This window comes from Salvelinus fontinalis, chromosome 14 (genome assembly GCF_029448725.1).
Source record: "Salvelinus fontinalis isolate EN_2023a chromosome 14, ASM2944872v1, whole genome shotgun sequence".
Lineage (NCBI taxonomy): Eukaryota > Metazoa > Chordata > Actinopteri > Salmoniformes > Salmonidae > Salvelinus > Salvelinus fontinalis.
This window is the reverse complement of record NC_074678.1, coordinates 3,600,406-3,744,584: the sequence shown is the minus strand read 5'-3', so window position 1 is coordinate 3,744,584 and position 144,179 is coordinate 3,600,406. Positions and strand designations below refer to the sequence as shown.

The 144,179-nt window shown below is 44.5% G+C and overlaps 6 protein-coding genes and 1 non-coding gene across 9 annotated transcripts in view; 4 read left to right on the top strand and 3 right to left on the bottom strand.

Annotated features, from left to right (window-relative positions):
- Positions 1–1,275, top strand: part of lonp1 (lon peptidase 1, mitochondrial) — a 13,918-nt gene extending 12,643 nt beyond the window's left edge. Inside the window, exon 18 of the mRNA XM_055943801.1 lies at positions 611–1,275. Coding sequence (XP_055799776.1) covers positions 611–754 — 144 coding nt within the window. The 3' untranslated portion in view covers positions 755–1,275. The remainder of the gene's footprint in view (positions 1–610) is intronic.
- Positions 1,276–3,208: 1,933 nt separating this feature from the next.
- LOC129869411 (60S ribosomal protein L36) lies at positions 3,209–6,404 on the bottom strand. The gene is made up of 4 exons (XM_055943802.1): positions 6,319–6,404; positions 4,553–4,647; positions 3,792–3,926; positions 3,209–3,337 (listed from the first exon to the last, which is right to left on the bottom strand). Exons 2-4 carry the CDS (start codon positions 4,643–4,645, stop codon positions 3,248–3,250), a joined length of 318 nt encoding a protein of 105 aa, XP_055799777.1. The 5' UTR covers positions 4,646–4,647; positions 6,319–6,404; the 3' UTR covers positions 3,209–3,247.
- LOC129811174 (small nucleolar RNA SNORA63) lies at positions 4,052–4,180 on the bottom strand. Its single transcript, XR_008752851.1, has one exon. It is a non-coding gene; the product is annotated as a small nucleolar RNA SNORA63 (small nucleolar RNA).
- Positions 6,405–18,021: 11,617 nt separating the features above from the next.
- On the top strand, positions 18,022–37,521 carry lmnb2 (lamin B2). The gene is made up of 12 exons (XM_055943798.1): positions 18,022–18,448; positions 21,921–22,057; positions 23,906–24,062; positions 25,124–25,249; positions 26,435–26,605; positions 28,022–28,147; positions 28,360–28,580; positions 29,711–29,939; positions 31,397–31,504; positions 31,676–31,795; positions 32,793–32,879; positions 34,270–37,521. Exons 1-12 carry the CDS (start codon positions 18,245–18,247, stop codon positions 34,306–34,308), a joined length of 1,725 nt encoding a protein of 574 aa, XP_055799773.1. The 5' UTR covers positions 18,022–18,244; the 3' UTR covers positions 34,309–37,521.
- Positions 37,522–50,485: 12,964 nt separating this feature from the next.
- Positions 50,486–58,190, top strand: commd2 (COMM domain containing 2). Its single transcript, XM_055943800.1, has 5 exons — positions 50,486–50,709; positions 51,766–51,843; positions 51,987–52,069; positions 52,274–52,447; positions 56,054–58,190. The coding sequence occupies exons 1-5, from the start codon at positions 50,643–50,645 to the stop codon at positions 56,252–56,254; spliced, it is 603 nt and encodes a 200-aa protein (XP_055799775.1). The 5' UTR covers positions 50,486–50,642; the 3' UTR covers positions 56,255–58,190.
- A 7,738-nt stretch (positions 58,191–65,928) lies between these two features.
- Positions 65,929–135,663, top strand: wwtr1 (WW domain containing transcription regulator 1). 3 transcript variants are annotated; one of them, XM_055943794.1, is made up of 7 exons: positions 65,929–66,853; positions 104,609–104,745; positions 113,516–113,629; positions 125,861–126,096; positions 128,216–128,349; positions 128,730–128,845; positions 132,489–135,663. In XM_055943794.1, exons 1-7 carry the CDS (start codon positions 66,450–66,452, stop codon positions 132,671–132,673), a joined length of 1,326 nt encoding a protein of 441 aa, XP_055799769.1. In that variant the 5' UTR covers positions 65,929–66,449; the 3' UTR covers positions 132,674–135,663. The 3 variants fall into 3 exon arrangements, with proteins under 3 accessions (XP_055799769.1, XP_055799770.1, XP_055799771.1); XM_055943795.1 differs by having other exon boundaries at positions 65,930–66,853; positions 128,219–128,349; XM_055943796.1 differs by lacking the exon at positions 113,516–113,629 and having other exon boundaries at positions 66,083–66,853.
- A 6-nt stretch (positions 135,664–135,669) lies between these two features.
- On the bottom strand, positions 135,670–142,921 carry tm4sf4 (transmembrane 4 L six family member 4). The gene is made up of 5 exons (XM_055943797.1): positions 142,558–142,921; positions 140,983–141,072; positions 137,975–138,120; positions 137,615–137,802; positions 135,670–136,804 (listed from the first exon to the last, which is right to left on the bottom strand). Exons 1-5 carry the CDS (start codon positions 142,729–142,731, stop codon positions 136,800–136,802), a joined length of 603 nt encoding a protein of 200 aa, XP_055799772.1. The 5' UTR covers positions 142,732–142,921; the 3' UTR covers positions 135,670–136,799.
- Positions 142,922–144,179: the final 1,258 nt, after the last annotated feature.

The following is a 144,179-nucleotide window of genomic DNA, read 5'->3' as shown; positions in this document are numbered from 1 at the left end:
GGGGAGCCAGGTCCAGCCAATCAGAATAAGTTTTTACTCACAAAAGGGCTTAATTACATACAGAAATACTCCTCAGTTTCATCAGCTGTCCAGTTGGCTGGTCTAAGATCCCACAGGTCAAGAAGCCAGATGTGGAGGTCCTGGGCTGGCATTGCTTCACGTGGTCTGTGGTTGTGAGGCCGGTTAGATGTACTGCCAAATTCTCTATGGTAGAGGAATGAACATTCAATTCTCTGGAAACAGCTTTGGTGGACATTCTTGCAGTCGGCATGCCAAATCAAAACATCTGTGGCGTTGTGACACAACTGCACATTTTTAGTGTCCTTTTATTGTCCCCAGCGCAAGATGCACCTGTGTAATGATCATGCTGTTTAATCAGCTTCTTGATATGCCACACCTGTCAGGATTATCTTGGCAAAGGAGAAATGCTCACTGACAGGGATGTAAACAAATGTGAGAAGCTTTTTATGGATATGGAAGATTTCTGGGATATTTTATTTCAGCTCGTGAAACATGGGACCAATACTTTTAAATGTCGCGTTTTTATAATTGTGTATAGTGTTAGTAGCAGTGACATAATGAATCTTGAACATTCCTCCCTTCTCTCCAGGCAAAGCGTGCAGGAGTGACCTGCATGATCTTACCAGCAGAGAACAAGAAGGACTTCTCTGACCTGCCAGAGTTCATCACAGAGGGCCTAGAGGTTCACTTTGTGGATCATTACAGCAAGATGTACCCCATTGTCTTTCCATAACAATGAACACTGAATTATGACTCTATGAAACTGAAAATGGCACCTGAGCTGCTACCAGTGTTGGGGCCAATTCAGGAAGAACAATGAAATTCCAATTCTCTTCAATGTGGAAAATGTTGAATTGTAATTTGTTTTACTTTAAGAATTGACTGGAATTAAAATGGATTTCACCCCAACCCAGATGGATACAACTGGTTAGATCAGGCATCCTGAACTATGAAAGCAGATTTTTATTTGGTTGTACATTCTCACCTGTTAAAAGCCCCACATCTGACCGTGTGAGACAGCTGTGTCATGAGTGAAATGTATGATGTAGAAAATGTCTAATGTATAAGTGGGACATTTGAGATCTAAGTTGCATTTCTAATTACCGATGTTCACCCCTTAACCTCCCCCACCATGGTAAACTCCCCAAAACTACAATCACACAATGGGTCATGTCACTGCTACGTAGCCTAGACCCTTTTTATTGACCAAATGTTGCATTTAACTGCTGATAAAACTTGCATATTATAACTTTACCTTTTACACTGACGTTTATTCCCACTTCATCAATGGTTTCAAGACACTTTTGCCATTTTCTACAGCAAGAACAGGCCACTGGTAAGACTAGTGGCTAGCCCATCATTGGCATGTCTAAAAATGCAGATGACTACTCACGGCATACTGTAAAGTACACGAACCAGCCAGAGTAATCATTCTGCAGAATATTTACACGGGTGTAGAGCTGTACTCAAGGTCTGCAGGATCTATTCTAGTCAAATACACTGCTCAAGAAAACAAAGGGAACACTAAAATAACACATCCTAGATCTGAATGAAATATTCTTATTAAATACTTTTTTTTTTTACATAGTTGAATGTGCTGACAACAAAATCACACAAATTCTCAAAGGAAATCAAATGTATCAACCCATGGAGGTCTGGATTTGGAGTCACACTCAAAATTAAAGTGGAAAACCACACTACAGGCTGATCCAACTTTGATGTAATGTCCTTAAAACAAGTAAAAATGAGGCTCAGTAGTGTGTGGCCTCCACGTGCCTGTATGATCTCCCTACAACGCCTGGGCATGCTCCTGATGAGGTGGCGGATGGTCTCCTGAGGGATCTCCTCCCAGAACTGGACTAAAGCATCCGCCAACTCCTGGACAGTCTGTGGTGCAACGTGGCGTTGGTGGATGGAGTGAGACATGATGTCCCAGATGTGCTCAATTGGATTCAGGTCTGGGGAACGGGCGGGCCAGTCCATAGCATCAATGACTTCCTCTTGCAGGAACTGCTGACACACTCCAGCCACATGAGGTCTAGCATTGTCTTGCATTAGGAGGAACCCAGGGCCAACCGCACCAGCATATGGTCTCACAAGGGGTCTGAGGATCTCATCTCGGTACCTAATGGCAGTCAGGCTACCTCTGGCGAGCACATGGAGGGCTGTGTGGCCCCCCAAAGAAATGCCACCCCACACCATGACTGACCCACCACCAAACTGGTCATGCTGGAGGATGTTGCAGGCAGCAGAACGTTCTCCACGGCGTCTCCAGACTGTCACATGTGCTCAGTGTGAACCTGCTTTCATCTGTGAAGAGCACAGGGCGCCAGTGGCGAACTTGCCAATCTTGGTGTTCTCTGGCAAATGCCAAACGTCCTGCACGGTGTTGGGCTGTAAGCACAACCCCCGCCTGTGGACGTTGGGTCCTCATACCACCCTCATGGAGTCTGTTTCTGACCGTTTAAGCAGACACATGCACATTTGTGGCCTGCTGGAGGTCATTTTGCAGGGCTCCCCCTTGCACAAAGGCGGAGGTAGCGGTCCTGCTGCTGGGTTGTTGCCCTCCTACGGCCTCCTCCACGTCTCCTGATGTACTGGCCTGTCTCCTGGTAGCGCCTCCATGCTCTGGACACTACGCTGACAGACACAGCAAACCTTTTTGCCACAGCTCGCATTGATGTGCCATCCTGGATGAGCTGCACTACCTGAGCCACTTGTGTGGGTTGTAGACTCCCGTCTCATGCTACAACTAGAGTGAGAGCACTGCCAGCATTCAAAAGTGACCAAAACATCAGCCAGGAAGCATAGGAACTGAGAAGTGGTCTGTGGTCACCACCTGTAGAACCACTCCTTTATTGGGGGTGTCTTGCTAATTGCCTATAATTTCCATTTGTTGTCTATTCCATTTGCACAACAGCATGTGAAATTTATTGTCAATCAGTGTTGCTTCCTAAGTAGACAGTTTGATTTCACAGAAGTGTGATTGACTTGGAGTTACATTGTGTTGTTTAAGTGTTCCCTTTATTTTTTTGAGCAGTGTATTTGTAGCCTACAGGATCTATTCTATTCAAATACATGCAGCTTACAATGCATATTTCCGATCAAGTATAAATGGGTCTCCTCTGCAGATTTAAGTACAGTACCACTTCATTCTGAAATGAGAAACGATGAAGGAGTCGACAAATTTTTTGGAAATACAAATATTTTATTTGCAAGAACAGCTTTAATCCTTCTTGGCAGCAGCCTTCCTCATGGCAGCCAGGACGTTGCTGAGCTCCTCCCTCTTTCTCTTGGCGCGGATGTGAGTTCCAATCTGGGGAGAAAACCCAAAGGGTACATTACAACGTAAAGAGGGAAAACCTAACAATGATGCAGGTGAACTACCAGACTCAGGACGACATCAACACTAAAGCATGTCTCCGGGACAGATAAGTCAGGGACAAGTTCAGTAATCAACAAGTGAAACTTGAGAATTGAGAATTAACTGATTGGACAAAACTACAGGACTGATCCAATAGTTGATGAATCTTTCAATATATGCTGCAGGACATTTCCACAAACCCCAACAGATGGTAACTTTAAACATTATGTGGGTACTACGAAATCTGTTCAGGTTTGGAGAAGAAGAAAAAAAGCCCTTATTTTTTTCCCACAGTTTTTGATACACAAGAAAGCAGCTTCAGAAACAAATGATCTGACATGAGCAAATGCCTTCATGCTAACACCAATACACCCACAGCCAGGTTGGTAGCAGGGGAGTTACATACCCTCTTCTTGATGAACTTGAGGGCGCGCTTATCCTTGGACACCTTCAGCAACTCCATGGCGCGCCTCTCGTAAGGGGCGAAGCCGCACACCTCACGGATCATGTCACGCACAAACTTGCTGTGCTTGGTCAGACGCTGAAATACAAAAACAAAAATCAGCAACAGTTGGTCAAACAACCAGTTCTAAAGTCACCGTGGAAATCTAGATTGTTTACCATGAGAAGCCTTTTATTCAAATAGCTACTATTTATTTAAAAAAAGTGTCTGAGACCAAGCGTCCCTGTCAGCCGTGGGATGCAGACAGACAGGGATAGTAGGAAACTAGTTGATGTGTGCAGGGGGAACGACAGAACAGCACGGAACAAGCTGCACTGTAACTTATCCTGCTTTTGTAACAGTTTATTGGACTAGTAAGTGCTGCCTATGCTCAAGTTAAATTGTTGACCCATTATCTGATAATAGCGGGGAGGAAGGGGGTGAGGGGCAAAGCCTGACCACTTTCAATCACTACAGTTGTGGCAGCTATGGGAATAGAACCCAAACTATAAAATCAGAGCCAGAGCGGGGCGTGACCCAGCAATTCTAGGACAAGCAAAAACAGAGCCAGAGCGGGGCTTGACCCAGCAATTCTAGGACAAGCAAAAACAACCTCCTTTGGCAAAGGGACCAGAGTCTAGACCCTTTTCCTGAGGACATAGGCTCTACCAACACCACACTATCTGTGATGGTTTTCATGTTTCTATCCATTCAGATTAACTCACCCCTCGTCTACGGGCGTGTTTGGGTGCGGTCACATTCTTGGTTACGGGGTGGCCTTTGCTAAGCCCCACGGCCATAGGATACCTGATAGCCATGTCTGTAGAGAGAGAAAAAATATGAGTTTAGTTACATGTAATTCAAAGCATGAGACTAACTGGCTAGCTAGTTGCTGACCAACTAACTTACATTAGTGTCAGTGCGGGGGCATTAAACCTGGGACAGAGAATGAAAAACAGCTTCTATCTCAAGGCCATCGGGCTGTTAAAATAGCCATCGCTAGCCGGTACCCTGCCCGTAGCCAGCTACCAACTGTTTAATCATTCCTGCACCTTAGAGGTGGCAGGTAGCCTAGTGGTTAGAGCATTGTGCCAGTAACCAAAAGGTTGCTAGATGAAATCCCTGCGCTGACAAGGTAAAAATCTGTTGTTCTGTCCCCAACAATTTCAATGATTTTGCTGAGTTAGGGCTTAAGAGGAAATCAGTCAATCTAAATAAATTCATTAGGCCCTAATTTGTGGATTTTACATTACTGGGAATACAGATGTTGGTCCAAAAAAAAAAGTAGCTCAACAAACCTGCACATTTTAGAGTGGCCTTTTATTGTCCCCAGCACAAGGGGCATCTGTGTAATGATCTTGCTGTTAATCAGCTTCTTGATATGCCACACCTGTCAGGTGGATGAGAAGTGCTCACTAATTTGAGATAAATAAGCTTTTTGCGTATGTAAAGTTTCGGGAATCTTTTATTTCAGCTTGTGAAACACAGGCCCATTGCTCATCCTAATATTTCTTAATTCCATTATTTTACTTTTAAAATGTGTACGTTTAGATATTTAGTTTTTTTTCTTAAGTGTTTTATTTTACCTTTATTTAACTAGATAAGTCAGTTAAGAACAAATTATTTTCAATGACAGCCTTGTTCAGGGGCAGAACGACAGATTTTTACCTCGTCAGCTCGGAGATTCAATCTTGTAACCTTTCGGTTACTGGTCCGACGCTCTAACTACTAGGCTACCTGCCGCCCCACTAAAGTCTACATATGTTGTATTCGGCGCATGCAACAAATCAAAGGTGATATTACTGCACAGTTGGAGCTACGAATACAAGCATTTCGCTACACCAGCAATAATTGTTACGTGTGTATGCGACCAATAACATTTCATTTTATTTGAACGTTAACTGTTACCGTTGGGCCTTGGCAAAATAGCCATCTAGCTAACGTTACTGGTTATTTCCTACAACGCTATCATTGTATCGTCATCTGCAATGTATATTTAACTAGCCACACTCCAGTCATGTAAAAGACTACTCCAGGTGTTACCGTTAGGACTATTGATTCAGCAAGGTAGCCAAAAATGGTTATGACAGAATGCTGGCTAGCCTAATACCGTGAGCAATGTTAGCTAGCAAACGTAGGCAACTAGTTAATTACTTTTACTGACGATAAAAGTACATGGGTTTTCATTAAAGCAGAAAATGGTTAAGGAAATGCATATTATCTAGTCATTGTAAAAAGCGTCTCGTTACGAAGCTCCAGCAATAACAAGCCGATGTGATTCTCATGTGTGTAGAGAAAGAGGCCATGTAAGCGAAGCAACTTTAGGTTGATGTTTACCGTGAAAATCGTATATTTATCACGGCAATATTGCAAGCATCCTTTAAGCAATAAGTATACCTTGTGTTGCTTTTATTCAAATTAGTATAAAAGGAAGGATGTCAAAGATTTTATAAGGATTTTAGATGATATAAATTCTTCATCAAATTCTTACCTGCTTTCTTTAATGGCGCACAAACCGGAAGGAAAGCTTAGTGGTGGATGTTGGGTAATGAGGGTTTTTCATAAGTTAAACACAAGTGAAATCTATGTAGCGCCACCTGTGGGTGCGGACCATTTAGATTAAGCAGTCTTTTTTTTTCAAGATAAATATATTGCAGAAGTGAATCGTTTAGAATAGTCCTTAGCAGACATTTGTACAATCAGAGAGGAATAGCGATTCTAATATAATTCATGTACATTTATTCCCGTAATAATATTGTTGTAATGTTTAGGCTACAGGCCTATGTATCATCATATTAGCTTAATATTAAAAGAAAAACATATCAGACTTCAGTGCGTTCAAAACAACTGGGAACTCTGGGGAGGGGGGGACATTTTATCGTTTCACGACCTCTGTAAAAGAGGCATCACTGGAGCTAGCCTGACACAGCAATGACATTTTGCCAAACATCACCTGCCACAGATTTAGGACCTGAATGTTACCTGGGCTAGTATAAATCGTGGTCTGCTGGCCAGTGCCCAAAATCCTTATGTTCCATCCCTTTCAGACGATCCCCCTATCACTGTTCGTCCTCCTCAGTGACCTCACGACTGAGGGTTTTAACTGTCCTCTTGAGAATTAGAATCAGAAGTACAGTCCTATAGCTCATCGCAATACTTCACCTTTTCAGGCAAATAGTACCCTAGACTGTCCTGATCATCTAGTTGAACATTCCAGATAATTCTTCCATCCCAGCAGAAATGTGCAGATAGACCAAAACCTAGTCTATTTTACCGTCACTATAGTTAAGTCTGTGGGGTTATGGTATTTTAATATAGATGTTACCATTTTAGTAATCAACTTAGCTAGCTATTAAAAGTAACTTTGCCTTTCGGACCGGAAACCCAGTGGGAAAGAGAAATGGTCCTGTATTTACCAGGACAGGTAGCTCATCCACCATGGCAGAAGAAAGATCCAGACTGTTGATTGGGAAACAACAACAAACAATGAGGCATGAGGAGACTCCTCCTCGGGAGACTGAAAAGATTTGTCATGGGTCCCCAGATCCTCAAAAAGTTCTACAGCTGCACCATTGAGAGTATCCTGACCGGTTGCATCACCACCTGGTATGGCAACAACTCGGCATCCGACCATAAGGCGCTACAGAGGGTAGTGTGTACGGCCCAGTACATCACTGGGGCCAAGCTTCCTGCAATCCAGGACCTATATAATAAGCGGTGTCAGAGGAAAGCCCATGAAATTGTCAGAGACTCCAGTCACCCAAGTCACAGACTGTTTTCTCTGCTACCGCATGGCAAGTTGTTCCGGAGCGCCAAGTCTAGGACCAAAAGACTCCTTAACAGCTTCTACCCCCAAGCCATAAGACTGCTGAACAATTAATCAAATAGCCACCGGACTATTACATTACGGAAGTTTACATACACTTAGGTTGGAGTCATTAAAACTTGTTTTTAAACCACTCCACACACTTCTTGTGAACAAACTATAGTTTTAGCAAGTCGGTTAGGACATCTACTTTGTGCATGACACAAGTCATTTTCCCAACAATTGTTAACAGACAGATTATTTCACTTATTCACTGTACCACAATTCCAGTGGGTCAAAAGTTTACATACACTAAGTTGACTGTGCTTTACATACACTAAGTTGACAGCTTGGAATATTCCAGAAAATTACGTCATGGCTTTAGAAGCTTCTGATAGGCTAAATGACATAATTTGAGTCAATTGGAGGTGTACCTGTGGATGTATTTCAAGCCCTACCTTCAAACTCAGGGCCTCTTTGCTTGACCTCATGGGAAAATCAAAAGAAATCAGCCAAGACCTCAGAAAAAAGAATTGTAAACCTCCACAAGTCTGGTTCATCCTTGGGAGCAATTTCCAAATGCCTGAAGGTACCACGTTCATCTGTACAAACAATAGTACGCAAGTATAAACACCATGAGACTACGCAGCCGTCATACCGCTCAGCAAGGAGACGCGTTCTGTCTCCTAGAGATGAACGTACTTTGGTGCAAAAAGTGCAAATCAATCCCAGAACAACAGCAAAGGACCTTGTGAAGATGCTGGAGGAAACAGGTACAAAAGTATCTATATCCACAGTAAAACGAGTCCTATATCAACATAACCTGAAGGCCGCTCAGCAAGGAAGAAGCCACTACTCCAAAACCACCATTAAAAAAGCCAGACTGCACATGGGGACAAAGATTGTACTTTTTGGCGAAATGTCCTCTGGTCTGATGAAACCAAAATAGAACTGTTTGAACATAATGACCATCGTTATGTTTGGAGAAAAAAGGGGGAGACTTGCAAGCCGAAGAACACCATCCCAACCGTGAAGCATTGGGTGGCAGCATCATGCTGTGGGGGTGCATTGCTACAGGAGGGACTGGTGCACTTCACAAAATAGATGGCATCATGAGGATGGGAAATTATGTGGATATATTGAAGCAACTTCTCAAGACATCAAGGGGGGGGGGGGGGGGGGAAATACTCCAGATATAACAGACTGACCCTAGCCCCCTGACACATAAATTATTGCATCGTAAATACTGGAGGCTGAGACAGGAGGGGTCGGGAGACACTGGCCCCGTCCCACGATACTCCCGGACAGGGCCAAACAGGCAGGATATAACCCCAACCACTTTACCAAAGCACAGCCCCCCACACCACTAGAGGGATATCTTCAACCTCCAACTTACCATCCTGAGACAAGGCCGAGAATAGCTAAATGTAATACATTTAAAAAATTCAGGCTGTAACACAACATGTGAAAAAGTCAAAGAGGGTGTGAATACTTTCTGAAGGCACAGTATGTCCTCTGGACTTCTGTAATATAGGATGGGGTGCAGAGCAAATGTCAAATTGTACATAAGTGTAACGGTCCTGACCTGTTTTATGTTGTTTTTGTATGTGTTTAGGTCAGGGCATGTGTTTTGGGTGGGCAGTCTATGTTATCTGTTTCTATGTTAGGTTTTGTGTTGCCTGGTATGGCTCTTAATTAGAGGCAGGTGGTTTGCGTTTTCCTCTAATTAAGAGTCATATTTAGGTAGGGTGTTCTCACTGTTTGTTTGTGGGTGATTGTTTTCCGTATCTGTGTTATGTCTTGCACCATACGGGACTGTTTTCGGTTTGTTTTGTTCATCGTTGTTTTTGTGTAGCCTGTTTTCTCTATTCGTGCGTTCTTCTTGTTTCATGTAAGTTCGTCGTCTAGGTCTGTCTACACCGTTTGTTGTTTTGTTAGTTTATTCAAGTTCGTGTTTTTTCGTTAATAAATATGTGTTCAAACTCCACTGCGCCTTGGATCGATCAATACTCCTCCTTTTCGACCGAAGAGAAGGAGGACCGCCATTACAATAAGAGAGGATTGCCATAAATATGCAGCTCCAAAGAATGGTTTGGTGATCAAGAATTTGCAAGCTCAGCAGCAATGGGGGAATCAAGCAACAATTACTAGCATAGGCCTACTGGTCTTTTGGTATGAAATTGCATAAAAGGAATCATTTACTTATGAAGCTTGCTTTTGGAATTTGTTCAAATTAGTTATTACGTAGGCCTAATTATGTAGACAAAATAATGAAAAGGGCTGTCTGGTAGCTTTAATCAATAGACAAATATTTGTAGTTGAACAAGTCATTGCATGTATAGATTTGAGTTTAATTGACTTGAAAAAGCTTGACTTGACTTGCACCGAAGATTATGGATATACTGACAAGATACATGTCTCTCCACCCTAACAATTGGAGTCGTTGTCCATAAAGCTGCACGGCAGGCTGTCTAGCTCCCACCTATCCTGTCTTTGGATTGGGTTGTTGATGTCAACCGCCTGTATTCAATGGGGAGAGAGGCTATACTACTAGCCTCATGTCAAGAATATGCATAACCATCTCGAGACAACTCCGCTATAAAGTGTTTTTTCTCAAAGTTGCCGGTATGTCACGTGTGATACGTATATCAGTACGCTCGTGACAACTTAAGCATTCCAAAACTTCTATTAGATCAAGTTAACCTCACGTAGCAAATAAGCCATTCATTTTTTTATTGACCAAATTTGACACTCTCATTGACCTCCATACAAAAAAACATCACATCTTGGAGGGAGACAGATTTTCCTCTGAGTTGGGCCTCTCCCTCTTCCTCTCTGCTTGGATTTAGAATGCATGACTTGGACTTGACTCGAGACTCGAGACTCGACCCGTTCTACTTTGCACTCGACTTAAGACTTGAACCTTGTGACTCGAATAATAGTGACTTGGTCCCACATCTGGTAATTCCTAGTGGGAAACTTGTCGATCATCCCTGAGCTCCGACTTCTCCCACATGTTAACCTCTAAGGAAATTACGTCACCTACTAAGGAAATGACCTTGATAACGGCAGTTAAATGCAACATCAAAACATTATTTATAAAATACAATCTATTAAAAGGATATTTTGGAATTTTGGCAATGAAGCCGTTTATCTACTTCCCCAGTGTCAGATAAACTTGTGTATTCATGGATGCCAAGTGAAGTTAGAAGTAGTATTCTTATGTTAGCTAGCCTGATTGTCCCATAAAAGGAAGTTAGGCTAGCGAGCAAGCATTTTAGCCAGGTAGCCCAGGACAGCAACAACTACAAGCGTGTACATTTTTACATTTACATTTTTAGTCATTTAGCAGACGCTCTTATCAGAGCGACTTACAGTAGAGTGCATACATTTTTTTACATTTTACATACTGAGACAAGGATATCCCTACCGGCCAAACCCGACGCTATGCCAATTGTGCATCACCCCACAGACCTCCCGGTTGCGGCCGGCTGGGACAGAGCCTGGGCGCGAACCCAGAGACTCTGGTGGCGCAGCTAGCACTGCGATGCAGTGCCCTAGACCACTGCGCCACCCGGGAGCTGTACTGTATGACAGAGTCATAGATGGTTTAGGCAACATCAAAGAGGAGGATGGCATTGATGTTTCACTACAAGTTGGCTGTGTCAACATGTTGTTTTCTACTTGCAGGCATGCACGCACGCACACACACACACACACACACACACGCAGAAATCAGTACCATGGACAGCCACATATTTAGCTTAAATTGATTGGACTAAACAGTTTTTTAGTATATTTTAGTTGTCACTGTATTAGACTAAGCAGTGTTGATTTAGATGTTAAAATGTTGGAAGTTGAAATGGTGCTGGAATAGTGGAGGCAGCTCCTGTTTTCTTTGAGACTTGTGGTAACTCTCCTTGGCTTTAAATCAATAGTTGTTTATGTAACAGTATAACTTTAAACTGTCCCCTCGCCCCGACACGGGTGCGAACCAGGGACCCTCTGCACACATCAACAACGGTCGCCCACGAAGCATCGTTACCCATCGCTGCACAAAGGCCACGGCCCTTGCAGAGCAAGGGGCAACACTACATCTAGGTTTCAGAGCAAGTGACGTTACTGATTGAAACGCTACTAGCGCGTACCCGCTAACTAGCTTGCCATTTCACATCCGTTACATTTAGTAGTCCGAAAATATCCGGAACATAACCTTGCTTGACCATGCTGTAGGTCACGTAACTGTTTGTTATGTGCAATATGCTTTGTGGACTTCACCAGACAGTGGTTGCTCTCTGGTTTTATGATGAAATAAAGGTGTAGTTGAATTTATTCTGCCACTGTGTCTTCTTAATGTCTCCGCCTTAGGCCTATATATCACGATTGCAAGGCAGAATTAACAGGTTATAGAGTAAACAACGCAGTTATTACAACGTATAGGTTGTAGTATGTTTATTTGTTTTCTGTCTTGGCTTCCCCAGTGCTTTTACCAACGCACCACGACTGACCCTGCGAGGTCCGGAGTCTACTGGTTTTCTGTTCTACCTCATATTTAATTTCACACACCTTGTGTCCCAGGTCTAAATCCCTGATTAGCACTGGTGACCATGGCTGTTTTGAGCCCCGCCTGTTTAGCTAAATTAAGTATATATTTTGGGGGGGGTTGATGCCTGTTTTGCATGTTATTTTGTCACATATCAGTTTGCAAACAATGTAAAAACAAATGTATTGAGTGAATAAAGCCGCATACAAACATGGTCTATTTCTTGCGTTCTTGAGTAAGGCAACTCCAAAAATGTAGGTGTTTCAGCCTAGATTAGTGCTTTCTGTGTTGGTGGGGCAGCCAGGGGGAAATACAGAGCGTAGGCGTTGGTAATCTTCTCTAGTTGCGTTGTGATTGGCTCAGTGTTCTGTCACTCATGGGGACACTACCTCACCGTAGAATCTACAGGGAGAGCTAGGCAGTTCAAGCCCCCTTGGGTGCTGCCATAGATTTATATTAGACGTGCCCATCTAAGAGGGCTCAAGGTCACTGGCCACAGATAAAATTACATTAAATCACATTATCTACCGTAGCTTTGAATGGACTGATCATGTCAACACCATGCTTTCAAAATATTAGCTAGCAAGCTCGACAAGCTGTCATCATCATGAATGATGTTGACAATCTACTGGCAAATCATTTTCAATCTTTGTCATATGAAGAGAAATGATTGATAAAACATATCGGTCCTCATCGACCATTGGACATAAACATTACACGACATGTCGGAATATTCAAATTCAACAATGAGTGGTTTGGAAGGAATCAGTGGCTACCTTCAAGCGTTGCAAATCAATCACTATTTTGCTTCTCCTGCTGACAATCCGGTGGAGAGGGTGTGTAGTCCACGTCTGGGTTTAAGGATTTAAAACATCTCTCTGAAAGGGTCTCTTTTCCAATCTTAAAAGGATAAACATTCACACGCAACACCATGGACAAGAAAAGGTTGAATACATTGGCCATGCTGTCAATCCAGCACGTCTTCTGCCGCATTCTAAACAACTGGAAACTCAGAACTGGGAAATCTCAGACTTCAGTGACTGGGAAAAATTGGGGAAATACATTTTGAATGGTAATCCAACTCAGAATGCCAGTTGGGAACTCAGTCTTCTTTCTAGAGCTCTGACCTGAAGATCACTGAAGTCATGATTCAACCATGTTTTTTTTTCTTGATTTTGACAAAGTTTGATAAAACATTTGTCTACAAGGACTGCTGCGCCACCTACCTGTTCAAGTGAGCACAGCACAACAATGGTAAATCCAAAAATGTATTGTATGCTGCTGCATAAATGATGTAATATGCCGAGGAGATATTTACACTGTAGCTAAGAAAGCAATACTAAGTGTATGTTGTGTAGTAAGCTAGTAAGCTAGTAAGTTAGTTGCCCATGTGCCTCAACCTAATACTTTGGTCCCTTTCCCCCTCAGAATTTAGCCTACTGTTCTGACTTGTAGAGAAATGTCATCATCGAATATTGTAAGAACTTTCTTTGTCTGCTTATATGCCCCCTTTATTTACCCTATGGTTTTGACTTGGTGTACAGGGAGAATACTGTTAGAACGGCCCATGTTCTGAATTCTGTCGCTTTACATTTCAAAAGTGCTGAACAAATAGTTATACTGACCATGTCCATTTTTAGCTCGCTCATTAATGTCTTGATTGAAATTACGGATTGTCTCTTATCCGCTCATCGTTTACTTATGCCATAGTTTGTACATCTCAATTGGTATAGGCCTATTGCTTATATAGGTCTATCTTATTAATATCTTATTCATCATTTCAGGCAGTGTTGGTATGATTTCATTGTTTTGCTTACTTTGTGTATTATAATTAGCTCATGTGCTTTTCTTGACAAGGAGGAGATAGTATATGATGTTGTTGGGTCTGTAACCATGTTTGCCAGTGACAGTCTCTTCCCATTCATATATCTGTTTTCACCAAAAAGTTCAGTAATAGACCCATGTAATTCCAGTTAATATTGCTAGAGTTGTTTTGTTTTTTTGCGCAATGCGTGGTCTGTGCGTCGGTATATTTTATATAAAAGTGGATCCTCATGATTGTATTTTAATTTATTTTTAGACCACATTGGCCTAATGAAATTCTTCAAATGGTAGGCTAACCGAGTGTCTGTCTCTCTCTCTCTTTGTGTGTGGTGACTTAAAGAAGAGTAAAGTTACTACCTGTCCCAGACCTACCTGTCCCAGACCTGCTGTTTTCAACTCTCTAGAGACCGCATGAGCGGTAGAGATACTCTTAATGATCGGCTATGAAAAGCCAACTGACATTTACTCCTGAGGTGCTGACTTGCTGCACCCTCGACAACTACTGTGATTATTATTATTTGACCATGCTGGTCATTTATGAACATTTGAACATCTTGGCCATGTTCTGTTATAATCTCCACCCGGCACAGCCAGAAGAAGACTGGCCACCCCTCATAGCCTGGTTCCTCTCTAGGTTTCTTCCTAGGTTTTGGCCTTTCTAGGGAGTTTTTCCTAGCCACCATGCTTCTACACCTGCATTGCTTGCTGTTTGGGGTTTTAGGCTGGGTTTCTGTACAGCACTTTGAGATATCAGCTGATGTACGAAGGGCTATAGAAATAAATTTGATTTGATTTAAAGTTAAGGTCTCAACATCTTGCTGAATTTATCTGAACTGACATCAATGTCTGTTGGTGTCCATTTTGAAAATGCTGAACAAATAGGCCTACCTCGTTTGCTTGCACTTGCTTATACTTAGAGCTAAGTGTTAATGATATAAGAATACACATAAATGTACTGAACATAAATGTAGTAATGTTTGTGATTGGTTCAAAAGCCAAAACTAATTTTGGTGTTCGTTATTATTGAAGGAGAATGGGGTTCTTTCGACTTACACAAATCCACAAGGAGTCAGTAGTAACCACATTTGTTTAAGCAAGTCTGCCATATCAGCTCTGGTTAAGTTAAGTTAAAAAGGCAGTAAATGAGGCTGAATGAACTGTTTCGCTGTCAGACAAGGCTCCGCTGATAGCCAGGTGTAGCGGTGGTAAGGATTCACTCCGTGGTGGAGAAAGGAAACCTCTGCTGATGGGACAGCTTTATGTAGGCCCTAACCGTTTTTGGGCACGTTTGTCTCCGTTATAGTGCAGTTAATGTATTGTTTAGTGTTGTGGCTTTGCTGGCGTGCATAAAAACATATATTTTTTAGTTTCCCCCGCCAAGATTTACATGCTAAAATCACCATTGATGATTAGAGGGTAACAATGAAAAAAAGCAGAAGAGGTCCAGAGATGAGTATGAGGGAACTAGACCAAAAATTGTCAAAGAGAGGAGGCAAAATCAGGTGGGAGCATTCTAGCCAATGAGAGGGCAGATATGCTCGTGAACAACAGGTCATAGAGATAGATAGAGGACTCGTCTTTGTATCAGTGAAACTACTATATCTGACAGCATGGGCAGCGTCTCAATTTTAAATAAGTCAATTTTCTTCTTATTCATTGGCTGATTGTCCCTAACAAAGATAATTTAATCACTAGCATGTCATTCCAGGACAGCGAGCTTTAGCTATCATTATTCCAAGTAATAATTTAAGACTACAAAAATCTATAGCGCAAGTATTGTAAAGGGTGCCGTCTTTCGGATGGCACGTTAAACAGGTGGACCTGACTCTCTGTGGTCACTAAAGATCCCATGGCACTTATCATAAGAGTAGGGTTGTTAACCTCGGTGTCCTGGATAAATTCCCAATCTGGCACTAATACCGTCACGGTCACCTAATTATCCCCAGCTTACAATTGGCTCATTCATCCCCCCCTCCTCTCCCTATTCCCCAAGTCGTTGCTGTAAATGAGAATGTGGTCAATTTACCTGGTAAAATAAGGGTTAAATAAAGCTAATACAATTGTAAGGATGAGAATTAGATTAGTAATGCCTGACCGGTCTAAATAATTCCTATCTTTCATATGAACTGATTTAAGATGGTGTCTAGTCTCTACTATCCCAGCTATAGATGGCGTTCCACTCTTCGAACCCTCTAAACGGAGCTTTACACAATCACTAAGGCAGGACTCACTATTTCATTCATACTGACATGAGAAAAGCCACCTTATTTTAATTGTATTTAACTAGGCAAGTCAGTTAAGAACAAATTCTTAGTTACAATGAAGGACTACCCCGGCCAAACCCGGACGACGCTGGGTCGCGCCCTATGGGACTCCCAATCACGTCCGGATGTGATGCAGCCTGGATTCGAACCAGGTACTGCAGTGACGCCTCTTGCACTGAGAAGCAGTGTCTTAGACCGCTGCGGCCACTCGGGAGCCCTGTCAATAGGCTTAGTTGGAGTTAGCGAACGGATTGTACACCAGATAATGGGATATAACGAAAGATTGTTGGTTTCCATTTATAGACGTTACAGGTTTGCCTATACAAAACGCTGCAGTAGATTCTTCAACTAAACTGAGGTCGGTTTCCCAAAAGCTTCTTAAGGTTAAGTTCATTGTTAAAACCTTCGTAGGTGCATCGTTCAATTTCTGAGCTGTTAACCGAAACCATCGTTATTAACGTTGCGTTTTTATATTTAGCATTTCAATCTTCCGACACAGAAATGTCTCCTTTTGACAGGTGCCCTGTGCCGTAGGTTAAAACAAGACACAGGACAATTATCATCATCTCGAGTGAGGCCTAACAAACTAACCCCTACCAGATACTATAGGCTTATAGAAGTGTTTTCCATTCCCAGATCAATTTTCCTTATTTTTCCATTCTTTTTGTACAAAAGTCCATTCCTCCTTATTTCCACCGCCATCAGATTCAAGCTCCATCTCTACTTCTGGCATCGTCCATGTCTGATAAAAAAATAACTAAAACTTAACTAAGCTTCTGTCAGCTGTTCATAGCTACAAACGCACACGCTGTCGCTCGGAAAAAAAGCTTTAAGTGCACTCAAAAGCAGATATTTCTCTTATTTCAGTCTTTGGGAGCTCATCACACATTTTTATTTATTTATTTCACCTTTATTTAACCAGGTAGGCAAGTTGACAACAAGTTCTCATTTACAATTGCGACCTGGCCAAGATAAAGCAAAGCAGTTCGACACATACAAAAACACAGAGTTACACATGGAGTAAAACAAACATAGAGTCAATAATACAGTAGAAAAATAAGTCTATATACAATGTGAGCAAATAAAGGAAAAAAAAGGCCATGGGGGCGAGGTAAATACAATATAGCAAGTAAAACATTGGAATGGTAGATTTGCAGTGGAAGAATGTGCAAAGTAGAAATAGAAATAATGGGGTGCAAAGGAGCAAAATAAATAAATAATAAATACATACAGAAAGCAGCTCGACTTTTCATTTTAGGCTGTGTTTACATCCTAAATAGAAGCAGGCCATTGGCTGCCTTCTTCACGAGGGGTATGTACAGGAGTTCTGATTAGTTCAAAGTTTAGCAGTTTGGCTAATTTGCCTGAGCAGACAGAGTGAAATATACTTTCTTTATGAGAAAATGTGCAAGAATTAACTGTGCCAACACATAAGAATGTTCAGGTCTTGCTTCGGCCCACCACCTAAATGGCGCTGCACATGCTGACAGATGCCATAATTAGGGCCCTGTGGTTTGGACTATCATGTCACATGACCTAGATATTAACCTTTATTTTAAGCCTTTTCCAGAAATGAGAATTGCATAAAATGAAAGCAATTGTCTGAGGATGGTACTGGACCATCTGATATTAAAAAAGAAAAGGGGACAATTTGTTGAAAAAGCTTTAAATAAAAGGTTAAAAGTTGTTTTCGGACAAACGCGATGTTTATCTAAGTCTATGAGAAAAACTCAACTCTCCTTTTGGCGCGGTCCGCGTGAAGTTCGGCCATTTTGTTTTGGCGAGGTCTTTCAAAATTGGAAGAAATTTAGCTACATGTCTTGGTAGTAGACTGCAGATTTCATTCATCAAACAAACTCGTTTAGGTTGTAATTAAACAGCTTTTTTTGACCTCAAAACAACAAGTGCGTGGCGATCGGGTATAGGAAGAAAAAAAAACAAGTTTGAAAACATTACAGAGTGGAGTAAAACTTGAAGAATCATGGCCACTGCAACCCCAAGCCGCGCCGCGCCTGCTGGAACCCCGCTCTCCCCGACTAGGATATCGCGCCTCCAGGAAAAACAAGACCTGCAACATTTGAACGACAGGCTTGCCGTTTACATCGACCGAGTCCGGTCACTAGAGCTAGAAAATGACCGGCTCATGGTTAAGGTCTCTGAAAAGGAATCAGTCACTACACGCGAGGTAATTTTTAACCATTAAATCTCTATGCTGCTAGCTAACCCTATAACGTTAATTACCGGTAGTTAGCTATCGTTAGCATTTAACTAGCTAGCAAGATAATTAGCTACTAAGTTACCGGTAGCACAACAATCTAGTTAACAAATCGAACTGGTTAATGGAATACACCGATAACTAACTTGTGGTCTATCAGTTTGTACATTTTTCGAGCAGTTTGATTTGTTGGCTTGGCTGTATTTCTCACGGGCCTTGGCTGAAACTAACGTTAGCTGATTAGCAAGTTTGTAGGTACGTAACTTGTAGGTAACATTGTACTCTTCCAAAGAATTTGTCCAGTTACTGTCTCGCCATAGCTACATTGTGTCAATCATTGAGACGATTGTTTCATTGTAATAATTCACTAGTCATCTTGCTCATTCCCGGTGAATAATATAGTTAGCAACTATAAGACTCATGCGGCTAGTCCCGCTTGCATGGTAGCTAGCTGTCTTGCCTACATTGCATGTACGATTAGCCAGCTAGGAAAACAAGTTTTGGGTGTTCGAAACTCCCGCGATTATTATTGTTACTTTGGAGGGGAACCTGGTTGTGTTGATTAAACTCAAATTAACAAATCTGACCTTAAAAATAAAGTCCAAGATTAGTATATTGCTTGGTAGATGGGGTAAACTAACCAAAGTTGGCTCTGTCCTAGTCAGCAGATAGTAACCGGCTATTTGATGTTCAGTTATATTACCCATTACAGGATAGGTGCGTTACTGTTTGGTGTAGCACAGACAATTTCCGACCACCAAAAGGAATAAAAAATGTTGCTCCATGAAGTAGTCCAACAATGTGTACGCCTTCATCTTGTCTATTTAAAATCTTCTCTCATTTATCGAGACAGGTGTAGGTGGGTGCACTTATCTGTCAATGAGAGAATATTTTAAATAGACAAGATGGCGGCTTACATTTTGTTGGATTAATTCATGGAGCAAAACATTTACTTTAATCACTAAACATTCAAAAAAAATGTAACATTTTTTAACAACAAATAAACATTTGGCCGAATCTAGAACGAAGATCGTATTGCTAAGGTTGGTCATATTCTCTGTGCTGCGCCAAACAGTACCTGTCCTGCAACAGCTAATGGAACATCACATTAGCAGTTACAATCTGCCACTTAGAGCTATCCAGGTGGTTTTGTTTTTACCCTGATGTTTGTTGCACCGCCATCGGCATTTATTATTGTTATTCCCAGTGCAGCATGAAATCCACATTTTCTGTGGGATTCCTATCATGTAGAAATGTCTACTGTATGTGCAATTTGCTGTACAGTTCCTTAGTCTGATTTATTTGACAGCTTCAGTCTCAGAGCTCCTGAATGACTTCAAGTTCACTTCAGTGCAGAGGATTACGTTGATAACTATTTCACCACGTTTCCTAGAAAGCATACAAATGGGGGAGCGGATAAATTAATTGAGCTAGCTATGAGTTGAGTGGTTGTGGTTACTGTTGATGTATGGTAGTTGCTAGGTACACCTGTCTACAACGTTATATGTCAAAGGTGCTTCCTAACCTGTCAGCTCGTACACCTGTTCATTGCTAGGTTATGAAGCACCTTTCAGCTCATCTAGCTACTACATTCTATCACTGTTACATAGTGGTTATGTAGAAAATCTCAGCCACTAAGAAGGGCTTTGACTTGCGCTCTGTCTACTGAACAGACCCCAGAATGGGATCATTGTCTGGACTTGAGCCAAACTGTAAAGAGACACAGCCCTGTTTCCAGCCGAGGGGAGTGTTGTGCAACGCCTGGGTATTGTTCAGATTTATGTGTTAGGCTGCCGGGGCTGTGCAGAGTCAAAGTTCCAGATGGGAGTGGCCGGAGTGGGGGGGGGGGGGGCTTTTCAAAGTTTTGAATCTGTAACTTACTTTCTCCCGGGCTGTTTTTATATTAAACATGCCTGTTGTGATTTGCACAGCTTGAGGCAACATGCATTGCTAAACAACTTAGTATGCAAATATTGATGTTTTGGGAAAACTAGGTTGATGCATGTCAGATGGTTTCTTGAAAGTCTTTGTTATGATTTTAGTTTGTATTTGATAATGTAATGAGTTAGTGTCTCTGCAAAGAAAGTGGCGTTCCAGAAAAAGTTATACATCTCTTCAAACATGTTTTTAATGACCAGTTTTAGATATAAACAATTTTAAAACCAACTGTCTGAGTGAATAACCCTGTTAACGCCAATCCTTTCGTTTTGGGAATTGTAAAGCAAGCCACGCCCTCAGTCTGTCATGTATGAGGGGGAAAATCTGTGGAATGCTGGATAGTACAGCCTTCTGACCTGGCACAGCTCGTGACTGACAGCCTGTGTGCCATAAGACTGCTAAATTGTCTATTTAATAGTACCCCAACTATCTGCACTGACCCTACGCACATTCACTAGATATATATATATATACTCACTCGCACGCACTTCATTGACACTCGCACACAACCCACACACATTCATACCGACACAACACAAACACGCATACATACTCATTTTTCTGCTGCTACTCTGTTCTTTATTTTACTCTTATCTATCCTGATCCCTAATGACTTTACTCTGCCTTCATGTACATGTCTACCTCAAATACCTCGTACCTCTGCACATTGATGTGGTACTGGTACTCCCTGTATATAGCTCCACGTTGATCTGGTACTTCCTGTATATAGCTCCACATTGATCTGGTACTGGTACTCCCTGTATATAGCTCCACATTGATCTGGTACTCTCTGTATATAGCTCCACATTGATCTGGTACACCCTGTATATAGCTGCACATTGATCTGGTACTCTCTGTATATAGCTGCACATTGATCTGGTACTGGTACTCCCTGTATATAGCTCCACATCGATCTGGTACTGGTACTCCCTCTATATAGCTCCACATTGATCTGGTACTGGTACTCTCTCTATATAGCTCCACATTGATCTGGTACACCCTGTATATAGCTGCACATTGATCTGGTACTGGTACTCCCTCTATATAGCTCCACATTGATCTGGTACACCCTGTATATAGCTGCACATTGATCTGGTACTGGTACTCCCTCTATATAGCTCCACATTGATCTGGTACACCCTGTATATAGCTCCACATTGATCTGATACTTCCTGTATGTAGCTCCACATTGATCTGGTACTTCCTGTATGTAGCTCCACATTGATCTGGTACTTCCTGTATGTAGCTCCACATTGTTCTGGTACTTCCTGTATGTAGCTCCACATTGATCTGGTACTTCCGGTATATAACTCCACATTGATCTGGTACTTCCGGTATATAGCTCCATTCTTGTGTATTTTATTCCCCTTGTGTTACTATTTAAAAATAAACTCTGCATTGTTGAAGGGCCCGTAAGCAATAATTTCACGGTAAAGTATACACCTGTTGTATTTGGCGCATGTGACAAACTGTGATTTGTGTGTGTGCTCCCTCTCTGCACCAGGTGACTGGGATTAAGACCCTGTACGAGGCAGAGCTAGCGGATGCGCGGCGTGTTTTGGATGAGACGGCCAGGGAGAGGGCCAGGCTTCAGATAGACCTGGGCAAGGCCAACTCTGATGTGGAGGAGGTGACCAGGAAGTAAGTAATAACACCCACTGATACCCAAGATTTGGAGTCTGCCTGAAAAGTGTGTTATTCAATGGGAAAGGCTGCACATTCCTCTCACTCTGGAAGAGGACAAGATGTACATTCCATGACAAGATGTACATTCCATTCCGTTTGACTGTCGTAGGAAATCTTTGTGTTGGTTGTATGACATTCTACACGCAATCCTTTGGCAGGGATCATCAACTAGGTTCAGCCGTGGGCCAAGCTGGATGAGAAAATGCCAAGAGTGTACAAAGCTGTCATTTGGGCAAAGGGTGGCTACTTTGAAGATTCTCAAATATAAAATGTGTTTTGATTTAATACTTCTTCTTTTTTTTGGTTACTACATGATTACATATGTGTTATTTCATAGTTTTGATGTCTTCACTATTATTCTACAATGTAGAATGGTACTTTTGACTGGTACTGTACATCTCTCTATTATGCATGGGAATACTTTGGAACAGATTTCCAAAATTAACATCACTTGGATGCTGATCATTAAGCACTGCGGGCAGCCAGTTGGGGAACCCTGCTTAATCACTTGCTACACAATTCCTTTATGACGTCCTGCACACATTCCTTTACAGTCTGTTACACAAAATAGTTGTCATATGACAAGCTGCTAATTCCTGTCCTACAAAAATGCTGTGTTAACTTATGTAGGACAGAATCTGTGGCTCACGTTAGTTGTTTGAGATGCAAGTTCTACGCTCCAACCCAAATTGTTTATTTAATATCTCAGATTGTTTCTAATCCTACAGAATGCGTTTTCATTGCCAGATGTTGCTAATCTCCCTTTAGAGCAACTGTTTTATGACCCTGTCAGGGTTGGGGTTAATTTGACTTGAGGGTAGTCAATTCGGGAAGTGATTTTAATTTAAACTTTAAAAAATAAATGTTTGAAATGCATAGCATTTACTTTAATATATTACGTCACAAGTAAGAAGTCATTGAAAATAGATGGCTGTTTTTCCCCCGCAATTATTGCATTGGAATTTTAGTTTACTTCCTGAATTGACTCCCTTCAATCGAATGGAATCCAATCCTGTGTTGTGTATATGTTATTATCCTAGTCCGAGTAAACTCCAAATTATTAACCCTCACATGATCTTATTCACTTCACTTAACTCCATGGTCTTATGAGCAGGGTCATTTTGTGGAGACGCCTAGTAGTATTGATTCCCAATTACTCTTGCTGTTAGTATAAACCTGGTTCACTTAATCTTAAAACTAATCCTATTTCCCCCTGGTCAGATGCTAGGTGGGAGACTCGGGTGAGGGGATTTCAGCCAAGCTGTTTTTTAATTACTTGTTAAGGCAGTTGGTTTGACGCTTGGGAGATTTTACGTCTGTTCCTCAAAAAGTGCCAGACACTTGTGTTGATCATTGTTTACATGGTTGCTAATTAACACTTTTGTGGACAGGAAGTTAGTTTCTAAAGCACTGACTCTCTTGGTTACTGCTGCTAACCACTGAAGAAATATCCTCTTTATCGGTCTTGTGGGCATGCTTCTCTTTAAAGCAATGTTTAATGTGTAGCTATACAGTCGTGATCCTTTTTTCTGTTGGTTGCTGCTGTACAGCACAGAAGAAGTGGGAGAAGTGCTGAGATTTCGGTGCCTTTTCTGTGAAATCAGATTAGGGACAAGAAACACGCTTTAATATATCAAACAGTTGGTTGGAAATTGGCAAAAGTTAAACAAATTTCGGTCTTAAAATCTCTTTGGTTTGAATGGAAATGGTACTTATGGACACTTTCCTCTAGGTTACTGTTTTTATATTATAAAAATAAATGCACGTGGTCTCAGTGTCTGTTTTTGTTCTCCATCTCCTCAGTCTGAAAAAGAAAGATGGCGACCTGGCTCTTGCCATGGCTCGGGCCAAGGACCTTGAGGCCCAGTTCAACAAGAGTGAAGCAAACCTGGCCACGGCCCTCAGTGAGAATGGAAACCTGTCTGCGGAGGTTGCCGACCTGAAGGCCCAGTTAGCCAAGGTTTCTCTACCTTTTACAGTTTCGCTTTCACGACACTGGTTATAAAATAATAATAAAATGCCATTTAACAGATGCTTTTATCCAAAGCGACTTAGTTATGAATGAATACATGTTTTACGTATGTGTGGTCCCGGGAATCGAACCCACTATCCTGGCGTTGCAAGCACCATGCTCTACCAGCTGATCTATAGAGGACCACATAAACACAGTCTAAAGTGCTACTGGTGAGACCAAAACGAGTCCAAGGCCGTGTACTGTATATCTAGCCTGGTAGACGGGCTTCCGTTATGTCACACAGCCCTGTCTGATTTTCTACCAACAAGGTCTGTGCTTTTACTTAGAAGGACAAAAGGGAATCCCACGCACATTATTTCTAGCCTGGTAGTAGCCTTATCTGGATTGCCTGTTTTACTCACACCTGCCTGCTACTCGCCATACAGTCTGTTTCTTCTGTTAAGGATGGAGGTTTATTCCTGGGGGTTGGGCAACCACAGGGGGCAAACAACGGAAATGACCCAATTGAAAGTTGGTAGAGATGGTTGTCGTTAGTTACGTAACTGTTATGGGCTATATATGTACGTTGGAACGAGAACCAGGCGTGGGGTGGGGGAAGTGAGTCATATTATTTGTAAAGTACGGTTCACACTCGCATACACACTTTGGTGAGTCAGACTGAGCTTACACATACACGCTATCGTGTTGCTGCAAGGTTAGGATTTACACACACACACGCTATCATGTTGCTGCAAGGTTAGGATATACACACACGCACACACGCACGCTATCATGTTGCCGCAAGGTTAGGATACACACACGCTATCATGTTGCTGCAAGGTTAGGATATACACACACACGCTACCATGTTGCCGCAAGGTTAGGATACACACACACACACACACACACACACACGCTACCATGTTGCCGCAAGGTTAGGATACACACACGCTATCATGTTGCCGCAAGGTTAGGATATACACACACACTCTATCATGTTGCCGCAAGGTTAGGATACACACACAGGTCTGACCTTTGTTCTTACACACCATATCTTGTGTTTCCAGGCTGAAGATGCCCATTCTGTAGCTAAGAAGCAGCTGGAGACCGAGACTCTGATGAGAGTGGATCTGGAGAACCGCTGCCAGAGCCTGACGGAGGAGCTGCAGTTCAGGAAGAGCATGTTTGACGAGGTGTGTGGACAGATAGCGATAACATCATCACTGTTTGCCCAGGGTGTGACAACACTATTCATTGGGGGGCCCTCAGGTAAATGGCTCCTGAGTGGCCGCAGCGTTCTAAGGCACTGCTTCTCAGTGCTAGAGGCGTCACTACAGACCCTGGTTCAATTCCAGGTTGTATCACATCCGGACGGGATTGGGAGTCCCATAGGGCGGCATACAATTGGCCCAGCGTCGTCCGAGTTTGGCCGGTGTAGGCCGTCATTGTGAATAAGAATTTGTTCTCAACTGACTTGCCTAGTTAAATAAAAAATGAATGACAAATAAGTACCACATACTGCACTAAAAACCTACTAACACTATTATTTATTGATTTAAAGCCCCAGCAGGTAAATAAATGTCACATTTTAGAAACTGTAACCTCGGGCCAACTTAGTCCTGTACACTGAGTATACCAGACATGAGGAACACCTTCCCATTTTTCCCCTCAGAACAGCCTCAATTCATTGGGGCATGGACTCTACAAGGTGTCGAAGTGTTTCACAGGGATTCTGGCCCATGTTGACTCCAATGCTTCCCACAATTGTGTCAAGTTGGCTGGATGTTCTTTTGGTGGTGGACCATTCTTGATACACACGGGAAACTTGAGCGTGAAAAAACCCAGCAATGTTGCAGTTCTTGACACAAACCGGTGCGCCTGGCACCTACTACAATACCCCGTTCAAAGGCACTTAAATCTTTTGTCTTGCCCATTCATCCTCTGAATGGCACTCATACACAATCCATGTCACAAGGCTTAAAAAATCTTCTTTAATAACCTGTCTCCTACCTTTCATCGATAAAGGATCGTAGCTTTCACCGGGTCCGTCTGTCATAAGAGCAGGTGTTCTTAATGTTTTGTATACTCGGTGTATAAAGTCCTACAGCTGCTGTGGATTCAAATATATACACATACACACACACACACACACACACACACACACACACACACACACACACACACACACACACACACACACACACACAATGAAATGCACAAGAACAAAAGCTACAACTGATTCACACGCCTCCTTTTCTGCACAAACCAATTTATATGAAAACTGTACATCTTTACACCTGGGCATGTGCAAGCATACTAGCCATGTAACGGGAACACCTGTCTGACTGGCTGGGTGACCCTCGTGTGTGTGTGTGTAGGAGGTACGTGAGACACGTCGACGTCGCGAGAAGCGTACCGTGGAGGTGGACAGTGGGGTTACCCAGGACTACACGTTCCAACTTGCTCAGGCTCTGCAGGACCTGCGCAGGCAGCATGAGGAACAAGTCACCATCTACAAGGAGGAGCTGGGCAACACCTTCCAGGCCAAGGTATGTATGATGTCTGACCCCGTGCTTCCCACCCTAAACCTTTTATATCTGTAAGGCTAGGCCATTGTATGACCTTTATTTGACCTTTAAGAAACTAGCCTTACACCCCTAGGCCATCCTTTCCTACAACTAGTTAGCCCGGTGGAACTAGGTAGCAGCCCGGTCATTGATTTTAGTGTAATCATCAGGTGTGCTTTTGCTGCAACAGAAATGCAGTGCATTTGGACAGTATTCAGAGCCCTTGACTTTTAACACATTTCGTTACATTACAGCCTTATTCCAATATGGATTAAATCATTTTTTCCCCTTATCAATCTACACAAAATATCCCATAGTGTCAAAGCAAAACAGATTTTTGAAATTTTGGTAAATGTATATGTAATTAAAAAAAATATATATCACATTTATGTAAGTATTCAGACCTTTACTCAGTACTTTTAAGCACCTTTGGCAGCGATTACGGTCTTGGGTCTTCTTGGGTATGGTTTGGCACACTTGTATTTGGGGAGTTTCTCCCCTTCATCTCTGCAGATCATCTCAAGCTCTGTCAGGTTTGGATGGGGAGTGTCGCTGCACAGCTATTTTCAGGTCTATCCAGAGATGTTCGATCGGGTTCAAGTCCGGGCTCTGGCGTGGCCACACAAGGATGTTCAGAGACTTGTCCCAAAGCCTCTCCTGCGTTGTCTTGGCTGTGTGCTTAGGGTCATTGTCCTGTTGGAAGATGAATCTTTGCCCCAGTCTGAGGTCCTGAGCGCTCTGGAGCAGGTTTTCATCAAGGATCTCTCTGTACTTTGCTCTGTTCATCTTTGCCTCGATCCTGACTAGTCTCCCAGTCCCTGCCTCTGAAAAACATCCCAACAGTATGACGCTGCCACCACCATGCTTCACCGTATGGATGGTACCAGGTTTCCTTCAGATGTGACGCTTGGCTTTCAGGCCAAAGGGTTCAATCTTGGTTTCATCAGACTAGAGAATCTTGTTTCTCATGGTCTGAGAGTCTTTAGGTGCCTTTTGACAATCTCCAAGTGGGCTGTCATGTGCCTTTTACTGAGGAATGGCTTCCGTCTGGCCACTCTACCATAAAGGCCTGTGATGGAGTGTTGCAGAGATGGTTGTCCTTCTGGAAGGTTCTCTCATCTCCACAGAGGGACTCTGGAGCTCTGCCAGAGTGACCCTCGGGTATGCGGGACACATTGGGAAATACTACCATAATGATTTATAATTGGCTATGAAAGTGAGGGGGGTGGGGGGATGTTACTTGCAAAACAAGTACATTTCATACTATATTTATCATGTATCTGTGACAAGTTCATTTGATACTGCTGTTTGTGGTCCTTTTGTCTGTAGTTCCGGCCGGGCAGGAGTGTAAATGTGATGTTTTGTTCTCTGCCGCCACCCCCTACCCCCTCTGTTTAGCTGGATAATGCCAAGGTGTCGTCTGAGCTGAATGACAAGGCGGTGAGCACAGCTCGGGAGGAACTGCAGGAGGCTCATATGAGGATCGAGAGCCTGGCCTACCAGCTCTCTGCCCTGCAGAAACAGGTACACACACACACACATGCCTCATAACCTGAACGTACTGTTGCTCATCTATCTGGTTGTCTGTAAACTTTTATTAAACACAATTTGATTATTTACTTCCAGATAGCCATCTACTGCAATTACGTTGTACTTCCTTGAACTGTCCTTATTTTGTAATTTTACTATTGATTTGTAATGTAATTTTCTAACTAGCCCCATCCCTCCATGTGTAGGCCTCTGCCAATGAGGAGCGTGTGCGTGAGCTTGAGGACCTGGTGGCTGGAGAGAGGGACAAGCACCGCAGGCAGATGGACCTGAAGGAGAGGGAGATGGCTGAGATGAGGGAGCGTATGCAGCAGCAGCTGAACGAGTACCAGGAGCTGTTGGACGTCAAACTGGCCCTGGACATGGAGATCAACGCTTACAGGAAACTGCTGGAGGGAGAGGAGGACAGGTGAGGATGGGATGGACGAGCTGACTGACTGACTGACTTCACTCATGCATAGAGAACATGTGAAAGCTGATTTTAAAAAAAGTTATAAAACATATTTAAAAAAAACTTTTAGCCATCATTGCATCTTGCAAACTAGTTGTTAGATTTGGACAACAGACAGATGAGCAGTGCATTCCTTCAACCCCTGCCTGAGAAGTTCCACATCACTCAGTGAATTCCAGCCGGTACATTCCTCACTTGTTATAGGGATGCAGCAGTCTCTCTCTGTCCGTCTAATGTTGTTGTTGGCAACCTGCTGGAACGAGTCAAACTGCATTCGTCCTGTTACACTAAACAGGTAGACTAATAAATATGGCAATAATTCAAATTGTTCAAATCATAACATTTATCTATATAGCCATTCTTACATCAGCTGATGTCGCAAAGTGCTGTACAGAAACCCAGCCTAAAACCCCAAACAGCAAGCAATGCAGGTGTAGAAGCACGGTGGCTAGGAAAAACTCCCTAGAAAGGCCAAAACCTAGGAAGAAACCTAGAGAGGAACCAGGCTATGAGGGGTGGCCAGTCCTCTTCTGGCTGTGCCGGGTGGAGATTATAACAGAACATGGCCAAGATGTTCAAATGTTCATAAATGACCAGCATGGTCAAATAATCCACCTTCTCTGTTCTGGTTTGTCACTGACCCTCCAGGCTAGAGAATATCCCCCAGGCTAGAACAGAAGGGTAAACAACTAGCTAATTTGAAACAGGCCTCCCACACCTGTTTCTCCCCCAAATGTTATGCGTCTCTTTACTTTTACCTGTGAGTAGTTCAGCAGGCACCCAAGTGAAGGGTTTAGGCAGGCTTATCGAGGGGCTGCTGGATAGATGTCTATGACGTAATGTCATAAGCAGTATGAAGGCAGGTGGTTGAGAGACCCTGAGTGAAGCCAGTCAGCTGGCGCCAGACAGACTACTGGAGTGGAGAGCAGAAGACTAAAGGTTGACTAGTAAAACAATGTCTTGCTCCACATTACAGTAGGTATTTGTTTTCTTGATTAAAGTAATGGGGATGCAAGTAATGGATGACTCACGTTTCCTTCTACTCCATTTCCCCCTCCTCCTGTTTTTCTCCTCCCTTCCTTCCACAGACTGAAGCTGTCCCCCAGCCCGTCCGGCCGTGTGACAGTGTCCCGCGCCATGGGCACAAGCTCTTCCCGCTCCTCCTGGGCCAAGAGGAAGCGCGTGGAGCTGCAGGAAGAGTCAGTGGTCGTTCCTCAGGTCCACGTCAACCAAGAGGCAGAGGCCATCGGCAGCGTCACCATCGAGGAGACTGACCTGGAGGGCAAGTGTGTCACCCTCAAGAACGACTCAGACAAGGTACCGTTAGCTACTCAAAAAAAATCCATATTACTACTCTTCAGAATTACAATTAGTGTTGTAGTCCAGTCACTAAACCTCGAGGTCGGGTCACGATTCCCTATGGCTAAGTTCCGAGTCGTCATTAATTGAGTCACGATTCCCTATGGCTAAGTTCCGAGTCGTCGATGGTCGAGTCATGATTTCCTATGGCCAAGTTCCGAGTCGTCGATGCTCGAGTCACGATTCCCTATGGCTAAGTTCCGAGTCGTCGATGGTCGAGTCATGATTTCCTATGGCCAAGCTCCGAGTCGTCAATGGTCGAGTCACGATTCCCTATGGCCAAGTTCCGAGTCGTCAATGGTCGAGTCACGATTTCCTATGGCCAAGTTCCGAGTCGTCAATGGTCGAGTCACGATTTCCTATGGCTAAGTTCCGAGTCGTCAATAATTGAGTCACGAGTCGCAATGGCTAAAGTCTGAGTCTCTGGGTCTGATTTGAACAAAAAATACCACATATTAATATTGGTTGATGTGCAAATAAAAAATTCAACGTTTGAAAGCAAAACGAATGATTCGGTTTACGTCATAATTGCCTTCAATGTGCAATAGCCTAGGAAACGCAAGTCCTTCATATACAGGTTTACACAAATATTTAATTTTTATGTTCAATAGTTCTGTCAAATCAGTAATGCTGTTTTGAATGAATGGTCTCTAGACGGAATTGGCTATTGCTCCTGTCAGATTGACCAGGTTTATAATTTGCACAAATAATTACCGGCTCTCGGCTACTTTTTGTAGTCGCACACTGATATTTCTGTAAATGTTTTATTCTAGAGCGAAAGTGAGCGGGTAGAGCGAGATGACAAGTTCAAAGATTACCTACATTTCAGACCTAAAGGGAGAGCGACAGTAGCTAGACTGTTTTTTTTACTTTTAAACTCAATACTATTGTTTTCAATTTCGTAAAGGAGTTTGTGTTTCTTAACCAGGCAAAGCTAAACAGTAGACTGGTGGTTACGGGGAAGCAAGCGAGTCGCTTGTACGACGTTTAGCCTATGATTCGAGACGGAGCCTGTCTGCCCACACTGATCGCTTGCTCCCACGCAGCCCACCAGCTGATGTAGGCTGGTGTGTGCTGGAGCTGCGTGTCCTTTCCCCTGCTGGAGAACAGAATCCTCGCTACTCTGCCCACCCAGTGCTGCTAATATTCTGTTTATCATAGTAGCCTGTTCAGTCCAAGTGCAAATACAAGTCACAGGAAGGAAAGTCCGAGTCACCGATAGTCGTGTCCAAGTTGAGTCTAAAGTCGTGAAAATTGAGATTCGAGTCCGACTCGAATGCTACAACACTGCAATTACATATTACAATTCAATATTACAACTTCTCTGATACTTCACTACCGTGAAGTAATCAATAATTAATTGCATGTTATTAGGATTGGTGAAAGCAACAGGGTTTAAAACACACTGTCTATAGGACCAGTCTCTAGGTAGCTGGAGGCTACAGAGGCAGATTGGAGAAGGAGAGGAGATCACCTACAAGTTCTCCCCCAAGTTTGTCCTCAAGGCTGGCAAGACTGTCACGGTAAGCAGCACTTCTCAGTCAGTCTATGACTGTTCTTCTTTATGTATATAGCAACTAAATTCACCCAAGTAACAAGAGTTTGGAAATGCACATTTGTAACAATTTGATTCACCTTCCCCTGGTGTTGAACATAGTCCTGATTTCATCTTTCTGTGTGATGTCCTGTTGTAGGTGTGGGGCTCAGACGCAGGTGTGTCTCACAGCCCACCCTCTGACCTGCTGTGGAAGAGCCAGGCCTCCTGGGGCACCGGGGACGACATCACCACCATCCTTGTGAACTCTGACGGAGAGGTGAGTGGAGCATGGGGGGGGGGGGGGACGCACCCCTACAGTGCCTTCATAAAGAATTCACCAATGCCTCGCTTCATTACACCCAGTCACAAAAAAATATATACTGGTGTCCTTCCTAACTCAGTTGCTGGGGAGGAAGGAAACCTTGTAGTTACTCCACAATACTTACCTAAATGACAGAGTGAAAAGAAGGAAGCCTGTAAGAATAAAAATATTCCAAAACATGCATCCTGTTTGCAATCAGGAACTTAAGTAAAACTGTAACAAATGTGGCAAAGACAAGATCTTTAGGTCCTGAATAAAAACCGTTTGGGGCAAATCCAAAAGGTCACTGAGTACCCCTTCATATTTTCAAGCATGGTGATGGCTACATGTTATGGGTATGCTTGTCATTAGCAAGAACAAGCATATCCATAAATTCACCTTTCAGCAGAAGAAAAACCTTAAACACAAGGACAAATATACACTGGAGATGCATACCAAGACAATGTTGAATGTTCCCGAGTGGCCTAGTTACAGTTTTAACTTAAATTGGCTTGAATATCTATGACAAGACTTGAAAATGGCTGTCTAGCAATGAGCAACAACCAACTTGACAGAGCTTGAAGAATTACCCAGAGAGACACTGCTGTATTTGCTGCCAAACGTGATTCTAAAATGTATCAACTCAGGTGTGATTACTTTTTAAAATGAGATTTCTAAACATGTTTTCACTATGTAATTATGGGGTATTGTGTGTAGATAAGTAAGAGAGAAAAATAATATTTAATTAAGAATACAAAATCAAGGGGTATGAATACTTTCTGAAGACACTGTAAGTACAATATTTGTTTCTGACTCTTCTCAGACATTAGCTACATGTCCTGAATTGTAATATCAATTTGAATAGCCTTTACAAATATTGCGATGTGCAAAATATTTGGTGTGGGCGAAAACGGCAGAATAAGTACAAGACCTATGCAGAGATTTTTAATTGAGCTGTTGTCTTCCTGTCCAGGAGGTGGCTAAGAGAACCGTCACCAAGACGTTGATGGAGGTGGAGAATGGAGATGATGACGATGACTTCGAGGAGGAGGAACTGAGAGTAAATTATTTCCCTCGAATTGAATCCATAATGGCAATAATTAACTTATCCCAGTCAGGGGAAGTTGGAGCTATTGCCATCTGGTGTTTGACTATAAAAATAGTTATTTATCACTCTTACGAGTGCCCAGTGTTTCCCCTGCTGTCATTTAGCTGTGGCGTTGCTCCACGGGAAAAGTCATTGACACCTGGCCAAACAAATTAGGAACATGAGAAAAATATTTCTGCCGAGGCGCACTTTAAAGACGCTAGAACAGTCCACATTTTACTTTTCCTCAGCAAACATAAAGAGTAATGGATTGAACAACCAGACTACCCCATAGTAGAATGTATTTTCCTCGTCGAGTTGCTGTCCGTTCTATGCGAGATAAATATTCCTTTAGAGGTGAATTCAAGTAAGGAGTGCCATAGGGAGGGAAACCTGCATTCTGACAGACGTCAAGGCACAGGGGCAGCAGGTAGCCTAGTGGTTAGAACGTTGGGCCAGTAACCAAAAGGTTGCTGGATCGAATCCCTGAGCTGACAAGGTAAACATTTGTCGTTCTGCTCCTGAACAAGGCAGTTAACCCGCTATTCCCCGGTAGGCTGTCATTGTAAATAATATTTTTTTTTCTTAACTGACTTGTCTAGTTACATAAATAAACAACAATTCTTGACAATTGCAGGGAAAGCAGAAGTTTTAATGGCCTTTATTAAAAAGAGTGGGATCCCAGCTTTCCATTCCTACTTTATTTTTGCAACTTGTAAATATGTCCAAACTGCACCATTTTTAAAACCTGGAGTTTTTATCAGCGGCATGGTTAAGCGTGTTACTACTCAGCAGTTCGCGGTGAGTACATAGGGGAGAGTGGGGCTAAATGTAACACTGGTCAATTGTAGGGTAAGGGGGGGGGGGTGGTGTTTCCCCCCGGGTGGCGAGTTACCCTAACAGGTAGGCCTACATTATATTCACTGTTTATGCAGCTTTTTTGGGGACATAAAATGTATAAATCGAATGCCAACTAGTTAAAAGATCAAATTTGGAATCTGGTTAATGATTAGTCCAATAGGGTAAGTGTCGATGGGTTGAAGCATGGGGTTGCCTATGTATTTATAGCCACTATGCTACATCAGTTAGGCTACAGGTGATAATGCTTTTTACCCATATGTTATTGGCCTCCTTTCTGGAGGTGGAAATTATATTTTAGATGGTGTCATCGTAATTTTATTTGTACTCGTTTCGGAGTAGAATGTCCGCTTAAATTCGCCAGAACTGCGCTTCTCAGCCCTTCTACATTAAAAACGTGCCTCATGTGTCTATACTAGATTAAGATGGCTGTTTTAATGTAACATCTAGTATTCATTTAGTGGTACATTGTTTTGTCTCACATCTTACCCTTGTTTCCTTCCAGGGAGAAAAGGCCTCTTCCAGGGAATGTTCAATCATGTGAAGAAGTTCCCATAGTTTGTTCTCCTACAAAATCTGCTTCTTTTTCTAGAGCCACTCAAATCTTTTTGTATAATTCTGTGTTGTGTTTTTAATATTTCTTTTTATATTATAAGACAATTTTAAGAGCCTGCCCATATTTTTAACACTCCGTTTTTAACATCCAAAGTAATCATGACAAAAAAAACAAATGCATTGAGTTTAGGACCGAATTCACTAAGTTAGTTACACCCCCTCCGCCCCAATTATGTTGAGTCAGACAGCTGGAAGTCTTCTGGATTTAAAGAATAATGATTGGTCGTTTACCACATGATCCCACATTCCACTGAATCTACATGAATCAATGAGAGTAGCCCTCGGGACCGGAGGACACTGGCATTAGGCTTGCTGTTGTCCTGTCAGAAAGGACCTCACTGTGCATGGGATACGTTTTAACCCTAGACACGTCTGTTGAGAAAAAGCTGGACCTAAACCTAACCAATTGTCTGTTAAAAAAAAAAAAAAAAAAATGCATTGTAGAATGTTTTTGGGAGGCATAGTTATCCGTGGTGGCATTTGAATCGATTGCTCATTCGATGAACTTATCACCATCGAGGCAGCAGGGCGAAAAGGAGTTTGGGGGAGAATGATCAGCCTGGAATCCATTGCACACTGAATATCGCTCCTTTTCAATGTTTCATTTCACAACATGATCCTCTGTAGCTCAGTTGGTAGAGCATGGCACTTGCAAAGCTTTCTGGGACCACCTGTACGTAAAAAAAATTATGCATGCATGACTAATTCGCTTTGGATTAAAGTCTGCTAAATGGCATTTTATTATTATGAAACTGAGCACTATTCAGTGTGGTTTCCATTACAGGGTCGAGCATATTGGCAGAGTGGATGTGATCTTTGGTTCCTTAAATGTGTATTAGATTGTAACTGACAGCTGTCGCTTAGCTCATGTACTGGTTTTAGTCTGGCAAATCACAGCAACAGGATGGAAATGCTAGGATTACGTATTCTACTAAATGGATTGGTATATTTTAAAATGCATTGATGCCTACAATTTTATAATTGGAAATGTTTCAAATTTTCAACGACATGTATATTTTTTAACGTAATGAAATATAGATTTAGACTGCTCTTTCTCACAATAGTACTTTTATGGTTTGGAGAGAATTACATCAGATGGCGACTTAATGAGGCCATGGATGAGTTACGATAGAACATGGCATGCAATCATGCCAAGCTTGTATTTAAAACGCCACTCTTTATCCTGTAAAGCAGCGTTTCCCAACTCCAGTCCTTCGAGTACACCCCCCCCCCCCCAACAGCAAAAAAATGTGTTTTTCCTCCAGACAAACTCACCTGATTCAACTCATTGAGGGCTTGATGATTAGTTGATGTTCAATCAGGTGTGTACTGGTATAAACAGTGACTGAACGTTTCCAACCTGTTGTCTTATTCTGATGCTGTTGACATGATAAATCATGAATTTTGTATCTTTGTGAAAATTATGTTTCTCAAGACAAGTAGACTGTAAGAACTACAGTGTGCATATTTTAAATGCGACTAAGATTTAATGGTAGGGTTTCTGTTTTAAAACTAAACCAGATGTAACTTTTCTACCTTTTGCGCCTACTTGAATGTATGGTCGTGCCTAGAATGAACGGTAGTCGTGCTACTTCAAGTCAGCAATATGAGATGCAATTGGTGAGAATCTGCCTTTTTTTTCATGGAGATCAGGTGCAGTTAGGATTTTCAAAATAGAATTGAAAAAGATTCTAATGGCAATATGCTTGGATGCGTGGAGAGGATCTGTTTTCTCGACTCTCGTCCCACACAACTACTTGTTGTAGACAAGTTAAAGGCATAGTAACCCAAAATTACATACAGCTCCTTGTCCATAGACTGCTTACAGGGTAAGGAAACGAATATGTCATTTTGAGTGACACACCCTTTTCTTTTTTTTACAAAGACCTCAGGATTTGAACACTTATAAACCTCGTTGATTTTCCGTTCTTCGTGGCTGGCTGTGCTACAGCATCTCAGCGGTTGAAGTAGTTATACTACCCAAGCAGTGTTATCTCTTAACATGGCTTTGAAATTGGAAGGAAGGAGCAATTGGATTATTGATTATTATTTTTTTACTTGATCAATAGTCGTGACTATAACAAATAAAAAGAGATGCAATGTTGCGCTGATTTTTTTAATAGTTTTAATATTGGCCTGGGAAACATAATTTTTGTATGTCTATTTGATTGCAGTGCTTTGCATTTATTTGAATATTATTTTGATAGGATTATTGTAATTTGTTTTTTTCGAGTTCTCTTTAGATGGATCAAGTTTGGGTCTAAAATGGCAGAACTATTTTTTGTGTGTGTTTGACTATAAAGTGTTAATTCTCCCCAAAAATATTTAGCAAAATTAGTGTCTATAGTATAAATACATGGCTATGCTTCAGGCAGAGCTTTTTGACACATTTTAATTGTCCCGGTAACTGAAAAGCATGGAAATAATGATGCATTTTCCATTGAACTCAAGATTGGATACCCTGGGAATGGCGTATCCACTGCAGACAGGGTATCCTGACTCTCTCTCTTTAACTGTGACGGTCATTTTACTAAGTGTTTTCTATAGGAATTCCACCACCATTACTGGTGATATTTTACTTAGGCTTCTTGACAGCTTTTAGTTTCATGCACTGTTTGGTTTAGACACACCATTACTGTTAGTACACAGTACTACTATTAATGTTAGTCAGTGATGTCAGTATGTATTCACAGTACTGCCAAATTATCAGGTTCTATGTTACAGATGTAGCAAGTGAAATGTGAGAGACTACGGTGTTTTTCAGGGCAGGTTTTCAGTGTTCACTCCTTACCACATTAGATGCTGGGATTTATTAAGCCAGTGGAGAAGCTAAGAAATATTGTTAGTAGTACTTTTTACTGTATAGTAGCGGTGGTAAGGACGGACAATGAGGAAATCCAGTTAACATGGGAGAGCATGGTTTAGTCATTTTGAGCCATACTAAACATTGTGAATTGATATTTGGGTCAAATGCGCAGATAAACCGAAACCCTAAACTTTATCACTCTGAGAGGACTGGTAGGGAGGTTGCATGCCAAATGTGTGTTTGTCGTACTGCTATTGATTTATTACATTTACAATTTTGAACTTTTTTTTTTTTTTTTTTGTATACATAAATCATAATAAATGTTTTCCATATTAATAGTTTGATTTATTCTGACTCGAGTGCCATATATCAAAGACAAGTACTTAAGTAAAAACACTGCTAACTGGGTTGTATTCTGTCATCGGTCCCACTCTAGGAAGTGTAGTAACATGGTAATTACTTCAAATCACTGCAGATGCAGTGAAAAGCCTGTGTTTCTGGCTCCAGCAACGTAGTATATGTCTTAACTGTACAATATAACACACAAATGACCCCACCCCCCAAAAAACGAATGGAGAAACAAGAAATTAATATCACAGCTAGCAATGTCAGTCCGGAATATAAATATGTTGTGTGTTTGAACACCGTATGAAATATACAGTACCAATCAAAGGTTTGGACACACCTACTCATTCCAGGGTTTTTCTTTATTTTTACTATTTTCTACATTGTAGAATAATAGTGAAGACATCGAAACTATGTAATCATATAGGAACCCAAAAAAGGGTTAAATGAATTCAAATATATTTAAAATTCTTCAAATTAGCCACCCTTTGCACACCTGGCATTCTCACCCAGCTGCACCTGGAATGCTTTTCCAACAGTCTTAAGGAGTTTCAACATATGCTGAGCACTTGTTGGCTGCTTTTCCTTCACTCTGCAGTCCAACTCATCCCAAATCATCTCAATTGGGTTGAGGTCAGGTGATTGTGGAGGCCAGGTCATCTGATGCAGCACTCCATCACTCTCCTTGGTCAAATAGCCCTTGAACAGCCTGGAGGTGTGTTGGGTCATTGTCCTGTTGAAAAACAAATGATAGACCCACTAAGTGCACACCAAATGGCATGGTGTATCTCTACAGAATGCTGTGGTAGCTATGCTGGTTAAGTGTGCCTTGAATTCTAAGTAAATCACTGACAGTGTCACCAGCAAAGCACCCCCACACAATCACACCTTCTCCATGCTTCACGGTGGGAACCACACATGCGGAGATCATCCGTTCACTTACTCTGTGACAAAGATACGACGGTTGGAACCAAAAATCTCATATTTGGACTCATCAGACCAAAGGACAGATTTCCACACGTCTAATGTCCATTGCTTGTGTTTTTTTGGCCCAAGCAAGTCTCTTCTTAATGGTGTCCTTTAGTAGTGGTTTATTTGCAGCAATTTGACCATGAAGGCCTGGTTCACAGAGTCTCCTCTGAACAGTTGATGTTGAGATGTCTGTTACTTGAACTTTTAAGCATTTGAGCTGAAATTTCTGAGGCTGGTAACTAATGAACTTATCCTCTGCACCAGAGGTAACTGGGTCTTCCTTGTCTGTGGCGGTCCTCATGAGAGCCAGTTTCATCATAGCGCTTGATGGTTTTTGCGACTGCAGTTGAAGAAACTTCCAAAGTTCTTAATTTTCCAGATTGACTGACCTTCATGTCTTAAAGTAATGATGGACTGTCATTTCTCTTTGTTTATTTGAGCTGTTCTTGCCATAATATGGACTTAGCCCTATTTGGCAAAATACCATCTTCTGTATACCACCCCTACCTTGTCACAACACAACTGAAGGAAAGAAATTCCACAAATTAACTTTTAATTTAAATGCCAGGTGACTGCCTCAAAGTTGGTTGAGAGAATGTCAAGTGTGCAAAGTTGTCAAGGCAAAGGGTGGCTACTTTGAAGAATCTCATATAAAACACATTTTGATTTGTTTAACACTTTTGGTTACTACATGATTCTATGTGTTACTTCATAATTTCGATGTCTTCACTATTATTCTACAATGTAGAAATATAAAAACCCTTGAATGAGTCGGTTTGTCCAATCTTTTGACTTGTACTGTAAACATCCGCAACATGCAAAGTGTTGGTTCTTTTATTTAACCTTTTAACTAGGCAAGTCAGTTAAGAACAAATTATTATTTACAATGACAGCCTACCGGGGCAGAACGACAGATTTTTACCTTGTCAGCTCGGGGATTCGATCCAGCAACTTTTCAGTTGCTGGCCCAACGCTCTAACCACTAGGCTACCTGCCCAACGCTCTAACCACTAGGCTACCTGCCCAACGCTCTAACAGCTAGGATACCTGCCCAACGCTCTAACCACTAGGCTACCCTGCCCAACGCTCTAACCACTAGGCTACCTGCCCAACGCTCTAACCACTAGGCTACCTGTCCAACACTCTAACCACTAGGCTACCTGCCCAACACTCTAACCACTAGGCTACCTGTCCATCGCTCTAACCACTAGGCTACCTGTCCAACGCTCTAACCACTAGGCTACCCTGCCGCCTCCTGTTTGATTAGCTGAAATTAAATATCTCAGAAATTGTGTGCACAAATTACTTTACATCCCTGTTAATGAGCATTTATCCTTTTCCAAGATAATCCATCCACCTGACAGGTGTGGCATATCAAGAAGCTGATTAAACAGCATGATCATTACACAGGTGCACCTTGTGCTGGGGACAATAGAAGGACACTAAAATATGCCGTTTTGTCACACAACACAGATGTCACAAGTTTTGAGGGTGTGTGCAATTTGGCATGCTTACTGCAGGAATGTCCAACAGAGCTGTTGCCAGAGAACTGAATGTTTATTTCTCTAACATAAGCTGCCTCAAGTCGTTTTAGAGAATTTGACAGTACGACCAACTGGCCTCACAACCTTGCCAGCCCAGGATCTCCACATCTGGCTTCTCCAACTTCGGGATCGTCCGAGACCAGCCACCCGGACAGCTGATGAAACAGGAGTATGTATGTACTAAAGCGCTTTTGTTGGGGAAAAACATATTGGCCATTAATTTATCCATAAATTAGAGCCCAATGAATTTATTTAAATTGACTGATTTCCTTATTTGAACTGTAACTACGTACAATCGTTGAAATTGTTGCATGTTGCGTTTATATTTTTGTTCAGTATAAGTAGGAAAAGGTATGCACAGCCGTAGTTATGTAGGATGAATGTAATTGTGATATGTAGAGATATTGTAGTACTTTCTATATAACAGCTGCTTCTGTAATACTTGTTATTTTGCAGATATTTGCAATCCATCTCAAATTGAGGTTTAAAACTTCAAAAACTATTGTGAATTCATATTTGTCTGTTGCCATACAAGTTGAGCCCACTTGACGGCAGTAGACTACAAGCCCATGACCTGTGATTGGCCCAGTTGGAATACCAAAGACACTAGGCCAGCCCACTAAAATGCTAAGGCACCTGGCCCGGAGAGTCGACCAGGCTACAGCACTACTGCCAAAGACAGTACAGCAGAAGTTTCACACTCATTTTGTCCCGGGGGCCACATTTGCCGGGGGGCCGCACAAAAAATTGGTTACATTTCCTCGCCTTCAAAATTTGAAAAAATTCCATTCATTCCTATGGAGGACTGCTTCTACCGGTGGCTTCAAAGCCTTTCACTACTGGCCAGTACATAGCATCAGCAATCAAGGGTTTATACACTGAACAAAAATATAAACACAGCATGTAAAATGTTGGTCCCGTGTTTCATTAGCTGGAATAAAAGATCCCAAAACTGTTCCATACGCACAAAATGCTTATTTCTCTCAAATTCTGTGCACAAATTTGTTTACATCCCTGTTGGTGAGCATTTCTCATTTGCTAAGATAATCAATCCATCTGACAGGTGTGGCATATCAAGAAGCTGATTAAACAGCATGATCATTACACAGGTGCACCTTGTGCTGGGTACAATAAAAAGACTCTAAAATGTCCAGTTTTGTCACACAACACAATGCCACAGACCTCTCAAGTTTTAAGGGAGCGTGCAATTGGCATATTGACCGACAGAATGTCCACCAGAGCTGTTGCCAGAGAATTTAATGTTAATTTCTCTACCATAAGCTGACTCCAAGAGGACCACAATGGAAATAAGTCCCAGACTTTATTGTGTGTTATCCTCGATGATTTTATTCATGTGCATGTATGACTTTTAAGTTTTGTGTGCTTGTTTTTTTAAATGGTCGAATTAATAAACTAAACTAAAATCCTACGTCGTTTTTAGAAAATGTGTCAGTACGTCCAACCAGCTTCACAACTGCAGACCACGTCTAACCACGCCAGCCCAGGACCTCCACGGCTTCTTCACCTGAAAAGATCATCTGAGACCAGCCACCTGGACAGCTGATGAATCTGTGGGTTTGCACAACTAAATAATTTCTGCACCAACTGTCAGAAACCGTCTCAGGGAAGCTCATCTGCGTGCCCGTCGTCCTTACCAGGGTCTTGACCTGACTGCAGTTCAGCGTAATAACCAACTTCAGTGGGTAAATGTTCACCTTTGATGGCCACTGGCACGCTGGAGAAGTGTGCTCTTCATGGGTGAATCCTGTTTTCAACTGTACCGGACAGATGGCAGACAGCATGTATGGCGTTGTGTGGGCGAGTGGTTTGCTGATGTCAACGGTGTGACCAGAGTGCCCCATGGTGGCGGTGGTGTTATGGTATGGGCAGACATTTTATCGATGGCAATTTGAATGCAGAGAGATACCGTGACGAGATCCTGAGGCCCATTGTTGTGCCATTCATCTGCCGCCATCACCTCATGTTTCAGCATAATAATGCACAGCCCCATGCCACAAGGATCTGTGCACAATTCCAGGAAGCTGAAAATGTCCCAGTTCTTCCATGTCCTGCATACTCACCAGACATGTCACCCATTGAGCATGTTTGGGATGCTCTGGATTGACGTATACAACAGCGTGGTCTAGTTCCTGCCAATATCCAGCTCTGTCTCACAGCCATGGAAGAGAATCGGGACAACATTCCATAGGCCACAATCAACAGCCTGATCAACTCTATGGGAAGGAGATGTGTAGCGCTGCATGAGGCACACTAGATCCTGACTGTTTTTCTGATCCACGCCCCATACTTTTTTTTAAGGTATCTGTGACCAAAAGATGCATATCTGTATTCCCAGTCATGTGAAATACTTAGATTCGGGCCTAATTTATTTCAATGAACTGATTTCCTTATATGAAATGTAACACAGTAACATCTTTGAAATTGGTGCATGTGTAACGGATGTGAAATGGCTAGCTAATTAGCGGGTACGCGCTAGTAGCATTTCAATCAGTTACGTCACTTGCTCTGAGACTTAAGTAGTGTTGCCCCTTAAGTAGTGTTGCGGCTTTTGTGGAGCGATGGGTAACGACGCTTCGTGGGTGTCAGTTGTTGATGTGTGCAGAGGGTCCCTGGTTCGCGCCCGTGTCGGGGCGAGGGGACGGTTTAAAGTTATACTGTTACATTGATGCTGTTGACCCGGATCACTGGTTGCTGCGGAAAAGGAGGAGGTTGAAAGGGGGGTGAGTGTAACGGATGTGAAATGGCTAGCTAGTTAGCGGGTACGCGCTAGTAGCGTTTCAATCAGTTACGTCACTTGCTCTGAGACTTTAAGTAGGGTTGCCCCTTGCTCTGCAAGGGCCGCGGCCTTTGTGGAGCGATGGGTAACGCTGCTTCGTGGGCGACCGTTGTTGATGTGTGCAGAGGTTCCCTGGTTCGCGCCCGTGTCGGGGCGAGGGGACGACGTAAAGTTACATCTGTTACACATGTGCATTTATATTTTTGTTCAGTGTAGATATCATGTTATCATGTTTGTCCTTCTTGAGCCGCCGTAGCAACAACATAGCCAGTGTACACTTCTTCAAAATTGGTCTGAATTAATCTAAGATAAATCAAGAAATCTGTTAACAAAAAAACATGTTAAATGCTAAAACATGTTTAGCTACTTAAGACATTGGCTAGAAACTAGGGTGTGCCTTATAGGTAAACATATTTATATTGTTATATTTACTAAGAAATATATTTTTTTTTTACACTTCTCTCATTGACTTCTCAAACCCCAGCCTGGTCTGCCAAGTCTGCTTCGCAAGCGTTCCCGGAAGTCTTGTGATGTTACGCCTCTGGGTTTTACAGACTGTACTACTGCTGTTCCACAGCTGCATCCTGTGTGGAAGTGACTGTGACATCAGGCAGAAGAGGAGTGGAAGGAAAAGGGGATGAAGCGATTCCCATATTGATCAATGTGATACAATCCTTTTCCAAAGCGTCTGGTCTATATCTTAACATTAATAAATGTGAACTCATGGCTGTCAAAGATTGTGTGACACCTTCATATTATGGTATTCCAGTAAAAGAAGAACTTACATATTTAGGCATAACCATTACAAAGGACCAGAAGTCTAGAGGCTTACTACATTTTAACCCTCTTATTAAAAAAATCCAGAAGAAGCTAAATCAATGGCTACAGAGGGACTTATCTTTAAAAGGTGGAGTCCTAATAACCAAGGCTGAAGGTATCTCTAGACTAACATATGGTGCTCTATCTTTAGATCTTGACAGTAAAATAAGCAAGGAGATAGACCAGATGCTTTTCAACTTTCTGTGGAGAAACCGTACCCATTACATTAGGAAAACTATTGTAATGAAAACTTATGAGAATGGTGAGCTGAATTTTCTGGACTTTACTACTTTAAATAATACTTTTAAGATCAATTGGATAAAATAATTCCTAAGAAGACCCACTTCTATCTGGAATTTTATTCCTCATCATGTCTTCTCTACTTTTGGTGGCCTTAACTTCATGTTGTTTTGCAATTACAATATTGACAAAATTCCAGTGGAACTTTCTGTTTTTCATCGGCAGGTTTTCTTGTCATGGTCCTTAATTTATAATCATAATTTTTCTACACACAGATATTATACATGGAATAATCGGGATATATTGTATAAAAATACTTCTTTGTTTTTAGAATATTGGTTCCGAAATAAAATCCTATTGGTGAGCCAACTGGTAAATGCAGAGGGTCTTTTACTTAGTTATAAGGAATTCTTATCACTTTACAAGGTCCCTGTAACTCCTAAAGATTTTGCAATTGTTTTAGACGCCATTCCCTCAGGTGTTGCTCTGTTATTCAGGAACGTGTCAAGACCTGACCCTCAGAGCCTACCTTCTATTGACCCTGTTGACACATCAGTAGGAAAGATTTGTTTCTCTTTTGGTCCATTCAACAACAGAGCGATACTAACCTTGTTTCAGCAGTACGTTGTATATTCATAAATATTATCCTGCCAACCACTATATGAAGAAGTTTAAGGAAAACATCAACTCAAATTGCTCCTTTTGTAATGACCACCCAGAAACAGTGTTGCATCTTTTTTGGCATTGTATTCATGTAAGAAAACTTTGGCAAGACATCAGTAGATTTATAATTGAACACATTTATGAAGATCTTACACTATTGTGGAGAGATGTACTGCTTGGATTCTTTACCTACGATAGAAATAAGCTGAAACATTTTTATGTAATTCATTTCATTATTCTTTTGGCCAAATTTCATATTCACAAATGTAAATTTACAAACAAAAAAACACATTTTCTTACCCTACAAAAATAAAAAATTGAACTTTATTTTAATACAATTAAATACTAACAAAAAAGCTGTTAGAATTGTAAGTGTATGTATGTCCCTTAAGGTCCCTGTGTAATTGTAATGTGATATTGTACCCCCTAGCTCGATTGCCCATTGTATATAATCTATATATATGTGTGTTCCCTCATGTACTTCCTGTATTGATTAGTTGTTAATAAAATAAAAAAATGGGATGAAGGGATGAGGGGTTGGAGGATATCCTCTGGGCTGACAAAATGGGCGTGGCAGATCTTACAACGCCTGGATAAGTTTTTTACAGTATCAATTTAACCACATATGTTATATCAGTCTGTCAGTCGCTGACATAGCACGCAACCATTGGTTGACGCATGCTATGTAGCAGCCTAATAGAGATTATAAACTGGGTGGTACAAACCCTGACTGCTGATTGTCTGACAGTCGTGGTATATCACACCTTATACCACAGGTATGACAAAACATTTATTTTTACTGCTCTAATTATGTTGGTAACTAGTTTCTAATAGCAATAAAGCACCTCTGGGGTTTGTAGTATGTGGCCAATATACCACGGTTAAAGGGCTGTATCCAGGCACACTGCGTTGCCTCGTGACTAAGAACAGCCCTGACCATATTGGTGGCTACTTTGAAGAATCTCAAATATAAAATATTTTGATTTGTTTAACACTTTTTGTTTTGTTACTTCCATGTTTTATTTCATAGTTTTGATGTCCTCACTATTATTCTACAATGCTGTAAATAAAGAAAAACCCTTGAATGAGTAGGTGTGGCCAAACTTTTGACTGGTAACTTACTATACGAGTCGTTAAAAAACCATACATAAATTGTTAGGATCGTAAGAAAAGCCATGCGTGAAATATGAACGTAAACGTGAAATGTAATCTGTGAACATACAAACACCATGTTACGATTACGGTCTAAAATGTTAGCCTTGAACAAATCTTGTGTTGCAATTCTGACGTACAATAATACCTTTCAGAGTTTTGGCAGTATCACCTCACAACAACAAAAAAACATACACCAAACGGCCTGTGAGGAGCGCTACCCGAACAACCGTAACACAGTATAAAAAAGAAAAACGGAAGTCGTAGAAACCGGAAAAAGACATCCTGCACGTTTTCAAGTTAAAAGTCTCCATTCTCTATTACTCAGTTGAGTATTCTTCACATTTAGGTAGCTAATGTAATGCATTTGTTTGCCAGCGCAAGTCCAGATAGCACTAGCTGTATTATGCCTACAACAGTGAAGTTTCAGTCTGCTAGGAATAAAATGACGGCCTACCAAAAGGCCTCCCGAGGGGGCTGGGATTAAAAATAAAAACACACATCACGACAAGCGAGACAACACTACATAAAGATAGACCTAAGACAACAACATAGCATGGCATCAACACATGACAACACAACATGGTAGCAGCACAGAGATTACCAGTTTACAGAGGAGTATAAATGTAATGTAAATGAGTATAGTGATGTGTTTTATAAGGAGCATTTGGTGGCTAATCTGATGGCCGAATGGTAAAGAACATCCCCATGCATGTACCAAAATATGACTAATTCAATATTGCACCATCCCATTTCTGGGCTCTGTCTGCAATCATAACCAGTAGCAGGGAAAGGGAGATACCTAGTCAGCTGTACAACTGAATGCATTCAACTGAATCAGAGAGGGGCGGGGGGCTGCCATAATCGACATCGGCGCCCGGGGAACAGTAGGTTAACTGCCTTGCTCAGGAACAGAACCACATATTTTTACCTTGTCACCTCAGGAATTTGATTCAGCAACCTTTCGGTTACTGGCCCAACGCTCTAACCACTAGGCTACCAGGAATAATGAAACGTAGAATAATAATCAATGTTTGGTGAATCTATGAATTATGTATGACCACTGGAGTCTTGGCCACTTAAAATATATATTTTTGGAATATTTGGATATTTATTTAATCACTCAAAATCTTGCCAAATAATATTTTGTAGGAGGGGTTAATATGAACTTAAAATAATGTGACATGATTTATATGAATCGGCACATGAACATACACTTTGAAATGAACAAGGGAGATGTTAAACAGTCTGGCATAAGCTTTTCCCCAAACTTTACATTAACTCTGTTGCTGTGGTCTTAAGTAGTCTCCCTATAGGTGTCACGTTCCTGACCGGTTTTCTGTTATTTTGTATGTGTTTGACGGTCAGGGCGTGAGTTTGGGTGGGTAGTCTATGTTATGTGTTTCTATGTTTGTATAAGGGTGACCTGATATGGCTCTCAATTAGAGGCAGGTGGTTTTCATTTCCTCTGATTGAGAGTCATATTAAGGTAGGTGTTTTCACACTGTTTGTTTGTGGGTGGTTGTCTCCTGTGTCAGTATGTTACGCCACACGGGACTGTTTCGGTATCGTTTTGTCTGTTTCCTGTTCATGCGTTCTTCACGTTATATGTAAGTTCGTGTCCAGGTCTGTCTACATTGTTTATTTGTTTTGTAATTATTCAAGTGTTTGTCATGTTTTCTGTTTTGTTTATTAAAATATCATGTCGTATCAAACCGCTGCATTTTGGTCGAATCACTACTCCTCCTTTTCGGATGAAGAGGAGGAGGAAAGCTGTTACAATAGGCTATTCCTTCCATCGTGATACTGCTGCCCAGTTGAAGAGCTTGTGATCTCCATGCAGCACCATAGCACCATGCGCCTTCGGAAAAACATCCCTCAGCCTCAGAAGATGCCTTTCTGGAGGCATGCAGTCATAGTCATTATACCCTGATGTAGGCCTCTTTGCCTACTAGCCAAGTAAAGTGCAGAGCATGCGTGTAGTTAGTCATTCTAACATTTCTGAACATCTAATTCATCCTTCATTCAGTTCAGTTCAGTCACTATGTCATATATTCAGTCTTTTGTCTTGATTTGCAATAGGAACTAAATCAAAGAGAATTGAACAGTCTTATCCATATGTTTATTGAAATCCATGTGTATATTCAAAAGGATTTAAATTCTCCAAAGTTCTTTAGCCTATCACTTTAATAATTAAATGTTTCATTTAGTCCTATCCACATAAAAATAGGCCTTCAACTTGTGGACACCAGTACCCAAAACTCTATTTGTGTTTAATAAATGTTTTTATTATGAGGCTCCCTTTAAAAAGAGACCCTAGCTCACAGGCCACTAAATATAAATCCTCTGACACTGCCTGGTATAGAGGTACTGGATGGCAGGAAGTTTGGCCCCTCTGTAGTTCCTTGCGGTCGGGGGCCGAGCAGTTGCCATACCAGGCAGTGATGCAACCAGTCAGGATGCTCTCAATGGTACAACTGTAGAACCTTTTGAGGATCTGAGGACCCATGCCAAATCTTTTCAGTCTTCTAATGGGGAATAGGTTTTGTCGTGCCCTCTTCACAACCGTCTTGGTGTGCTTGGACCATGTTAGTTTGTTGATGTGGACACCAAGGAACTTGAAGCTCTCAATCTGCTCCACTGCAGCCCGCGTCGATGAGAATGGGGTCGTGCTCGAAACCTCCTGTTCCTGCAGTACACAATCATCTCCTTTGTCTTGATCACGTTGAGGGAGAGGTTGTTGCCCTGGCACCACATAATGCCTACAGTCTGTGCTCCTAAATACTGGAGAAAGTGTGATTCATTAGGTTACATGATCACCACAATAGTCCCACGTGGCTGTAAAAAATAAATGATGCAATTATATGGCCATTAAATAACACACAACAGCATGGCATATTTAGCTGGCGGAATAGGCCTAGCCTAAACAATATTTACTTTCTATTTTGCAGCTCAGGCGGTTATTCTAGACAAGGCTCTTCTGTGTCTTTATCATTCTCACACAAGTAATTTGCTAAAGGTCCAAGCCTATACTACATCATCTACTGGAATAACGCCATTATTGAATACAGTTCTAAAACAAGCTCTAGGCTTTTATTTTTGAAATAAAACCGGAAGCTGCAAAGCAACTCTAAGGTCTGGGCTAGAGTTGCTAAATTGTCTAGCTACATTTAGTTTCATGTCCTTTACTGATGACACATTACTGACAAAAGCTTGTACTCATTAAAAAATATCTTTAACCGAGTAAAGGGAGACAAAGTAAAGAAATTGAACGTGTAAATGTTCATTCATAGTCATTCACCCATCTGTTCAGAATTATGTTTATTACAGTTCCTCGGTGCTGTCGACCGCACAATGGACAAATGATTCATTCCAGTGATTCTTAAAAATATTATAAAATCTATAAATGGTATGCACTGCAGGAGTGTGGTACAGTACAACTAATAGAAAGTTATAGAAACAACTTGTAGAAGTGGAGTGTAGACATGTATGCAGTGGTGGAAAGTACTTAAATATAAATACTTGAAAGTACTACTTAAGTAGTTTTTTTTTAGGTATCTGTACTTTAGTATTTATATTTTTGACAACTTTTACTTCACTACATTCCTAAAGAAAATAATGTACTTTTTACTCCATACATTATTCCTGAAACCCAAAAGTACTCGTTACATTTAGAACGCTTAAAGGGGTGGAACACTCGAGGGCCAGATTGGTGTTACAGTTTTGACCCAGTCCCAGCTAACACACCTGACTCCAATAATCCCCTAATCATGATCTTCAGTTTAGAACGCAATTTGATTAACCAGCTGTGTTTGCTCGGGATGGAGAAAAAGTGTGACACCAATCAGGCCCTCGAGGACTGGAGTTGCCCACCCTGTGAAATTCATGAACTTTTCAAGTTAACATCCCTGGTCATCCCTATTGCCTCTGATCTGGCTGACTCACTAAACACAAATGCTTCGTTTGTAAATTATGAGTGTTGGAGTGTGCCCCTGGCTATCCGTAAATGAAAAAAAAAAAAATCCGTAAATGAAAAAAAATAAAAAATAAAAAAAATGGTGCGGTCTGATTTGCTTAATATAAGGAATTTGAAATTATTTATACTTTTACTTAAAATACTTAAGTATATTTTAGCAATTACATTTACTTTTGATACTTAAGTTTATTTAAAACCAAATACTTTTAGACTTTTACTCAAGTAGTATTTTACTGGGTGACTTTTACTTGAGTCATTTTTTATTAAGGTATCTTTACTTTTACTCAAGTATGACAATTGGGTACTTTTTCCACCACTGCATGTACGTAGCCTACTTGAAAGCAGTGTTTTCTTCAGCCTCCAGACATCACAAGGTTGGAATGCCTTGGTTGTTATCTCTGTTTAAAATTACAAAAATGTGAAGCCCCTCAAGTGCCTGGTGATAGCGTGGCCTATTGTGATGAATACCAGAGAGAATAGTGATAATTTCGACAACTTAATTTCAACACCCATGTCATTACAATGTCCTGCCTCGAGGTTAGAGCGTTGGGACAGTAACCGAATGGTTGCCGGTCCAAATGCCAGAGTTTAAAAGGTGGAAAAAAATATATGTTGCTGTCCCCTTGAGCAAGCCATTTAACTTGTCAATGGTGGCCCTGGCCGTGACCCCCATGCGGGTGTTTCAGGGGGAGTTGGGATATGCAAGAAAGATATTTATATTAAACGCTTGTAACAGGACAAATATAACCCGGCCAGTGCGGCAGGAATCCGGAACCTTTTTCTGCTGCAATTTTGTTTCTTTCGAATTGTATGGGCTGTAGAATTTGATCCTGGTGGTCATGTGATTTTGATCAGCCTAGTTAGCTAACTGATGAAAGTCAACATTTCATTCTGTAGTAGGTACATTTGTCGACTTTGCACAATAAGAGTTAGACTATAACTTATAATAATGCTGTTGGTGTTATCTGACGAACATAAGGAGCACCTGGGGTTTCTGCCAGAGGTGGACTCTGCGGGTAAATATGACTGTTAGCATGACAACTAGCTAACGTTACCAGCTGTCATTAGATTAACTAAATCAACGCTAGATTCATTGTGTTTTTTAAAGTTATTAAACCAGCGAATACAGTGCAACATTGAGTTTTGATCCAACATAGATTCATAGATTGTCATGTCTGTTGTCGAGATGTTATTCTAGCTAACGTTAGCTACTTCCGTCTGCCAGTGCCTTTAACGTTACTGTGCCTGTCCAGAAACAACCTAGCTACCTATACCTTTTGAGTGGATCTGAAATGACTGATGGGTATAGCAAAATGTCAAATTCCACTAGACTATCAGAGAACAAGGGAGTGCTCATGTATATCCCTAGGCGGGATAGGTGCACTGTCCTTACATGTTATGTTTAAAGGCGAATTGTCTGTGGAAACCAAAACAGCCAAATACTCAATCTAAACGTGAATCGATACTCAATTGCATTACGGTTATAGAAACAGTTCCCTTTACTTTCATATCACATAAAAACAGCAACTGTGCAATTTTCAGTGACAACACGTTTGTGGCGTCCGTCTTACGTTCACACACTGACACCGGTGTTCGGAGACGCAGATAGCTAATTCGCACCGGTAGTCCACTCGGTCTGTAACATGGTAATATTGCCGTGTGGGAGCCCTAATCTTATAAAAGTTGTGTAGTAATTTAAACTTTCCATTTTTGAAAATAATTTCTCGCTGATATGAAATATACGTTCCTTAGGTTTCAAAAACCGTACCACAAGCGATGCATATTAATATTTAGAGCAAGCGTCGGCCCTGGTACTTTAGTCAATAGGCGCTAACACAATTAGCGTCTATGAATGGGGTACCATAGTCCTTGGACAATACGGAGTAACGTTAGGCTCCTTTAGTCCGTTATTGGGCTAGCCTGGGCAGCCGCTAGTGGGCTGTATGGCCCTACACTTTAATGCCCACTAGCTGCTGCCCAAGCTTGTGGTAGGCTAATGGTTATCTCGACAGGAGTCACAGGATCATTGCCAGAAGTTTGAGTGGTAATATTTCTTGTTTTTCCCTTATCAGTGGTTGGTGAATTTGGACGAATAGCGGTTGAGTTCCTTCGAAAGGGAACAAACCCTAAGATCTATGAGGGGGCTGCCAGTAAGTATCAGTTTCCAAGCTTACATAATTCTTCCTACCAAACAATTTATCCATGTAAAGCTGTCATTACATTTCTTTGTTCAAAATGTTTTACATGGTAGATTTGTAGCTAACTAGTTTCCCCTCCTCACTATGTCCTTCAGGAAAGCTGAGTGTTGACGCAGAGACCATACAGCATGGTGTGGAGGGACTCATGTACCTGCTCACCGAGAGCTCCAAACTCATGGTGAGTGGGTACCTAGAGCCTGCCCTATACCCTTCCTACACCTAACACACTGAGTGATGAGAAGTTAGACAGAGGAGTGTGCTAGTCTCTAACTAGCACACTTACATTGAGGCAGCTCTCGGAAGAGTTCGGAAAACCAGTATTTTTGAGTTTGGAATGAACTACCATGTTAAGCCTGTTCTCTGCCTTGTGTATGTGTTGCAGATCTCTGAAGTGGACTTTCAGGACTCAGTGCTGGTGCTCGGCTTCACCGAGGAGCTGAACCAGCTGCTGCTGCAGCTCTACCTGGAAAACAGGAAGGAGATCCGACACATCCTCAGTGAACTCACTACCTCACTGCCACACTACCACAACCTGGAGTGGAGGCTGGACGTGCAGGTACTGTGTTTGTTTTTTTCCCTCTGCCTGTCAGTCTCTCTGTTGGCCTGTCTGTGTGTGCTTTTTTGTGTGTGCTGGGTTGCTACGTCTGCTGTTTCCCTGCCAAATTGGGATACTTTGACAACGATGTCGTGGGTGAAAATGTATTGGTTGTGGGGTTTTGGCCTACTTCTAAGTTGCACCGGTCAATCACAATTGCTGATCAGTTGTTTGAATACATTAGCTTGACGGTAACAGTCAGTCAGATTACGCTACAGGGGGGGGGGGAACAATGTCTGTTGTTGACAAGCATATTCAGTTCATATCTATATTATTAATATTTAATTCAGTGATTGAAAGTATGACCCCATCCTCAGTAGCCTATTTCAGCAGCCTATTGGGAAACACTTAACTCAAAATCGCCTCGCTATTCATGTTCCGGGTAGCCTCTGAGAATAATATTGAGGTTTACACGGTGACTGAGTTCATCAGGAAGTGTATAGGGGATGTTGTTCCCACTGTGACCATTAAAACCTACCCAAACCAGAAACTGTGGATAGATGGCAGCATTCACGCAAAACTGAAAACATGAACCACCGCATTTTTGCCATGGTAAGGTGACTGGGAATATGGTTGAATACTAACAATGTAGTCATGAAGCAAGTGGGGACAGCAGACTGGGATAGGGAGAGATTGAATATGTCCGTAAACACACCAGCCAGCTGGTCTGCGCATGCTCTGAGGACGCGGCTAGGGATGACACGTTTAAATGTATATGGCAGGGTCTACAGACAGTCACGGACTACAAAAGGAATACAGCTACGTCGCGGACACTGACATCTTGCTTCCGGACAAGCTTAACACCTTCTTCACCCGCTTTGAGGATAACAGTGCCACCGACGCTGCCCGCTAAGAACTGTGGGCTCTCCTTCTCTGTGGCCGACGTGAGTAAGATATTTAAATAATTTAACCCTCGCAAGGCTGCCGGCCCAGACGACATCCCTAGCCGCGTCCTCAGAGCATGCGCAGACCAGCTGGCTGGTGTGGTTATGGACATATTCAATCTCTCCTTATCCCAATCTGCAGTCCCCACTTGCTTCAATATGTCCACCATTGTTCCTGTTCCCAAGAAAGCTAAGGTAACTGAACTAAATGGCTACCGCGCCATAACACTCACTTCTGTCATCATGAAGTGCTTTGAGAGTCTAGTCAAGGATCATATCACCTCCACCTTTCCTGACACCCTAGACCCACTTCAATTTGCTTACCGCCCCAATAGATCCACGACGACGCAATCGCCTGCACACTGCCCTATCCCATCTGGACAAGAGGAATACCTATGTAAGAATGTTGATCCTTGACTATAGCTCAGTCTTCACCATAGTAGCCTCCAAGCTCATCATTAAGCTTGAGGCCATGGGTCTGAACCCTGCCCTGTGCAACTGGGTCCTGGACTTCCTGATGGGCCACCCCCAGGTGGTGAAGGTAGGAAACAACACCTCCACTTCACTGATCCTCAACACTGGGGCACATCAAGGATGCGTGCTCAGCCCCCTCCTGTACTCTCTGTTCACCCATGACTGGTGGCCACACGCCCCCCAACTCAATCATTTAGTTTCCAGATGACACAACAGTAGTAGGCTTGATTACCAACAATGACGAGACTGCATACAGGGAGAAGGTGAAGGCCCTGGGAGTGTGGTGCCAGGAAAATAACATCTCACTCAATGTCAACAAAACAAAGGAGATGATCGTGGACTTCAGGAAACGGCAGAGGGATCACCACCCATCCATATGGACGGGACCGCAGTGGAGAAGGTGGAAAGTTTTACGTTCCTCGGCGTACACATCACTGACAATCTGACATGGTCCAACCACACAGACAGTGTGGTGAAGAAATTCGCTTTGGCCCCTAAGACCCAGAAACTTTAACAGATGCACAATTGAGAGCATCCTGTCGGGCTGCATCACCGCCTGGTACGGCAACTGCACCGCCCGCAACCGCAGGGTTCTCCAAAGGGTGGTATGGTCATCCCAACGCATTACCGGGGGCGCACTGCCGGCCCTCCTGGACACCTACAGCACCCGATGTCACAGGAAAGCCAAAAAGATCATCAAGGACGTCAACTACCTGAGCCATGGCCTGTTCACCCCGCTATCATCCAGAAGGCGAGGTCAGTACAGGTGCATGAAAGCTGGGGCCGAGAGACAGAAGCTGTTTTTCAGTCTCAAGGCCATCAGACTGTTAAATAGCCATCACTAGCCGGCTACCACCCGGTTACTCAACCCTGCACCTTAGAGGCTGCTGCCCTATATATACATAGACATATACAGTACCAGTCAAAAGTTTGGACACAGCTACTCATTCAAGGGTTTTTCTTTATTTGTACTATTTTCAACATTGTAGAATAATAGTGAAGACATCAAAACTATGAAATAACACATATGGAATCATGTAGTAACCAGAAAAGTGTTAAACGATTCAAAATATATTTTAGATTGTTCAAAGTAGCCACCCTTTGCCTTGATGACAGCTTTGCACACGCTTTGCTCGTCCTAATATTTATATTTCTTTATTCCATTCTTTTACTTTTAGGTTTGTGTATTGTTATGAATTGTTAGATACTACTGCACTGTTGGAGCTAGGAACACAAGCATTTCACTACACCCGCAATAACATCTGCTAAATATGTGTATGCAATCAAATTTTGATTTGATAAATTATTCTGTCAATTTGAACTAAGCAAGCTGCTAAATCGTTTAGCCTACATCTTGCCTAGGCTACTGTAGGTGATCTGAAATTAGATGTTGTTTTATCAGGGGCTATAGTCTGCCCGCATCTCGCTAAGCAAATCATGGCAAGGGTGAATTACTGTCATAAACCTAGATTTTAGTCTGTAGCCTATGCCTATTGAAACGACAAGTCAATCTCGCAGAAAGGCCATTTTATACATTTATTTAATTATATATATTTTGTCTTAACATCCGGCACAATTGCCAGAAAATAGCTTAACATTCGTTTTTTTGGAAGTTCGTTCAAGTGTTTCTTGTGCAGAGGTTTTGAGGTCCTCTGTCCAACTCACTCAATCTCTTGTTGGATTTATCTGTAGTTATGCACATGTGCAACAGGGATTTATTTACAATTATAAACCGGGCTCGAGGCCGTAATGCTGATTGGCTGAAAGCCGTGTTATATAAGACTATATACCATGGGTATGACACCATTTTTACTGTTCTAATTACATTGGTAACTAGTTTATAATAGCAATATTGCACCTCAGGGGTTTGTGGTATATACCAAGGCTAAGGGCTGTATTCTTGCGACATATTCAAATTCCTTTTTTATGTCACCTCCTAGCCTGCAATAATTTTGATGAAAACCAAATGTTGCTTCTAACGTCATTACAAGTTACGTCGATATTCCTACTTAATTGGCTTGATAACATCATGTTAAAAGGGTTTATTGAACAAATGTGGCGATTCCACTTGCTGCAATTTTTTGGGGGAGAGGGGCTAGTTAGACCTGGAAAACGTGTCTGAGTGAGTGGAGTCTTTCTGTGTTTCTCTCTTTGATGGTACATCAATTCAGTTTGTAAAGAAAGTCCCCCTCCCATCTCTCTCCACTAGCTGGCCAGTCGTGCCCTCCGGCAGCAGGTTAAGCCTACAGTGACTATGAAGCTGCACCTGGAGGAGAGTGGAGGAGATAAGAGCGCTAAGGTACTACAGACTGACCCTGCCACCCTGATGCACCTCATCCAGGAGCTGGAGAAAGCCCTAGCTGAGCTCAAGACCACCCATTGCCGCAGGATCCTACGCAACATCAAATAGGGTCCCCCGACTGACACAACTATTGTCGGTTATTGAACTGGGACATCACTGATCTGGACACGTGCAACATCAAATAGAGTCCTTTGGACACACATTCCTGTGCAACATCAAACAGGGTTCTATTCCTTGACCCCGGAACCCTATGTAAGAGCAAATGGGGTCCCCTCTGACATTAAATTATTTCTCAACTTTGAATTGAGCACTGCCAGCAGAGGGCGCTACAGCTTCCCCTGCATCAGGAATAGCAGGGATAGGAGATGGGCCGCTATCACATAGGATAAAAATTTGTTGCCTGAAGTGCTTATGTCTCCTTGTCTCCTTTTTTACTTTATCTGTTTGGATCAAGACCCGTAGCCACAGTCTCTCAGAGTAGGAGGGCTAATCTAGGATCAGTTTAGCCTTTTTAGATCATAATGAATCAGATTTATATGGACAGATCCTAGATCAGCTGTCACCTACTCGGAGACGCTTTGTGGACACAGGCCCTGAGAGAGCTGATCAGGATGAGTGAAATAAAAATGTCAGAGGCCACCTGGGGTATGATATCACCTGTGCCATTTTATTCCGATCAGGAAGGGAGACGAGGAGATGAGGCCACACACTAAGGTGTTGAGATGTAACGGCACTGCAATTCTAATTCACTTAGCTAATGGCTATCACAATAACCAGATCAGAATTAGGTGGGAGGGTATTTTGGGCATTTCTAATGTGGTATGTTGAGGTTAACTGAATGATATTTTCTAAACTTGTGGAGAAACAGCACTTGGCAAAAGCCCTCAGTCGTAATTATACAGTGCTTTTTGCATTCATCATCTTTTGATCATTGAATTTGCTCACCTTCAAATGTAAAAGTATTAATTGTATTTTATATATCACGTTTTTGTGCTAACATTTTTTTTTTGGGGGGGGGTAGCCTTGATTCTCTTCACGGACCAATTGACCCTTTGCTAAGCCCTGCCCCAGAATTCTGGGCAACCAATCGCATCGATCCAATGGATAGCAACTGTCGTCATGTCCGACTCGGACAAGCTCCCGTTTAAATCACATAAAATCCAATGAGGACTATGAAATCCAGTGAGGACTATGGCAAAAACAGTTTTCTTTAAAAACAACATTTAGCCTAAATGGCTAAATAACTGAACAGTGCAGCAGGAGTACTTCCTGAACTTCCTGAAATGCAGAGCCTGTTGTTGGGAGTATTTTTCAAATCTGAAATTATACTTTTGTTACATTGTTTGCTAGCTCAGCTGGGTAGCAAGCTCTGTCTCATTGGTCACCAAAATGTTGCTGATGCTAGCTAGCTACTTAATATAACTTGTTTTCTCAATGTATGTTAGCTAGCTAAGTTAGCAATGTTATGAATACAACTCCTATCTGGTATCGACATCAGGATATGATTGATTTGAAAGCGCTAGTTGGCTCCAAAGGGGGTTATAGTTTTTGACTGCATGCTGACAGTGAATTCAGAGCCTTTCAGTGGCTAGCTGCACTACAAACACAATTTTATCAGGATCCCAGGAAGCAATTGTAATGATAGTCCACTACAACATATCCAAGAGTTTCCTGATTAGCAAAGGTTTATTTTCATTATGTATTAGAAAACAAAGTTTGAGATCGTTGTGAGGGGATGTCGCCAGTGGTTCAATTGGGCAGCACTGGAAAATGTTTTCCGACTTTGCAACAGGAACCAAGGAGGGGGTCGGGCGGTAGCGAAGGGTCAATTATGGAGGAAGATGAGGAGACGTGAGAGAACACTGCGCTGTATAATGTAGAGGATGCAGAATGTGTTCTTTCTTGTTATACATCAATTGTTAATTTTTTTGTTTTGTTTTACTTCTGCATGGCTGACAAATGTATTCATCCAAGATTTCTGATGATTTGTTTTGAATGGCTGAATGTTACTTTGAATTTTATAAAGCAAAGAAGTTAAAATGTTTACCTGCGACTGTTTCTTGAGCAACAGAGAACACTATTTAGATATTGCCTTCTATTCATTTTTCAAAGACTGATGAAGTCAGGTTTCCGTGAGTTAATTTTTGGGCAAGAATGTATTGTGAACACATGCCTGTTCTTTGGTTTATAATAGTATTACTTCTCAAATAGGGAATGATTACACATAAATACCTCCATCAGGAAACTACTAAACAAAACAGCTACTTAGTCCTATTTGCTCCTGTTTTTATTTTGATGTATGTTATCGGTAAACCACCACTCTCAACACTATCAGCAAAACGAAAGCAGAGACTTGACTGAGAACTAATTCAACTCCTAAGGCAGTCTTAAGACACAGTAGGCCGGAGAATATAGTAGCTGGAAATGAACTTTTGCGGGGGTTGCCCGGCCCGGCCCTATTCCTTATTACAGTACCTATCCCTCCTATGAAGGTCATACGGAATGGAATTCTAGCTGGGGGAAGGAACTAGGGGAGAAATAGAACCGGGCCAATATGGTGGCTGGAAAGTTACTGTAACTGTCTTGGCTCCAGACCATACCAGATAGAATTTGCCTCCAGGCACTGATCTCGGATCAGCTTACCCTCCCTTGCAATGTAGGGGAAATATTGAATTTGGCCTACATTACTATAGCCCATAGAAACGCACCAAATAAGACATTCAGACATTTTAAAAAGACAGTAAAAAAATAAGGAATAAGGTTTTGAAGTGTTTGTCCTATAACTAGGAGATAAAACAAAGCTCAGGAATTATTTATATTTAACCTTTAACTAGGCAAGACGGTTAAGAACAAATTCTTATTTACAATGACAGCCTAAGAACAGTGGGTTAACTGCCTTGTTCAGGGGCAGAACGACAGATTTTTACCTTGTCAGCTTGGGGATTCGATCTAGCAACTTTTTGGTTACTGGCCCAACACTCTAACCACTAGGATACCAGCTGCCCTGAAATTATACAGTACCATTCAACAGTTTGGACACACCTACTCATTCAAGGGTTTTTATTTTGCTATTTTCTCCATTGTAGAATAACAGGGAAGATATCAAAACTATGAAATAACACAAATGGAATCATATAGTAACCAAAACAGTGTTAAACAAATCTAAATATTCTATTCCTCAAAGTATCCACCCTTTACCTTGACAGCTTTGCACACTCTTGGCATTCTCTCAACCAGCTCCACCTGGAATGCTTTTCCAACAATCTTGAAGGAGTTCCCACATATGCTGAGCACTTGTCTGCTTTCCTTCACGCTGCAGTCCAACTCATCCCAAACCATCTCAATTGAGTTGAGGTTGGGTGATTGTGCAGGCCAGGTCATCTGATGCAGCACTCCATCACCACCTCCCTGGTCAATTAGCCCTTACACAGCCTGGAGGTGTTAGGGTTGTTGTTCTGTTGGAAGGTGAACATTCGCCCCAGTCTGAGATCTTAAGCGCTCTGGAGCAGGTTCTCTCTGCTCCGTTCATCTTTCCTTCGATCCTGACTAGTCTCCCAGTCCGTGCCACTGAAAAACATCCCCACAGCATGATGCAGCTACCACCATGCTTCACCATATGGATGGTACCAGGTTTCCTCTAGACGTGACATTTGGCATTCAGGCCAAAAAGTTTAATCTTGGTTTCATCAGACCAGAGAATCTTGTTTCTCATGGTCTCAGAGTCCTTTAGGTGCCTTTTGTCAAACTCCATGTGGGCTGTCGTGCCTTTTACTGAGGAGTGACTTCCATCTGGCCACTACCATGAAGGCCTGATTGGTCAGGCCATCGGTTCCGAGTGATCATTGGGTTCTTGGTCACCCCCCGTTTGCTCAGTTTGGCCGAGCGGCCAGCTCTAGGAAGAGTCTTGGTGGTTACAAACTTATTTAATTTAAGAATGGTGGAGGCCACTGTGTTCTTGGGGACCTTCAAAGCTGCAGAAATGTTTTGGTACCCTTCCCCAGATATGTGCCTCGACACTGTCATGTCTCGGAGCTCTACGAACAACTCCTTCGACCTCATGGCTTGGTTTTTGCTGTGTGTGCCTTTCAAAATCATGTCCAATCAATTGAATTTACTACAGGTGAACTCTAGTCAAGTTGTAGAAATATCAAGGATGATCAATGGAAACAGGATGCACCTGAGCTCAATTTCGACTCTCATAACAAAGGGTCTGAATACTTACGCAAAAAAGGTATTTATTTTATTTTATTTCCAATAAATTTGATAACATTTTTTTTTCTTTTTTTTTCATTTTTTCATTATGGGGTACTGTGTTTAGATTTAGGAAAAACATTTATTTAATCCGTTTTAGAATAAGGCTGAAACGTAACAATGTGGAAAAAGTCCAAGAGGTCTGAATACTTTCTGAATGCCGTGTTCCAAACAACTGGGAACTCTGGGAACTACGAGGTTAAATCACGACGTCAGTGATCTTCACGTCGGAAAGTCGGAGCTCTAGAAAGAGGCTCAAGTTTGGATGACTGTTCAAACCAATTTTGTTTTTCTTTCCAGTCTGAGCAATATTTTTCCCCGTGTTTCCAGTTGTTTTGAACGCACTGAAGTCAGAAGTCGGCGAGCTCCGAGCTCCCAGTTGTTCAATAACACAGGTGCTTCCTGTGTGTAATCACGTCAACTTACTGCACTTCCTGGACCCATCTTCACAGTTCAGACCCTAATGCGCTATTTGAGGTTGAATACTAAAATCAAGTTATTGTATCATAAAAGAAAACGGATGTGTATAAGAAAATGTTTAGATCAGTGGAATGTAGTCATTCAGAAAGCCTTTATAAATAACATATTACATACCAGTACAATGTAACAATAATACATGCTTAATACATGCTTGTAATCAACTTATGATCATTGTTAATATAGAAGATTGTGCTAATTACAGGCATAACACAAACAACTTAAACACACCACCAAGACTAACTAGAATTCCTCTTGTCAAATATCAGATTTTATTTTACCTTTATTTAACTAGTTAAGTACAAATTCTTATTTACAATGACGGCCTACATTGGCCAAACCCGGAAGACGCTGGGACAATTGTGCGCCGCCCTATGGGACTCCCAATCACGGCCAGTTGTGATACAGCCTGGATTCAAACCAGGGTGTCTGTAGTGACACCTCTAGCACTGAGATGCAGTGCCTTAGACTGCTGCGCCACTCGGGAGCACCCGAGTAAGTAAGCCCTGACTGTATCCCATAGATCTGCCTCTTACCCCCCAGACTATTGAGGGGGCTGCTGTAGAGTTCAGGGGTCAGGATAGATCCAGTGACAGGTGGGTTTCTCAGGGTACGGGTTGGGTGGAGGTGTGTATGGAGGGGCAAGGGGGTTCTGTGTCAGATATCTGCTGAACTTCTGGCAAAGTCAACTGTTCTCAGAGACAGATGCACATCGCCAGAGAGCTTACCTCAGCGACAGTCAGAGCCGTGTGTGTGTGTGTGTGTGTGTGTGTGTGTGTGTGTGTGTGTGTGTGTGTGTGTGTGTGTGTGTGTGTGTGTGTGTGTGTGTGTGTGTGTGTGTGTGCGCGTGTGTGTGTGTGTGTGTGTGTAAATCAGAATCCCAGGCACAGCTAAAAAAACGAGAATGAGTACTGTGGGAGTGGATTCATCCTAATCCTTTAAAGATACTGTCCAGTGTTTCCAGATTTTTATAAAATATGACCTATAATAACACTTGTAATTAATACTTTTTGGAAGGAACAGTATGTTACAAGCAGCTTTTCTGTGTTGGAATGGTGTGGGCGTATACCGGTCATAAAATAATATTCACACGACTAGACCGTTGCTGATTGTCCAGTACAGTCAATGAGGCAGGAGGAAATCAGTCTCTATGAGAAAATAGCACACATTTTTTAAAACTGTCTTAGATACAAGTTTGAGATGGGATTTTTTAAAAGTTTATTTTTATTAAATGTTTTATTTATGCTTTGGAAACAAATACGAGTATAAGACGAGTCAACAACATTATTTGGGTATGAGTTAACAGAGTATGAACTTTAATGAGAAACTGACTCTTACATAATAATTCTAATTCTTTATTGACCTTCAATTCAAATGATGTCTCCACTATGGATGTAGTCGATGTTATGTGGTTGAATATGATCCCTGTTCACTGACTGCCCCTCCGTTTGACCGGGGCTTTTCCTGGCATGCCAGACAGCTTGGGGTTTGGGCTTTGGTTGGGCATGCAATGTAACCCAAATGTTACATCAGGATGACTGGTGGGTTGTGGCTGTATTATTATGTTGACCTTTATTTAACTAGGCAAGTCAGTTAAGAACAAATTATTATTTCCAATGACAGCCTAGGAACAGTGGGGCAGAACGACAGATTTTTACCTTGTCAGCTCGGAGATTCGATCTTGCAACCTTTCGGTTATTAGTTCAATGCTCTAACCACTAGGCTACCTGCCACCCTAAGAGTATAAGTATGTATAAGTTCTGTGGCTATAAAAAAATATACATTTGATTTATTTTGTGGGACACATCAACATTCTGCACCCTATAGTCAACCATACATAGTCTACCTCTCGACCAAAAAGCTTCCAATCCAGAGAAAATCGTTGACTTTTTGGTCTCAGAAGATTCTACTGTACGCTTGAAGATTATACTGTACTGTTGAGGATTCTACTGTACTGTTATAGATTCTACTGTACTCCTGAAGATTATACTGTACTGTTGAGAAGATTCTACTGTACTGTTATAGATTATACTGTACTGTTGAGGATTCTACTGTACTGTTATAGATTATACTGTACTCCTGAAGATTATACTGTACTCTTGAAGATTATACTGTACTGTTGAGAAGATTCTACTGTACTCTTGAAGAGTATACTGTACTGTTATAGATTCTACTGTACTCTAGAAGATTCTACTGTACTCTAGAAGATTCTACTGTACTGTTGAGGATTCTACTGTACTGTTATAGATTCTACTGTACTCCTGAAGATTCTACTGTACTGTTGAGAAGATTCTACTGTACTCTTGAAGAGTATACTGTACTGTTATAGATTCTACTGTACTCTAGAAGATTCTACTGTACTCTAGAAGATTCTACTGTACTCTAGAAGATTCTACTGTACTCTTGAAGATTCTACTGTACTCTAGAAGATTCTACTGTACTCTTGAAGATTCTACTGTACCAGAAGATCTACTGTACTGTTGAAGATTATACTGTATTGTTATAGATTCTACTGTACTCTAGAAGATTACACTGTACTGTTGAAGATTATACTGTACTGTTGAGGATTCTACTGTACTCTAGAAGATTCTACTGTACTCATGAGAAGATTATACTGTACTGTTGAGGATTCTACTGTACTCTTGAAGAGTATACTGTACTGTTATAGATTCTACTGTACTCTAGAAGATTCTACTGTACTCTAGAAGATTCTACTGTACTCTAGAAGATTCTACTGTACTCTTGAAGATTCTACTGTACTCTAGAAGATTCTACTGTACTCTTGAAGATTCTACTGTACCAGAAGATCTACTGTACTGTTGAAGATTATACTGTATTGTTATAGATTCTACTGTACTCTAGAAGATTACACTGTACTGTTGAAGATTATACTGTACTGTTGAGGATTCTACTGTACTCTAGAAGATTCTACTGTACTCATGAGAAGATTATACTGTACTGTTGAGGATTCTACTGTACTGTTATAGATTCTACTGTACTGTTGAAGATTCTACTGTACTGTTGAGGATTATACTGTACTGTTGAAGATTCTACTGTACTGTTGAGGATTATACTGTACTGTTATAGATTCTACTGTACTGTTGAAGATTCTACTGTACTGTTGAGGATTATACTGTACTGTTGAAGATTCTACTGTACTGTTGAGGATTATACTGTACTGTTATAGATTCTACTGTACTCTTGAGGATTATACTGTACTGTTGAAGATTCTACTGTACTGTTGAGGATTCTACTGTACTGTTATAGATTATACTGTACTGTTGAGGATTCTACTGTACTGTTATAGATTCTACTGTACTGTTGAAGATTCTACTGTACTGTTGAGGATTATACTGTACTGTTGAAGATTCTACTGTACTGTTGAGGATTCTACTGTACTGTTATAGATTATACTGTACTGTTGAAGATTCTACTGTACTGTTGAGGATTCTACTGTACTGTTGAGGATTCTATTGTACTGTTGAGGATTATACTGTACTGTTGAAGATTCTACTGTACTGTTGAGGATTCTATTGTACTGTTGAGGATTATACTGTACTGTTGAAGATTCTACTGTACTGTTGAGGATTCTACTGTACTGTTGAAGATTCTACTGTACTGTTGAAGATTCTACTGTACTGTTGAGGATTCTACTGTACTGTTGAGGATTCTATTGTACTGTTGAGGATTATACTGTACTGTTGAAGATTCTACTGTACTGTTGAGGATTCTACTGTACTGTTGAGGATTCTATTGTACTGTTGAGGATTATACTGTACTGTTGAAGATTCTACTGTACTCTTGTAGGTGCACTACTTCTTTGACATGATGGGGTTGGTGGTCTGAGGCCGGAAACGGACCAGTGAACCCAGACCACCCCCCCCCCCCCCCCCCCAGCCGGCCAAGGTCAGCCAGACTGAGGAGTGCATGGCTGCTTGGTAGGTACATTGTTGAGGACAGAGTAATTGTCCATCAAAGGGATTGGTTTACAGGGTGGCACACGCCATCTCTTAGCATTTGACATTACAAAGGACAGCTGCACCCTCTGTGGAGTACAAGGGCTTCTGGTTACTTTTATCGTGGCCCGTGTTACAGTTTCACACAGTGGTTAAAGGCCCGAAGGGCCACCAACTGGGCAGCATATAGGAATCCATTCTAAAAAGTAAACAAACAAAACTGTTATCCATTTATCATAATTATGAACATGGAGCATAATTTAGCCCACTAAACAGAGATTTAACCTGCTGCGTTCCAATACCCTTATGCTGATCTTTTTTTAATCAATTGAGCCAAAGGCATATTTGCCCTGTGTACCACATTAGTGTATATTTTTTATTTTAAAAAAACACATTGGATAAAATTAACCTAAAAAATAGATAAAAAACATTGGCTAAAATTCAACTAGATAAAACTTTTTGGGGGATAAAAATTCACCTGGATAAAAAAAAAAAACACTTCACCATGAGTGCAATGTGTTGGCATAGTAATGAAACGTTTGCAAGCACAATGTATTTGTCATTTTATCAAATACAGGCCACTCACCACACTATAGACTGGACCACTAAAGAATACGTGGGATTGAAAATTCACAAAGAGAAAAAGTAGTGTATCTGACTGGCGTGGGAGGGCTTATCATTCATGCTACTATATATGGGGAAATTAATGAGAAACCTACTTCGAAGAGATCACTGCATAGTTTATGTGTACTCGGGCAAAATCACAGAGAAACATTTATTTCAGTCAAAGTACCTAGGACGGGGCACCAAGCGCTCAAATTTCAAATGGTTATTCAACAGATGGGTTGGCTAATGTTTTCACACCCATACTGGGGGTGTTGTGTGACAATCAGTTAGGATACATTCAAAACGATTTCACGGCTGTTCTTTTTCACCAAAAAAGTCATTATCTTCTACAGAACATTCAAAACACATACATCCAGTCGACATCTTCGTCTCTGTGGACAGTTTTAGATGAACTTTACTTAAATGCTTATATTTCAGTAAATAACTAGTTTAGAGCAGAACACGGGACCGTCTCCAAACGGAAATAAGCAGCTGTGATTTATTGCAACAACTCTATTCCGCAACTTTGTGGCATTGAGTTTGAACTATTTCAACATTTGCGTCATTGTTACACCCGCCATCAATAGTTTCAGGCAGTTGAGAGATATTTGTTTAGTAATCCTGAAGCTGTGCTACCCCTCTAGCGCCGGAGGTCATGCATAATTCATGAGCGACTGCTGACACAGGCGTCGTAGAAAAGTAGAGTTTACAAACTTTGGGACAGGAGCGGAGTCCGGGCAGGAGCAACAAGAGCTGTCGAACTGGCCGGAGCGAAGGGAAAGTAGTTACATTTCAATTTACTTTTCTCAAGTAGGGACACATTTTATTGTTCTCTATCTTACTCTTATAGAATAGTTTTATTTCGAGTTTGACTGCAGAAAGGTGAACTATTTTTGTCCACACAGAGGGTTCATAAAAGTTTGCCTGAGAGTAGCCTAGGCCTACTTCAGAAGGCTCAACTTTAAATCGTTTTTATATTTTCTGTATTGCTCTAACTTTTACACTAAGACAAAATGAGCAACCCACTTCAGCCAATGCCAGGACAACAAGTTATCCATGTCGCGCAGGACTCGGATACGGATCTCGAGGCGCTTTTTAATTCGGTTATGAACCCGAAACCCAGTTCATGGAGGAAAAAAATGTTACCCGACTCTTTTTTCAAGGAGCCAGATTCTGGATCTCACTCCCGACAGTCGAGCACTGATTCGGGCAGTCACCCGCCCAGGCTCACCGTTCAACACGTACGGTCACATTCCTCGCCCGCGACTTTACAGATTGGATTGGGAGCCAACCCAACTCCAAGCCCGGTACATCACTCGCACATCCGCCACCAGTCTTTCGATGTTGCCGAAGAGTTGCCCCTGCCCCCTGGATGGGAGATGGCCTACACGTCCAACGGACAGAAGTATTTTCTCAAGTAAGTTTTTTTGTTGTTTTTTATTCCACAGAAAACACACACGGTAAAGTCCCCAGTCCTTTCAACAAAACAAAAACTCCATAATCCTTAAAGCACCACAGATCTGAAGTTCAGTCAGTGTAAAACTCACTTCAGATGACATTGGTACATCTAAATCAGTGTAACTAGAGCGTAAACAGCAAAAGCTTCAGATCACTGTGCTGAACGATTGGCCCCTTTGAAACACCTATGTGGCAAATTTGACAGAATACACTATGTTTGTCTTTGTTTAGCTCTGATCAGCTAAAACCTTATAATGCCATCCCCTTATTCACACAGGTCTAACCTAATACGTAACGGCCTGTAGCTAGCCTCAAGTCATTTCTGTGAGCCGTACCTGTCTGTGCTTGCAGTGGCCCCCTAGTGCTCTATGTCAAACTTTTCACACAGGTTGAATGTTTTTGTTTTAAATGGATTAATCTCATTCCCATAATTATTCAATGTTTTGTGCTAGGCCATATAATAACATGAAAACCTCTGAATACACTCAATGGAAAGTTTTCCCATTTCAGTAAGGGACGTATCTCCATGGGCACCGTGATAACAGACCACCTCTAGTGTGTTATGCAACAGCAGTGAAGTTGTCTTTGGTTTCGTTCTCTGAGCCCCAGCCGGTTAAACCACAATGGCTGTATCTTCTGTTTCTTATCCTCACCCATGCGCAGGGACAAGACACTGAGGTGTCACGCTGACCTTTCTCCTCTCACCTCAGCACATGCCCACGGTGTACTGAAGTGTGTGTGTGTGATTGAAAATATCAGTATTTAAATCAATGAAGAGGCTCTGTTCTGTCACCTGTTTTAAACACACACACCTACCTGTGATCACCTTGATAAGAAAGGGATTACCTGTCAGTGCTGCTGGCTCGTATCTCCCCATCTCTCCTGATGGAGACACTGTCAGTGCTGCTGGCTCGTATCTCCCTGTCTCTCCTGATGGAGACACTGTCAGTGCTGCTGGCTTGTATCTCCCTATCTCTCCTGATGGAGACACTGTCAGACTCAATGCTAATGAGTGTTGCGACTCTTGACTCTGTGAAGAACGAGACGAACAGGCAGACCCATTCTTCCCTGGCCCTGGGGTCACCATGGCTACCTGACTCAAGGCAGAAGTGTGTGCGTGTGTGTGTGTGTGTGGTAGGGGTCAGCTCAGCAGGGTGTCCTCCAAAAGGGCAGTAATTATAGAAGGTGTGAGAGAACACACCCTGGTTTACTCTCCATTCAGCCTCGGGGCATCAGAGGGCCCCTCTGCTAAAACATACACATTCACTTCACACACCCTTTTTCACACACTGAGCCTCTGTTCCCTGATTACTCAACAGTACAGTATCAACAGCCCGATGCCCATTGTCTCCAAAAGTAACCGGTATCCGTTTTAACATCAGTTTAAAGGAATACTTGGGGATTTTGGCAGAGTCCCTTTATCTACTTCACCAGAGTGGGATGAACTAGTACAGGGCTAGGCAAACCTGGTCCTGGAGTGACGCAGACAATCACTGAACTGATTAATTAGCTCAGTTGATCGGGCATGGTGCCTAGTTGGAACAACATCTACAGGGTTGTCTACCCCTGAACTAGTGGATACCATTTATGTCTGTGTCCAATATGAAGGAAATTGGAGGTAGTTTCGCAAAGCCAATGCTAACTAGATTTAGCATAATGACGAAGTTTATGGGTATCTACTAGCATGTTAAACACCAACTGACCAGGTAAAACTATGAATAACAAGGCTGTCAGATGGTGTTTTCCCAGGAAACAGGCAGCCATTGGGCTGAAAAGTAAAGCAGAGAGCTCGGGGCTCCTGAGTGGCCGCAGCGGTCTAAGGCACTGCATCTCAGTGCTACAGGCGTCACTACAGACACCCTGGTTCGATTCCAGGCTGTATCACAACTGGCTGTGATTGGGAGTCCCATAGGGCGGCGCGCAATTGTCCCAGCGTCGTTCGGGTTTGGCCGGTGTAGGCCGTCATTGTAAATAAGAATTTGTTCTTAACTGACTTGCCTAGTTAAATTAAAAAAAGAGAGGCTTGGCCTGTTCTGCCTGGCTGGCTGCATCCTGACTGACCGTCAGGAGAACTACCATACAACAGAGGGAGCACTGATCAGGAGGTCTGGCTGTTCATTAGCTAGATAGCTTCCCAGAGGAGAGATGGGTGGGGGGGAAACACAGTGAGGTGAGGGGGTTGGACAAGTGGGAGGAAGGAGGGTGGAAACAACAGGGAGAAAGAGAAGGGTGTGAAAAGAGAGGGGGGGAGGCAGGGAAAGAGAGGGGGGGGAGGCAGGGAAAGAGAGGGGGGGGAGGCAGGGAAAGAGAGGGGGGGGAGGCAGGGAAAGAGAGGGGGGGGAGGCAGGGAAAGAGAGGGGGGGGAGGCAGGGAAAGAGAGGGGGGGAGGCAGGGAAAGAGAGGGGGGGGAGGCAGGGAAAGAGAGGGGGGAGAGGCAGGGAAAGAGAGGGGGGAGAGGCAGGGAAAGAGAGGGGGGGAGGCAGGGAAAGAGAGGGGGGGAGGCAGGGAAAGAGAGGGGGGGGAGGCAGGGAAAGAGAGGGGGGGGAGGCAGGGAAAGAGAGGGGGGAGAGGCAGGGAAAGAGAGGGGGGAGAGGCAGGGAAAGAGAGGGGGGGAGGCAGGGAAAGGGAGGGGGGGAGGCAGGGAAAGGGAGGCAGGGAAAGAGAGGGGGGGAGGCAGGGAAAGGGAGGGGGGGAGGCAGGGAAAGGGAGGCAGGGAAAGGGAGGCAAGGAAAGGGAGGGGGGGAGGCAGGGAAAGGGAGGCAGGGAAAGGGAGGCAGGGAAAGGGAGGCAGGGAAAGAGAGGGGGGGAGGCAGGGAAAGGGAGGCAGGGAAAGAGAGGGGGGGGCAGGGAAAGAAGGAGCGTCTGAGGCTGTTTTTTGGGAGCTGCGGAGAGGGGGAGGAGCTGCGGGGAGGGGGAGGAGCTGCGGAGAGGGGGAGGAGCTGCGGAGAGGGGGAGGAGAGGGAGGGAACGCCTGCAGTCTAGCCCCAGGCTCCAGGAGGTGTCTCCTCTCTCTCGGTCCTAGCCGGGGGTGTGAACATGCCTGCTCCTGCAGAGGTTTTCACAGTTGGCTCTGTCACCAGCAACAAAGCTGGGAGCCCCGGCCCCACCGCACCCTGCAATTAACCATGCAGGAAAACAAAGTCTGCCTGGCTGGCCCGGAGCTGCTGGATCTGCAAGTTTCACTCTGAGGTCTTTGTTATGGAGGCCACTGCCTCTCCATCTCCTCTCCTGTCTGCCTTTTTGAAGCTCTTTGAGGCATGAGTTTTTCATATTTTTTTTCACAACTTTTTTTCTGTGTTCTATTCCGGGAATTTTACTTTACATTAGAATGCCCCTAAAAAGGATGGGATACAATGTGTGTAAACGTCAAAAGAATAGGAACAGGACTTCAGCCTTCATGGTTTTAGAGTCCTGCCATTTGGCTCTGCAGGAAATCCTGCATGGTGACTGTAGCTCCCGGTCATAGGTCACACATCCTTACTGTCTTGTGCTTCTCTCACAACCACCCAGTGTGTGTGTTTCCACAAGTCAATTATTTAATCTATTAACCCCCCCCCCCCTCCCCACCCACCCGCACACTTGTGAAAACAATGCATGTCGCAACAGCTGACACAATTTAATTTAGTGCTTAGTGGAATTGACAGTGAAAAGAGCTAAATGTCCAGTTTAATCCAGTCAGGATGTGTTAACTGTAAAACTAACGCATTGTGTCACCCGCTTAACCTCTCACCAGTTTCCCCATTTTTCTCTCAATTGAAACCTGTCCAAACCCATCCCAATGCTCCCACCTTCACTACCACTGTAACAGGAGCCCATTACCATCGACCGAGACCCTTCATAGACATCCACTCTACACCTCAACCACAGTGTTCCAGTCCAACTGTTCTAGTCCCAGTGCCTAACCGTGCGTTCCCAAGCTGGACCGAGGAAGAGCTGGCTTGATATAGCAGTGCATTGGGTGGGTTTATAGTAGAGTAACTTATTGTAAAGTGAGTGATAATGGTCTGTGTGATAGAATGATCGTGCGAGCGATAGAGGATGTGATAGTGTAAATGATAGTGATAACAGAGAGTGGGAGATCAGCGTGGGTGGCTTTGTCCTCACTGGACTCTGGACTAGAGGAGAGGTGATTGATGCTGAGAGAAGAGCAGAAGTCATTCAGCGTTTAGCTAACCAATCTCTGTCTCTCTCTCTCTGTTGTGTTGAGTTAGTACAGGGGTTGGGGTTAGGACTGAGACTTGAACAGTCTGTCCTGGTACATTGAGGCAGAGGTGAAAGTCAAGACGGGAGAGAATGAAGGTGATAAACGGTGAGACTTCGGCCGGGGTTCAATCTGTTTGCCCCCTTTTCGTCTATGCACCATGTTAAAGGCACTGTTACTACGCCGATGCTGCAGATTTCGTCTCAATCGGACATTCCACGGCCCGTTTTGAATCCTGGCTTTTATCTTGAATTCTACTGCTTGGAGCCCTTTATGTACAAACATGGACCCCAGCATGTCTGCTGTCTAGTTTACGCCATGGCTCTGAGCATCGCTTAGTGCTTTCATCTGGTCTGCGTACTCAAGGCTGTGTGTGTGTGCCTGCCTCAATCACAAGGCTGTCTCACTGCATACCAGAGTGTCTGCTCTACTAGGAAATTCCTCAATGTTTTGGATATTTTTTTTTTGTTCTTACAAAATAATTGGGAATAGGCTTAATTACAGACTACCCTTGAGTTTGTCATTTAATGATGGGTGCAGTATCTTCAAAGGGCTTCAAACAGAAGCACATAAATCTGTTGTAAAATGGAATTTGGGCTAGCTGAAATTCATTGGTAGTGTTCCTATGTTAATGCATAACTAAAATCAGCCATGTTGTGATTGGTTTGACCAATCAGCAACCAGAGTATGTAGCCTGTAGTGTTCTGCCTTCTTAAAGGTGCGTTCTGCCATTTCCTGGTTGCTAAAATTCTAGTAGGTCGCCTAATTTCAGTTTGTGACAAAACAAGCAAGTATATTGTAGGGAATTATTGTACCATCTAAACTGCTGTGAAATATATTTTCCATAAAAAAAATATTTTCAGCTGTTTGAAGCTGGTGTTCAAAACCCAAAGTAAAAGATGCAAAAACAAAACTTAATAACGGGAAGCATAGAAATAACACACATAAGATATCTAGCGCTTCTTAGACTTGCTTTCAATGAGTGACAGATCTATAACTCATATTTCTATTTTGGTCAGGTCTCCCAAAAAGTCTTAAATATTGCAGTTTTCAGGTTCTGGCTGAGAAGTTATTGCCAGAAGTGTGTGTGTGTGTTTTATACACACTAGCATGCATGGACGGACCCACAGGAACAGACTCCGAGCCACTGCTTGGATTAGACTAACCAGCTCATTAAAAGTTCTACTTAACTGTCCAGCTACCAGGTGCAAACCACTAAGATGGATGGTGATGTGATTTGAAAGGTGTATTCAGTTCTTTTAATAGTTTACTATTAGTGGCTCAGTCTGGACGGAAGGCTGACTTTTAATCTTGCTGTGTCCTCACAGCACATAGGGATGTGAGTGATTACCACTGTTACTGCAGTGCTATCACAGGGATGTGAGTGATTACCACTGTTACTGCAGTGCTATCACATAGGGATGTGAGTGATTACCACTGTTACTGCAGTGCTATCACATAGGGATGTGAGTGATTACCACTGTTACTGCAGTGCTATCATAGCTATCCAAGTCTGTTTTATCCAATCTGTTTGAAACTCAACGTTGATAACGATCAGAGGGGGAGGGGGCAGCAATCGCATAGTGTAACTAAAGGCTGAACTTTGCCTGGGGGTGTAATGGTGGCTGGGTGGGTGGTCCCCACCGGGTTGGGGCTCTCCCAGGGCTGTCCTGGAGGATTTACAGGTAGGTCTACATGGGCAGGGTGAGTTCTGTCCGGCTAAGCGGCAGGTGTATGTTGGTGGGGGGGTTCTACCAGGAAGGCAGGGTCGGGGAGTGGGAGTGGCTGTTGAGGTCCTGGGTATTGGTACTATGTTAAAGATACCCAGGTTAGCACAATGTAATGATTCCATGTGGAAGCTTTAAAAAATACACAGATTTATGGGACCAGTGCCGTTGCTAAGTAGCATTGCTGGTCCCTTAGAGTTCTTCCGCATTTATGCAAAGATTTCTGGGATATTAGAATCCTCTTTTTTATCTTCAACCTGGGATGGTATGAGGTTTTTAGGGCCTGAAATTAGGACCAGACGAGCAGTCTGTTGGTTAAAAGGCTGGGTGGCTGGTGTCGATTTGTTTTCATGAAGGGCACGGCTAGATCCTAAGAGCATGACCTAGTCGGAGCATATTCACAGATATTCTCCCAACACTGTCATCATCCATGTTGGCACAACATGTTCCATGACAATAACGTTCTAATTTGGATTCTTTGGTGTCATTGTTTTGGAATGTGTTTGTGCCGGCCGTTCTATGGCTTGGGACAGGGGCACTCTTTACCAATGGCAGAAGAGTGACGGATATTTTGGCAGTATTTGTCACTATTAGGACCCAAACTGAGGCAGCTATGTAGAGTTCAGTTGATTGTAGTGTCTTTGGTTTCCTGCACCCTGGTCCATCACAGCCACCAGTGCCTTTTTGTTTGTCAGTAACCTTTAGTGTACTAACCTGGAGGTCAGTTTCACTGGGTCTCCATATGCTATGAGCCACCTAGCTGTGACATATTACATGTGCCCGGCACAGGCAGCCAATCGGTTGTCTCTTTGGTCACTGCTTGAACTGTTGTTTTGGAAAAATATAAGTCGCCCTCCTCCTCCCTCTTGCTCCTCCTCCCTCTTGCTCCCATAGACTCGGCTGGAGGTAGAGGCCCAAAGCCAGGGGCCATGAGGCTCTCTCTACCTCCCTCCCTCTTTCGCTCTCTGCTGCCTCAGTCTGTTCTAGGCAAAAGGGAGGGAGGGGAGGGGGAATGGTTAGGGAGTCGTACACACGGAGAGCGAGGGAGTAGACATTCCAAAACAATAGCCTGTACTGCTGAAAAGTAACAGGCATGTAGACGTCTACAACACAGACCGATCTGAAGCCGCTGTGGAACAGTCAGAACAGATGTTGGTCCGGCCTGGTAGCCAAGCAGCCAGTCAGTCAGCCAGCCAGTTAGCCAATCAATCAGCCAGGCGGTTAGCAGATAGCCAAGCAAACAGGCAGACATGCTGGATCCCTCTGACTCGTCTTTCTAGTCAGGCAGACTCTTGAGGCCAGCTCTGTATGGCCCTGGCTGAGGCCTGGCCTGGGCTCTGCGGACACGCTCGATCCACTTCCTGTCCCAATATGTAAGTTGGACGAGCATGAAGACCTGCTTGTTTGGGCCGCTCCCCTCTCCTGCTGATGGGGGTTATTACAGGACAAGAAGGGCTTTGTAGCGCCAGAGAGCTGCACAGCACTTTGGCCTTGGGTGACTTACAGATATAAATTGTATGAAAGCAATTAAAGTTGAAGGAAATGTCATGTGGGCTGAATTTAAAACCAACGGAGTTTGTTGCCCCGGTTGGTTTCTGTCTCTGGCCCTGAATCGGAGCAGAGGTTACTGAGCTGGAGCTCAGAGGAGAATCAGAGGAGAATCAGTCTCAGCTCAGGGACAGAGAGAAATCCTCCACACGTCCAGGCCTCTCTGCTTTAAAGGAATAGAAACGGCTTGGCTTTGAGTCTACACAGTCTAACGCAAACGGAGCCGACGGAGGTCAGTTTGTGTCACTCTCTTATGTACTTCTATGTACATTTGTGTGGCAGAAATTTTGGGAACGCGACGCTAAACGGAACACCGTCAGCTCCGTTTTTGCGCAGACCGCATAGAACCCTTTTTAGCAGGACAACAAAATGGCCGCTTTGCAACAGCCAAATAATGCTGAGCGGAGGAGAAGGCTGCAGTTTAGTTTGTCCTTCATATTGAGTCCTAACACAAGGAGGGCATACAGACCTATGTATACAGAACATATGTTTCCGTACTGCAGTTTAACTGGTGGTTTGAAGTGTTCTAGCCAAGAGCAAGGCGCTCAAGATGTTAGCTAAAATTATTCATGAGAATATTGCTTGCACATGTGCTTTTTTTTATCCTCCGGATTGTGAATCTTTATATTAGAATGTGTGAGAACTACAGTGACAGGCGTTTGAGTGATTTAGTAAGGAAGTGGGTCACAACAGAGAGGGAAAGAGTGAGACATTAGTAAGGAAGTGAGCCACAACAGAGAGGGAAAGAGTGAGACATTAGTAAGGAAGTGAGCCACAACAGAGAGGGAAAGAGTGAGACATTAGTAAGGAAGTGAGCCACAACAGAGGGAAAGAGTGAGACATTAGTAAGGAAGTGAGCCACAACAGAGAGGGAAAGAGTGAGACATTAGTAAGGAAGTGAGCCACAACAGAGAGGGAAAGAGTGAGACATTAGTAAGGAAGTGAGCCACAACAGAGAGGGAAAGAGTGAGACATTAGTAAGGAAGTGAGCCACAACAGAGAGGGAAAGAGTGAGACATTAGTAAGGAAGTGAGCCACAACAGAGAGGGAAAAAGAGTGCATGAATTACAGAGAGAAAGAGAGGAATGTAGACTGCCAGCACAAAGCTGTGTGTGTGTGAATGTAGTATAATCTCACTGAGGTCTACAGACTCGTTGTAGCTCCCTTCCTGTCTCCTCCACACAACAGCTGAGGACACATCTCTCTCTCCTGTCCCCCCCCTGTCCCTGTCCCGTCTCATCCAGCTCTCAGCCACACCCCCTCCAACACACACAGATATTCAATCCATAGAAACAGCCTTGTTATTTATGGACCAAGAGCCGGACACAGAGCCTGCCGGAACCTGCGTGTGAGAATGAGGGGCATACTCCCTCACCGGGACGTGTTTCCCCGTTCTTTACAGTCAGTCTGTCCTGCTAATTTCCCTTCTCTTGCTCTTCTCTCTCGCTCTACTCTCGCTCTTCTCTCTCGCTCTACTCTCGCTCTACTCTCTCTCTCGCTCTACTCTCTCTCTCGCTCTACTCTCTCTCTCGCTCTACTCTCTCTCTCGCTCTACTCTCTCTCTCGCTCTACTCTCTCTCTCGCTCTACTCTCTCTCTCGCTCTACTCTCTCTCTCGCTCTACTCTCTCTCTCGCTCTACTCTCTCTCTCGCTCTACTCTCTCTCTCGCTCTACTCTCTCTCTCGCTCTACTCTCTCTCTCGCTCTACTCTCTCTCTCGCTCTACTCTCTCTCTCGCTCTACTCTCTCTCTCGCTCTACTCTCTCTCTCGCTCTACTCTCTCTCTCGCTCTACTCTCGCTCTACTCTCGCTCTACTCTCGCTCTACTCTCGCTCTCGCTCTACTCTCGCTCTCGCTCTACTCTCGCTCTCGCTCTCGCTCTACTCTCTCTCTCGCTCTACTCTCTCTCTCGCTCTACTCTCTCTCTCGCTCTACTCTCTCTCTCGCTCTACTCTCTCTCTCGCTCTACTCTCTCGCTCTACTCTCTCTCTCGCTCTACTCTCTCGCTCTACTCTCTCTCTCGCTCTACTCTCTCTCTCGCTCTACTCTCTCTCTCGCTCTACTCTCTCTCTCGCTCTACTCTCTCTCTCGCTCTACTCTCTCTCTCGCTCTACTCTCGCTCTACTCTCGCTCTCGCTCTACTCTCGCTCTCGCTCTACTCTCGCTCTCGCTCTACTCTCGCTCTCGCTCTACTCTCGCTCTCGCTCTACTCTCGCTCTACTCTCGCTCTCGCTCTACTCTCGCTCTCGCTCTACTCTCGCTCTCGCTCTACTCTCGCTCTCGCTCTACTCTCGCTCTACTCTCGCTCTACTCTCGCTCTACTCTCGCTCTACTCTCGCTCTACTCTCGCTCTACTCTCGCTCTACTCGCGCTCTCGCTCTACTCTCGCTCTACTCTCGCTCTACTCTCGCTCTACTCTCGCTCTGCTCTCGCTCTACTCTCGCTCTACTCTCGCTCTCGCTCTCGCTCTACTCTCGCTCTCGCTCTCGCTCTACTCTCTCTCTCGCTCTACTCTCTCGCTCTACTCTCTCTCTCGCTCTACTCTCTCGCTCTACTCTCTCTCTCGCTCTACTCTCTCTCTCGCTCTACTCTCTCTCTCGCTCTACTCTCTCTCTCGCTCTACTCTCTCTCTCGCTCTACTCTCTCTCTCGCTCTACTCTCTCTCTCGCTCTACTCTCGCTCTACTCTCGCTCTCGCTCTACTCTCGCTCTACTCTCGCTCTACTCTCGCTCTACTCTCGCTCTCGCTCTACTCTCGCTCTCGCTCTACTCTCGCTCTCGCTCTACTCTCGCTCTCGCTCTACTCTCGCTCTACTCTCGCTCTACTCTCGCTCTACTCTCGCTCTACTCTCGCTCTACTCTCGCTCTACTCTCGCTCTACTCGCGCTCTCGCTCTACTCTCGCTCTACTCTCGCTCTACTCTCGCTCTACTCTCGCTCTGCTCTCGCTCTACTCTCGCTCTACTCTCGCTCTCGCTCTCGCTCTACTCTCGCTCTCGCTCTCGCTCTACTCTCTCTCTCGCTCTACTCTCTCGCTCTACTCTCTCTCTCGCTCTACTCTCTCGCTCTACTCTCTCTCTCGCTCTACTCTCTCTCTCGCTCTACTCTCTCTCTCGCTCTACTCTCTCTCTCGCTCTACTCTCTCTCTCGCTCTACTCTCTCTCTCGCTCTACTCTCTCTCTCGCTCTACTCTCGCTCTACTCTCGCTCTCGCTCTACTCTCGCTCTACTCTCGCTCTACTCTCGCTCTACTCTCGCTCTCGCTCTACTCTCGCTCTCGCTCTACTCTCGCTCTCGCTCTACTCTCGCTCTCGCTCTACTCTCGCTCTACTCTCGCTCTACTCTCGCTCTACTCTCGCTCTACTCTCGCTCTACTCTCGCTCTACTCTCGCTCTACTCGCGCTCTCGCTCTACTCTCGCTCTACTCTCGCTCTACTCGCGCTCTCGCTCTACTCTCGCTCTACTCGCGCTCTCGCTCTACTCTCGCTCTACTCTCGCTCTACTCTCGCTCTACTCTCGCTCTACTCTCGCTCTACTCGCGCTCTCGCTCTACTCTCGCTCTACTCTCGCTCTACTCTCGCTCTACTCTCGCTCTACTCGCGCTCTCGCTCTACTCTCGCTCTACTCTCGCTCTACTCTCGCTCTACTCGCGCTCTCGCTCTACTCTCGCTCTACTCTCGCTCTACTCGCGCTCTCGCTCTACTCTCGCTCTACTCTCGCTCTACTCTCGCTCTCGCTCTTCTCTCTCGCTCTCTTGAGTTGTGGAGTTGACTTGATCAGATCTGTCTTTTACGTCACAAGAGGTATGTATATGTACTGAGATTCAGCTGATTAGATTACTGCACACTGAGAAATTAAAAACACATCTGTGTTTGTTGGCAAACAAAAATACTCAGATCTGAAATATATAATCTGATACTGAGAGAGTTGAGACCTACGCTAGTGGTGTGTGACCTTGACCAGGACGCCTCTTACAGGAAGGCAGCTGTAACCCTTCATCAGAGATGTTCTCCTGCTCTGCTTCTTCTCCACACACACCCTTCTCTCCCTCACTCTTTCCCCTTTCCCCTCGCTCTTTCCCCTCGCTCTTTCCCCTTTCCCCTCGCTCTTTCCCCTTTCCCCTCGCTCTTTCCCCTCGCTCTATCCCCTTTCCCCTCGCTCTTTCCCCTCGCTCTTTTCCCCCGCTCTCGCTCCCTCTTTCCATTCCAACATGTACACTCTCGCCGCCCCCCCCTCCCCTCCAATAAGCAGTTGAAATAAATGGCGCGTCCACAGGATATGAAGATGGTCATTGTTTGGAGAGAGGGGGGGTGGGGGGTACTGGCTCTAGGGGACTCATAAGGCTCTCTCTGGGCTCTGACAAAGTCAAAACAATAAACATGACTCACTCACTTCAAAGGCGCACGCACAGCCGAGGAACAAACGGATTGCCTCTTTCCACTTCCTGTCTGACTGGGCCGTTGAGCCAGAATGGCAGCCGCAGTGCCTTACAAAATAGACAACCATTTATCCCCAATATGATGGCACCATTTTAGTTCAGATACACGGTGGGATGGTGTGAGATTGATAACTTGTTTGGTCTGTTTATAACTTGTTATAAACTGTTTATAGTGGAGCCAACGATTCACATTGTGCACTCTGTGCCTGTCTTCTATTGCAAGCTAGAGAGAGGAAATAACTCCAGTGCGTGAGGAGCCAGAGAATAGCTAGTGATTTTGAAGGAGCCTTGACAGCTCTGAGGTGATGACAGAGGGAGGAGACCAAATCAGCCTAATTATCCACAAACGATTTGCATTCCTCAGGATTTCAAAATGGCTGACTAGAACATTGACACTATAACAACCTGATATAGCTCAGTGTTTGTTGTAAAAATGTCCACCCCTCTAAGGTTTTTTTAAGGATAGTGATGCATGGTCTTTCACTAAAGAAACACGTGTAGTGTCACTGACCGCAGTCTCTCAGGAGGGGAGTGTCTGTATCTGGGTGGAGCCTGGACAAATAAATGGACAAACGCACACGCTATAACACACTCACTCACTCTCCCAGGACCCCCCCCCCCCCCCCCCCCCCCTCTCAAGCCTACCTCTCCCTTTCTTTCTCTCCCCCTCTCCCTCTGCGCAGCCTATTCATGGCCCCAGGAATGTGAACAGTAGTTATGTGTGTGTATTGTTCCCCAGGCTTTAGCAGCCCTCTGCACCTCTATTCTATACCACTGGTATTGCATCCACCAGGCCCAGGCTACTACACTGCTACTGCTTGCCACAGCATCGTGCTAGGGGTGTGTGGAGGGGATGGGGAGTTTGTATTGGCACGAGGGGGTCACCCTATTTCACTGGGGTGTGATGCATTGCTCAATCATTGGTCCACTTGATGGGGGGGGGGGGGGAGCATGAGCTTAATGCCTTTTGTCCCCTGGAACGCCTTGATGGAATCCCGGAGACACAGCGGCTTCTGGAGAGGAATTTGCTGCGTGTCTGATCTCAGTCAAGCAGAATGAATGCCCGCCACATTCCACTCTGTGACAGGTTGGAGTTGTGAATGGCGCTGGTCACTCACTCAGGGGGCGAGGGCCACCACCGCCGCCCCAGAGAGCGAGGGATGAAGAGGGCAGGCTAATGGAATCTCACCCACATTTCTTTTTACCCATCTGAAATGAGGCCAGCTGATGACGACGGGGGGCCAGCTGATGACCGCAGGCCTTTTGTTTCACACCACATATTTCATATATCAGAACCAAGGCTGTCCACAAGGCTGTCTGATACAACTGTCTAGCAGCATTGGTATGTTAGGGTTGGGCTGTATCCAGATGTTCATACCGTCCTTCTCTCATTGGGGCGGCAGGTAGCCTAGTGGTTAGAGCATTGGACTAGTAACCGAAAAGTTGCTAGATCGAATCCCCGAGCTGACAAGGTAAAAATCTGTCGTTCTGCCTCTTGAACAAGGCAGTTCACCCACTGTCCTAGGCTGTCGTTGAAAATAAGAATTTGTTCTTACCTGACTTGCTTAGTTAAATAAAGGTAAAAAAAATTTAACTAAAAATCCTGGGATTTATGGTATTACTGGCTTAGTACACAAGGAGGTGCCAAAAATGCAAGGATAAATCCAGTGGGTGTTTTACCAAAATGCTAACAAAATGAGCACACGCAATAGTGAATTTCCACGAAGGCTGCTAGCTACATATGCTAACGAGTGCAAACAAAAAGAAAGGAATTGCAAAGACGGGCAATCCAGCACATAGTTATACATATACAGGTAGGAGCTACTGAATGTCATTTTTGGTGAGTTTGGACATTTTTAAAAGCGAATGTGAACGAGAGACATTTGTGCAAATTAACAAAGTTTTGACGCACGCTTGTCTGAAGGAAGAACAGTACAGGGTCTGAAGCAGCATGTATACACGCTGTGTCTGTGTGGAGTCTCTAGGGCACCGGGCCTGCTCTGCTCTGCTCGGAGAAGAGGGGGGAGGACCAGTATTCTGCGTTTTTTTTCCCCTGCATGAAATAAATATAAAACGCATAAGAAATCTCTTGCTGTGTTTCGTAAACTCAGATCTAAAATGCTTCTTATTGTAATTTCTGCTCGGTATCCCGTCGCAAGACACACTGATTGATGCTGATTTTATAAAACCCTCTTAGGCCTCACTCCCCCCCCCCCCCCCCCTTATCTGAGATATCTACTGCAGCCCTCATCTTCCACATACATCACCCGTTCTGCCAGTCACATTCTGTTAAAGGTCCCCAAAGCACACACATCCCTGGATTGCTCGTCTTTTCAGTTCGCTGCAGCTAGCGACTGGAACGAACTGCAACAAACACTCAAACTGAACAGTTTTTTCTCAATCTCTTATTTCAAAGACTCAAATCAATCTTACTGACAGTTGTGGCTGCTTTGTGTGATGTATTGTTGTCTCTACCTTCTTGCCCTTTGTGCTGTTGTCTGTACCCAATAATGTTTGTACCATGTTTTGTGTTGCTGCCATGTTGTGTTGCTATGTTGTCTTAGGTCTCTCTTTGTGTTGTCTCTTGTCGTGATGTGTTTTTGTCCTATATTTAAAAAATCATCCCAGGCCCCGTTTCCACAGGAGGCTTGTTGCCTTTTTTTTTTTTTTATTATTATTATTTTTTAAATTTATTTATTTATTTTTATTTATTTATTTTTTACGTTATTTTACCAGGTAAGTTGACTGAGAACATGTTCTCATTTGCAGCAACGACCTGGGGAATAGTTACAGGGGAGAGGAGGGGGATGAATGAGCCAATTGTAAACTGGGGGTTATTAGGTGACCATGATGGTTTGAGGGCCAGATTGGGAATTTAGCCAGGACACCGGGGTTTACACCCCTACTCTTACGATAAGTGCCGTGGGATCTTTAATTACCTCAGAGAGTCAGGACACCCGTTTATCGTCCCATCCGAAAGACTGCACCCTACACAGGGCAGTGTCCCCAATCACTGCCCTGGGGCATTGGGATATTTTTAGACCAGAGGAAAGAGTGCCTCCTACTGGCCCTCCAACACCACTTCCAGCAGCATCTGGTCTCCCATCCAGGGACTGACCAGGACCAACCCTGCTTAGCTTCAGAAGCAAGCCAGTAGTGGTATGCAGGGTGGTATGCAGGGTGGTATGCTGCTGGCTTTTGGTAGGTGGTCATGGTAAATAAGAATTTGTTCTTAACTGACTTGTCTAGTTAAATAAAGGTATAAAAAAAAATATCTGACAAATTTCAGTTGCACTGCTATCTGTGTCCTTCACCCATAATGACGGAGTTATGCGTACCTACATTACCGGCCTTGGTTGCTACCTGCCTGGGTGTGAAGTAAGAACGGGTATGTCTACATAGCAGCCAGCCTGCAGGTTAGGCCCTACTTCTTTCCTGCCACGCTGATCATATACCCTGATTACACCCAGACCCTTACAATATCCACGGCACTCTTCTTACCTCTGTTCTTTCCTCCTCTCCTTCTTCACAACCACTATTTCTGCTTTTACAACTTATCCTCTCCTCTCTGTCCCTCGGGTTTCCTGTCTGTTCCTCGGCTTCTTCTCTCTCCTCAAGGCCAGGGGTTTGGTAATGGCAACAACGGCTTTCTCTCTCGATCACCAGCTGAGGCATTCAATATTCTTAAAATGTCCTTGCATTGCTTCTCCTGCCAACACAACCTTCTGCCCCTCATCCTCCTCTGTTATTCTCCAGCTGGTTCTTCCCGTGGTGTAGTTAGCCCGCTCATAGCCACATGATTGCGGTGGCTAAGTGCAGCAGAAGAGGGAGAGGTTTGACAGCAACCATTCCTCATTTTTACTGATATTCTAATTCGTTCCATAAGCGGCTGTCAAGGGGGCTGTTGTCAAGGGGGCTGTTGTCAAGGGGGCTGTTGTCAAGGGGGCTGTTGTCAAGGGGGCTGTTGTCAAGGGGGCTGTTGTCAAGGGGGCTGTTGTCAAGGGGGCTGTTGTCAAGGGGGCTGTTGTCAAGGGGGCTGTTGTCAAGGGGGCTGTTGTCAAGGGGGCTGTTGTCAAGGGGGCTGTTGTCAAGGGGGCTGTTGTCAAGGGGGCTGTTGTCAAGGGGGCTGTTGTCAAGGGGGCTGTTGTCAAGGGGGCTGTTGTCAAGGGGGCTGTTGTAGAGAGCAGATGGAGAGAGAGAGGGACGAGGGGAGAGAAAATAGATTTGTTTTTCATTCTTTTTGCGGAAGACAAAGACGGGCCAAGCACAGGACAGTCTGTTCCACAAGATAAACATCATTTAAAAAGGAGTGAAAGAGTTGGGTGAAACTCTATAGACCCCCCCCCACGTACACACACACACACACACGCGTACACACTGACATACTCCCCTCCTTCCGCATGACAAATAGTCCTCCTGAAAGTGCCTGTAGAGGAAGGTGGATAGACAGACTAGTATGGTGGAGCCGGAGTTCATTCTCATGTCTGCTGTAGGATTAATAACAATTGCTGCTTTGTACAGGAGGGCATTAGGCTATCTGTCCACTGATATGATTTGGCCTGTCACTGGACAGACGCAGAGAATGAGGTTTGTGTCCTACAACATTGTTGGGGCAGTGTGAGGGGTGTTGGGGCAGTGTGAGGGGTGTTACTACCAGTCTGTTGGGGCAGTGTGAGGGGTGTTACTACCAGTCTGGTGTTGGGGCAGTGTGAGGGGTGTTACTACCAGTCTGTTGGGGCAGTGTGAGGGGTGTTACTACCAGTCTGGTGTTGGGGCAGTGTGAGGGGTGTTACTACCAGTCTGTTATTGGGGCAGTGTGAGGGGTGTTACTACCAGTCTGTTATTGGGGCAGTGTGAGGGGTGTTACTACCAGTCTGGTGTTGGGGCAGTGTGAGGGGTGTTAGTACCAGTCTGTTGGGGCAGTGTGAGGGGTGTTACTACTAGTCTGTTATTGGGGCAGTGTGAGGGGTGTTACTATCAGTCTGTTGTTGGGGCAGTGTGAGGGGTGTTAGTACCAGTCTGGTGTTGGGGCAGTGTGAGGGGTGTTACTATCAGTCTGTTGTTGGGGCAGTGTGAGGGGTGTTAGTACCAGTCTGGTGTTGGGGCAGTGTGAGGGGTGTTACTACCAGTCTGTTATTGGGGCAGTGTGAGGGGTGTTACTACCAGTCTGTTATTGGGGCAGTGTGAGGGGTGTTACTACCAGTCTGGTGTTGGGGCAGTGTGAGGGGTGTTACTACCAGTCTGTTGGGGCAGTGTGAGGGGTGTTACTACCAGTCTGGTGTTGGGGCAGTGTGAGGGGTGTTACTACCAGTCTGTTATTGGGGCAGTGTGAGGGGTGTTACTATCAGTCTGTTGTTGGGGCAGTGTGAGGGGTGTTAGTACCAGTCTGGTGTTGGGGCAGTGTGAGGGGTGTTACTACCAGTCTGTTGTTGGGGCAGTGTGAGGGGTGTTACTACCAGTCTGTTGTTGGGGCAGTGTGAGGGGTGTTGGGGCAGTGTGAGGGGTGTTACTACCAGTCTGTTGTTGGGGCAGTGTGAGGGGTGTTACTACCAGTCTGTTATTGGGGCAGTGTGAGGGGTGTTACTACCAGTCTGGTGTTGGGGCAGTGTGAGGGGTGTTGGGGCAGTGTGAGGGGTGTTACTACCAGTCTGGTGTTGGGGCAGTGTGAGGGGTGTTACTACCAGTCTGTTATTGGGGCAGTGTGAGGGGTGTTACTACCAGTCTGTTATTGGGGCAGTGTGAGGGGTGTTGGGGCAGTGTGAGGGGTGTTACTACCAGTCTGTTGTTGGGGCAGTGTGAGGGGTGTTGGGGCAGTGTGAGGGGTGTTACTACCAGTCTGGTGTTGGGGCAGTGTGAGGGGTGTTAGTACCAGTCTGTTGTTGGGGCAGTGTGAGGGGTGTTACTACCAGTCTGGTGTTGGGGCAGTGTGAGGGGTGTTACTACCAGTCTGGTGTTGGGGCAGTGTGAGGGGTGTTGCTACCAGTCTGGTGTTGGGACAGTGTGAGGGGTGTTACTACCAGTCTGGTGTTGGGGCAGTGTGAGGGGTGTTACTACCAGTCTGGTGTTGGGGCAGTGTGAGGGGTGTTACTACCAGTCTGTTATTGGGGCAGTGTGAGGGGTGTTACTACCAGTCTGTTGGGGCAGTGTGAGGAGTGTTACTACCAGTCTGGTGGGGCAGTGTGAGGGGCGTTACTACCAGTCTGTTATTGGGGCAGTGTGAGGGGTGTTGCTACCAGTCTGGTGTTGGGACAGTGTGAGGGGTGTTACTAGCAGTCTGTTGGGGCAGTGTGAGGAGTGTTACTACCAGTCTGGTGGGGCAGTGTGAGGGGCGTTACTACCAGTCTGTTATTGGGGCAGTGTGAGGGGTGTTGCTACCAGTCTGGTGTTGGGACAGTGTGAGGGGTGTTACTAGCAGTCTGTTGGGGCAGTGTGAGGGGTGTTACTACCAGTCTGGTGTTGGGGCAGTGTGAGGGGTGTTACTACCAGTCTGGTGTTGGGGCAGTGTGAGGGGTGTTGGTACCAGTCTGGTGTTGGGGCAGTGTGAGGGGTGTTACTACCAGTCTGTTATTGGGGCAGTGTGAGGGGTGTTACTACCAGTCTGTTATTGGGGCAGTGTGAGGGGTGTTACTACCAGTCTGGTGTTGGGGCAGTGTGAGGGGTGTTACTACCAGTCTGGTGTTGGGGCAGTGTGAGGGGTGTTGGTACCAGTCTGGTGTTGGGGCAGTGTGAGGGGTGTTACTACCAGTCTGTTATTGGGGCAGTGTGAGGGGTGTTACTACCAGTCTGTTATTGGGGCAGTGTGAGGGGTGTTAGTACTAGTCTGTTGTTGGGGCAGTGTGAGGGGTGTTACTACCAGTCTGTTGGGGCAGTGTGAGGGGTGTTGGTACCAGTCTGGTGTTGGGGCAGTGTGAGGGGTGTTACTACCAGTCTGTTATTGGGGCAGTGTGAGGGGTGTTACTACCAGTCTGGTGGGGCAGTGTGAGGGGTGTTGGGGCAGTGTGAGGGGTGTTACTACCAGTCTGGTGTTGGGGCAGTGTGAGGGGTGTTACTAGCAGTCTGTTGTTGGGGCAGTGTGAGGGGTGTTGGGGCAGTGTGAGGGGTGTTACTAGCAGTCTGTTGTTGGGGCAGTGTGAGGGGTGTTGGGGCAGTGTGAGGGGTGTTACTAGCAGTCTGTTGGGGCAGTGTGAGGGGTGTTACTACCAGTCTGTTATTGGGGCAGTGTGAGGGGTGTTACTACCAGTCTGTTATTGGGGCAGTGTGAGGGGTGTTGGGGCAGTGTGAGGGGTGTTACTACCAGTCTGTTATTGGGGCAGTGTGAGGGGTGTTGCTACCAGTCTGTTATTGGGGCAGTGTGAGGGGTGTTGGGGCAGTGTGAGGGGTGTTACTACCAGTCTGTTATTGGGGCAGTGTGAGGGGTGTTGGGGCAGTGTGAGGGGTGTTACTACCAGTCTGGTGTTGGGGCAGTGTGAGGGGTGTTGGGGCAGTGTGAGGGGTGTTACTACCAGTCTGTTGGGGCAGTGTGAGGGGTGTTACTACCAGTCTGTTATTGGGGCAGTGTGAGGGGTGTTGGGGCAGTGTGAGGGGTGTTACTACCAGTCTGTTATTGGGGCAGTGTGAGGGGTGTTGGGGCAGTGTGAGGGGTGTTACTACCAGTCTGTTGTTGGGGCAGTGTGAGGGGTGTTACTACCAGTCTGGTGTTGGGGCAGTGTGAGGGGTGTTACTACCAGTCTGGTGTTGGGGCAGTGTGAGGGGTGTTACTACCAGTCTGGTGTTGGGGCAGTGTGAGGGGTGTTACTACCAGTCTGGTGTTGGGGCAGTGTGAGGGGTGTTACTACCAGTCTGGTGTTGGGGCAGTGTGAGGGGTGTTACTACCAGTCTGTTATTGGGGCAGTGTGAGGGGTGTTACTACCAGTCTGGTGTTGGGGCAGTGTGAGGGGTGTTACTACCAGTCTGGTGTTGGGGCAGTGTGAGGGGTGTTACTACCAGTCTGGTGTTGGGGTAGTGTGAGGGGTGTTACTACCAGTCTGGTGTTGGGGCAGTGTGAGGGGTGTTACTACCAGTCTGGTGTTGGGGCAGTGTGAGGGGTGTTACTACCAGTCTGGTGTTGGGGCAGTGTGAGGGGTGTTACTACCAGTCTGGTGTTGGGGCAGTGTGAGGGGTGTTACTACCAGTCTGGTGTTGGGGCAGTGTGAGGGGTGTTACTACCAGTCTGTTATTGGGGCAGTGTGAGGGGTGTTACTACCAGTCTGGTGTTGGGGCAGTGTGAGGGGTGTTACTACCAGTCTGGTGTTGGGGCAGTGTGAGGGGTGTTACTACCAGTCTGGTGTTGGGGTAGTGTGAGGGGTGTTACTACCAGTCTGGTGTTGGGGCAGTGTGAGGGGTGTTACTACCAGTCTGGTGTTGGGGCAGTGTGAGGGGTGTTACTACCAGTCTGGTGTTGGGGCAGTGTGAGGGGTGTTAGTACCAGTCTGTTGGGGCAGTGTGAGGGGTGTTAGTACCAGTCTGTTATTGGGGCAGTGTGAGGGGTGCTACTACCAGTCTGTTATTGGGGCAGTGTGAGGGGTGAAATGTTTCTTTGTGACACTTGGGTGTTGTGATGTATAGATTGAAGCACAGGAGAAGGGGTTGTGATGTATAGATTGAAGCACAGGAGAAGGGGTTGTGATGTATAGATTGAAGCACAGGAGAAGGGGTTGTGCTTCAGCTGCGCTGGGATGGAGAAGACTGACTTCATAGCAACAGAAGGCCTTGTTGCCTCGCTGGATGACATCACCGTTGTAGTAGATCTAGCATCACGCTGACCATTTTATTTTTTTATATATATATTTCTTTAAAGTCACTCCTGGTTTTCTGGTTCTGGTCCAGGGTCAGCCAGCAGACACTGGTCTCTTTTTTTTATCCAGGAAGAGGAGAGCCTGTGTGGGCCACCTAGCCAGCCGTTTCCCTGCCGGCCACCGAGCCAGCCGTTTCCCCGCCTGCCACCTAGCCAGCCGTTTCCCCGCCTGCCACCTAGCCAGCCGTTTCCCTGCGTGCCATCATTTATCTCCATCTACAGCCTCTTTTCAGTCATTCTCTCCCACTCAAGCCCATTCTAGCCCCTGTTCTCTCGCTCACCTTCTAAGTGTTTTCCGTGGCAGAGTGCTTTTCCAGACTGTCCTGTCTGTCTGGGTCTCTCACTGTATCTTTCGTTCACCCCCAGCCCTCCAGACCTGGACATGCACCTAGCTGCCAGGGAAACTTCAATCACTGATGTCACAGGGCTGCCATGTCCATTAGTAGTGTGCCACACATACTGCAGTCATGTCAGTCCAGTCAGTGTAATACTTTTCACAGAAGTTACCCGAACAGTTTGAGGTCTCTGTCTGTCTCTGTCTGTCTCTGTCTGTCTCTGTCTGTCTCTGTCTGTCTCTGTCTGTCTCTGTCTGTCTCTGTCTGTCTCTGTCTGTCTCTGTCTGTCTCTGTCTGTCTCTGTCTGTCGTCTGTCTGTCGTCTGTCTGTCGTCTGTCTGTCGTCTGTCTGTCGTCTGTCTGTCGTCTGTCTGTCGTCTGTCTGTGTCTCTGTCTCTGTCTCTGTCTCTGTCTCTGTCTCTGTCTGTCTCTGTCTGTCTCTGTCTGTGTCTGTCTGTCTGTCTCTGTCTCTGTCTCTGTCTCTGTGTCTGTCTCTGTGTCTGTCTGTCTGTCTGTCTGTCTGTCTGTCTGTCTGTCTGTCTGTCTGTCTGTCTGTCTGTCTCACACCAGTTAACCATTCAGTTTGTTGGAGGACTATGTTTTATGTTAATGTAGGACTGTTAATGCTACGTTGTCACAGTAACGTGGAAAATGTGGAGCTGCCTATCTTCTTTCTTTCTCAGTGACGGGGGACATTTATTTTTAACGACTGTGAGAAGATCACTTCTGGTGACTTTTTTATTTAATTTTTTAAGGGCATTCTACTCAAAGGCATTAAAATGAAATTATGTTCTCTTTTAAAGTCATCGGACAGTTTTTTAAATTTGATCTCAGTAACGACACCCGCCAATTCTATATTAATCGCTCTAGAAATTATGCTAGCATAACATTGCTGTATTTTTAGCTAGCAATTATAACATCTATCAATAGGGTCAGGTGATATTACCATAGTGTCATCTATCTAGGATGATTGACAGCCCTCGTCTTTAGTGACGGCCATCGTTTGACGTGACAGATGATACCGAACCTATTTCAAAATCGACTGGCCTCGTGCAGTTATGAGCAGAGTCGGGCAGTCCACAGCAGGATAGTGCATAGGTGACATTCCTAATAAATTGCCTATATTCCTATTTGCTATAGCTTATTTCAATAAATGTGTTTTTATATTTACAGAATGTAATAGAACAATGTAGACATGACTAAGTTTCATCTTTTTTAAACGTCTTTTTCTCTCTCTAATAGCGGATGATTTCTCTCTCAATGAAGCCTAGAACTCCGTTAGATATCTCAGAAAGTTGTTGTTTTTGAATAACCTACAGATATGGTAGACCTAAGGTAACAATGAGCGAGTTGGAACAAACAGATAGAAAAATCTAATGAGAAATTTGAAGAGACCTTACAGTTGAGCAAAGCATTATATGACAAATGATGCATTCATGCTGCTAGGCCGAAGAAGAAAAAAAAATCTCTCCTTGCTAAAAGCTTAATCCTACTAATTGAAATATAATAAAAGCATTAAGACAAAATAACTTTATGAAAATAAAGTGTTTAATGTCCTAAAGTTTCTGGTTTTAAATGGGAACTGTTATGTAAATCAGGAGTTTATGCTGTTCTCAATCACTACTTTTATTTTGAATTACAAATTATATTTCAGGCCACAAGCAGTAAAATTGAGCAAACAATACCAAGATGAAAAAATGTAATGAAAAGTCTAAAGAGAGCTGGCTACAGCTGAGGAAATAAGGGGCGGCAGGTAGCCTAGCGGTAAGAGCATTGGATCAGTCACCGAAAGGTTGCTAGATCGATTCCCCCGAAGCTGACAAGGTAAAAATCTGTCGTTCTGCCCCTGAACAAGGCAGTTAACCCACTGTTCCTAGGCCTGTCATTGTAAATAAGAATTTGTTCTTAACTGACTTGCCTAGTTAAATAAAGTTTTATTTATTTATTAAGAAATGAAGAAAACGATGTGTTAGCCTAGGCCTATTTCTACGTTCTAGCGTTGTGCAACCTACCTTCAACACATGGTAGCCTAGGCCTAATAAGAGAGGAGGATGAGGCAAAAATACTAATTTTAGTTTTTAGTTATCCAGGTGTGAGGCTAGCAGAGTTGCTGTCTGCAGCTCCATGATGATTTTACAACCCCCATCACAAGACAGTCAGTGAGGCTTGTTGACTGTGTCACTCTCTCCATTAGCGCATTCCAGGCACCATAGACATGCCCACACAGGTCTTCAACACACACAGACATGCCCACACAGGTCTTTCTTGCCACAGCTCCAGCAGAGCGGAAAAGGATACTAGAAAAGATTTGGCTCCACTAAATATATTTTGTAAATCTCGTGATTTACGTCATTTTCAACTTTTTATTTTTGTTTGGGTGGTGGGGGAGATGCCATTTTGTATATCACAATGTTTTAAGAGTACATAATCACGGTGGGAAAGGTTGACATCACGCTACCCTAGTTGGCTACACTTCCAGGATTACTTTGGCTGAGAAATCGCAAAAGGTAACTAGCAATCTGAGGAAGATATAGAACTTGTCACTCGGATTCTGTAAAATGCGTCTCGGCAGAAACGCAAAATTTTGTTTTTGCAATGGCGGTGCGCCACTACTAACTGAGTATAGGAGAAAGAGTGACTGCTGTCTCTCTCTACAATCAACCACTCACAGCCCTCTGTAGTACTCCTCCTTTAGCCAAACAACACCTGCTTAGGTCATTGGTGTAGAAACAAAAACTCACAACCTAAAATGGTCCGTGTCAATATTCCATTGGTAAGTAAAACTACTATCCGTTCTCCTACGCCTGAATCACACACACACATAGAGGTCATTGTACAGCCCAGGGCTACTTCTGAGTGTGGTAATCTTTATATTCATGAGTTCTCTCCTCTAATGAAGTGGTTCCTTGAGAAAGTGTGTGCGTGCTACAGGCGTAGGAGAGAGCGAGAGAGAGACTCTCTTACATCCAATATCTGTCTTCCATTACAGTCGGGTCTGTTGTTGGACTCCTGAGTGGGTTCTGGGGTGGGCCAGTCTTACTGGTTTATCATACTGGGCTGGGCGCCAGGCCTGGCACATTAAGGACAAATGAAGAAGAACAGCCTGAATGATGTTTGTCTCTTACTGCTCGTACAGGATGTCTCATGATCACATCAACCACAGCCAGGGAACTTTTTGTTGTGATTAGTCAAGGTGGGAGGGAGGGAGTGAGAGTGAGCAGAAGGCTTGATGTGGTGGTTTGGGATGTGGTGGTTTAGGATGTTGGATGCCACAAACTCTGCCGTGATTTCCTACTGCTTATGTATTATATTTGTTTTGAGGATTCTTTTTCTTTTTCTTTTTTGCATATTTTTACCAAGACATTTTATTCTTGATGCTTTTATAGATGATGAGCATGTATGACATATTGGAGCTGTGGAGAAAGTCCCTGAATCAGGAGAGGTCTTGACAATTGCCCTTCTGAAGGCCTCTCTCTCATCACGTCCAAGATGGTGGTAGCACCAGAAGAACTAACCATGTCTAGATGTCTCCTGCCCTAGTGGGAAAACAAACCACTGTAATTCATATCATCGGGTTTCAAAGACATTTTGCCTTCTCCGAGAACAATGGATGCATCTGATGTGTCATCCAGCGAAGTCTCTCTGTCTCTCTCTCGCTCTCTCGCTCTCTCTGGTGAAGTTAGGAGGCCTGGTTCCTGTGGGCCCTAAAGGCACCCGAGTGACTTCTCCCCCTAAATAGGGAGTGTGTGTTGTGCCCATGCACCCCCAAGCCTAGCCAATCAGCTACAGGTCTATAGTTAGACGGCCCATCAACAGCTGCCCCCTCTCTCCTTCCCCCTCTCTCCTCTCCCAAACCACCAGTTGTCCCCACTAGTAGCAAGAGGAGTCACCCATAGTGCTTTGCAACAGCTGAGGGGGAGCTGGATCAACTTTCCACTCGACCAATGATATTTCTGGATCTCATTACTAATATCAGCACAATATTGACCTTGACACACAAACAACTCTTGATGCCCAACAAAATGCTTTCCCTCCCAGTGGTTTGTTTCAAACTTTGGCAAACTCGGTTTGCAATGTAGAAGTCTAACGACCCCCCCTAACGACCCCTAGCGCTAACATGCCCCAGGAACTATGGCAGTCCAGTCTCTTCCTGTGCCAAACCCGCTAGCTATATACTCTCCTACTGGCAGAGCTGCTGTGGCAGGCAGGCCTTACAAATGGGAAGGCCTGTTATTAACAAGTCACAATCCACTTCCTCCCTCCCTTTCCTAGCCCCTCCCCAACCTCTGTGTTCAAATTGAATTGAATAGAGGAATTGAATTGAATAGTTCTGAATCTAATTGAATTGAATAGTTCTGATTCCAACATTTTCCAGCTGCTGCCCAGTGCAACGTCCCACAACAAACCCAGAGAACTCTGAATCAGAGACCCTTTGACATTTTGTCATGTTTGAGCTCGTTGGGAGTCAAGAAAGCCTCCAACTGATGGAAGGTTATCCATCAAAGGAAGGGAATTCTAGGATTTCCTGTTAGTTAGTCTGTCTTAAAGACCATGTTAGACTGAGACAGAGAGACTACTAGTTCTGCTCCCACAGAGCCCTATTCCCCTACAGTCAGTGTGGGGGTTTCCATTGTGTGCATGGAGGGGCCATTCCCCTTGTAACCAGAGCTCTGGAGCCTGGCCTGAATGGGGAAACCCGATCTGCTGCTTCATGCCGGCCTCTGATTTAAGATTACTGGGAGAGACCCGCGATGGAATGGGAATGCTGTTCATTCCAACGCAGCCCTGTCACTCTCTGGTGTGGTCAGTGAAGGGTTAATCCTGATTCAGACCATCTGTAATTACGTAGAGGAAATGCTGTTTAAACATAATGTGTGTGTTTCCAACCCATTCGCCTTCCTAAACTCTGCACCAGTAGTATAGTCTCTACGGCAGGGCAGTTCTTGCACCATTTGTATGTTCACCTCTGTTCTTCTCTGCCGTTGGATCGCAGAAAGCAGCTGAATGTCTCTGGGTTTATCAGCGTATAACATCAAAATCAGACCAAACACTGTGGGTCACCACACGAAACAATCCTCAGCATTCAGCTATAGGCCTATCATGTAGACTGATACCCCAACTCTATATTTGACTATAACTATTTCCCCCAGACAAACTGTCTAATCAAATTTAAATGTTATTGGTCACATACACGTGTTTAGCAGAGGTTATTGCGAGTGTAACGAAATTGCTTGTGCTTCTAGTTCCGACAGTGCAGCAATATCTAATAAATTAATATCTAGCAATTTCACAACAAATACCGACTACGCATAAATCTAAGTAAAGGAATGGAATTAAGAATACATAAATATATGGATGAACGATGTCAGAGTGGCATAGAGTAAAACACAGTAGGTAGTATACAATACAGTATATACACATGAGAAGATATGTAAACATTATTAAAGTAACATTATTATAAATGACTAGTGTTCCATTTATTAAAGTGACACATGATTTCAAGTCATTATCACTAACCATGTTTCCATCCACACTTTTTATGCATGTAAAGTCATACCCGTATTAAAAAAAAAATATATATATATATATATATAATAATCACGACAGCTGTGATGGAAATGGGACGTTTCGGTACAATTTTATAAATGCAAACAAATAATTAGTTTGTTCGACATGGTGGGATCTTGAAATGGCGGTAGAAACTCCTTTTATGCACAAATATTGCTATAATAACCATCATATTGAAGTAGACTTGGAGTCACACGATGACACGGTGTGTGTGGTCCTCCCACTACGTCTTCGGGGAAACCATGTGGTTTAAATTAGTCTACAGATGAAATAAGTTATGATGAACTTCTCAGGGTGGTGAAGTGCCAGGATGAGCTTGATGCTCCTTTACAATAGATATCGGGGGACTTATTCTGGTGACATGATGATCGATGCTTGACTGCCGTTTTTGGACCAAAACATTCTCTCTCTTAACCATAATAGTCTCATCGGTAGACTAGCCGCTCCCCACACAGTATCTGCGAGCTGATATATGCCACGTGCTAAGATCAGAGTAGTCACATTTTGGCTATTTAACCCAACAGTTTTTGACGACTACTATCGGTAGAGCCAGAACACGTTGAACATTCATCTCTTATTCTGGACATGAAAATGTAACTGACCATTTTGTTGTTGTTGTTGTGTGCACTACGTCAACTAGTGATTTTGTATCTGCTACAAGTCTGTTTGGTGGAAACACCACTGGTGAGAAAATCTCAAATGTTTTCTTTATGCTTTATTTTTTGTTGTTGTTGAATATTCACATGAAAATCTGTTGCCAATTGGATGAAAACCAAGCTATTGTCTTCAACGAGACACCATAGTGGTCTCTTATCACAACCCCTGGCTGCATCTGAAGTCTGCTATTGTCTTCAACGAGACACCATAGTGGTCTCTTATCAGATCCCCTGGCTGCATCTGAAGTCTGCTATTGACTTCGAGACACCATAGTGGTCTCTTATCAGATCCCCTGGCTGCATCTGAAGTCTGCTATTGTCTTCAACGAGACACCATAGTGGTCTCTTATCAGATCCCCTGGCTGCATCTGAAGTCTGCTATTGACTTCGAGACACCATAGTGGTCTCTTATCAGATCCCCTGGCTGCATCTGAAGTCTGCTATTGACTTCGAGACACCATAGTGGTCTCTTATCAGATCCCCTGGCTGCATCTGAAGTCTGCTATTGACTTCGAGACACCATAGTGGTCTCTTATCAGATCCCCTGGCTGCATCTGAAGTCTGCTATTGTCTTCAACGAGACACCATAGTGGTCTCTTATCACAACCCCTGGCTGCATCTGAAGTCTGCTATTGTCTTCAACGAGACACCATAGTGGTCTCTTATCAGAACCCCTGGCTGCATCTGAAGTCTGCTATTGACTTCAACGAGACACCATAGTGGTCTCTTATCAGATCCCCTGGCTGCATCTGAAGTCTGCTATTGTCTTCAACGAGACACCATAGTGGTCTCTTATCAGAACCCCTGGCTGCATCTGAAGTCTGCTATTGACTTCATGAATGTGTACATGTGACTCATCCGGTCGCCGTGGATACTATCTTTCGACTGGAAGCCTGTGGAGTGTGCAGAGGAACGGGGTGACATGGGACAACTTGGGAAGGTTGAACACCAGGCGGTCTGTTCACAAAACAATGTCCATACAGGCTACAACACTTTGGGTCAAGCTTTTGTAGGCCAACGTTCCTTGCTAGCTTAAAGCTGAAGCCAACATCAACTCACTACCCCTAGGACTTTGTCTGTGATATGTAAACCGTCGTGAAAAATAGGATCATTTCAAAGCTGATTCCGACCAAAACTTTGTCGGTCTTTTTCTGATGTCTCTCCCAAAGATGATCTATTGCCTCAGCAAACTGACTCTCTGTGAATAGGGCTCCGATTTGTAAAAATAAGCCTTGTAACTCAATGCATGCACACAGTCCTATTGGATATGCATTCACCTGTATTGTGAATAGGCCGTGGCTACATCTTGATTTACCCAGTTTATCAACAGACTACAGATTTACTACTCAAACAAATTATTACTATTATGCGGTTAGAAACATTGTATAATTGAATGTTTGATTGTATAATTGATTCATTAATGAATACATTAAAAAACAAAAATTACTAATGTAATGAATGATATTGAAATCAAAAGATCAAGTGCCATTCTGTGACTTTGGCTGATACGCCTTATTTAGCCCTGGTATCATTTTGGTGTTGTTTTGGTAGATTATCGTGTAATGAAATTGTGAAAATGTAATTATATTGAACTCAAAAGATGCCTAACGAATGAACAGAACAGTTGCTCAGTTCGTCTGGATCAAGGACCTCTCTGTGACTTTGGCTAAATACGCCTTCTGTTTAGCCGTGGTATTGTTTTGCTATCGAGTATCATGATGGTATTGAGTATTGTGATACTAAAACTGGTCAAAATGATGTTACACTAGATGGGATGGAGCGGCCGGACATCATTAGTCACATGAGAGAGAGAGAGATCAAGGCGTAGGGTAGTTCTGGGTGATTGGGACCAGTGGACTCAATAGGCTGAGTGAATAAGGAGAGGATGTTGTCTTTTCAAAGTGGTTGACAAAGTCGTCCGCGGAGAGGGAGGGGGGGAGGAAGTGAAGGATTAAGGAGGGAGGAGGTGGTAGTAAAGAGTGATTTAGAAATGGGCTTTAGCAGAGGAAATGAATGGGAAGGATAGTCACCATCTTAGTAGTGTGTTGTAATGTGCCTCTGTAGATCAGACCATCAGTGGACTGTGTACACACAAGGTTCTGAACATCTGGGGAGCGCTGATGTAAGCATGTAGAGGAGAGAGAGGGGGGGGGGGGGGTAGAGAGAGGGAGAGAGAGAGATAAAGCAGCTTATCCAAGAGACTGTTTATGCTGAAGTCCTGTGACTTTTTTGTGATGGAGACTGTGTGTCGGGGTTTCCGTAAAGGAAAATGTGATGCTGGACATTTTTTGACTGGCAGGATATAAATTTACAGGACATTTTGAGAAAAGTGCCAGACCCGTATGCATTGGGTGCGTAACCTGATTAGGGCGTCCGTCCACGGTGCTCACAATGTGTACTCCATGTGTAACTCTGTGTTGTTGTCTGTTCACACTGCTATGCTTTATCTTGGCCAGGTCGCAGTTGGAAATGAGAACTTGTTCTCAACTAGCCTACCCGGTTAAATAAAGGTGAAAAAATAAATAATTTTATGACAAATCACATTTCTAGATGATGGTAATTCATCTTAACAGAACAACGAGTGCGGTGTCCTTATCAAATTCCGACGTGCACTTTAAAGATGTTCGAAAAGCTGTCCACATATATTTTCTTTCAGACAACAAGACGAGTAACGAACAGCAGAATTACTAGCTTACGTCAGTCTACTATACCCCAGTGTAGAAAAGCTTACCTATTCTATTGGTGGGCATTTTTCCAAACAGATTCTGGGACAGTTTTGGGATGGTACATCCCACATTCATCCAACTGGTAAGCCTAGGCTACATAAAACATTAAAAGGCAATGAGTCTGATGCAACGGGTGAGAACATTTTAGCTTAAAACGTTGATCAAGTATTTTATTTCACATTTTAAGCACAGCAATGCGCACAGACTACATGTGACTGTTTAGTCCATAATGCAATTAGTGGGGAAACACTTTTCAAAGGTGCATCGTTCATGTCAACGGTTTGTCTGTTTAGAAACAGAGGGGATTTAAAGATGCAACAACTAGGATGGGTTGCAAATATGACTAGGATTGTGCCTTTGACTACTGGACAATGGGGGGGGGAAGTTGATTTTGAAAACCAATAGAATATGAGAGAAATAGGCTTCTGGTTTCAATGGAGAGATGGCATATAGAAGTCTAAAATAATCGCCTCCATGGATATGGTCCGAATTTTGCCTCGGCTACTTTGAAGCAAGGTAAGACGTGCTTCATATGTAGTAAAATGTTCAGGTTTCAAACAATTTCAGTATATTTAAAGAAAAATAAATAAAATGCTTAATTATCACAGACGATTGGCCAGCGGATAATTTTATTTATCGGCTTTTCTAAAAAAAAAAATATATATATATTGGCCCAAAAAATTGCTGTTACCTGCTAACGGAAACCCTGGTGTGTGTGCTGAGTGAGCCACTGAGGGTGACTGTTCTTTCAGCCTGCAGGCCGTCCTGTTCCATTGCTTCAGCCATTGTTCCCGTTTCCTCTAAACAATGTGCTGCTCTTTCCCAAACACCACCACGTGAAGCCCGTCAGGGCTACCCAGCACCTCAGGCCTTCAGGCCCCTGCTCATGTGTTTTCCTCGGTCCATGGAAACACACCGTCTGATTCTGACACTGTGCCATCCTGGTCATGGCCTTAACCCAGAGTCTGCAGTTTCAACTTGGCAAGAGTACAGGATCAGCTGCTTTCTCGCTTTGAAAGGAAAAGAGAGCTGATCCACTGCTGTTTTAGAGGTGAGGAGATATTCTCACTAAGGGCCCGAGGACAGTCATCCCCCTCCCTACAGCTGCAGGACAGCTGCCCCACCAACAGCCTGAGGCCCTGTTGTGCTCTGACGTCCACAGGCAACCCCCACCCCAGGCACAGTTCTAGGATCTGCTTACCCTCTCCAACTTATTAAAGGAAAACACAAAATGACTTGCGATCAGTGTCTGGGCGCTACTTCCTCTAACTCTCCCACAGGCCTTTCGTACATCTGAGGAGCGACACTCTGCCGCCTTGCGTCTTAACAACATTAGTCAGCCTTTCTTCTGACGTCCCACGCACACACACACGGGCTCGCTCGCTCTCTCTCTCTCTCTCGCTCTCTCTCTCTCTCGCGCTCTCTCTCGCGCTCTCTCTCGCTCTCTCTCGCGCTCTCTCTCGCGCTCTCTCTCGCGCTCTCTCTCGCGCTCTCTCTCGCGCTCTCTCTCTCTCACGCTCACACACTCAGAGACTAGTGGCTTCTTGGAACTTGAAGCTGCAGGCCACAACAATAATTTAAAGCCTTCCTTTCAGTTGACCCAGATTAGGGCCTGGTACTACTACCATGTTCAGTGTTTAGCCTCTGTCTCATCTGTATTCAGCTGGAGTGGCTGAGGTTTATTATTCACTTTTTGGGAGTGTAAGTCTGTGGGTGTTTTCTTCATTAGCGAAGGCTTTTGACCACTGTTTTGTTGAGTAACCACAGTCGTACTGACTCAGCACTACATCTTCAGTCTGTCCTGTTGCAGTAAAGCACTGTCCTGGAATCCACATCTCAGCTCTGTGCTTTTCTTTTTTTTGAGCCCGGTGGCGTCTGGTGACTAACCCCACAGTGGAGTCTTCCTGCCTGGGTTAGAGCACAGAGTAACAGGACGTGGGTTTTACCTTCCCAGAGTGCATCTGTGAGTCACAACATGGTGTGGGAAAGAAGCCCTTTGTGCCCTCACACCCTGACTCAATCTGGAGGCGCGTGCCCCGCGCTGTGCCCCGCGCTGACTGTCTAGTGCCCATTTGTAAACGTTTTTTGTTGTTGTTATTCTCTTCATTGTATCTAAGTACACTGCAATTCAGATTCACATGTAAAATGCCAACGTTTTATTTGTGGGGCATGTATGGCTGTATATGTACGGGATAATCAACAAGAGGGTATGGAAAATAATGAAAAGAACTTCCCTCTGACATTATTTTCCAGAGAATGCGTAGAGCCACGAGCTGATTATCCCTTTTTATAATTTAACACATTTGCCGCTAGAAATGTGTTCAACATCTACTGAAGTAGCAGTTTACCAAAGATGTTTATTACTATACCAAGATTGGAAACGACAAGCTGTGGTCTATGGGGAAAAATGTGTCATAGTGGGCAGAACAAGCAAGGAGGTGGGCAGAGCCAAGCACGCGCTAGCGATATCAAATTTATTTATATAGCCCTTGTTACATCAGCTGATATCTCAAAGTGCTGTACAGAAACCCAGCCTAAAACCCCAAACAGCAAGCAGTGCAGGTGTAGAAGCACGGTGGCTAGGAAAAACTCCCTAGAAAGTCCAAAACCTAGGAAGAATCCTAGAGAGGAACCAGGCTATGAGGGGTGGCCAGTCCTCTTCTGGCTGTGCCGGGTGGAACATGGCCAATATGTTCAAATGTTCATAAATGACCAGCATGGTCAAATAATAATAATCACAGTAGTTGTCGAAGGTGCAGCAAGTCAGCACCTCAGGAGTAAATGTCAGTTGGCTTTTCATAGCCGATCATTAAGAGTATCTCTACCGCTCCTGTGGTCTCTAGAGAGTTGAAAACAGCAGGTCTGGGACAGGTAGCACGTCCGGTGAACAGGTCAGGGTTCCATAGCCGCAGGCAGAACAGTTGAAACTGGAGCAGCAGCGTGGACTGGGGACAGCAAGGAGTAATCATGCCAGGTAGTCCTGAGGCATGGTCCTAGGGCTCAGGTCCTCCGAGAGAGAGAAAGAAAGAGAGAATTAGAGAGAGCATACTTAAATTCACACAGGACACCGGATAAGACAGGAGAAGTACTCCAGATATAACAAACTGACCCTAGCCCCCCGACACAAACTACTGCAGCATAAATACTGGAGGCTGAGACAGGAGGGGTCAGGAGACACTGTGGCCCCATCCGATGATACCCCCGGACAGGGCCAAACAGGAAGGATATAACCCCACCCACTTTGCCAAAGCACAGCCCCCATGCCACTAGAGGGATATCTTCAACCACCAACTTACCATCCTGAGACAAGGCCGAGTATAGCCCACAAAGATCTCCGCCACGGCACAACCCAAGGGGGGGCGCCTAACCAGACAGGACGATCACGTCAGTGACTCAACCCACTCAAGTGACGCACCCCTCCTAGGGACGGCATGAAAGAGCACCAGTAAGCCAGTGACTCAGCCCCTGTAATAGGGTTAGAGGCAGAGCATCCCAGTGGAGAGAGGGGAACTGGCCAGGCAGAGACAGCAAGGGCGGTTCGTTGCTCCAGAGCCTTTCCGCTCACCTTCACACTCCTGGGCCAGACTACACTCAATCATATGACCCACTGAAGAGATGAGTCTTCAGTAAAAACTTAAAAGTTGAGACTGAGTCTGCGTCTCTCACATGGATAGGCAGACCATTCCATAAAAATGGAGCTCTATAGGAGAAAGCCTCCAGCTGTTTGCTTAGAAATTCTAGGGACAATTAGGAGGCCTGCGTCTTATGACCGTAGCGTACGTGTAGGTATGTACGGCAGGACCAAATCGGAAAGATAGGTAGGAGCAAGCCCATGCAATGCTTTGTAGGTTAGCAGTAAAACCTTGAAATCAGCACTTGCCATAACAGGAAGCCAGTGTAGGGAGGCTAGCACTGGAGTAATATGATCAATTTTTTTTGGTTCTAGTCAGGATTCTAGCAGCCGTGTTTAGCACTAACTGAAGTTTAATCAGTGCTTTATCCGGGTAGCCGGAAAGTAGAGCATTGCAGTAGTCTAACCAAGAAGTAACAAACGCATGGATTAATTGTTCTGCATTGTTTTTGAACAGAACGTTTCTGATTTTTGCAATGTTACGTAGATAGAAAAAAGCTGTCCTTGAAACAGTCTTGAAATGTTCGTCAAAAGAGAGATCGGGGTCCAGAGTAACGCCGAGGTCCTTCAGTTGTATTTGAGACGACTTTACAACCATCAAGATTAATTGTCAGATTCAACAGAAGATCTCTTTGTTTCTTGGGACCTAGAACAAGCATCTCTGTTTTTTTCGAGTTTAAAAGTAGAAAGTTTGCAGCCATATCCTATTGGCAGGTTCTAGTATACATCTGCATATTTCCGTTAGGGAACGCCTACTCTGTGAAGTGCGCGTGTGCAATATCTCAAATCACCTTTGCACTCCTTCTAAACAACCCAATTAAAAATAAAATAACAACTTTTGCAAAGGGTAAAGTCTACATAACGTAGTCTTCTCTGTTCATAACAAATTTTAGTTTTGGGAACAGAACACTGTATTGAGATCAAATGTTTAATCGATGAGAACATTTGCAGAATGTCAGCCAAAATCCATCTCGTTCCATCTTCTCCCACTGCCTGCCAGTGGGCTTCCTCTCACTACCATATTTGGTAGCGCCAACCGGATGCTTCACATTTACACATCCAGTGAAATATCTGTCTCATTGTTCTGTCTGTGAGTTTACTACATAGCTACAGTAGTTGCCCTGGTAACCAAACAGACTTGCAAGTTTAGCTAACCAAACCATCAGTCCTAGCTTGCTATTATGAAAATCGAATTCAACAATGCCAATAATGTTTTCAATTCGACTTGTGATTTCAAAAGCAGCTCAGACATAGAACATGTAAGAATTAACTATAGCCGTTGGATTCTACCGTGCAAATATAACACGCATTATATGGAAATGATGGGCGCCCTTCAAGCCAATCAGAAACGAGTATTCAACAATGCCATGATATAAAACTGTGTAACGAACAATACTATGACGAGGTATCAGGGCAGTATCCCTGCTGTGGGATAGGAGTTGTACCCCCCCCCCCCCCCCCCCCAGTGTGCCTCATGCATAGTGTGGGAATCCCTTTGTGTGTGTGTTAGAGGGAGAGAAAGAGAATCCCTTTGTGCCCTACCCTCACCCTCTGACTCACTGTAGGCCGTGTGCTCCACACCCCTCCGCTCCCTTCCACACTGCCGAGACTCCTTCCTGGACTTTGTATTGTAAACAAACTAGTTTCCCATCCCACGCACTGAGCTGGCAGCAGCCTTGATGGATACATAGATACAACTGTATTACCCCTTTAAGGGAACTGGTTGGTCTTGAACATTGAGCACGGTTACATGCACACAATAATGAGATTATTGTGGATAGTCAGGTTACACATATAAATAGTTTGTTTTAAAAAACGTTGACATGCTTTGCAAGAAGAACGATGTCCCTAATAATCCGGTTTACATGGGACACATCTGGAATCAGGCTACCTGATCCAGTTTACATGGGACACATCTGGAATCAGGCTACTGGTGGGACTTTTGATAAATGCAGAAAATCCCCAATCAAATCAGTTCAGATGTGTATTAGTTTATGATGTGTTCTTTCAGTTATTTTTTATTTTTAGAGGGAAGCTTTAGAGGGAAGCTTTAGAGGGAAGCTTTAGAGGGAAGCTTTAGAGGGAAGCTTGCACTACCCCGTGCTGCCACATGTACAGAGTAAATACACAATAGGAATGGCAATTTCTATTTTTAATTATATATAAAAAAAAAACATGTATTTTTAAATGTTTATTTTTAAAAAATTACATTTTGAAAGAAGTTTACATGTCCTAATAATTCAAAATATTTCTCAGAAACCAGTTTTTAATTGACCTCTGCTTACTTCGATTATGACCTTTTACGCCGATTTTTAAGATAAGCAGAGTAACGTGTTTACATGACTGATGCCGTACTCGGCCTTCTGCTATGATCAGTTTTAATATTGAATTATTAGTGTGCATGTAAACGTATTCATTAAGATAAAAGCCGAGCTATGATACAAAAAACACATTTACACCAGAAACATGTTGCCAACCTTCTAGAGCTGTTTGGGGGGCAAGTCTCTAACTGATTTTAAAGGCTCTAGTGGTACCCCTGTTAGAGGCTCTAGTGGTACCCCTGTTAGAGGCTCTAGTGGTACCCCTGTTAGAGGCTCTAGTGGTACCCCTGTTAGAGGCTCTAGTGGTACCCCTGTTAGAGGCTCTAGTGGTACCCCTGTTAGAGGCTCTAGTGGTACCCCTGTTAGAGGCTCTAGTGGTACCCCTGTTAGAGGCTCTAGTGGTACCCCTGTTAGAGGCTCTAGTGGTACCCCTGTTAGAGGCTCTAGTGGTACCCTTTTTTTAGAGGCTCTAGTGGTACCCCTGTTAGAGGCTCTAGCGGTACCCTTTTTTTAGAGGCTCTAGCGGTACCCTTTTTTTAGAGGCTCTAGCGGTACCCCTTTTTTTAGAGGCTCTAGCGGTACCCCTTTTTTTAGAGGCTCTAGCGGTACCCCTTTTTTTAGAGGCTCTAGCGGTACCCCTTTTTTTAGAGGCTCTAGTGGTACCCCTTTTTTTAGAGGCTCTAGTGGTACCCTTTTTTTAGAGGCTCTAGTGGTACCCTTTTTTTTAGAGGCTCTAGTGGTACCCTTTTTTTTAGAGGCTCTAGTGGTACCCTTTTTTTAGAGGCTCTAGTGGTACCCTTTTTTTTTAGAGGCTCTAGTGGTACCCTTTTTTTTAGAGGCTCTAGTGGTACCCTTTTTTTTAGAGGCTCTAGTGGTACCCTTTTTTTTAGAGGCTCTAGTGGTACCCTTTTTTTAGAGGCTCTAGTGGTACCCTTTTTTTAGAGGCTCTAGTGGTACTCTCTTAGCATGGTATTCCAACTGAAACTTCTCAAGTTACTTATTTCCTATGACTTTAGCTGATGTGATGTTACACAAATACATCATTCATATGAACCTGCTGCAGCCTCTCCTTTAGTATAATATAATAATCAGAGTGATGGTAGTAACTAGGGCTGGGGAATGCCAAGGGACCTCACCATACGATGTTATCGTGATGCTTAGGCGCCGATACGCTACGTATTTGTGATTCTCAGAATTTTCTACATGTATTGTGATTCAATACTTCTATTTTATTGCCATTTTGATGTTCCAAACATATTGCTCATCCGTAATGTCTGCCGCAGAGAGACGAGAGCAACGAGGAAAGGAGTTTTGATCCGTCATGGAAATGAATGTTGATAGCTAGAACTATCTAGAAAAATCAATACTGGTGTTAAAATATCAATGGGAGAGAGCGCTCTCTGATCTGTAGTAACTTGGTTTTGTTTTTCCCCTGATGTGATCTCTCTCCTCTCCTCTCTCCTCTCCTCTCTCCTCTCCTCTCCTCTCCTCTCCTCTCCTCTCCTCTCCTCTCCTCTCCTCTCCTCTCCTCTCCTCTCCTCTCCTCTCCTCTCCTCTCCTCTCCTCTCCTCTCCTCTCCTCTCCTCTCCTCTCCTCTCCTCTCCTCTCCTCTCCTCTCCTCTCCTCTCCTCTCCCTCCTCCCTCCTCTCCTCTCTCCTCTCCTCTCCTCTCCTCTCCTCTCTCTCTCCTCTCCTCTCTCTCTCCTCTCCTCTCTCTCTCCTCTCTCTCTCCATAGTCACGTGGAGAAGATCACCACTTGGCACGACCCTCGGAAGACCATGACGACAGCCATGAACCAGATGAGTCTCCACGCCCCCCCACCCTCTGCCAGCCCACAGCAACGCAACATGGCCCTGTCCCAGCCCAACCTTGGTGAGTCACGCAAGTTCTCTGTCTCTCTCTCTGTGTCTCTCTCTCTCTGTGTTTTTCTCTGTGTGTCTCTCTCTCTCTCTGTGTCTCTCTCTCTCTTCCTCTCGCTCTCTCACACATAACTACCTAACAACTGTGAGCATCCTGTCCTAACCACTCCTGACATGTCAGTGTTTACACATCGCCACAGTCCTTGACTATTATCACTCACACCAATGATATCTTTCAGCCTGGGGACTACCACAATAACACACACACAGTCCTTACCAGCTACCATGATAACGCCAAAGCCTGGTTGAGTGTGTGTCAACCAACCAGAAGCCTGTTGCCAGAGAGATGCATGTTGTTGTGTTGAAGGTGGAGAGATAAGGAAGCTCTCCTCACCCTTTTATGCTCCACTTAGTCTGACAGAGCCTGACTGCTCCTTCATAACACAGATTCACATTGACAGGTTAATCTAATTCACATTAGCGATAGCGTAGCATTGACTGCGTATTCTCATCCGTGTTAGCCTAGCTAGCACCTATAATAGACCCAGCTAAGCAATCTGACAGCCACCTTGACTCAGCCTGCAGAACATCAACCCTCTGCCACTCCACTGCTGGAAACAGGCCAATGGGCACCGCTCTCTAAAGGGTCAGGCCAATGGGTACCGCTCTCTAAAGGGTCAGGCCAATGGGCACCGCTCTCTAAAGGGTCAGGCCAATGGGCACCGCTCTCTGAAGGGTCAGGCCAATGGGCACCGCTCTCTGAAGGGTCAGGCCAATGGGCACCGCTCTCTAAAGGGTCAGGCCAATGGGCACCGCTCTCTAAAGGGTCAGGCCAATGGGCACCGCTCTCTAAAGGGTCAGGCCAATGGGCACCGCTCTCTAAAGGGTCAGGCCAATGGGTACCGCTCTCTAAAGGGTCAGGCCAATGGGCACCGCTCTCTAAAGGGTCAGGCCAATGGGCACCGCTCTCTAAAGAGTCAGGCCAATGGGCACCGCTCTCTAAAGGGTCAGGCCAATGGGCACCGCTCTCTGAAGCAGGGGTCTCAAACTCAACTCCAGGAAGGCCTCGTGTTTTGTTATTTGTTCTACAGACAACATGCCAGGAAGAACAACTCTTGAGTTGGTATAGTGATTGTGTTGAGAGGTTTGACTGTCTCTGTCTGTTGTACAACTGAATGCAGTAGGTTAACTGCCTTGCTCAGAGGCAGAATGACAGATTTTTACCTTGTCAGCTTAGGGATTTGATCCAGCAATCCTTCCGGTTACTTGCCCAATGCTCCTACCCGCCAGGCTATCTGCCGCCCCATGACTGTGTGTGTGTGTGTGTCTTGTTTGGCCATTTTAGGTGTGTCTACAGCTGGAGAGTGATGGGCGGTGTGGGCAGGGGAGTGGGCTGGGGAGTGGGCAGGGGAGTGGGCAGGGGAGTGGGCAGAGGAGTGGGCAGGGGAGTGGTAAACAAAGCGAGGGGAGGGGGAGAACATAAAGCGAGGCAAACAAGTGAAAGACTTGGGAATTTAGGACAGTGGGACACAGAGGGGGGGGGGGGGGTGGCTGGCTGGGACACAGAGCGGGGGGGGGGGGGGGGGGGGGGGGGGGGGGGGGGCTGGCTGGGACAGAGAGGGGGGGGGGTGGCTAGCTGGGACACAGAGGGGGGGGGTGGCTGGGACACAGAGGGGGGTGGCGAGGGTGGCTGGACAGAGAGGGGGGGGGGGTGGCTGGGACAGAGAAGAGGGGAGGGTGGCTGGATGGGACAGAGAGGGGAGGTGGCTGGCTGGGACAGAGAAGGGGGAGGGTGGCTGGGACACAGAGGGTGGTGGCGAGGGGGGCTGGGACACAGAGGGGGGTGGCGAGGGTGGCTGCGACAGACAGTGGGGGTGGCGAGGGTGGCTGGGACAGACAGGGGGGGTGGCGAGGGTGGCTGGGACAGAGAGGGGAGGGATGGCTGGGACAGAGAAGAGGGAGGGTGGCTGGATGGGACAGAGAGGGGAGGTGGCTGGCTGGGACAGAGAAGGGGGAGGGTGGCTGGGACACAGAGGGTGGTGGCGAGGGGGGCTGGGACACAGAGGGGGGTGGCGAGGGTGGCTGCGACAGACAGTGGGGGTGGCGAGGGTGGCTGGGACAGACAGGGGGGGTGGCGAGGGTGGCTGGGACAGAGAGGGGAGGGATGGCTGGGACAGAGAGGGGAGGGATGGCGAGGGTGGCTGGGACAGACGGGGGGGGTGGCGAGGGTGGCTGGGACAGACAGGGGGGGTGGCGAGGGTGGCTGGGACAGAGAGGGGAGGGATGGCTGGGACAGAGAGGGTTGTCTGTGACACAGAGAGAGGTGTATGCGTGTCAGTGTGCGTGTATGAATGGAGTCTCTCATCCTGAATAATTGTCTGTACACCGCCCCACTCGACTTGTTCAAACGCCACTGGGATGTTTTTCTCCTGTCTACTCCGTGGCCTTGTGGTTAGTGTCCGCCCTGAGAGTGGTTAGTGTCCGCCCTGAGATTGGAAAGTTAGAAGTTTGATCCCCCGGGCTGAGTCGTACTAAAGACTGTGAAAATGGGACCTGATGCATCTCTGCTTGGCGCTCTGCATTAATGAGAGAGATTGGGGGGGTAAGACCCTGCGGTAGTCGTCCTGTCCAGGGGTGTACTGGTACAGCAAGGTGCGTCACGCTACAGAAACAGGAGATAGACTAGTGTCCTGTCCAGGAGTGTACTGATACATCACGCTACAGAAACAGGAGATAGACTAGTGTCCTGTCCAGGGGGTGTACTGGTACAGCAAGGTGCGTCACGCTACAGAAACAGAAGATAGACTAGTGTCCTGTCCAGGGGTGTACTGGTACAGCAAGGTGCGTCACGCTACAGAAACAGAAGATAGACTAGTGTCCTGTCCAGGGGTGTACTGGTACATCACGCTACAGAAACAGAAGATAGACTAGTGTCCTGTCCAGGGGTGTACTGGTACATCACGCTACAGAAACAGAAGATAGACTAGTGTCCTGTCTCGGGGGTGTACTGGTACAGCAAGGTGCGTCACGCTACAGAAACAGGAGATAGACTAGTGTCCTGTCTCGGGGGTGTACTGGTACATCACGCTACAGAAACAGAAGATAGACTAGTGTCCTGTCCAGGGGTGTACTGGTACAGCAAGGTGCGTCACGCTACAGAAACAGAAGATAGACTAGTGTCCTGTCCAGGGGTGTACTGGTACGGCAAGGTACATCACGCTACAGAAACAGAAGATAGACTAGTGTCCTGTCCAGGGGTGTACTGGTACTGTAAGGTACATCACGCTATAGAAACAGAAGATAGACTAGTGTCCTGTCCAGGGGTGTACTGGTACGGCAAGGTACATCACGCTATAGAAACAGGAGATAGACTAGTGTCCTGTCCAGGGGTGTACTGGTACATCACGCTACAGAAACAGAAGGTAGACTAGTGTCCTGTCAGGGGGTGTACTGGTACTGTAAGGTACATCACGCTACAGAAACAGAAGATAGACTAGTGTCCTGTCCAGGGGTGTACTGGTACTGTAAGGTACATCACGCTACAGAAACAGAAGATAGACTAGTGTCCTGTCCAGGGGTGTACTGGTACTGTGAGGTACATCACGCTATAGAAACAGGAGATAGACTAGTGTCCTGTCCAGGGGTGTACTGGTACTGTAAGGTACATCACGCTACAGAAACAGGAGATAGACTAGTGTCCTGTCCAGGGGTGTACTGGTACTGTGAGGTACATCACGCTATAGAAACAGGAGATAGACTAGTGTCCTGTCCAGAGGGTGTACTGATACATCACGCTACAGAAACAGAAGATCTGCTCATAGGACACACACACACACACACATGTTTCTGTCAATCTTCCATGGAAAGTTTTCACATGATAAAATCGATATTTGATATGGATGTTGGTGACTGATTCACAGGTGCCAGTGCTGTTCTTTCAATCTCCAACTCAAAATTTCATTCTCTCGCTCTCTCTCCCCACCTAACAACAAACGCTGTAGCTGTTCCTGTAGACTTCCAGTCATTGTGCTAACGCTAGTTAGCATTGGCTCGCGAAACTACCCCCTTGCTAAATTGTAATTATTTCGCCACTATGGCCTATTTATTGCCTTACCTCTCTTATCTTACCTCATTTGCACATAGACTTTTATATTGTGTTATTGACTGTATGTTTTGTGTAACTTTGTTTGTGTCGCAATGCTTTGCTTTATCTTGGCCACGTCACAGTTGTAAATGAGAACTTGTTCTCAACTGGCCTACCTGGTTAAATAAAGGTGCATTTAAAAAAAAAAATAACTTCCTTCATACTGGACACCAAGACATACAAATGGTATCCATGAGTTCGTGTGACTCTGGGGAAGTAGATAAATGGCTTCGTTATCTATTTTAAGAGTCTCATTAGATCCTTACCTATCGTTTGCATTGGGATGTTCCAGTGATGTCTCCAAGAGACCCTTAATGTGAAACAGACCTTACCCAGACCTTTCGGTTACCATGTTCTCAGAATATTTCATATGAAATGTTCTAGAACCGTTTTCATTGGAACGTTGCAAGAATATTCCCGGTGTCCAGTTTTCTGAGGGTTAGGAAAATATTCCATCACGGCACACTAATCTTACACATAAAAAAATAATATATATATATATATATATATATATATATATATATATACATTTTAAAAATCTTTTACATGTTTTTTTGATTTTTTGGGGGATTAGTATATATACATATTTTTTAACATTTTTTAAAAATTATTATGAAATATGTTAACATTTTAAAAACATTCTTTTAAAATATATATCTGCAGATATGTGCTATTTTACAGCGGGGGAATTCGTGTCACTTTTCTACACTGAGTTCTCATAAAACATAAAAGAAATATGGTGCCGATGTTGATTTCTTACATTGTGACATCATGAGAGTGACCCCAAATGTTCCCATGAGCCTCAGCATTCTCTCCTATTTATTGAATATTGGTTATCGGATGCAGTTGTCGTCCGATAACGATACAACGGTAAAAGGCCAATATATATCTAGAACATTAATATGGGATATTCTGAGAACATGGTAACCACGTTCTTGGTCAATTCTGTTTGACATTAAAGGGAATGTTCTCTTAACTCAAACCGCAAAACACGCTAAATAGGTTCTCAGGAGGTTTTTGCTAACATATATAGAAGGTTCCCATAACTAACGGAAAACTGGACACAAATATCAGAGGAACATTACGGGTAACATTACAAAAATGTTCTCTCTCTCTCCATGGTTTGCCTCCCTCCCCCTCTCTATACAGTTCTCTGTGTGTTGTACACCCCTTTCCCCTCCTCTCTCCGGCGTTGACAATGCTGGCAGACGCCCCAGTCTTTGTTGAAGAGGAATTCTCTCTGCCTTTCTTGTCCTGATGGATATTTTCCACTGCTTTGTTCTCCTCTTCTCTCCCCTCCCCTCGTCTCCTCTCCTCTTCTCTTTTCCCCTCCCCTCCTCTCCTCTTCTCTTTTCCCCTCATCTCCTCTCCTCTTCTCTTTTCCCCTCCCCTCCTCTCCTCTTCTCTTTTCCCCTCATCTCCTCTCCTCTTCTCTTTTCCCCTTGTCTCCTCTCCTCCTCTCCCCTTCTCTTTTCCCCTCCCCTCGTCTCCTCTCCCCTTCTCTTCTCTTTTCCCCTCCCCTCGTCTCCTCTCCCCTTCTCTTCTCTTCCCCCCCCCTCGTCTCCTCTCCTCTTCTCTTTTCCCCTCCCATCGTCTCCTCTCCCCTTCTCTCCGCTCCCTCAGATGGACATGTAGCTCTGCTCTGCGGTAGGGTTTGAACAGACAGGTCTATGGTTTCCAGTTAGAGGTCTTGATCCCATACTGTAGATCACTGGTTCCCAACCTTTTTTGGTTAGTGTGCCACCAACTGAGTTTGTTGTATTTATTATGGATCCCCATTAGTTCCTGCCAAGGCAGCAGCTACTCTTCCTGGGGTTTATTATGGGTCCCCATTTAGTTCCTGCCAAGGCAGCAGCTACTCTTCCTGGGGTTTATTAAGGATCCCCATTAGTTCCTGCCAAGGCAGCAGCTACTCTTCCTGGGGTTTATTATGGGTCCCCATTTAGTTCCTGCCAAGGCAGCAGCTACTCTTCCTGGGGTTTATTATGGGTCCCCATTTTAGTTCCTGCCAAGGCAGCAGCTACTCTTCCTGGGGTTTATTATGGATCCCCATTTTAGTTCCTGCCAAGTCAGCAGCTACTCTTCCTTGGGTCCAGCTAAATTAAGGTTATACATTTGAAAAACATTTACAATACATTCATAACAGATTTCACAAAATATTAAATGAGTGCCTTCAGGCTCGTACTCTACTACCACATATCTATAACGTGTGTGTAATGCGTATGTTGTGTGTTTGTATGCATGTACCTATGTTTGTGTTGCTTCACAGTCCCCGCTGTTCTATAAGGTTTATTTTTGTTTTACTTTATGAGTTACTTTATGTATCGTATGTAGTACTTTGCACCTCCCCATAGTCTCTTCTGCACTTGGGGACTGTGAAGAAACCTCTTGTGACATGTCTTGTGGGGTTTGCACGTCTCACAAATACAAGTAGTGATGAAGTCAATCTCTCCTCCACTTTGAGCCAAGAGAGATTGACATGCATATTATTAATATTATCCGTCTGTGTACATCCAAGGGCCAGCCGTGCTGCCCTGTTCTGAGCCAATTGCAATTTTTTGTAGCACCTGACCACACGACTGAACAGTAGTCCAGGTGCGACAAAACTAGGGCCTGTAGGACCTGCCTTGTTGATAGTGTTGTTAAGAAGGCAGAGCATCGCTTTATTATAGACAGACTTCTCCCCATCTTAGCTACTGTTGTATCAATATGTTTTGACCATGACAGTTTACAATCCAGGGTTACTCCAAGCAGTTTAGTCTCCTGAACTTGCTCAATTTCCACATTATTTATTACAAGATGTAGTTGAGGTTTAGGGTTTAGTGAACGATTTATCCCAAATACAATCCTTTTAGTTTTGGAAATATTTAGGAGAAACATATTCCTTGCCACCCATTCTGAAACTAACTGCAGCTCTTTAAGTGTTGCTGTCATTTCAGTCGCAGTAGTAACTGACGTGTATAGTGTTAAGTCATCCGCATACATAGACACACTGGCTTTACTCAAAGCCGGTGGCATGTTGTTAGTAAAGATTGAAAAAAGTAAGGGGCCTAGACAGCTGCCTTGTGGAATTCCTGATTGTACTTGGATTTTGTTGGAGAGGCTTCCATTAAAGAACACCCTCTGTAACTCTTTATCCACATTATAGCAGGGGGTGTAAAGCCATAACACATACGTTTTTCCAGCAGCAGACTATGATCGATAACATCAAAAGCCGCACTGAAGTCTAACAAAACAGCCCTCACAATCTTTTTATCACACATTTCTCTCAGCCAATCCTCAGTCATTTGTGTAAGTGCTGTTCTTGTTGAATATCCTTCCCTATAAGTGTCGTGAAAGTCTATCAATTTGTTTACTGTAAAAATAGCATTGTATCTTGTCGGCTATTTGAGCCAGTAAAGGTGGCTTTACTTTTCTCAGGTAGGGGAACAACTTTTGCTTCACTCCAGGCCTGATGGCACACACTTTCTACAAGGCTTAAAATGAAGATATGGCAATATCGTCCACTATTATCCTTCGTCATTTTCCATCCAGGTTGTCAGATCCCGGTGGCTTGTCATTGTTGATAAACAACAATATTTCCCCTCACCTCTTCCACACTTACTTTACGAGAAAAAAAATAATATATATAATTCTTGTCTTTCATAATTTGGTCAGATATATTTGGATGTGTAGTGTCAGCATTTGTTGCTGGCATGTCATGCAAAAGTTCGCTCGTCTTGCCAATGAAAACATTATTAAAGTATTTGGCAGTATCAGTGGGTTTTGTGATGAATGAGCCATCTGATTCAAGGAATGATGGAGCGGAGTTATCTTTTTTTGCCGATTTAGATCAGTAACCATATGTCTACTCCTTTAGGAGTGTTGCGATTCTTGTTTGTAGAATTATCATCAATCCTGGGCCTAGAGAGGTGGTGGTGTGCAAGGTTTTGTTTCAGACCTGCACTAAAACGCCTGTTTTTTTTTAGACATGTACTTCGTTGTCAATTAACTTAGAGAGAATGGAAAAGTGTCTATGTTCACAACCCAACTCCCAAGACACACTAGTAATCAAGACTGTAGTAACCTGTCTCTCTCCATTACCAAGGCTGACGATGACCACTGTCCCTGTAATTCTACAATAGATTCAGTGGAATTTCCCACCCCCTTTGCACTGTGTTCTATCTCCCATGGCAACCCAGTGAGTGACCTCTGATCCCAATCGGTGTTGACTCGGCAGGTTTAGCTCCAGTCATGATTCCTGCTTATCCTCCACTGTTACTCACGTTGACTCATCAAGACTGGACAGTGGAGAAGCTCTCTATTCCACTTCCACTCTTTGGTTTTGTATTCCTTATCCAGTCACCTGATGGAACAAAAAGGTAAATAAATAGGTCCGTAACTGAGGAACAACTGTTGAAGGTCAGTCAGACCTGTTTCTGTTCCAAATCCCAAAGATTTTAAATCGCCCCAAAACTTGTATTGTCCATTCAAATTGACATTACTGTGAAATGTGGTCGCAGGGAACTGCATCAGTCAGCCATGGTAAAGGTTATAGCCATAGAATTAGGAATGACACTACTGGTCATTTGAATGTGATTTCTCTGGGTAAAGATGAAGTAACTCTGGCTGACGTGGTGTTGGTGCTGCTTGTGAACAGGGGAGCCGTCTGATGACTGGGAGCAGGCTGAAAATCCTCAGGGAGAAATCTACTTCATTGACCACAAAACACAACGAATGTCCTGGCTCGACCCGCGTGTGGACGCTCGCCTCAGTAAGTATCCTCTGGATCGCAAACCCCCCCCGTCCCCCCGTCCCCCCCTCCAACCCGACCAACCCCCCGTCCCCCCCTCCAACCCAACCAACCGACCAACCCCATTCACCCTTAAAGCCCCCTGATCACACACTAGCACTGAACTAATCAAACTGTGCACCTTGATCCATCATACCTGACCCATGACCCCTTAACTCTACCCATAACTCTGTGCCCCCTAGGGGCAGAGCTTTGCCTGTCAGAAGCTACAGTGCCTCCTAAAAGTATTCATACCGCTTGACTCGAGAGCCAGGAGGGTGGACTATGAACTCTGGTCAGTCTCGGCAGCATCACCAGTTGGACTACTAACGGGGTCTCCCAGGACTAATAACAGGGGTCTGATAACAGAAGCCAGGCCAGGGGTCTGATGACTGGGGCCAGGCCGGGGGTCTGATGACTGGGGCCAGAATGATATGATAGGGAAGTGTCCAGGGAGCCTCTCTTCTCATCACGTTCCTCACCCAGATACTAGGTTATCTGTGGAGCTCCAACTCGCCACAAAACCCTGTCAGGTCCCTAGAGAGATGTGGCAGGAGACCGACCCAGGCAGATGCCTGTCAGGTCCCTAGAGAGATGTGGCAGGAGACCGACCCAGGCAGATGCCTGTCAGGTCCCTAGAGAGATGTGGCAGGAGACCGACCCAGGCAGATGCCTGTCAGGTCCCTAGAGAGATGTGGCAGGAGACCGACCCAGGCAGAACCCTGTCAGGTCCCTAGAGAGATGTGGCAAGAGACCGAGCCAGGCAGAACCCTGTCAGGTCCCTAGAGAGATGTGGCAAGAGACCGACCCAGGCAGAACCCTGTCAGGTCCCTAGAGAGATGTGGCAAGAGACCGACCCAGGCAGAACCCTGTCAGGTCCCTAGAGAGATGTGGCAAGAGACCGAGCCAGGCAGAACCCTGTCAGTTCCCTAGAGAGATGTGGCAAGAGACCGACCCAGGCAGAACCCTGTCAGGTCCCTAGAGAGATGTGGCAAGAGACCGACCCAGGCAGAACCCTGTCAGGTCCCTAGAGAGATGTGGCAGGAGACCGAGACAGGCAGAACCCTGTCAGGTCCCTAGAGAGATGTGGCAAGAGACCGAGCCAGGCAGAACCCTGTCAGGTCCCTAGAGAGATGTGGCAAGAGACCGAGCCAGGCAGAACCCTGTCAGGTCCCTAGAGAGATGTGGCAAGAGACCGACCCAGGCAGAACCCTGTCAGGTCCCTAGAGAGATGTGGCAAGAGACCGAGCCAGGCAGAACCCTGTCAGGTCCCTAGAGAGATGTGGCAAGAGACCGAGCCAGGCAGAACCCTGTCAGGTCCCTAGAGAGATGTGGCAAGAGACCGAGCCAGGCAGAACCCTGTCAGGTCCCTAGAGAGATGTGGCAGGAGACCGACCCAGGCAGAACCCTGTCAGGTCCCTAGAGAGATGTGGCAGGAGACCGACCCAGGCAGAACCCTGTCAGGTCCCTAGAGAGATGTGGCAGGAGACCGAGCCAGGCAGAACCCTGTCAGGTCCCTAGAGAGATGTGGCAAGAGACCGAGCCAGGCAGAACCCTGTCAGGTCCCTAGAGAGATGTGGCAAGAGACCGACCCAGGCAGAACCCTGTCAGGTCCCTAGAGAGATGTGGCAAGAGACCGAGCCAGGCAGAACCCTGTCAGGTCCCTAGAGAGATGTGGCAAGAGACCGAGCCAGGCAGAACCCTGTCAGGTCCCTAGAGAGATGTGGCAAGAGACCGACCCAGGCAGAACCCTGTCAGGTCCCTAGAGAGATGTGGCAAGAGACCGACCCAGGCAGAACCCTGTCAGGTCCCTAGAGAGATGTGGCAAGAGACCGAGCCAGGCAGAACCCTGTCAGGTCCCTAGAGAGATGTGGCAAGAGACCGAGCCAGGCAGAACCCTGTCAGGTCTCTAGAGAGATGTGGCAGGAGACCGAGCCAGGCAAAACTGCGGAGGAGAATTTAAGTGGTGTTTCACTGGTATCAGATTCAACCGTGCTAATTGTTTTCAACCTGGAGACTGATTTAAACCACTATGAGTGGAACGTATCGTAGGGCCTTATAAAACGCCCTAATTTCGTTCAGTTTTCCTACGTTGCCTCATCAGACGGATGAAGGAAAACACAAATACTGATGCATTAGGTCTTATCTTCTTCTTAATTCATATTAATACATTTTCCTACTAAGTTTCAATAGGTTTTTTTTGTATATTGTTGGATTCTGTGATTCTTCCCGCGTTCTCCACATCATAGATTTTATAGGGCCGCTATATCAACACTACATTACTCTGTTACCCGTGACAAAAAAAAATCATTAACTTATAGTTCATGTTATTATGCCTTTTTTACAAGAGTTTTAGGCCAGACTTGTGACTCCCTCTCTCCCCCAGCCAGGGTTCCTGTTGCACAAGAGGTTGTCCTCTGAGACTGCCTGTGCGTGAGAAGAGTGTGAGCACTTCTGCCTGCCTGGCCCCCGACCACGGTCCACACACATATGCATGCATACACAAACTCTGTCCCCCTTAAATATGTCACTCTGACATGAACTCCCTCAGCTCTCTTATCAAATGTAATGCACACTGACAGATATTAACTGGTGGACTGTGTGTTGGGGACCTCTCTCTCTGTGTGTGTGTGTGTGTGGGGGACCTCTCTCTCTCTCTGTGTGTGGGGGGGACTTCTCTCTCTGTGTGTGTGTGGGGGGGACTTCTCTCTCTCTGTGTGTGTGTGTGTGTGGGGGACCTCTCTCTCTCTGTGTGTGTGTGTGGGGGGGGGACCTCTCTCTCTCTGTGTGTGTGTGTGGGGGACCTCTCTCTCTCTCTGTGTGTGGGGGGGACCTCTCTCTCTGTGTGTGTGGGGGGGACCTCTCTCTCTGTGTGTGTGGGGGGGACCTCTCTCTCTGTGTGTGTGGGGGGGACCTCGCTCTCTGTGTGTGTGTGTGTGTGGGACCTCTCTCTCTCTGTGTGTGTGTGTGGGGACCTCTCTCTCTCTGTGTGTGGGGGGGGGGACCTCTCTCTCTGTGTGTTGGGGAGCTTTTGTTTCGAACAGGGGATGTTGTAGGTTTTAGTGCGTTGCAGATTTTCGAGACTGGAAGTGTTTCTCAGTTTTTCCAGTTCTTTTTTTTTCTTCCTCTGACCCTGTTGGACAGCTGTTTCTGGGAAGTAAACGAAACAAGAAGGTCTTTGTTGGCAGAGCATCCCCACTAAGACTTAGTACTTACTGTCTCCCCCCTTCTCCCTTTCCTGCTCAACTTCTCTCTCTCTTGCTCTCTCTCTTGCTCTCTCTCTTGCTCTCGCTCTCTCTTGCTCTCTCCCATACCCCAACTTCTCTCTCTCTCTTGCTCTCTCTCTGCTCTTTCCCATACCCCAACTTCTCTCTCTCTGCTGATATCGTGACTGGGAGCTGTGAGGGGTTGCTGGCTCGTCGTCTTGTTGCTCTAATCTATCTCATCATGTGTTTTCCATCATGGTAGTCGGTCGGTTTAACACCCGGTGCTAGCCTTGAAGAGGAGGGTGGGGAGAGTAAGTAGAGGAGTGTTTGGAGGTGGAGGATAAGAGTGTGGGAGGGAGAGCAGAAGAGAAGGGGGTGGGGGAACAGAAGGTTGTATAGGAGTGTTATTTTACTTGTGGCTGAGGCCGTGTGGAGCTCTGCACATCTGGCCAGACTGCAGTCTGTTTTCTGCAGCCCCAATCTGCACTCTCTGATAGGGTGTGTCCTGCCGTGTCCCAGACCCGACCCTAAAGATTCTGCTCTGTGTGTTTCTGTGTGCAGTTGCATGCACACCATCTGTCTGTTTGGCCCCTATCCAAACCTAATGCCTCTACTCTGGCTAATTGTTTTTATAAAAACAAGGAATAATTCCATATTCCCATCATCTATTGGATGTGTTTGAATATCTTATCTTTTTTAAAACCTTTATTTAACGAGGCAAGTCAGTTAAGAACAATTCTTATTTACAATGACGGCCTAGCAACAGTGGGTTAATAACTGCCTTGTTCAAGGGGCAGAACGACCTTGTCAGCTCAGGGATTCGATCCAGTAACCTTTCTGTTACTGGCCCAACGTTCTAACCACTAGGCTACCTGCCCAACGCTCTAACCACTAGGCTATCTGCTCTAACCACTAGGCTACCTGCTCTAACCACTAGGCTACCTGCTCTAACCACTAGGCTACCTGCTCTAACCACTAGGCTACCTGCTCTAACCACTAGGCTACCTGCTCTAACCACTAGGCTACCTGCTCTAACCACTAGGCTACCTGCTCTAACCACTAGGCTACCTGCTCTAACCACTAGGCTACCTGCTCTAACCACTAGGCTACCTGCTCTAACCACTAGGCTACCTGCTCTAACCACTAGGCTACCTGCTCTAACCACTAGGCTACCTGCTCTAACCACTAGGCTACCTGCTCTAACCACTAGGCTACCTGCTCTAACCACTAGGCTACCTGCTCTAACCACTAGGCTACCTGCTCTAACCACTAGGCTACCTGCTCTAACCACTAGGCTACCTGCTCTAACCACTAGGCTACCTGCTCTAACCACTAGGCTACCTGCTCTAACCACTAGGCTACCTGCTCTAACCACTAGGCTACCTGCTCTAACCACTAGGCCACCTGCTCTAACCACTAGGCCACCTCCTCTAACCACTAGGCCACCTGCCCAACGCTCTAACCACTAGGCCACCTGCCCAACGCTCTAACCACTAGGCTACCTGCTCTAACCACTAGGCTACCTGCTCTAACCACTAGGCTACCTGCCCAACGTTCTAACCACTAGGCTACCTGCTCTAACCACTAGGCTACCTGCCCAACGTTCTAACCACTAGGCTACCTGCCCAACGTTCTAACCACTAGGCTACCTGCCCAACGTTCTAACCACTAGGCTACCTGCCCAACGTTCTAACCACTAGGCTACCTGCCCAACGTTCTAACCACTAGGCTACCTGTCCAACGTTCTAACCACTAGGCTACCTGCCCAACGTTCTAACCACTAGGCTACCTGCCCAACGTTCTAACCACTAGGCTACCTGCCCAACGTTCTAACCACTAGGCTACCTGCTCTAACCACTAGGCCACCTGCCCAACGCTCTAACCACTAGGCTACCTGCTCTAACCACTAGGCTACCTGCTCTAACCACTAGGCCACCTGCCCAACGCTCTAACCACTAGGCTACCTCCTCTAACCACTAGGCTACCTCCTCTAACCACTAGGCTACCTCCTCTAACCACTAGGCTACTTGCTCTAACCACTTGGCTACCTGCTCTAACCACTAGGCTACTTACTCAACGCTTTAACCACTAGGCTACCTGCCCAACACTCTAACCACTAGGCTACCTGCTCTAACCACTAGGCCACCTGCCCAACGCTCTAACCACTAGGCTACCTGCTCTAACCACTAGGCCACCTGCCCAACGCTCTAACCACTAGGCTACCTGCTCTAACCACTAGGCTACCTGCTCTAACCACTGGCTACCTGCTCTAACCACTAGGCTACCTGCTCTAACCACTTGGCTACCTGCTCTAACCACTAGGCTACCTCCTCTAACCACTAGGCTACCTGCTCTAACCACTAGCTACCTGCTCTAACCACTAGGCTACCTGCTTTAACCACTAGGCTACCTGTCCAACGCTCTAACCACTAGGCTACCTGCTCTAACCACCAGGCTACCTGCTCTAACCACCAGGCTACCTGCTCTAACCACCAGGCTACCTGCTCTAACCACCAGGCTACCTGCTCTAACCACCAGGCTACCTGCTCTAACCACCAGGCTACCTGCTCTAACCACCAGGCTACCTGCTCTAACCACCAGGCTACCTGCTCTAACCACCAGGCTACCTGCTCTAACCACCAGGCTACCTGCTCTAACCACCAGGCTACCTGCTCTAACCACCAGGCTACCTGCTCTAACCACCAGGCTACCTGCTCTAAGCACTAGGCTACCTGCTCTAACCACTAGGCTACCTGCTCTAACCACTAGGCTACCTGCCCAACGCTCTAACCACTAGGCTACCTGCCCAATGCTCTAACCACTAGTTTACCTGCTCTAACCACTAGGCTACCTGCCCAACGCTCTAACTACTAGGCTACCTGCTCTAACCACTAGGCTACCTGCCCAATGCTCTAACCACTAGGTTACCTGCTCTAACCACTAGGCTACCTGCCCAACGCTCTAACTACTAGGCTACCTGCTCTAACCACTAGGCTACCTGCCCAACGCTCTAACTACTAGGCTACCTGCTCTAACCACTAGGCTACCTGCCCAATGCTCTAACCACTAGGTTACCTGCTCTAACCACTAGGCTACCTACCCAACGCTCTAACTACTAGGCTACCTGCCCAACGCTCTAACCACTAGGCTACCTGCCGCCCCTATGGTGGTTTCCTGTACGGGTCGACGTTTATTGGGATGAGTCTTGTCCTGCAGGTAGACCTGACCGATTTACACTAGATGGGCCAGTTGTAAAGTCAAAATTGGCTCTTTTGTAAAAATTTATGAAAACAAACATTTGCACTTTGGTCTTCATTTAAGGTTAGGGTTAGGCATTATGGTTAGCAGTGTGGTTAAAGTTAGGTTTAAAATCAAATTTAGTTTTTACTTTGTGTCGGTGCCAGCTAGTGACAACTCTGCAGAGCTTCCTCCAGAATAACCTGCGTTTCCTGTCTGCTCCCATCACCAAACATGGAGACTGTTGCAACTAACAGTTTTGTATCCAAAATGGCCGTGCATTGAGCCTCTGGGAATTACATCATTGAGTTTAATAAGAAGATCACGGATGGGTATTTTCCCAAATTGTGAAGTACGTTATGTAACAATAAGGGGCTCTGTGGAAAACCTTGTGGTCCACAAATGTGTTGCTTTATAGAGAAGGTGAAATCATAAATTGCATGTCAGCTATGCCTATAATAGTTTTTCTCCCTGTATTATGTCCAACCCCCCCCCCCCCCCCCCCCCCCCCCCCCCCCCCCCCCCACGTTGAGGGTAGGTAATCTATGTAGGTTCCTTTGCTCTTCATCCAGACTTCAAGTCCAGCTGACAGATGGGGAGAGAGACACACTGAACCGCCAAGGAAAGAGGGGGAGGGGGAGGGAGAAGAGAGGAGGCAAAGGACTGTGAGATGGAGGGAAAGGGAGAGGGCAAAGGACTGTGAGATGGAGGGAAAGGGAGAGGGCAAAGGACTGTGAGATGGAGGGAAAGGGAGAGGGCAAAGGACTGTGAGATGGAGGGAAAGGGAGAGGGCAAAGGACTGTGAGGTGGAGGGAAAGGGAGAAGGCAAAGGACTGTGAGATGGAGGGAAAGGGGGAGGGCAAACCGATGTCCTGAGAGGGGGAAAGGGAGAGGGCAAACCGATGTCCTGAGAGGGGGAAAGGGTCTCTGCAGTGAAATCACCAGACTGTCTGCTTTCTGTACCATGTGCCTTTTTAGCTCCACATTTAGTTATTTATGCATTTTTAGTTGTTCTACAAACGTAGAAACGTACAAACGCTGGGCTGTATGTTTAGATTTATATTACATTGTAAGGCTGCATGATGGGACTCTAATGATTATTTGAAAAAAGTCACATGAAAGGCATGAGTTCTGCTCATGTTTCTTACACAGGCTGTACACACTTCATCAGTCTGTCATTCACAATTTGACAAGCACTTGATCATCTCCCCCGTCAGACTATTCTCAATTAAATCTGGTCTTTATTTAGCCTACTAATATGTGTGGAATCATTTTTTAATTCAGAATGGCCCACAAAATCAACACCCATGGCCTCTAATTATAAATGGAGGAAGCGTTTCCTGCGGTTACGTTTTTTTAATATGCTATCTAGGCTACACCGGTTGTGTAAAAAAATATAGCAGCATGAGAACTGGGATCCTCTTTTAAATAGTGGCCAGTTATAAGAAGACGTTTGACTAGGCTCTGTAGGCTATGTGCTCTCCAACCCTGTTCCAGGGGTCCTAGATAGGGACCAGATACCAGATACCATGGGACTCCCGTGGGACCCGACACAGAAGTGTGCGGCGTGATCGGAATGGTTCATGCTGCTTGCGGGCAGCGGTTGGTCAGAAAGAATAATTTGGGATTAAATATTATTTTAGTGATTTCATAATGGTTATAAATGTGTTACATAATGGTTGTAAATGCGTTGTGAATTGTTATAAAACCACTTGTCTATCACATGAATTCCTTGCTTTTATTCTGTCTGCTTGTGTCTCTCCTCTAACTGGGGCTCACTGGATCACACGCCTGCTTCAAACAGTAGTGGTGGCAAAAACTATTCTCCGATGTGATTTGAGTTTGTGATGAATTCTAAAAGCAGTCGTCAGCTTGAGGTTCCCACTGGAAACTATGCTATTAATCATATTCTAAAGGCAATGAAACAATGGCTTGTGATTGGGCGCTAGTCAGCCTATCAGAAGCCTTTTTCTTACTGACAGTTCAAGTTTTTAGATGATTTTGGAAAGTTTACAAAGTGAACTCGTCCCCGTCCCCCAAAAAAATGTATTCTGTCTTGCAGGGACTTTTTGTCTGTGCTGCTTCAAATTAGTTTGTTTACGCTGGAGTTTGTTTAAATAAAATTACTTTATTCAAAACAGCAAATGTCTTATGAAAACATGCACTCATTGGATGTTGGCACAAAATAAATACCCGCGGGCGCCGTCTGAAATCTTGCGGGGGAGGGCAATGTACCAAAACATGGGTCCCGCGCAGATCTCAGTCTAAGGCTTATAGGCTCGGGTTTAGAGTTATTTGGCTACTTCAGTTGTGATGTGAACCTTATCAAAACATATAGGCCTATAGGTCAGGCTAAATGTTACATGATTGGCCCTTGTCGGGCATGATTCACAAGTGTATTCTCACCCATCAGATTATTCTCAATTCAATCTTGTCTTTACATAGTGTCTTCAGGAAGTCACACCCCTTGACCTTTTCCACATTTTGTTCTTTTACAGCCTGAATTTAACATGAATTAAATTGAGAGTTTGTCACTGTACACACAATACCCCATAATGTCAAAGTGAAATTATGTTTACAAATTCAGTAAAGATAAAATGTCTTGTAATTTATTCAAATCTTTGTTATGTCAAGCCTCAATAAGTTCAGGAGTAAAAATTTACTTAACAAGTCACAAGTTGCATGGACTCACTCTGTGTGCAATAATAGTGTTTAACATGATATTTGAATCACTACCCAATCTCTGTACTCTACACATTCAATTATCAGTAAGGTCCCTCAGTCGAGCAGTGAATTTCACAGATTCAACTATGAAGACCAGGGAGGATTTCCAGTGGTTTGCAAAGAAGGGCACCTATTGGTAGATACTACAACGATACAGGCACCCTTCCAAAATCAGTTGCCGGAGAGGAAGGAAATCGCTAAGGGATTTCACCATGAGGCCAAACAGTTAGAGTTGAATGGCTGTGATAGGAGATGACTGAGGATGGATCAACAAACATTTTAGTTACTCTACAATACTAACCTAAATGACAGAAGGAAACCTGTACAGAATTTAAATGTTCCAAAACATGCAGCCTGTTTGCAAATAAACGATTTTGTCCTCGATACAATGCATTATGTTTGGGGCAAATCCATGTTGCATGGCCTAGGTATGTTGCATGGCCTAGGTATAGAGTAGCCAACAGGGGAAGGGACTGCCTAGTAAACTACCTGTTGGGGCAGGCAGAAATGTCAGAGTGGAAGACCAGGAAATATGAAATGCAGGGGGTGGGGTGTACAGACCCCAGAGCTGTGCTACTGGGACTGGTGTGGGCTCGGCTCACACTGGAGCATGTAATGGGGGGTGGGTGAACCGTCTGGGCGACTTTCTAGAGTGGTGTGGCTGCAGGGGGATTCTGTGTATTCGCACTGAATTTGAGCTAATGTTTGAGCTAATGTCTGGGCTAATGTCCGACTAATAATGATATGCTAATTATTAACGACCGCTGGTAACAAAGACAGCCCATTTACTGCTTGATAATGATTTAATAGTCTTCAGTAGAATGATCTGTTGATTACCTGGCTGAAGACTGTAGTCATGTCCCCAAATCAATGCTCTCTGATTTTTGTTTAGTTTTTCTAAAACCAACCGTACTGGCCCCTTTTTTTTAGCTGCTGTTTGGAATAACCAAGTCTAGATGCTATTGCTGGGGGTTAGTCTAATCTGACCATCTGCTTTCTTTTAAACACTGCAGCAGTAGTCTATCCATATTACTGGTGTGCTTTTAGAGTACGTGGCTGAGGCTCTGTTTACAGTGAGCGCTTGGTCAGGTTATTTGAGTGTTTTGGCAGACTGTGTAATCTCTGTTCACTGTTTACATCTGAAGTAGTATTGGTGTGAGTGTTTGTAGGGTCACGCAATTTTGGATGACATTAAAGCTTCCCAGTCAAAGGTTTGTGCATAAATTGACAATTTTTTTCGGTGCTTTTGTTTGTCTTGGTTTCTTCGGCAGGTATTTTTTCCGGTTGTTCGTGCACTACTTTTTTTTCCCGGGTAGCCGAAGTCCACAACCCCTTCATTATTTTATGCATATTTTTTTCACTAGAGAAATACTGCACCAAACATCTTAGTTTGGTGTAAAAGTACTCGACTAAAACGTCAAAAATTAATGTAAGATTTCTTGATTTATCTTGGAATAATTCAGACAATTTTGAGGAACGGTTTCTGGCTATGTTGCTACGGTGGCTCAAGAGGGGAAAAAACAACACTAATGTTGGCGAAGGTCTTTAGGGAGTATGCTAGCACAGACCTTGGCTTTGCGTGTTCTTGCTACGGTCACCGTAAACGTTCGAAAAGTACACATTACATTTTTATTTTAAAGTGCACATTTTCTCCTCACCTCCTCACCATTCATGATTTGAAATGCAATCAAGCATTTTAGATGGAAAATAATAAAGCAAACCTTATAATAATTAGCGTTAAAAACAATAAATAAATCGTTCCATGTCGGTAATTACATTTACGGATGCGTGCGACTGTTTTTAGTCTTTGCTGTAATATTGGCTTTAAAAATAAAATAAAACTTACAAGAGATTTATTTTGTGTTTACGTTGTTCCAAACAGTCAGAACAAATCTTGTAATCTAACAGCAGCTGTTTGGCACACATAATATGCACTTTTTCTTGATCTCCAGTATTTTCTACAACTAGTCAAATGTATTCCATATATCTGACTTCCCCCGTTTCAAGTTGTCGTCACGTCATCTGCATCCAATTTGCTGTCATGTTATGATGTTCGGAGTTGTTATAACCAATTTATTGATGTGATTATGATATGCTATAGGTCATGGTTGCGTGCATATGCGTGCATACGATGCTTACATGTGTCCACGTAATGACAGCAAGGGTTAAGGGAATTGGGAATGTTTTCCCTTAAACAAATGAGAGATTTCGGTAACAGAACTTTTTTCAGTCAGAAATGGCTGTCATTATGTGGCAGCTTCAGCAACATGGACAGCACCATAAACACTGTTGATGTTCTGTGGTGGTTTCTGCAGCAGGGAGGAGAGAGAGACAACGGGTGCTAGTCAGTCACTCTCTGTCTTTTTTAGTTTAACACAGCGCAGTCTGAGCCCGGCTCGGCACAATCAAATCAATCGCTGTCGGACTCCCTCTAGTCATTTGTGTGTCCTTAACTATTTCATCAAACAGTGCGCTTAAAGCATCAGACAAGCTCAGTGCATATAGTTGATTTGATTAAAACACATAGGATGTGTCTATATGGAAAAATACAGGTTTTACAATTTCTACCAATCGATTGGTTGAGAAAACAGACAACTCGGTCGACCCAAAGATTTATTTTAGTCGGTCAGACCGTCCTACATAATACAACACCTTGTTTCAGCAAGGAGCTACAAAGTTTTCATCACGTTGTTAAGAGTCCATGTTACCACAGAAACATAATCAATCTTCAGTCAGCTGGGTGATCCATCTCTACACTGACACACTATCTGGACTCTGGCAATTTCCCAGAGCAGTGGTGTGAAAAGAGGTGATGTGGAACTAGTGAGCTGAGCTCAGTTTTCAGAATCAGCTCCTGTTCACCTGATTGACTAGACCTGTAGTAGTACTGTGTCCATATCAGCCAGTCAGACTATGGCATTACTATCAGTCTTAAACAAAATAAGAGACTTAAAGCCTCTCACCTTTTTTGTCTCTGTTCTCCACTGGAATTGTTTTCTAGCCCTGATAACAACCCTCTCCCTTCTCTCTTTCTCTCTTTCCATAGTGATGTCCCAACACCACCACCAGCAGCACCTGCAACACACCCAGCAGCAGCCCCAACAGGCCCAGGCCTTGGGTTCGCCTGGCTCCCTCCCCCAGCAGCAGAGCTCTCAGGCTGGGATGATGAGTCTGTCCAACCCCCTGGGCGTGGTTGTCAGTGCCCAGCAGAAGATAAGGCTGCAGCGCATCCAGCTGGAGAGAGAGAGGATCCAGAGACGCCAGGAGGAGCTCATGAGACAGGTGAGGCAGTCTAGGCCTTCATCGCTAGGCCAAATGAGGAATTCTCATTTAAACCAACGTCTCTTTTGCATTACTAAAGAGACTGCAGAAGGAGACCCTGCTTTATTCTCAGACCTCCAGTCCACGTCTTAACACTGTTCTGTTTGTCCCACACCTACAACTCTCCGGAGTCTGTCAGGAGAGACCTGATACATACCCCTAATCAATCGTGCTCTTCTCTTTTCCTCTGAGAGAGACACCTAGACCCGATTTTATATTTTTAAAAATGTATTCAGGCTGAACCCACACTAGCATGTATGCATACACACGTTTTGTTCTATCCTCGTGGGGACCTAAAATGAATTTCCATTCAAAATCTTATTTTCTTTACCCAAACCCTAAACTTAACCCCTAACCCTAATAATAACCCTATCCCCTAAGCTTAAAATAGCCTTTGTCCCAACGAGGAGCATTTTTCTTGTTTTACTATCCTTTTGGGGACTTTTGGGTATTTTAGGTCCCCACAAGGATAGAAGAACCAGCATACACACAGGCCACAAGCCAGCACATCACGTGCCTCTTCCGAGCACAATGAGAAAAAAGGTTTCCCAGAAGACTCTCAGAAAGACAGCAAATGGATCTCTTAGTTGGACAGTAGATTGGTTTTGAGCGCAGGCTTTGGGCCTATGACTTTGGGGGGGTAAACATTAGCTCCCTCTAGTGGCCAAAAGGGGTAGCTACCAGCTACTCTATTCTGTTAATCATCTACTTACAGGAAGGCAGGCTCACATAGAGAGAGAGAGAGATGCACACCGGCTGTAAAAACACTGCTTTGTTCAGAAGCAGATTCTGTTATGAACTCAGCAAATGTTTCTCAAGTGATGCGGCTATGGAACCCTGACCTGTTCACCGGACGTGCTACCTGTCCCAGACCTGCTGTTTTCAACTCTCTAGAGACAGCAGGAGCGGTAGAGATACTCTTAATGATTGGCTATGAAAAGCCAACTGACATTTACTCCTGATTATTATTTGACCATGCTGGTCATTTATGAACATTTGAACATCTTGGCCATGTTCTGTTATAATCTCCACCCGGCACAGCCAGAAGAGGACTGGCCACCCCTCATAGCCTGGTTCCTCACTAGGTTTCTTCCTAGGTTTTGGCCTTTCTAGGGAGTTTTTCCTAGCCACCGTGCTTCTACACCTGCATTGCTTGCTGTTTGGGGTTTTAGGCTGGGTTTCTGTACAGCACTTCAAGATATTAGCTGATGTACGAAGGGCTATATAAAATAAACTTGATTTGATTTTGATTGATGTAGCACACAATGTGTTCCTGGACAATAAGTGATGTAGCACACAATGTGTTCCTGGACAATAATGAACATAGTTTCAGTAATCTTGAATCTCTCCTCTCACCCCTCTTCTCACCCCTCTTCTCACCCCTCTTCTCTCTCCTCTTCTCTCTCCTCTCCGCTCCCCCTCCTCTTCTCGCTCCCCCTCCCCTCTTCTCGCTCACCGTCCTCTCCTCCCCTCTTCTCTCTCCCCCTCCTCTCCCCCCCTCTTCTCTCTCCCCCTCCTCTCCTCCCCTCTTCTCGCTCCCCCTCCTCTCCTCCCCTCTTCTCACTCCCCCTCCTCTCCTCCCCTCTTCTCGCTCCCCGTCCTCTCCTCCCCTCTTCTCGCTCCCCGTCCTCCCCTCTTCTCGCTCCCCCTCCTCTCCTCCCCTCTTCTCGCTCCCCCTCCTCTCCTCCCCTCTTCTCGCTCCCCCTCCTCTCCTCCCCTCTTCTCGCTCCCCCTCCTCTCCTCCCCTCTTCTCACTCCCCCTCCTCTCCTCCCCTCTTCTCACTCCCCCTCCTCTCCTCCCCTCTTCTCTCCCCCTCCTCTCCTCCCTTCTTCTCTCTCCCCCTCCTCTCCTCCCTTCTTCTCTCTCCCCCTCCTCTCCTCCCCTCTTCTCTCTCCTCTCTCCCCGTCCTCTCCCCTCTTCTCTCTCCTCTCTCCCCGTCATCTCCCCTCTTCTCTCTCCTCTCTCCCCCTCCTCCTCCCCTCTTCTCGCTCCCTCTTCTCTCTCCCCTCTTCTCTCCCCCCTCTTCTCTCTCCTCCCCCCTCCTCTCCCTCCCCCCTGCTGCCTATTGCTTCCCCCTAGGAGGTGGCACTGTGTAGACAGCTCCCTGTGGACTCTGAGAGCATGGCACCAGCGCCCACTCCCGGTGGCAACCCTGCCCAGCCCATGACCCAGGGCAACATGCCCACCAACGGATCTGACCCCTTCCTGAACAGGTATGTGCACTCCTGACTCAATTCAAATCAAAGGGCCTTATTGGCATGGGAAACGTATGTTAACATTTCCAAAGCAAGTGAAGTAGTATAATAAGCAAAGGTGAAATAAACTATCAAAAATTAACAGTAAACATTACATTTACAGAATTTCCAAAATAATAAAGTCATTTCAAATGTCATATTATGACTATATACAGTGTTGTAATGATGTGCTTCTGATTCTTCTCATCTGTCTCCCCCTCTCTCTCTTATTCCCCTCATTCTCCCTTCTTTCTCAACACCCCCTCTCCCTCTCTCCCTCGTCTCCTTCTTCTCTCAGCCTGGTTATTAGACGGGATCAGTTTATTAATACGTTTTGTTCCTTCCTCTGTGATCCACAGTGGTCACTTCCAGCATTCCCGGGAGCAGAGCACAGACAGTGGCCTGGGGCTGGGCTGTTACAGCATCCCCACCACCCCAGAGGACTTCCTTAACAACATGGAGGAGATGGACACAGGTAGTACGCTTTATCCCGACGTCTCTCTCACCTTCTCGCTCTCAAATTCAAGCTGCTTTATTGACGTCAAAAACATTGCGTCAATTTTGCCAAAGCAACAATGTATTTAATAATCATTGTAATAAAAATAATGAACAATAATACAAATAAAAAAACAACAACAAAATGGTAAGTCAATAGTAGAAATATAACAAATAATAGTGACGATAAAAGGCTAAACATGGAAAATGGAACTGTCATCCTCATCATTACACCACTACCACTAACATTACTACTACCACCCCTGCTACCATCACCATTACTACTACTACCATCACCATTACTACTACTACCATCACCATTACTACTACCACTACCATTACTACTACCACTACCATTACTACTACCATCACCATTACTACTACTAACATCACCATTACTACTACCACTACCATTACAACTACCACTACCATTACTACTACCACCCCTGCTACCATCACCATTACTACTACTACCATCACCATTACTACTACCATCACCATTACTGCTACCATCACCATTACTACTACTACCATCACCATTACTACTACTACCCCTGCTACCATCACCATTACTACCACTACCATCACCATTACTACTACCATCACCATTACTACTACCACCCCCGCTACCACTACCATTACTACCACTACCATTACTACTACCATCACCATTACTACTACCACCCCCGCTACCACTACCATTACTACTACCACCCCTGCTACCATCACCATTACTACCACCACCATCACCATTACTACCACCACCATCACCATTATTACTACTACCACTACCATTACTACTACCACTACCATTACTACTACCACTACCATTACTACTACCATTACCACTACCATTACCACTACCGTCACCATTACTACCACTACCCTTACTACTAACACCGTCACCATTACTACTAACACCGTCACCATTACTACCAACACCGTCACCATTACTACTACCAACACCATCACCATTGCTACCACCACCATTACTACCACCACCGTCACCATTACTACCAACACCACCATCACCATTGCTACCACCATTACTACAATCACCATTACCACCAACACCCCCATTACCATCACCATTACTACCACCATTACTACTACTACTACCATCACCATTACTACCACCACCATTACCATCACCATTACTGCCACCACCATTACTACCACTACCGTCACCATTACTACCACCATCACCATTACTACTACTACCACCATCACCATTACTACTACCACCATTACTACTACTACTACCATCACCATTACTACCACCACCACCATCACCATTACTACTACTACCATCACCATTACTACTACTACCATCACCATTACTACTACTACCATCACCATTACTACTACTACCATCACCATTACTATAACCACCATCACCATTACTATAACCACCATCTCCATTACTATAACCACCATCACCATTCCTACAACCACCATCACCATTCCTACAACCACCATCACCATTACTACTACTACCACCATTACTACCACTACTACCATCACCATTACTACTACACTCACCATTACTACTACCATCACCATTACTACCACTACCATTACTATTACCACCCCTGCTACCATCAACATTACTACCATCACCATTACTAGGACCACTACCATTACTACTACCATCACCATTACTACTACCACTACCATTACTGCTACCATCACCATTACTACTACTACTACCACTACCATTACTACTACCATCACCATTACTACTACCATCACCATTACTACCACTACCATTACTACTACCATTACTACTACCATCACCATTACTACTACCACTACCATTACTACTACCACCCCTGCTACCACTACAATTACTACCACCGCCGTCACCATTACTACCACCGCCGTCACCATTACTACCACCGCCGTCACCATTACTACCACCGCCGTCACCATTACTACCACCGCCGTCACCATTACTACCACCGCCGTCACCATTACTACCACCGCCGTCACCATTACTACCACCGCCGTCACCATTACTACCACCGCCGTCACCATTACTACCAACGCCGTCACCATTACTACTACCACCGTCACATTACTACTACCACCGTCACCATTACTACCATCACCATTACTACTACCATCACCATTACTACCACCATTACTACTACCACCCCTGCTACCACTACCATTACTACCACCGTCACCATTACTACCACCACCGTTACCATTACTACACTACTACTACTACCATCACCATTACTACCACCATCACCATTACTACCACCATCATCATTACTACTACCGCCATCACCATTACTACTACCACCCCCGCTTCCACTACCATTACTACTACCACCCCTGCTACCATCACCATTACTACCACTACCATCACCATTACTAGGACCATCACCATTACTACCACTACCATCACCATTACTACTACCATCACCATTACTACCACCACTACCATTACTTCCACTACCATTACTACTACCACTACCATTACTACCATCACCATTACTACCACTACTATCACCATTACTAGGACCACTACCATTACTACTACCATCACCATTACTACTACCATCACCATTACTACTACCATCACCATTACTACTACCACTACCATTACTACGACCACCCCTGCTATTACTACCACCGTCTCCATTACTACCACCGCCGTCACCATTACGACCACCGCCGTCACCATTACGACCACCGCCGTCACCATTACGACCACCGCCGGCACCATTACGACCACCGCCGGCACCATTACGACCACCGCCGGCACCCTTACGACCACCGCCGGCACCATTACGACCACCGCCGGCACCCTTACGACCACCGCCGGCACCCTTACGACCATCGCCGGCACCCTTACGACCACCGCCGCCACCCTTACGACCACCGCCGTCACCCGTACGACCACCGCCGTCACCATTATTACCACCGCCGTCACCATTACTACCATCACCATTACTACTACTACCACCCCTGCTACCACTACCATTACTACCACCGACACCATTACTACTACGACCATCACCATTACTACTACGACCATCATCATTACCACCATCACCATTACTACTACTACTACTATCACCATTACTACTACCATCACCATTACTACTACTACTACTATCACCATTACTACTACCATCACCATTACTACTACTACGACCATCGCCATTACTACTACGACCATCACCATTACTACTACGACCATCATCGTTACCACCATCACCATTACTACTACTACTACTATCACCATTACTACTACCATCACCATTACTACTACTATCACCATTACTACTACCATCACCATTACTACTATCACCATTACTACTACCGCCATCACCATTACTACCATTACTACCACCACATCACCATTACTACCATCACCATTACTACTACCACCATCACACTTACTACTACCACCATCACCATTACTACTACCACCATCACCATCACCATTACTACTACCACCATCACCATTACTACTACCACCACCACCATTACTACTACCACCACCACCATTACTACTACTACTACTACTACTACCATCACCATTAAACTGCTATCATTACTCTCTCTCACTGACTCAGACTCCCCCTTCTCTCCCCCCTTCCCTCCAGGTGAGAGCATGGCCCAGGCGGGCAGTATGAACGTGTCCCAGCACAGCAGCTTCCCAGACTTCCTCGACTCCCTGCCAGGGACCAACGTGGACCTGGGAACCCTGGAGGGAGCGGACCTCATCCCCATTCTTAACGATGTGGAGTCAGTCCTCAACAAGAGCGAGCCCTTCCTCACCTGGCTGTAAACACGCACACACATCTTCTACAAACATACACATGTACACACACACACACACACACATGTACAACCCTAAACACACAGACCAACACACACACGCCCAACAAACAGGACGAAAGACTCCACGTATCTAAAGACTCTGTCTGTGCTGCCTTTTAGCGACCTATTCAAATCAGCTTGATTTATTTTTCACGTGTCCAGTAATATTACCCTTTGTGTGCCCGACCGCCTATCACTCTGATTCAGTTCAGGTTAAAGATATAGAAAGAGTATTAACCAAAGCCTTGAGAGAACAAAATCAAATCAAATCATGACACGTATTAAAGTGAATACTGTATGGTAACACAAGTTAGTCGTTTTGTATGTTCTGGAAGACTCGCCCACCCTGGTTTTTGAATCACAATAGATGTTATTTTTTACAGCTTTCCTGTCTCTCTTGGGGTGACACTATGTGGAACAAGTACTTGGTGAGAAAAAAAAATTAGAATAATTATTGGCGTCCAATGGTATTGCTTTGTCATGACTAAATGTATGCAGGGAGGCTTTTTTTAACCAATAGGTGGCGCTATTGCTTAAGCTACTGTAGTTATGAAATGGATCTTTTACTGGCTACAAGGCTGTCCATCTGTAGGTTCTTAGTATAAGGTGCACCTCTGTCGGCTACAGCACTGTAAACCTTCTTATCTAACAAATGATCAATCACCAACAGTATTTTAACTGTCAGTTTGGGTTTGAATTTAAAAAACCACACTGTTACTGTTGTTTCTGTTCATAAAAAACAACAACTACAGATTCACTTCTACATCAGCATTAGTAGCCATGGGAACAAAGTGTGTTGTATACCAAATAAAGTTTCCTATTGTTCGCTACAATATCACTACAAAAGCTTTAAAACTTTAAAATTGTACTTAGTTTGATTTTTAAACAGAACTGTTTTTAGTAGTTTTTTTGTGTCATTTTAATAATTGTACTCCAATGTAGCTAATTGAACACTAAAATATCATGCCTCTGTTATGCAACAATGTAAAATTCTGTATTCTAATACTACACTATTTTTTTTATATCATACTATAGTATTTGTTTTTTTTTCTGATCTGTAAAATAGCCTACATGGGTTCTTTTGCATCTGGTGCCATTTGTAGGACTTATAATATAGTTTGCATTTTTTTGTATTTATCAAGAGCTATGATTCTATTTTTGTTCAATTTTTTTGTTCCAATTTTTTTTTTTTTTATGAAATTGAGATTTCAAAGCACTACAAATCAGCAAAATGATTGAAATATATCTGATCATGAAGTGAATGTTGAAGTTAGATGATCACCAGACGTTTTTGTTTCAATATGCGTTGACGCTTGATAATCCTTCATACGCAAACTCTCCTTGGTCTTCGGTCTGTTTTTTGGGGGGTTTTGCAAAAAGGACACAAAAAAAATTATTCTATCTGTTCTACGGGGAAATATGCAACAATAGTCTTTTTATATGGTCAGAGGTTATTGTGCCTTTACGTTTTTAGAGGATTTTTAGTGAATTGTCAGATTGGATTGGCATGGAGGTTGGTATTCGGATCTTGTTTTAACGTGCCGGCCCCACAACACAATCTGCTCGGATCCTTTTTTTTAAATCTACATTTGTCTCAGTTTTTGTATTTGCATGTTGATTGACATATTTGCTATTCCTAGCGTTAGGTGGTCTATAGCCCGACCTTATATTGTGACTATACTGAGTCTGGTTACTATGTAGAACGTTAGAACTAAGAAGGCGAGGAAGTGATGGATCCTGGGTAGGGGCAGGTGAATTAGGGGGGGTTGTTGAGTTTAGGGGGGGGGGTGTTCAATGCACGCCAAAACCCACTGGGAGGGTGAGAGGGGTGTGAGAAGGGACGAGGTGAAGAGGGGCGTGAGAAGGGACTAGGTGAAGAGGGGCGTGAGAAGGGGAGATTATCACATCACAGTTATCACATCACTACCACCTGTGTCCTTGGAGTGGTGTGGATTGGGGGAAAGGGTGTGACGGTGTGGATTGGTTTCAGAGATTGGAGGCCTCTTACCCAGGCATGGCCAATGAAGGCTAGCTCTGACAGGGCTAGCAACATGCTAACTCATGCCCAGGGCTAGCAACATGCTAACTCATGCCCAGGGCTAGCAACATGCTAACTCATGCCCAGGGCTAGCAACATGCTAACTCATGCCCAGGGCTAGCAACACGCTAACTCATGCCCAGGCCCAGCTGACGGGGCTAGCAACATGCTAACGTATGCACAGCTGATGAAAAGGGCTCCAGTGAAAGGCGATGAGGTCTTTTTAGAATCAAACAAGGTTATTAATCCAATCACACAGCTGCCTCTCTTGGTGTCTCTGTGTCAGGGAGGTTTTGTGTTTTCAGTTGAATGATGTGCTGTTCCAGGCTCTAAGGGGGGAAACTTGGCAGGGCTGTCTGTGCACCATTACTGGGGACACAATTCAAGGTTGCACCAGTATGAAGGGCACAAGTTAAATGTTTGAGAAAATGGATAGCAATTGTATCAGATTGTCTTTTTGTAAATCTATACTTTGGGGGATATAAAGACCAGACGAAGAGAGAGATTCTATGAGACCATAGAACACAGTGGTGGTGTTATACCGTTAAGGGTTTGAGGAAATGGTTTGGTGTGGAGCATATGTTTTGACTAAAGGTGCATAGAGTGGCATGACATGAAATGGAATAGACAGGATAACCTGTAGCAATATATAGCGCAGTATAGCGCAGTGGCTAGGCTACAGCTGCATGGTAGGATGGGACGGGGGTGTGTTGTCAGTAGTTACGGGGTTCTTGGAATGTTGAAGGCATGCTCATTGGTGGTGAAAATCAGACTAACAAAATGGCCGCATACTGTATCCTATCCTGGCAGTGTGGACTTCATTTTTACATGATGTAACCTCGGCAAGAAGTCTCTGAAAATTACAGTAACATGTTTTTAAAAAATGAATAAATAAAGAATAAAATGGCGTCAGAACCGTGGATCTTTGTGTTTTTTATTTTATTGATGCCATTTATTACAGAAGATCAGTCTTGATCACTGATATCACAACAAGCCACAGATCACACACAACCGTATACAGAACCAAAAATGACCTACGAACATTATTACTCTCTAGGTAAAATAAGCTAGTATACAAAACAACATACCCCCACCCCCATAATTCCACTCCATACATTAGGGAGCAGTCCAATTACACCCCCCCCCCCCCCCCACCAAGGCCAGCTAGCTATACCCAGAGGAATGTTTATAAAGTAGAAGTTTAAGTTTAATTTGTATTTATTTAGCTAGGATAATCCACTCGGTAATAATTGCCTCTGTTTTCCAGAGAGTCCTGGGTGAATGTTCTAACAAGAATGTAAATGTTCAGGTTCTACCATCTATATATGTAAATAGGGTTGGAGAAGGCTACATTGCAGTGTGTTTTGTATAATATAGCGGAGCCAACCATAAAGTCGCTGAAAACCCAACACGACAGACTCCTTAGTAACCCTGTGACGCTACAGTAAACATTGACACAGAGGAGGGAATCTCGTCATGTCCCTCCATTTAACAGGAACTAGCAAGAATAAAGTTATAAAATGACACCCACAAGCCTTCTCTGATAAGACTGACACGGGTGTGGCCCACAGTGTACACACACTGTCATAAACCTCTGAAGGGGGTTTTCATGTGTTTTTGAATATTGAAAATGATTTGCAATTTAAATAAGCCCAGAGACTAATATTTAATAGATTTAATTGATGCCAAGTGTTCTGTCTTTTAAGGTACATAATATGGAATTATAATATGAAATGTTGAAAGTGCTTTCATGTTTTTAACGTATTGAATAAGAAGTTTGATTTAATTACATATTACCATTTAAAAAGTGAAAAATAGAAATACTTAATGTGGCTATTAAATGTCCTCTGCTGTCATAAGACCTACCACCAAGCAAATGGCCTAGGTAGGTAGCTAGGTAGGTTGGAAATGGTCGATTTTTTTTTTTTACATATTTTTTTTTTACAAATATTTAACAAAATCATATGGACCTCATCGAAAGCCAGTCAGTGTTGTTGATATAAGAAGTCTTCGGTCTTCTTCTGAAGGGCTCACGGATCCTCAGACTGCATCATCACTACTCTGAAAAACAAACACAGGACAATAACTTTCCAAAAATATTCAAATAAATTCTTACTCAAAACAAAAACATATTTCTACAGTGTATTAGTGGGTCAATCATGGATGAGCTAATTGTTGCTCAGCTTACTGAAGTTCATGTAGTTCATGGTCAGATAACACATGGCTGAGAGGTCAGTGACACAGGTGGAAGAATAGGGTCTAGCTCTTATTGGAGGGATGGGACTGGGGGAGGGGCTATGACTGGGACTGGGGGTGGGGCTAGCTCTGGGACTGGGGGTGGGGCTAGGTCTGGGACTGGGGGTGGGGCTAGGACTGGGACTGGGGGTGGAGCTAGGTCTGGGACTGGGGGTGGGGCTAGGTCTGGGACTGGGGGTGGGGCTAGGACTGGGACTGGGGGTGGAGCTAGGACTGGGGGTGGGGCTAGGTCTGGGTCTGGGGGTGGGGCTAGGACTGGGACTGGGGGTGGGGCTAGGACTGGGACTGGGACTGGGGGTGGAGCTAGGTCTGGGGCTGGGGTTGGGGCTAGGACTGGGACTGGGACTGGGGGTGGAGCTAGGTCTGGGGCTGGGGGTGGGGCTAGGACTGGGACTGGGACTGGGGGTGGAGCTAGGTCTGGGGCTGGGGGTGGGGCTAGGACTGGGACTGGGGGTGGAGCTAGGTCTGGGGCTGAGCAGCTTCGAGTCTCATATTTAATACATTTAATTAAATCAGGTGTGGTCAACTGGTGAAAAATGTGTACCAATTGGGCTTATGGTCTAGACTAGAGGTTGATTTGACATGGGGTGTTTCAATACAACAGGGTCCTCTTACCCCCCCCACAGCAGCCGCAGCAGTCTCCACAAATGGCCCCAAAGAGACCGTTGATGACCTGGATGGCACAGAGCACAACCTGCAGCAGACCCATGACCAGCAGCATGGAGAACAGAGTCAGGTGCCAGGTCACGATGCCTTCTGGCTTTATACAGCCCTCCCACAGGGTGTGGTTATTCAGGTAGTCACTGGTGGACAACAGAGAGTTCAGAAAAAGTTAAATAAGACATAAATTACGTCATGTGTAATTCATGATGAATGCGGGTGAATGAGTGAGCGAGCGAGTGATTTACATACATTGTGTCACAACATGAACAATGTATCACCAACATTGTGTTTGAGCGGTAAAACGGTTCTTACCCGTTGACAAACGGGTTGGTCCACGACTCTGTTGTGCCATTCGTATAGAGACATTTGGGTCCGTTATGAATGGCAACAGCAGACACAATGAAGGAGTAGCCGGCCCCCAGAACCCCCACCGCCGCAAAGATGATAGAGGTGAACATCTGATGATAGAGGTGAAATTGATCATAGTTACAGAGGTCCAATTTAATCAATCAATCAATCTGGGTATTGAACCCGGTCTATCCAAGACAAGTGACTTAAGAAGACCATGTTAGTCCACTGAGCTAAAACCTGTGGTAGGAAGAACTAACACTAGTCTTCAGGGTTCATACTGTTAGTGGGATGGACTTCAGGGCCCGTATAAAGCGTCTCAGAGTAGTTGAGTACTGATCTAGGATCTGTCCATATAAATCTGATTCATTGAGATAAAAAAAAAAAAAAGGCAAAACTGATCCTAGATCAGCCCTCCTACTGTGAGATGCTTTGTGGATACGGGCCCAGGTCTCATACCGGGCCCAGGTCTCATACCGGGCCCAGGTCTCATACCGGGATCAGGTCTCATACCCAGATCAGGTCTCATACCGGGATCAGGTCTCATACCCAGATCAGGTCTCATACCGGGATCAGGTCTCATACCGGGCCCAGGTCTCATACCGGGATCAGGTCTCATACCGGGCCCAGGTCTCATACCGGGCCCAGGTCTCATACCGGGCCCAGTTCTCATACCGGGATCAGGTCTCATACCGGGCCCAGGTCTCATACCGGGCCCAGGTCTCATACCGGGCCCAGTTTGATACTGTATTTCAGCAGGAGTTATTTCCTTGAACTAACCAATGCAACAGTGGACAAACTATCCATTGCTCCTTTTGCCCAAAATCAGTTGAAAGCAACAGCACCCTCCTACGATGCAGTATGGAGATGGAATGATACTATTGATCAGGTGGTAAGAGCTCTTTGTTTCTCCTATCTGCTGGCCACCAATATAATGGGGGCTCTGTCCCTAGGAGACATGGGAAATGTCAGTTGAACTCCCTGCTTTGGGCCGATCAAACATCTAGGTGTTATATCTACTGTGTGTGTGTGTGTGTGTGTGTGTGTGTGTGTGTGAGAGAGAGACTGGTTAGGTCTACAAGTATGCGCCCTGTGCTTTATGGGTAAATTCCCAGACCCGAGTTCGGCGTGCGTAAATGGAACATAATTCCCTTTTTATGCTCTTTTCTCTGTACATTTTGACCTTTGAACTGATCCATTTAGAATAGCATTATATTCACTTGGGGGGGGAGGGCTGTGTCTACAGATACACCGTATTCTGACCGTGACATCATTCCCTCATATTTCCATCACATTTTACCCACTATGAAACGATGAATAAGGTTCAGAGTGGAACAACATCTACTTTATTTAACGAGGCAAGTCAGTTAAGAACAGATTCCTATTTTCAATGACGGCCTAGGAACAGTGGGTCAACTGCCTTGTTCAGGGGGCAGGACAACAGATTTTTACCTCGTTTTACCTCATAACCTTTAAGGTTACAAGTCCAACGCTCTAACCGCTAGGCTACCTGCCGCTTCAACAATGAAGGTGTGGCGGAGCTGTGTCTACACCTTATTTTGACCGTGACATCATTCCCTCATAATGAAACTATGAATCAATGAATAAGCTTCCGAGTGGAACAACGTGTACTTTATTATTCATGATAAGAAATAACACCATTCCCCATATGTTTGGGGAATGGTGTTATTTCTTTTTTGTAAATATAAATGACAATTGTTTTAGATCTATTTGACCTTATAATTGATGGAGACAAATGTGAAACCAGTTATACGACAGCAAAGTGAAACATATCAACATAGCACCTTTTCCACAGTACGTTTATGAATCACTAGCCTTGTAACTTGGGATGAAATGTGGACACCAAAGCTATAGGCTTCTGTAGCCTTGCGCAAATTACAGTGTAGCGTCAAACCAAACTAGTTGATTTATGATTTCTACAACGTTTTAATTATATGCTCAGACTTTTCACTGTATATTTTACAATTTGTATCCTGTTAAATATGAGCCACTATCGGTAGCCACCGTCATTTATACCCACATACAATTGTAAATGTCTCTTTAGTGTTAGTTTCCTTAAATTTAGCATCATTCCTTTAAATCGTTAGTTGGCCTCTCTTTCCTCTGTCACGCTAGTGTGGTTGTTCCTGAGGATCTCTAGCTATAGTGGGTCATATCAGGCTAACGTATTACAAGTAGTGCAATAATTTGGGACACGTAACCTATTTGAATCATTATGGAACACAGACCATACTGTAGCAGTTTAAACATGGAGTCTGGCGCACGGTTCACCACAGTTGGACCATTGTCATCACAGTTCCATGACTAGTGAGGATTATCAGGGTAGATTTGTTAGACTACTGTCCAATCCTTATTCTACACTTTTCTCCCCTTCAAATATTTTATGGATTAAACATGATTAGTCAATCAACCACTGTATTTTTGATTCACCAATATAATGAGGTTCTCCAAACCTGTTTTTTTTAAATTATGCTTTCCTAATGATAAATAATATACAAGATCAGAGTATTTTTTTAATCTACCAATTGGTGCTGAACAGGAGATGATATGCATGTATTTAGATAGCTTTTTGTCATTGATCCCTAATATTCTGAACCGTTCTCGCCATGTATTCTAGTGAGTCTGTCGTAAAGGTAAACCAAATTTAAAGAGATGGCTTTAGATAAATAACCCTATTGTATGAAAAATTCCACGAGAAGATCTGTTGGCCAACAAATGGGAGGGTTTTCAGCGGTTGAATAAAATGTATTCCGTGCACAGGGGAACCACGCCTGCAAAGTATTATGGACCTGCATAAGATAAGTCTGAGTACAATCTACTGAGAAGTGCGTAGAAAAGGCGTGCGTAGGACAGGCGTACATTTCCTAAGTCTGAATCGGACCCTTAACAGAAGAGAACACCTACACTGTATAGAAAAGTTGCTATGGATATGTTTGTCCCTATGTACTCACCGCAAATCTCTTTCCACAACTCTCGTTGCCACAGCAACCGCAGCAGTCATTGTTTTTAAGGCCCAGGAAGACCAGCGCCGGGAAGATCATCTGCTCAGAAAGAGATACAGAGCCATTAGGATACACACATATTGGACAGAAAGACATCATACTACCCACAACCATTAGGACAATACCAGGAACACTGCTCTCCAGTTCTAAATAGTCCCTATAGCCAGACAATCATATTAGCTGGAATCAGATTAGTATGGATTCTAGTGATTCTGTCATCAGCGACATGAAGGACAACAGCAGGTTGGCTTTAGAAGCAGAAATAAACTGGCAACGTTGAACCTTGTGATCATTTCCTAAACTTCTCCTAAAATTCTTACAGTTCTGTAATAACACAAGCATAATGGACAAGACCACCCACAAAGGCTTTCATTTTGATCCTTTCAATTGCACCTCATATAAAGATTCTACATCAAACAATACACTCTCTGGTACAAAATCCTGTCCGCAATATTATCACTTAAGTTAAAGGAAACACCTGTCGTTCTCATACATTTTGTTTCTGATTCATACAGGGGACTTGTAGTGAAGACGTGAATGGAATATACACTATGCATGGACACAGAGCATAATAGACTACACATGACTTCCACCAATCCCACTCCTGACCTCTCAATGAATATCCTGACCTCTCAATCAATATCCTGACCTCTCAATCAATATCCTGACCTCTCAATCCCACTCCTGACCTCTCAATGAATATCCTGACCTCTCAATGAATATCCTGACCTCTCAATCAATATCCTGACCTCTCAATCAATATCCTGACCTCTCAATCAATATCCTGACCTCTCAATCCCATTTCTGACCTCTCAATGAATATCCTGACCTCTCAATCAATATCCTGACCTCCCAATCAATATCCTGACCTCTCAATCAATATCCTGACCTCTCAATCAATATCCTGACCTCTCAATCCCATTTCTGACCTCTCAATGAATATCCTGACCTCTCAATGAATATCCTGACCTCTCAATGAATATCCTGGCCTCTCAATCAATATCCTGACCTCTCAATGAATATCCTGACCTCTCAATGAATATCCTGACCTCTCAATTAATATCCTGACCTCTCAATGAATATCCTGATCTCTCAATGAATATCCTGATCTCTCAATGAATATCCTGACCTCTCAATGAATATCCTGATCTCTCAATGAATATCCTGACCTCTCAATGAATATCCTGACCTCTCAATCAATATCCTGAGCCTAGATTGTGTAGTAGGAAACAAAGCTTTTTAAAAGGGCCATCCATCTCACTAAAGCCATTCTGTCATGTAGACAGAACCTCTAGGCCAGTAACTACACCTGTATCTCTGTCTAACTGTTCACCTGTTTTCTGATAGACTCAATCCAATATTTATCATTTTCTATGTTTCACCACATGTTGAATAGAGACATTCAAATACAACCGTTGAAATTAGACATTTTGACATTAAAGAGTTACAGTATTAGAAGTTATTTTCAAAGGCCCCATTCCAAAAGCACTGGCATTTCCCACCCCCCGGCAACAGTTGACTTACCATAACACCAGATCCCATGATACCCCCAAAGTAAAACACCTCCTCGGTGATGTGGTTATTGTCTTCTGCGACCAGCCCCCCAGGGAAGAAGAGGAGGATGTTGCAGAGAACACACAGGATGGCCAGAGGGATCAGGGTGATACCCAGACACTTGGCAAAGCTACCCGAACACATGGTCGATGGTTCACGATCACCTCAGCAGCTAAAACAGTCACACAACACAGGGCCAAGAGGGATTCTCTAAAAGTCCAAAGGGCTCCCACACAAACTCGTACACACCTAAACTGTACTGTACTGTAGGTCCCTATCTAGGACTATAGCCTACCTGTCTAGAACCAGCAAACGGTCTCAGTCCCTCAGATTGGGGAGGGGTGTATGTATATATACACACCGCTGGCTGGATGATGATGTCATGATGACACTGCCTTAAATTGAATTTACAGCAGTTGTGCCATGGCAACCATCTGGTCTGGTTAATATTCTACTACACGATTTGTCTGCCTGGCCTCAGCCCTGACAGAGAGCGAGACTGGAGTTATTGAACACATTGGTGACCTATTGGAGTCCATCTGACGATGAAGAAGTGAATCTATGTGTGTTGTATCAATTGACTCTATGTATTTATGTGGAAGCAACATTCTACTTGTCCAAAGTCAAATTTCCCCTCGGGGACAATAAATTATATCCTATCATATCACACTGGGTTATCAACGGGAGTACATTTGGGATAATACTAAGTTTTACCTGTTTTACCTCATAAGGTATCATACACAGTAAAAACCATTCCCAATACATGAAGAATAACTTTACGGTACTCTGGGGGTGGCAGGTAGCCTAGTGGTCAGAGCGTTGGACTAGTAACCGCAAAGGTTGCAAGATCGAATCCCCTGACCTGACAAGGTACAAATCTGTCGTTCTGCCCTTGAACAAGGCATTTAACCCACTGTTCCTAGGCCTGTCATTGTAAATAAGAATTTGTTCTTAACTGACTTGCCTAATTAAATAAAGGTAAAATAAAAAACTCTATTTGACTCAGTCAAACTGTAGTGAAACACCTGCGAAGCTTCTCATGATAACTCCTCATAAAGTATCATACACAGTAAAAACCAATCCCAATACATGAAGAATAACTTTTTCCTTTACAGTTTGATTCATATTTAGGCTTATATTAGGTCCACAATATTTATACAGTCTGAAAACAACATTGCAAGCAGTATTTTGTGTACTATTAGATTGATCATGTATAGGCTACAGGGTAAATGTATGTTTAGCCAATAGAGAATTTGATAACATAACTGGACAATCGGTATAGAGACAACCCTTTTAACCTTGTACCAGGTCCTATCTGTTGGTAAGTAGACATTCACTTTGGTCTTCTTCGTTTTGTCGTTAAACTGCTATGTAGTCCTACCACATACTGCCACTTGACATGATCGTCACAAAATGAAAAGAAAAACGTACAGTTTAATGCAATGCACTGCTCACGGGTGTGATCTGTAATCCATCTACTATTCCTGGATCAGTCGAGCACCGATTAATCAATCAGGAAGCAGTCACACAACGTAGCAAAATAGCGTGAATAATAATATTGGATTATTCATATGATATCTAGGTGAGTAAAT

Excerpts from the sequence above, each read along its gene's own strand:
- wwtr1 (XM_055943794.1), top strand. The coding sequence starts at position 66,450 with ATGAGCAACCCACTTCAGCCAATGCCAGGACAACAAGTTATCCATGTC. Across the intron at positions 104,746-113,515 it reads CCTGTCCCAGCCCAACCTTG|GGGAGCCGTCTGATGACTGG; the intron begins GTGAGTCACGCA and ends GCTTGTGAACAG. Across the intron at positions 128,350-128,729 it reads TCTGACCCCTTCCTGAACAG|TGGTCACTTCCAGCATTCCC; the intron begins GTATGTGCACTC and ends TGTGATCCACAG.
- lmnb2 (XM_055943798.1), top strand. The coding sequence starts at position 18,245 with ATGGCCACTGCAACCCCAAGCCGCGCCGCGCCTGCTGGAACCCCGCTC. Across the intron at positions 24,063-25,123 it reads TGAAGGCCCAGTTAGCCAAG|GCTGAAGATGCCCATTCTGT; the intron begins GTTTCTCTACCT and ends TTGTGTTTCCAG. Across the intron at positions 28,581-29,710 it reads CTGGAGGGAGAGGAGGACAG|ACTGAAGCTGTCCCCCAGCC; the intron begins GTGAGGATGGGA and ends TTCCTTCCACAG.
- commd2 (XM_055943800.1), top strand. The coding sequence starts at position 50,643 with ATGCTGTTGGTGTTATCTGACGAACATAAGGAGCACCTGGGGTTTCTG. Across the intron at positions 50,710-51,765 it reads GCCAGAGGTGGACTCTGCGG|TGGTTGGTGAATTTGGACGA; the intron begins GTAAATATGACT and ends TTCCCTTATCAG. Across the intron at positions 52,448-56,053 it reads AGTGGAGGCTGGACGTGCAG|CTGGCCAGTCGTGCCCTCCG; the intron begins GTACTGTGTTTG and ends TCTCTCCACTAG.
- tm4sf4 (XM_055943797.1), bottom strand. The coding sequence starts at position 142,731 with ATGTGTTCGGGTAGCTTTGCCAAGTGTCTGGGTATCACCCTGATCCCT. Across the intron at positions 141,073-142,557 it reads TCATGGGATCTGGTGTTATG|ATGATCTTCCCGGCGCTGGT; the intron begins GTAAGTCAACTG and ends CTTTCTGAGCAG. Across the intron at positions 138,121-140,982 it reads GTTGTGGAAAGAGATTTGCG|ATGTTCACCTCTATCATCTT; the intron begins GTGAGTACATAG and ends CTCTATCATCAG.
- LOC129869411 (XM_055943802.1), bottom strand. The coding sequence starts at position 4,645 with ATGGCTATCAGGTATCCTATGGCCGTGGGGCTTAGCAAAGGCCACCCC. Across the intron at positions 3,927-4,552 it reads AACACGCCCGTAGACGAGGG|CGTCTGACCAAGCACAGCAA; the intron begins GTGAGTTAATCT and ends TTTGTATTTCAG. Across the intron at positions 3,338-3,791 it reads TCAAGTTCATCAAGAAGAGG|ATTGGAACTCACATCCGCGC; the intron begins GTATGTAACTCC and ends TTTTCTCCCCAG.